The sequence below is a fragment of the Xiphophorus couchianus genome, chromosome 5 (genome assembly GCF_001444195.1).
Source record: "Xiphophorus couchianus chromosome 5, X_couchianus-1.0, whole genome shotgun sequence".
Taxonomy (NCBI): Eukaryota; Metazoa; Chordata; class Actinopteri; order Cyprinodontiformes; family Poeciliidae; genus Xiphophorus; species Xiphophorus couchianus.
The window spans coordinates 1,631,878-1,771,231 of NC_040232.1; the positions used below are offsets into that span (position 1 = coordinate 1,631,878).

Genomic DNA, 139,354 nt, shown 5'->3' on the forward strand with positions numbered 1-139,354 from the left:
TTAATTTACTGGAAGTTGTTACTTTATATTGTATGAATTAAGTTTTAACAGAACTTAATGAATGAAACAGCTCCAACCAAAACAGACTCGGCCTGAAATGATTAATCGGATCAATTGATTATTTAAATAACTGCTAACTAATTTAGTAATTGATTGTTAGCTGGAGCAAACAGACTCTTAAAAAATGCTATTTGCTGAATGAACAACACAGTCAGAGCAGAAACAAGACGGAGGGACACTGAACCGTTTCTCCATTTCTTCTACCTCAGAAATTGTTTTTCTCACATCTGGTAAAGTTTTCAGGTCTGAGAAAAGAACATGACATTTTGAAATTAGGAACCCAGAATTTATTTGGACCTTCATCTGGATCATGTCTGTTTAATATAAAGAAACCTGAAATAATGAACAATAAACCAGCCATGTTTCCATCGATTTTTTATGTACATTTTGAAGCATTGCATAAAGGCTGATGAAACTAAAATTCAAAATAATGTCCTCAATTTCACAAAAAAGTTTTTACGCTCCGCTAATGCGCTAAAGAAGAAACGGAAACAAATTTTCCAAGTAAGAGATCTGACAAACGTTCAGGTGGAGAGAAACGTCTCCGGTCCATGCTGGCTTCCAACCTGTATTAATTACAGCTATGCGTAGCGTTAGCAACTATTGAAATTATGCTTTGTGAGGCCAGTAGACAGAAACAGGCCTAATTGGGAACGTGGCTAATGAGCATGTATTCACAAAACCAAAGCAATAAGCTGTAATCAGAATAAACTAAAGTAATAACTGCTGTTAAAATGAAAATATTTAATGTGTTAAAAATGATCCAATGCAGGTGAAGTCCTGACTGGTGAGACGGTCACATATTCATATCACAGCAGAATAAATCTGGTTTATTACTTAAAGCCAAGAAAACAGAAAAACTGAAAAAGTCTGGAGTTTCAGATTTCAGGTTTGATGGAACCAGGTGATTTAAATGATGCCCAGGTTCTCAAAGATGACATCGTCCAGAGGTTCCTCTATGGACGTCGAAGAAGCTGTCGTGGCTGAGGAAGTCGTTGTCATGGTGACAGGCGCCGAGTTCCTACTTGACGTTGGTGCTTTGCAGACCTGAGCGTAGAGGTGTGCGAACGGGTCGGGTTTGGGTTCAGGCTTCTGGCAGTCTGACTCTTTTCTGGAGACGGGCTCAGAGTAAATGGGTTCATCGGACGTTTTTGTTGCGTTCTGTAGAACGGGTTGCTTGTTCTTGTCTGGGCTGATTTTGTCGTAAACCTCTGAGTAAACTGAGTCTGGAATGCTGGCCTTCGTGTCGGGTTTTGAGTCTGAGGCGGTGGGAAGAGCAGCGCCAGAGTCCAGTGAGAACGGTGGCTTCAGAGGAAGGACCTTCGCCGGGTCGATGTACTGAGCAATGGCTAGTTTGGGTACCACAATAGACGGGCCGCAGACATTTGGATCAGCATATATGGCGTCGGATTGGCTCTTGATTTTGTCTCTAGAGGTACCGTCCAGCGTAGGAATCGATGGAAGCGGCATCAAGGTGATCGGAGCAGGAGAACCGTCTGACGCACCAACCTCATCCAGACCCTTTGCCATATTGTCAAACACCGGGGATCTCCGGTCCTGCATCCTCAGCTTGTTTTCCAGGATGTCAGCCATGTTGGTCAGGTCAGGGATTTTGGGTAGAGGGGAATGAGGTTGAATGTTGGTGACAAGTACTTTCTCCGTGTCTTGGCTCTGGGATCCAGAAGCAGCAGCTAGAGCGTTTCGCTTGATGTTACTCTGGATCAGGTTGAAGATCTTGTCAGCCTGCTGAGTCTCAAAGCAGAAGGTTCCTGGACCGGATTCACAGCGCCGACCTGCTTCAACGGTGAAGGACACCTGGCATGAAAACAGAGCGATGAGCGCCAGTAAACCCCCTCTACCCAGGTCAAACCCCAAGCTCAGGTCAACCCTCCAACCCGGGTCAACCATCAGAACCGTCTCCCTACCTTATCATGGCCGTATCGCCTCAGTAGTTCGTAGGGCCACTCCACCACCTTCGTCTTCGTCTTCGTGTCTCTCAGCAGCAGCGACTGTTGTTCCAACTGCAGCCAGTACGACCCCTGCAGGCCACATCGCGTCGCTGCATCGTTCTTCTGAACCACCACCCAGAACAGAGGGGCTGGAAAAGAGAGGAGGAAGTTCATATTAATCAAACACAGGGAGTGGGCGGGGCCTATTTCCAGCGGTCAGTGGCCAAGAGGTGGAGCCTCTTTGATGAACAGAAAGAACAAAAGCTTTGGAATAAAGTTAATTTCTTTTACAAATTTATAGGTTCTGACAGTCAGTACTTTCATTAATCCACTAAGAAATAAAAGTGAAGCTAACTTTAGCATTTTTGCTAACTTTGAAAACGTTTAGCACACTTAAATACACTTTTTCAGATAAATTTTAAAGTGTAATTTACTCGGCTGGTTTGTAAACTTTCATTTGAATAAAGTTTGACGCCTGTGTTGAAGTTTTGGTTATTGAATGTAAAGAATTGTTCAATTAGTTGGAGGTTTAAATTCATGCTCTTATTTTGAAGTGCATGAAGACTGTTTATTTTCCATTTTCCCCCAATAACTTTAACAAGAAACAAAGGAACAAAATAAATACGATGCACATATAATGTCCAACGGCTTTGTAGAACATATGAATGATGATATCAAAATTAAATTGGTGCTCAATAGCTGCTATCTTTCTTTTTTTTAAGGTTTTGTTGGCTCTAGTGGCCTTTATTTAAAAGTAGTTTGACAGGAAACAGTGTAATGGGAGGGGAAGACATGCAGCAAATGTTGCCAGGCCGGGAGTCGAACCTGCGACCACCTGCACCAGGCCTGAGGCCTCAATATGCAGGTTGTGCTTTTCCACTGCGCCACCGCAGGACCCCCAGCTGCTATCTCTCAGTTGTGGACATAACCTGAATTAAGCATTTAAAGTTAATTTTGTATGTATAATTGAATATAATGCTGGTGGTTCACCTTCGTCTGCTGAGGCATAAATCTGGTTCTCCTCCATGTGGACCTGACTGGATCCAGAACTTTTCTCCCTCTGTAAAACAGAGGCAGAAAGATTTTGGACTTTCTCAAACTTTCCCAAAAATCAAATGAAAGGGAGACACAATCACCTGAGTGGAAATAAAACTGGGAAAACAAACCAGGAAGTGAAGGTTCGATAACAGACAGACGTTCCCTGTGGGGTTCCCCAAGGCTCCATCCTAGGACCCTCTGATTCAATATCTATAAGCTCTCACTGGCTCAGGTTACAACAGGAAATAAGATCAGTTTCCATGACGACACAGATGATACACAGCTCTACATTACGATGCCACCAGGTGACCTTTGACCCCATCCAATCACTGACCGGATGCTGAGAACAAATCAGTGTGTGGATGAGCCAAAACGTTCTCCAGCTGAACAGAAACAAACTGGAGTTATGTTTGCGCCTAAAGACGAACTATCTAGAGCTACAGATCTAGAGCTACAGATCTAGAGACAGCTTCAGTTCTTCCAGCTGGAAAATAGAGCTCAGGTTGACCTCTGCCCTGAACCTCCAGAGCCACATAAAGCCGGTTCTGTTGGTTCTCTGGGTTCTGTTGGTTCTGGTCTGCGGTTGTGGTACCTGGAAGCTGCTGTGACGCAGCTTGTCCACCCACTCCAGGCAGTCGTCTTTGGGAGCGGCGAACACCAGGGTCCTGTCTTCGGTCTCCACACAAAACGTGGACATGTTGTCCTGCAGACAGAGAGCAGCGGTTAGGGTCCGACCGGGCCGACCAGAACCAGGGAAACCGACGGACCGGGCCGGGGGACCGACCAGGTGGCAGGCCTCGGCGTTGGGAGGAAGCCTCAGGACTGAAATCAGCTCCGACAGGCGCACCACCTTCACCTTCTTCCGCAGGTCAGCGCCCCCTGCAGCACAGACGCAGAACTGGTCACTTTTACTAAACTTACTAAATTTCTATTTACTAAATCTACACTACAGCTGAGTAAATTAGCACTTTAGAATTCATTCAGAAAATGAATTCAGGGGAAGCTAAGTTTGCTAAATGTTAGCAAAACACTACATGTACCATTAGCTCCACTGTTAGCATGATTACCTCTTCTCTGCGTGAATGAACTGATGAACGTTAAGGTTAATTCGTCTCCTGGCCAGCAGCTCCACGTTATTCCCAACAAATTATTCCCATCATGACCAGAGCTTCATACGAGGTTCAGTGTTCAGTGAAAAACAGCAAAGCGACAGAATAAACATTTATAACCTGAAACGGATCGACTAAAACGTCTGAGATAAAATAAACATTAAATTGTGTAATGACATGCCGGACCACCAGAGGGCGACGCCATCCTGCTGCTGCTCTAATGAAACCTGATTATTACAAAGCTTTTTCAGAAAATCTCATTTTGACTTTTTTCCTTTGGATTTTAAATAATTTTGTTATTTTTCAGAATTTTTCTTCCTTCAGTTTCTCCAACTCAGACCTTCATCATGAGGCCATCGCTCAGAAACCTGCTCCTCTTCCTCTCTGTCCTACTTTCCGTTCCATGATGCTAAACGCTCTTCGCTCTCAGCGTTACGTAACCCGGCCACCATCTTCCCCCCGCAGCACCACGCTGCCTCCACCTCTCAGCTCTGACTCCGTGATCCTTTTTGACACGACATGATTCTTCAATCTCCCGGCGCTCGCGTCGTGTCAGACCTTCATCACGCTCCTCTTTCTCACTCTGTGGGGTTTCTTAGCAGACCTTCATCATGTCTGCTTTTCAGTTTCAAACGTTTCTCCTTAAATTAGTCATAGGTCCTGATTTAACCTGGAATCCAAAACGTTCCAGAGTTCCTTCCTGGAAAACAGGAAGTAGAGCAGGAAATGAAACTTCAGCCGTTCTTCGCTGAAGTCCTGAAGTAAATCTGACCTCAGATCAGCAGCACGTTGCAGCAGAATGTCACCCTGCTGGTCCGAACCCAGTAGAACCCAGCAGAACCTCGGTTTCAGTGTCCTGACCTTTGACCTTTAACCTGCCGGTCTGAGATGGCGCTCTGGCGTTGTGCTAGCACCCGCCTGTTTCCATCTTTTATAACTAACAGGTTTTCTCTGGTGTTTGTCCCTCCAGGCCACCGTAGCTCCAGAGGCTCAGGTTGGTGTTATTGAGCAGACGGTTTCTGGACGGGGAACTCTGCCTGACTTTATGAGAATCAGAACCGACCGGGTCAGAACCAATGGCTAACAGAACTTCAGCTCTGAAGGAATCTGATAATCACAGTTTGAGTCGTTTGTCTTCTGCTGTTCTGCTGAGGAGAAAAAACACTTCAGAGTCACGTTGAAGCGTTCTGCTCTGATTTCTGGCTATTTCGCTTCATGAGGGTCTGAAGCAGCGGACCAATCAGCTCTCTGCTGATTGGTCCAGGTAAGATAATGACTCCTTGATGGCTCTCGCTGAACCACAGGGAGTCAGAGGAGCGCGTCCCGACAGGAAGCTTACCTCCGCCGTCCCCGATCTCCAGGCGGCCCACGCTGCTGCTGCTGGGCGCGAACAGGGACAGCCTGACCAGTTTCCATTTCTGAAACAAACAGGAAGTGAAGAAAGTGTCAAAGGTCACGGCGATGGAGGTGGGAAAAGTTTCAGCTTGATGTTCAGCTGGAAGAGAAACGTGACAGGACGAAACGAAACGCTTCCCGACAGAACGATCTGTTTCAGAGACACGCAGGTAAACACAGGTCAGGTCATATCTGTGTCAGGAGCACACACACACACACACACACACACACACACACACACACACACACACACACACTCACACAGCGGCTGGGATTTGGACCTTTATTCCTCCGGTTCCTCAGCGTCGGAGCGCAGCAGGAATGTTCTGCCAGGATCTGTTTCAACTTGTTGCTTTGGATTCCTCAACTTTCCTCTAAACTTCTCAGAAAAGCCAAACAAGCTGCTGAGCTCCAGAAACTAAAAGCAGCAGGAATATCAGCCAAAATCACGATTTCAGATCCTGCCTCAGATTTTGATCTGGTCTGAACAAACCGAGCTGCTAACAGCTAAACAAGCTGGATTTCTGCAGAGAAGCAAAGATCGACTCACTTTGTGGGGTTTGTGCGGCTTCAGGTAAACTTTCCCCGTCTTGATGTGAGAGTCCATGGAGGAGGAACCAGGAACTGGACCGGACCGGACCAGACCGCTGCTGCTGGAGATTGCAGAAACACGTCTGAGGAGCTTCCTGCTCCGATCAGGATTAAGGTTGGGCCACGAGGCATTCCAGAAATATGATCCTCACCTGCTGAAACACACACACACACACACACACACACACACACACACGCGCACGCACACACACACACACACACACACACACACACACATTTAAAATGCCTGCCTGTTGTGCTGCTTCTAAAGTTGCACAGCAATAATTTGGTTGTTTAGTCTGGAAAACATTGGCCTCATTTTCCAAATCCGTATTTTCACTGTGTTATTAATTCACTTCTAAATGTAACAGTTTCCAGCTAAATTAAGTAGCAAGCTAAATATTTAGCTCAAATAAAACATTTAGCTCCAAATTAAATATACTTAGTTATCAAACTAAATATTTATCTACAAAACAAATATTTAGTTGGCAAGCTAACAATTTTTTCCAATCAAAATATTGAGCTAGTAAATATTTAGCAACAAAATGAAGTATTTAGCTCTTAGTTCACAAAATATGAATCCATCCATTTTCTAACACCCTGTCCCTACTGGGCTGCTGCCTGTCCAGCGAGAGGCGGGGTCACCTGGACAGGTCACCTGGACAGGTCACCTGGACAGGTCACCTGGTCGCCAGTCTGTCACAGGGCAACGCAGAGACAGACAGGACACTCACTCACTCACACACACCTAGGGAGAATTTAGAGAGACTTATCAACCTGGCAGTCATGTTTCTGGACTGTGGGAGGAAACCGGAGAACCAGGGAGAACCGGAGAGAACCAGAGAGAACCCACCAGGCACAGGAAGAACATGCAGACTCCATGCAGACAGAATCGAACCCAGGACCTTCTTGCTGCAAGGCAACAGCTCTACCCACTGCACCACTGTGCAGCCCACAAAATATAAATATTGAGCTAAATATAAATTAAATATTTAGCTAGCTCAAAGCTAAGTATTTAGCTTGTAAAATTAAACATTTAGTTTGAAAGTGTGATATTTATTAATGAATGAATAACATGGTGGAAATGTGAATTTGAAAAAGGAACCCCTAAATATTATGGTTCATTTTTTACAGTGTATCTTTACAAGCGACCTCCGTTAAACGACGAGGTCAAAGTCCAACATTCCTGCAGGAGGAAACTGGAGCGATTAATGGGAATCCAGATCCAGACTGGGAGGAGTGGCCAGGTGGGCTAATGAGGAACAGGTGGATGTAACTGAGGACATCTAGTGGCAGAAACGGGGTACAGCAAGGAAGCAACCTGGAAATTAAGATGTAGGCTTCAGCTGCTGCTATCAACATCTTCTCCTCCTACAGATGATGCAAAATTTGTCCTTTTGCATCGATATTTGTGGAGCTGAAACAATGACTGGGAAGCGTGTCGCCGTGCAGCTCCAGGATCTGATCTGAGGAGGAACCTTTAACTCCGAGTCTTCTCTGAAGCGAGCGTCTCCTCCGTTTCCCCCTCCGACCGGAGGCCTGATTCCAGGAAGGACGTCGTCTTGACTCGCATCCAGCCGTGCTTTCTGCTTCTTTCTAGCTCTTGAATTGTGCAGCCGGGTCTGCGGCTCTGCCTGCAGGTCAGACTGTTTTGTTGTTGTGTAAATGATCGCCTCTCAGAGGAACTCCTTGCTAGCGGCTCTGGAAGATGCGATCTGACAGGTTTAGACTGAAAAGGCCACGGAGGATCTGCGGCGATGCGAACTGCACCTACAAACACACCAACCGCCTCTGATGCCCCGAGGTCACCGAGGTCACCGGCTGAACCAGATCCGACCCGACAGCAGGACCGGCGGGTCAGGGGTCGCTCCGACCGGAGGAACACCTGGAATCACCGCTGAAACAGGTACACTGCAAAAACACTAAACACTCTCCTAAAACTAAATTATGGGGAAATGACTGTTTCCAATAATTTCTCAGTCTGGTAAGTTTAGATCCTGGTAGGAGAAGAGAATTAGCCGATTGGAGCACTGCTGCAAAAAGGAAGTATTTATGTCACTACAGCAGTTAAAAGGGAAGTTTAAATAGTCACATAAAGATTTCCTTGGCTACCTTCAACTTCGCGACTTCATAAGAACTAATCAGAAAGGAAGTTGGACGTTACCGTCCATGTCTCCCGTTGAGGAAATGTGTCATGCCAGTCAGCCATGTTGTAAAATCATCTCATTATATGTTTCCCCACAAAAGTTACATAAATATAACTCCAATATATCTCCTCTTTGTTTTAGATGCGCCACCTGGCATTGCTGTAACCTGCAGGGCTTTAGGAAGGGAGTTAGCAAATCGTTATCAGACGTCCATGGCGTCACGATTAAAATAGACCCGGAGATTTGTTTATTGGGGAACGTTACAAACTCCGATCTAAAAACAAATTATGATAAGAAACTTACAGAAGTTCTTCTGGCAGTTGCTAAGAAATGGAAATCAGACGCCCCCCCCTTCCAATTAAAATATGGCTTTGTGAGATCAATAGCTGTGTGACCCTAGAAAAAATAACCTACTGGATGCAGAATAGAAGTAAGACTTTTTATAAAATATGGCGGCCATTTTTAAGGTTTATGGAAAATCTACCAGCACATTGGATTGATTGATCTTCCTGTAATCAAATTGGACTCGACAGGATTTATGAGCGAATCTGATACCATCTGTCTCTCAACCTATTTCTGATTCATAAACATTTTTATTTCATCCTTATTGGTTACCCTCCCCCCCATCCAGTCCTTCTTGTCATTTGGCTGTTATATTATTGTAAATGTATTTTTCTTTAAATATGTCTCATTGCTTGAATTGTGCTTTATTGTGAACCAATTTTGTCCTGTCAGTTAATACTTGTGATGTTATTACTAAAAAATCCAAAATAAAGTATTCTAAAAATAAAAACACTAAATACTACCAAGTCATTTAACCAGTGCAAACAGCTCAGCACACCTGAAAGAAGAAAAACTAAACACAGCAACTTTCCAGCAAGACATTATTTTATGTAAATTATTCCTTAATGTTGATGAAAACGTTTCAGTTCCTTTGGCAGATAAATTTACTAGAACTAACATCATTTTGTACCAAAAGGATTTTTCTTGTTTTTTCTCTTTTGCTTAATCATCTTTTGGCAAAACGTAAAAAAAATAATATTTAGGCCATTATTTTAGGAAGGTGACTATATTTAAATTCTAATCTGTAAACTAAATATTTAGTTTTGAACTGAATATTTATAATTCAGCTTTTTAGCTAAATATTTAGCTTGCTAGTTAAATATTTAGTTTCAAATATGACATTTTTAATAAGTGAAATTATTTGCCGATGGAACTAAAACTTATTAATCAACATTAAGTTATTATTGACTTAAACTCCAGCTGAAAAGTTTCTTCCAAGTTATTTTTTTCTTAACATATTTGGACTGAAAATCAGACCAAAATTACTTGGTAAGGTTTTGTGTCAGTCAGGCCTGTTGCATTAATCAATAAATTAATAAATCAATTAATCACATAATAAATTAAAATGAGATCAATAATTTCTCATTTTCTACCAAAAACTGGATGATAAAAGTTTTCAGTTTGGTGTTTTGGGCTCAACTAGAACTTTATTTTGGAAGATAATTTTGTTTACAGAAACTTCATAATTTATTTTATTTGTTGTTTCTGTTGATTTATTTTAAATATCTTCTGCTGATAAATGTTGATTAGAATGTAAAGTTTATTGAATGTGTTTTTATTATTATTTATTATTAGCATCATATGATCTCAGAACAACAATATTTTAATCTATCATAATAACTTCTGGGACGATTTACCGTCCAGTAAGGTTTGTTGTCGTGACGGGCCTGAACGTCGGCCGTCCTGATTGGAGCTGGGTAACCATGGCGACGGGTACCTGCAGGCCGAGGAGGATCCGATCGGCGCCTGGGAGGGAAAACGTGTCGCTGTCAGCAGCAGGACGGCCTCAACCGGGTCAGCGCTCCCTCTGAGGGAGGTTACATGATCTGCCGGGGCCGATGGGGCCCAACGGGTCTGACCAGCACCTCCAGACTGGACCCAACTTCTGGAGAACAAACAGGATAAACCAGAGAGAGAGGAGAAATGAAAGGTCACCTTAGGTCACCGGCTGCAGCTGAACCAGAAACCATCAGAACCAGAACACGTTTCTCCTCAGATTATCCGGGTCAGAGACAGGAGAAGGTTCTGCTGGTTCAGGGAGAAAATATCCGCTTCGCTTTCGTTTCTGGGGCGACTTAGAGGAATAGAGATGTAGAAATAATAAACCGACCAGTAAAAACAGAGAATAAGATGAATAAAAACTGAAGAAAGTCAAATTTCACCTGGAAGAGGAAACAAAGAGATCAGTCTGAATAATTCAGGTTATGTAATCTGTCATAGAGGAAGAAAAAATCTGTTCATTTTTCAAAGTCATCAAAATTTTTATCCATTCATTTATCAATAATATCACAGTCATAAGCAAAAATCTAAGTTTAGCTGCAAACTAAATCTTTAGATGATAAATACTTAGCCTGAAGCTACACAATTAACTTCATATAGTTGACTTACTAAATATTTCTGCTTATTTAGCTTCGAAGTAAATATTTAGATTTAGTCAGGAGCTAAGTGTTGAACTATTAGCTGTATATTTAGTTAGTAAACTACTGACTAAATATTTAGTCCACTAAATCTTTATCTGGTGAGAAATGGGCCGAACCCTGCGTGCTGGAGCGAGGCAGTCCGGCCGAGCTGTGATTGGCTGAGCCGCCCGTCGGTTCAGCCAACCAGAGCAGGGGGCGGGGCCAGCAGAGTGACCATCTGGACGCTCCTCCTCCTCTTCCTCGGCTTCATCTCCGCGGCTCCGCTTCTCTCTGCTGACGGGAAGCAGCTCCGCCGCTTAACTTCCGGGAGTCTCGGCGGGATGTCCGCGAGCTGCGACCCGCGCGCCGCCTGAGCTCACCTGGAGCGCGCGCAGGACGAGGCTGCCATGAGGCGGCGGGAAGCGGCGGGGCGCGCGCTGCTGGGCTGGAAGCTGCTGCTGCTGGTCAGGTGAGAGGAGAGCCGCCGCTGGGTTCAGCCGGGAAAGGTCCGGGTGGGGTCAGGAGGGGTTCTGCTCCAGGTGTTCTCCACTGCTGGTCCAGACAGGTTCAGGTGGAGGTGAATTTGACCTGGAGGTTCTGGTTCCGGTTCCAGAGGGAAATCTTCTCATGTTCTGTCATCAGAAAGTTCCGTGTTGCTATTGGATCACCATGGTAACGTTCAGAACCAGTTCGTGTTTCCTTCAGATGTCTTTACTCTCAACCTGTGGAGGTTCGTTACTTCATTCATCATCCGCCACAGAACCGCGAAAATATCGGAACCAGCCGAGATTATTCATGGAGTCAGCTCGCATGGTGATGAAGATGATGATGATTTTTATGATGATGAATGTGATGAAGATGATTTTTATGATGATGATGGTGATGAAGGTGATGTTGATGATGGTGATGAAGATGATGATGAAGGTGATGATGATGATGATGAAGGTGATGTTGATGATGAAGGTGATGAAGATGATGATGAAGGTGATGTTGATGATGAAGGTGATGAAGATGATGATGAATGTGATGAAGATGATTTTTATGATGATGAAGGTGATGATGATGAAGATGATGATGAAGGTGATGTTGATGATGAAGGTGATGAAGATGATGATGAATGTGATGAAGATGATTTTTATGATGAAGATGATGATGAAGGTGATGTTGATGATGAAGGTGATGTTGATGATGAAGGTGATGTTGATGATGGTGATGATGATGTTGATGATGAAGGTGATGAAGGTGATGATGTTGATGATGAAGGTGATGATGAAGGTGATGAAGGTGATGATGGTGATGATGATGTTGATGATGAAGATGATGATGAAGGTGATGAAGATGATGATGAAGGTGATGTTGATGATGAAGGTGATGAAGATGATGGTGATGATGATGTTGATGATGAAGGTGATGATGAAGGTGATGATGAAGATGATGAAGGTGATGTTGATGATGAAGGTGATGAAGATGATGGTGATGATGAAGGTGATGATGATGAAGGTGATGATGATGAAGGTGATGATGATGAAGGTGTAGTGTGGGTTATCTGAAGTGATCCATCCGTTTCTTCCTGTTTCTGATCCTGAATCGTCTTTCAGGATCAAAGTTTCTAAATGTGGATTTAAAATCATTTCCAATTTGATTAAAACTAAAAACGTCTCAGAGAGAAAAGAATAAAATGCCGACAGCATCAAACCAACAGAAACTCCTGCGATAACTGATAATAAAGTTTTCAGAGCTTCTTTAAGGCATATTGATCATAAATATCTCTGGAAATCTAAAATGATTTTGTAGAAAACTCAGAACTCTGGAAACGTTAGATATTTTAAATATCCAAAATAATACAATAACCAGAAACAATAAATAAATAAATAAAATGTAAATAAACATTTTCTACTGAAGCCATAAAATGGATTATATTTCAAGATTTCCATCAGAAACATCAGAATGAAAATTATCAGCTCATTTTAATTATCTTGTCATTAAAAACTGAAATTCAGCATCAATAGCTTTTAATGTATTATTTTTCTTGCAGTATAAATTCCTGTTTATATTTATAGTTTGGTCAATTTTAAATTTGATCAGTTTTCAGGATAATAGCAATCAGCCTTTAGCAGAATTGATTAAAATAAAACCGTTAATAAATATTAAAGGTTAAAGTTTGGATATTAATTATTAGCTGGAGTTTACACAGCAGCTCTTAATGCTCAATCTGAATTTTTTTAATTAAAATGAATTTTTTTCTGCGTTGTTTATTCAGGCAGAATTCAGTCCGGTTCTGTTTGGACAAAACAACTGGACTGGGTTACAGATAAATTGGATTTGTGTTAAAGGCGTAGCCTTGGCGACAGGCTGCTGCATCCTGCATGCAGAAAGCAGCGTTACGGCAGATCCTTCCTCCCAGCTGCAGTTAGACTCCAAGTCCAGCGCTGCTCCCAACGTTCCCAGTAACGCTGCTGCTGGTTCCACTGAAGTTCTGCCTTCTGTAGCCACAGTTAGAAATGCTGATGGGGTTTAATCTGTGAATGTGTCAGGTGTAGAAGTGTAGCCGATGGTTGTGGTGATGTTGGTGTATTCCACTTCCTGTTACTGATGATGACATTTCCTCCTGAACCTGAACGCAGCTCCTTCTGTCTCCTCCTTACTGTTTTACCTTCTGAGTGAATCTCAGCTGGTTTCACCGTCATCCTGCATAATGACTTTATTTTTATCCTCCAGCAGGAAAAAAGTTTTCTGCTGGTTTTTGTTTGGCTCTGACAGGAAGTCGGCTCAGCGCTCGGGTTAATCTGCTTACGGGTCATGGATGGATTCAGAGATCAGATCTAACAGGATTACAGTCTGGATCCAAATCCACACCGTTTTCTGACAATCCAAATCTCTCATTTTGTTTTTCCCTTTTGTTTTATTCCACCAAAAGCTGCAAAGATACAAACTGTTGAAATCAGATTATAGTTCCCCAGCTCTGATAGCTCTTAGTGGCTTGAGCAGCTGTTCCAGGTTTCCATGACGACTTGTTTAACGTCCATCCTCCGTTACGAGTCTCAGGAAACCTCCAGCCGCTTCTTGACGCTGCTTTGGCTTCGTGTCGCCCGGAGTGGCGCCCGGATCAGGGACGAGCCAGAAACACTCGTAGCTCCGGGCGGGAGGCACGGCGCCGCCGGAGGGGAGAGGAAGAAGCGGATCTCAGGGCTCGGAGGATGAACTCATGAAGCTTCTGCTGACTGAAGGACAGAACAAATTCTGCAGCAGCAGATTTCAGAGACGCTCGGCGCCATCTTTACTCAGCCGCCGTCTTCCTCAGTGTCTGAGCCAAATGGAGGAGAGAAACCTGGAGGAAGACCAGAGCAGACGGCTCCAAATACTGGAGATAAACACTTAGTCCAACAACTAAATACTTAGCTTTAGCATTAGCATTGAATACAGTCTCATCAACAGGAGTTTTTATATTAGTTCTCAATGCCCAGCTTTGATTTTGATAGTCCACTTCTGCAAGTTAATTTGCAAATTATCAGCCAAATATCGGAGCTAACTAAATGTTTAGCTAGCTTAGAGCTAAATAAATTAGTGTGCTAATTAAATATTCAACTTCTCACTAAATATTTAGTTTGCAAACTAAATGTTAGATTCAAACTAAATACATAACTTGGTAGCAAAGTAGTTAGCTTCCAACTAAACAGTATGCTTATTAACTTTAGCTTCAAACTTGATACTTAGCTTGCCAATTAAATAGTTAGCTTTGAACTACGTACTTAACTTAATCGTCAACTAAATAGATAGTATTTTGATTGCTAAAGTATTTAACTTCAAAATAAATATGTACTGTAGTTTGAAACTGTGACAATTGTAAATGAATGAATACAACTTTTCTTATGTAAGGCTAAATAACATATTAATGCTGTTAGCTTAGCTAGCCGGCGAGTAGCTAACACTTCCTCCCGTCATGATGCAACATCCGGTTAGCAGGCCAGGCGTTAGCGACGGGAATCCGCCTGTTGGCGTCTCCAACTCCGTTTCCTCGCATCTCTGATGAAAGAAACCAGCCAGAGCCGAACAGCGTTGAGCTTTTATGATGTTTATGCAACGACTACAGATGTTCTGACGGCGGATCCGGAGTCCAGAACCCGGACCTTCCTTAGCTGCAGCTTCTCTCCAGCATCAGTTTATTAAAAACTTGTTCTGATAAATATTTAAAGCTTTTTTTCTGCCCATGTTCAGAGCTGTCGGAGCGGGTCTCATCAGCCCGGAGCGGATCCAAATGATCCGGTACCAACCGGTTCATTTATCAGCGTAGAGGAGTTAAACATCTGACCTGCGGTTCGCTGCAGGCAGCAGCCCGGTTCACTGAAACACAGAGAATCTGGATTAACCTGGATTACATGCAGGAATATTCCTGCTAATAAACCTGATGAAGCTCCAGGAAACATTTAACTGTTTATCTGGAAATCATGAGGAAAAAGCAGAAATTTACCTTCTGATCTCTCCACTCTATGGAAGACAGATCCTGACAAAATTAGCAATAATTTGGTCAGGAATAATAATACCAAATATTTCATCCAAAAAATACTGAATAAGAACAAATTCCAGTTTATCCTATTATACACTGTAGCATGAACTCATATTTGTTTATTACTGACTAACATTCATTTAACTTTATCACTATTATTTAACGTTACATTTTATTTGCAATCTTATTGTTTTATTAGTAAAAAAATAATAATTTTATTATTAAAAAGTTTTTAAATGTGACAGTAAATCAGAAATGTTATATATAAAAAATTAAATAGAAATGAAACTGAAAGAGAAGGGAACACTCAAAGGTTCATGGCTGAAAAAACCTGTGAATATAAGCATATTTATGGAAAGTTGAGTGGAAGGAAAAAGTTCAGTATAGCGACAACAGCAGCCTTAATATGAAGCAGAATCCATTCAAGCTTTCCAGGAGTGGACTGAGGCTGGATCCAGAGCCTGGGCTGCCATTTGGGCCGAGCAGAACCAGAACCGGTCCAGAGTTCTGTTTTCAGATGAAAGTAAAGTTTTCATTTCATCTGGAGATCAGAGACTGGAAGAACCAGAACCTGGATGGAGGTCCAGTCAGTGATGATCTGGGTTGTATCAGGTCATCTGCTGGTTCCGGTTCTGGTTCCGGTTCTATTGATGCAGGAATTCAGACCAGACCAGAGCTGAGAGCAGAGCGATGATCATTTCTGTCAAACTGATCATTTTTATTGATCCGATGTTCTGAATTCTGGGTTTTCATTCCAGAATCATCAGAACTTGTAGAAAAAAGGCTGAGCGGTTCCACTCTCTGTGTGATAGATCTATATCATAGATCCGTTTCACTTCCTGACATGAGGAACACAAAATACGGAACTTTTTCCAGACATCCGTTGTAACGCGGGTCAGCCGCCTGAAGAAGCTGCCGCTGCGCTAAGTGGTGCGGCGGCGGCGGGCCGAGGAAGAGGAGTGATGAAGGCTCGGCGGTCTCCTCTCACTAAGTGAACATTTGGCTGCAGGCGCCAGTCGACCCGGCTCTGGATGTTACGCCAGAAATCCTCCAGGCTTCTCTGGGAATCCAGGTTTATTTCAGGATGTTTGTTTTCCTCCTGCAGCTGATTAACAGGAACCAGAACCAGAACCGCAAACGGGCCGGACAGGCAACCCAAATATAAGAATAATAATAAAGAATGAAATACATCTATGGAGCTTTTTTCACTGGAAAACAGCAGGAATTTAGGCTGCAGTTTGATTTAATCCAACTCTAGTGTGTCTGTCTAGTCAAAGTCCGGTCCGGTCGGCGAGGCATGAATGCTAATTTCGTGCTGCCCTCATAATTTCTGGTGACGCCTCTGGGCCAGAATGAGTCTCAGTTCTTGTTCAGTGAAAAGTTCGACAGACTTTGTTCAGATCTGCTGAGACGAAGGGAAGCAGCTGCTTCCAGAAGCGTCTCTGCTTCCTGCTTCCTGCCTGACCCCCCTGCGCCGCGTTATGCAGTCATGCATTATGCATGTCTGGGTGCAGCAGGCGGATCGGCCGTGTTGGAGGTAGCGGCTCGGCCCGCAGGCGCCTGACCTCATCCTGGAGCAGCAGCAGCTGATGACTGCGCCGCGTAATGAGCAGATGCTTTGCTGGAGCAGAAGACGCCAGCATGCATATTTCAGGTTAAACACGACGGCGAGGTCGCTGCGTGTTTAATCTGAACGTTCGCTCCGCTGGCCTCCAAACATGGAAGGAAATCCAGGGAGCAGAACAGATGTTGCTCCGTGTTTCCAGGAGGAGAGGTTTAGCGACCGGACGGAGCCAAATGGGTTTTTGGTGTTTGGATGACGCTCCGCCGCCGCCGGCTGAAGAATCACGCAGAGTTCCTGGAGCATGAAGCTATGAAACATGACGGTTATTAAAGTGTTCACAGAAGAATCGCTCCGGTTCACAGAAACGATCTGAAATCAGCTGCAGAAACATCAGAGTGGATTTTCTTTCTGTTCGGTGAAAACTGGAGCAAAATGCAGAGCAGAACCCGGAACGACCCGGTGAAAGTTTTCAGAATGACAAAAACTAGCAGCAGATCCATGAGGGGAACGAGCAGCGAACAGTCAAAACCCGGGAACAGTCAAAGCCTGGGAAAAACGTGCTGATGGGGGCGTTATGTAACAGCAGCGGGTGGGGGAGGGGCGAGGGTCTCCAGATGCAGAAGCCTCTTCTCTTCGTTTTTCCTGTCGGCCTCATCAGATCATTTCGTCGCATAATCGCAGAGGCAGAAGGGAATACTTGTGACAGACGTCTGGGATCTGGTTCCGGTCCGGATGCCAGACCAGATTTTCCATGAATCGCCAGGAAGCATCATTAGTTACCGGGCGGAAAGTCATACTGGGTCCTGAGGTGATGACGGTTCTGGTTCTCAGGGTTTCCAGTTTTCAGAAACTGTCATCTCCCTCAACTGATTGGTCGGATGGATCAGTGTTGGCAGTACTGGTTCCCAGTCCAGCTGTCCAATCTGAGGACGTCCCACCAGTCTCCGCTCCTTCAGGCTCCAGTACGGCTGGCGGCCATGTTGTTTCCCACCCTGACTGCAGTCAGATTGCAGCAGGGTGGGAAACTTTTTGATGTTCTCGTTACTCAAGCGCAGTTTTGAAAACACTGCATCGTTCCCACCAGCCCAGTCCGCTTTAATCCGACTCCAGTCCGTCTGCCTAGTCAAAGTCCAGTCCGGTTGGTGAGGTGTGAATGCTAAGCTAACTCTGGTTCTCCAAACCTCGGTCTGGGTTCGGTTTGAATGTGAACGCCAAGCGGACCGGAGACCGCTAAAAAAGCAGGAAATGAACTGCTTTTTCATTTGGGTAAATACAACCAAAGCTAAAATGTTAGCCTAGCGCTAGCAGCAGAAATGGCTCCTGGTCTTCAGCCAAAGACTAAAGAGAAATCCTCCAACACTAAAATCTGACGCCTCCATCTTGTTTCCATCTGGTGAAGAAGGAAGTTGCTCTCAGTGTCTTCAGAGGTTTTTGTGTTGTTTCCTTCAGTGGTTGTTGGTGCAGCGCCCCCACAGGCCAGGAGGGGAACAGGTTGCTCAAACGGCATTAACAAAACTGCTTTCTTAACCAACTTCAAAATAAGAGCATCAGTATTTGGTCGATAACCAAAGCTTCAACTTTAAGATAAGATAAGATTTATTTATCATTGTCATCAACAGATTACAGATTGAGATTTGCTCGACTCGAGTTAAGATGCAGGTTATGTGTATATACATAATATACAAAGATAAAGAAATGAATAGTACAAAATGAGAAATAAATAGACATCAGAAGATGGTTGCAGCGCCTGGAGGTGTCGCAACAGAATTTACATTTTTAACAAAGTGGTGTCAAGAGCAGAAGTTCTTTTGCCTTTGAATTTAGTGCCATGGTTGCCATCAGGTAAAAACGGTTTTTTAGGCGATTTGTCCTGGTTTTTATTGCTCTTTTATTACTCAACTGAAAGTTTATAAAACAGCCAAGTAAATCAGAGTATTAGAGTTTATCTGGAAAAATTGACTTTGGGTTAGGGCTAGTTGTGCTAAATGTTAGCAAAGTTAGCATGTGTGCTAAGCTTAAAATTAGCTCTGATATTAGCACATTAACAGAAGGATGGATGGATGCTGGTGGTTTCTTTTCTCCAGAGAACCAGAACTTCAGTTAATCTGTAGAATCGGCTTCATGATTGTCCAGCGTTGACCTTTAAACCCTCAGCATGAATGAAACTTTATTTTTCAGAAAATCCACATCAAACATTTGTGTTTTAATGTATTGCTGCTGAATCAGTTCAGCTGGTTTCTTTGTGTCTGAGAAGCTCGTCCATTAAACATGAGGACTTCATGCAGCTTCTGCTGTTCAACCACCAAGGAGCCCCACTGAAAGGTCAGGAAGGGAGGAAGAGGAGGAGGGCGAGCTAAGCAGCTTAGCATGCAGCATGCAGTAATCTGACATCTCAGCTGGATGTTTTGTGAAGCGTTCAGAGACGGAGGATAAACGGCGCTGAAACGGGACAAATTAAATAATGAGATTAATCTGCTTGTTTAACGCGACGCTCTTCGTCAAACATCTGGAGGTGATGAAGAGGAGGAAGAGCGTCCTTCCTCCTCTGGAGGTTTATTTACTTTAACTTAACTCTTAATAAAAAAATCTTTTCCAGCTTCATGTAGAAAGTCCCCCGGCGTCGGTTCGATGTCCGGTTCTGGGCCTGGCTCTCGTCATGTGACCTCTGACCCTGATATGAACTCTGAGTAATCAGACTTCAGACCCATTCACTGAGGAGGCGGTGGTTCTGCAGAACCGGGCCGTCTGTTGTCGACCCATCATGTGAGACAGGATGTTAGTTACACGATGAAGAGAGACGGATTCCTGCAGACAGAACAACCAGAAGGAAATCCATGTTTCTACTCCTGGTTCTGGTTCTGGTTCTGTCTGGTCCAGTTTGTGATGAGAAAATCTTCATTGAGAAAAGCATGGCGTCCTGATGGGAAATCCAGCCTGGAAAACCGCTGAAGATCTGAAGATACTCCATTTCTGTTTGTCCTCTTGGGAATCATCTTCCTCTGATGGACTCCAGGTGACCTTTGACCCCTCCAGGTTGATGAGGAGCTACAGTCGCTGCTCTGAGGTCTTTCCATCGTGGCGTTGTGTCAGAGCGGGAAGCTCCAGAGCAGTGAAAGAATAAACCTTCATAGAACCGTATGATTCACTGAATTTAATAAACAAAATGGAGTCAAAACGCAGAATTTCACAGAAATATCTGCTTAGTTTCTGCTGTGCTTTCTGAAAAACAGACGTCTTCCCAATAAAAAAAGATAATAACTCGAAGCTTAGCACAGGGTTCAGAACCAAGGGGGACAAAACCTTTCTGTCAGCAAACCGTTAACTAGAAACACAAGAATGCAACAACATAGAGAAGAAACTAGCTAACCGCAGTTAGCTTGAAGCTAGCTAGCTTCAGCTAGTCACATCTGCTAACTCATAAACATTTAAATGAATCAATGGAAGCGAGAGGTGAAGGTTCTGCGTCCTGAATCATATATTCCTGTAGGAAAAATAAAACGAGCTGACCGTAATTTCCGGACTATAGAGCGCACCTTGCTGCGCCGCAGCCCTCGGTCTCCCACGCCGAACCGCGGGTCCGTTCACGCCAAACTTACTGCAGCGGCTCCATTTCCCTCCTGTCCTGCCAGGTCGATATTCCTCCACTTAAAAGCTGCATCATATCAACTTCTTCATGTTGTTTCCATGTTGAGCGGGAATGAGTTTGAATACATTTCTCCATCATGCCTGCTGCTAGCATGTGCTTGTTCTAAACCAGGGCTCTCAAACTCCAGTCCTGGAGGCCAGCAGTCCTGCAACCTTTAGATGAGCCTCTGCTGCACCTGAACAGAATAATCAGGTCATTAAGGTTCTGGAGAACCGATCCACACCAGGAGGAGGTGATGAAGCCGTTTCATTCCTGTGTTTTGTACCTGTGGCTCATCTAAAAACTGCAGGACTGCGGCCCTGGAGGCCTGGAGTTTGACACGTGTTCTAAATGAAAATCAGCACTTTCTTCTTTGATTTCCAATTTTGACTTCCAATGATTCACTTCCTGCTGAAGAGCCCCCTGGTGGTTGAAGAAAAATCCACAAAAAAGCTGCACCGGCTACAAACCGCCTGGTTCAAAGCGTGGAAAAAAGTAGCGGCTTATAGTCCGAAAAATATGGTAGATAATTTTTGGTGAAGGAAACAGGGAAACACTTTTTAACATCTTGTGAAACCATTAATGCTCCACAGCAGATTGTTGTAGTTATGAAACACAATAAATGTTTACCTCTAATTTATTCATTCTTTTTGTTCACCATAATCAGTAAGTTATTATTGTGATAAATATGGTTAAAATGGAAAAAGTGGAATTTAGGAAACAGTGAAACAGGTTCTTATTGGGTATAAAAGCTAAGAGGTTTTTTCTTGTGTTTGTCCCTCCAGGCTGCCGTAGTTCCAACAGCAGAGGCTCAGATTAAAGCGTTATTGAACAGATTATGAGGGGAAGAGTGAGGATGAAGAGCGAGGATGAAGCAGCGCCACTGTTCAGGTTCTGGTTCTGCTCGTCCCGGATGACAAAAGGAGCGATGTAGTTTCAGGATCATCAAGCTTTACGGTGGCATTTAGAGATCGACAGTCACCCAGGAGACACACACACACACATACTGTGTGTGTGTTGAATGTCAGCAGCAGTCGGTGGTCTGGGATGAACCCGAGGTGACCTGATCATGAACTCGACATCAATGGTTCTGATTGGTCGACACCCACTGTGATGTCACCGTGGTAACCTGTGGGGATCAAAATAATTTTTGTGATTTTTAAAATCTAAATCTCTGTTTTTGTGGCGCTGAAAACTGGAGGATCTGCTTCCTGTTGTCCTGATGGAGCCTCCAGAACCAGCTGGACCGGCAGCCTGGTACCTGAGGGTTCTGCTGGGACAGCTGGACCAATCAGAGCTCTGATTATTAAGGGCTGGATAAGAGAGAAGGAGGAGTTCAGATCCCAGGAGGTGATGATGATGATGATGATGATGATGATGAGTGAACTGGAAGTTTAGAGCTGACTCATAACTCCCTCCTGATTGGCTGCTGCTCATAGCCACTGGCTTCATTCGCAGCCATTAGCTCTGCTCCTAACCATTAGCTCTGCTCCTAGCCGTTAGCTCAGCTCCTAACCATTAGCTCTGCTCCTAGCCGTTAGCTCAGCTCCTAACCATTAGCTCTGCTCCTAGCCGTTAGCTCAGCTCCTAACCATTAGCTCTGCTCCTAAAGTTTAGCTCTGCTCCTAACCGTTAGCTCTGCTCTTAGCGGTTAGCTCAGCTCCTAACCATTAGCTCAGCTCCTAGCGGTTAGCTCTGCTCCTAACCGTTAGCTCTGCTCCTAACTTTTAGCTCTGCTCCTAACCGTTAGCTCTGCTCCTAGCGGTTAGCTCAGCTCCTAACCATTAGCTCTGCTCCTAGCGGTTAGCTCAGCTCCTAACCATTAGCTCTGCTCTTAGCGGTTAGCTCAGCTCCTAACCATTAGCTCAGCTCCTAACCATTAGCTCTGCTCCTAGCGGTTAGCTCAGCTCCTAACCATTAGCTCAGCTCCTAACCATTAGCTCTGCTCCTAGCGGTTAGCTCAGCTCCTAACCATTAGCTCTGCTCCTAACCATTAGCTTTGCTCCTAGCCGTTAGCTCAGCTCCTAACCATTAGCTCTGCTCCTAACCGTTAGCTCTGCTCTTAGCGGTTAGCTCAGCTCCTAACCATTAGCTCAGCTCCTAACCATTAGCTCTGCTCCTAGCGGTTAGCTCAGCTCCTAACCATTAGCTCTGCTCCTAACCATTAGCTTTGCTCCTAGCCGTTAGCTCAGCTCCTAACCATTAGCTCTGCTCCTAGCGGTTAGCTCAGCTCCTAACCATTAGCTCTGCTCCTAACCATTAGCTTTGCTCCTAGCCGTTAGCTCAGCTCCTAACCATTAGCTCTGCTCCTAGCGGTTAGCTCTGGATTCCTCTGATTTTCCAAACCGAAGTTGTTCTGAATGAACTTCACCTGCAAAAGCCGGTGTAAACCACACCGCTGCAGCCAGGGGGCGCTGTGCTGCTGTGAACGCGGTTCTTCCTCTGTGTCTGCAGCGTGAGCCGCTGTAAGGAGCTGGACGGTGCCGCCAGGACGCGCCAGGCTCCCATGTCTCCCTCCGACTTCCTGGACAAACTGATGGGCAGAACGTCGGGATACGACGCTCGGATCCGACCGAACTTTAAAGGTATTTAAACCGGTTCTGTTCTCATCGCTGCTTTAAACTGTTCCAGATTCAGCCAATCAGCAGCGTTCCTGCACTCTTGTTTCTATATTTATTTCTTTAAAAGACTTATGAAATCATGTCACCGACTTAAATAAAACAAAATAAAATTTAATAATTTCCAGGTTGGCCTAAGCGATCAATACATTAATACTATAATTTATTTATAAGTTTGCTGTTATTTACCAATATTATACGCCAAATAAAAATACAAACATGTTTTTTCATTGTCTGAAGTTAAATCAGACCAAACTTTTCTTCTTTTTGGTCATTTAGAATCAGAGTTTTTTTCTATTTGGGAAAGATTTCTGTTTACATTTTTTGACTTTGATCAAAACTTTTTAATTAACAAAAAGGTTAAACAGAAGAAAAGCCCAGCATCGGCTGATGTCCTCCATGTGAACATTAACTATAAAATCTTTTTCTTTAAGATTTCTGGAATCATTTCCTGAAGCTCCAAGTTTCCCTCCTGGAAACGGTTCAGTGTCACAGTTGGATGCATGTTGGATGAGCAAAGCTCCAGATCTGCTGCTGTAATGCCGGTTTCCTCCTCAGGTCCTCCGGTCAACGTCTCCTGCAACATCTTCATCAACAGCTTCGGCTCCATCGCTGAGACCACCATGGTGAGTGACAGGAAGCCGAGGCGCCGGGACGTTTTCCCATTCGGGCCCCGAAAAGCTTTTTGCACTTAGCAGCTTGTTGACAGAACGACATGAATAAATCTGAGTTTTTTAATGTGCGGCCTGTTTCCGCTCGGTTCCCAGACAGACGGCGGGTCGCGTCGCGTCGCAGCGTTCTGCTAATTAATGTGATTCGTTGTTTATTTATGACCGGCAGCTTTCAGAGCGCCGAGGCTCAGAGCTGTTAGACCTCACAGCTGGGAGCCAAAGTTTCTGACGTTTACGCTTCAGTTTCAGTAACTTCACTGCACGGAAACAGAAACCAGAATCCATTTCCTTCTCCTTACCTTCTGGATGCAGGTCTGATCGGCTAACCTGAAGGTTCTGGAGGAATCTCACATTCAAGGTTGATGATGATGATTTAATCACTGGGTTGATTGTGTACTTCGTCCCGCTGGTCCAAACTGCATCAACTCAGTCTGTTGGCTACATAAACATAAAGACAGATTATGTTTCATACCAGAGCAGCATAAAGTCACAATTCGCCTCCACTGGCAGCTTTACGTTTCTTACAGACGCTCTTTGACATAAAACACCATCGTTCTCGGTCTGTGGAGTTTAAAAGTTGGAAAGTAGAAAAACCCAGACAGACGCAAAGAAGGAAAAGAGGAAACATCTGGAAGCAAATTTTTTTAAGAAAAACGATCTGATGGTTGGTAACATCAGCGATGAAACGGTAAACCAGAGTTCAGTCAAACTGCTTAACTTTAGTACTTTTATGACGGAGCGTCTAACAACATCCTGCCTGCACCGAATCTGACGTATTAAAGTGAAATCTGTTTTCTAAAGCTATCAAAGTGGGCTGGGATGCGCTGGCAGTGCGCCAACAATCCAGAAGGTCAAAGGTCATTTCATCACAGGTTCATATGTTGCTATGCAGCCTGCCTATCTGTCGCCAGGGGCAACCAGGAAACCGACCCCAGGACGTGTTAGCATCCAGGCTCTTCATCCGGAACGCCGAGGCAAAACGTGAAATTTAAGATTTACGTGACTTGATTCCAAGTCACATGATCTGAACGAACGCCTCTGGTCTTTAATGAACAGATGGGACTGAGGCCCTGCGAGTAACAACGGTGGCTGAAGCTCTGCCGGTCAGAGCGACTTGGTGGCACCAGATGGACCGCAGACCCGGCGTGGTACCGCCGGCGGTCCAGGTCGCTGGGCTCGGTCAGCTTCTCTATATCCACTCAGTCTCCGTCAGGAACTTGACCCTAATCTGAGCCGCTAACCGAACCCGATCTGTTCAGCTCCAGCAGCCAAACAGAACCTCACTGAACCAGCCTGGTACCAGGAGTCTTTTATTTTGAAAACTGACCACAGCCTCTTCCTGTGTCTGACCTTTGATCCTCCAAAGAGAACAGTGATGCGTTCACTGCCGTCGGGAGGTTTTCGACAGATTCGTCTGAGTCCTGTGGTAAACCTGCAGCTCGGTGACCGTGTCGGCCGGTTCTGGTGTTTCAGTTTAATTAGAAACAGCAGAATGACGAGTGCGGAGCCAGACGAGGCAAAGATGGAGGCCGGCGGACGGAGACGGAGATGTGAGGAGACAGACGGGCGGACAGGAATAGCAGATGTGCTGCAGAGACACTGAGCGACTCTGACAGCAAATACGCTGAAGTGACATGAAGTCAAAGCTGCTGCTGCGTTCCTGTTACTCACATCCTCACCGTCCCAGAACCAAGATTAATAACTTTAAGAGACGCTCTCCTTTAGGAGCCGGACGGCCAGTTTGATGGTCCACCTCCTGCTGGACTCAGACGGTTAAACGAAACAAACGGCTGGATGTGAACCATGTGGCACAACGATGACTGAGGCTCATTAAGATGCTCTGAATTAGACCAGAGATTATGATTATCAATAATAAATTCACACCAACTAAAACCTGAAGCTGCACTATAAATCCCACTGGAAATATCAACACGTGCCTTAAAGGACGTCTGGTTATGAAGAGAAATGAGGGAACAACTTCACTGACAGTCATGTTTTCACCTTGTTAGTCATTTATTTATAATGTCAGTTTGAAGCTAAATATAACATTTAACTTCATAGCAATATTATTTACCTTTTTACTTATTAGCTTGTTAGCTAAATATTTAGTTAGCAAGTTAAATATTTAGCTTTAATCTCAATACACAGTGAGGTAGCTAAATAGTTAACTTGCTAATTAAATATTAAACTGGCTAATAGAATATCAGTTTTGAAGCTAAATAAAATATTTAGCTTTTTATTAAGCTTATTTATTTTTTGCTTATTAGCTTGTAAACGAAATGTTTGCTTATGCTAAATATCTAGCTTAACTAAATACGAGCTAAATATTTAGCTTATAAGATAAATAATTGTTATTTAGCTCAATAAAAATGTATAAATATTTAAAACAATAAACATTTATTGTTAGCAAAATATTTAGCTTGTTATCTAAATATTTTAACACACTAAATATTTAGTTAGCAATAGAAATGTTTTATCAAGCTAAATCTCTAGCTTTAATCTAAATATTTCACTAACAGGTTAAATATTTAGTTAGCTAGGTAAATGTTTAACTTGCTAACTAAATATATAGCTAGCTAAAAAAAACATTAAATTTGAAGCTAAATATAATATCTAGCTTCCAAACAACTAAATATTTAGCTGCATATATTTGACGAATGGAAGAAAGGATGATTGCATGTCAACTGCTAAGTGCTTTCTGCTCTGCTGGGAGTTCTGACCACAGACTGTGTGTGTGTGTGTGGGTGTGTGTGTGTGTGTGTGTGGGTGTGTGTGTGTGTGGGTGTGTGTGTGTGTGGGTGTGTGCGCGCGCGCTGCTGGCTAACAACCTGTCAGACATTTCAGAAGGAAAAGATTGCTTTCAGTTGACTTTTATTATTTATCGGAGGGCCTGAATTTTTCATGGCAGCTGGTGTCGCCGTGTCGGTCCGTCTCTCTGGCTTCCTGTGGGTTGACCTCGCCGCGCTGGCCTCGCCGCCTGGCTGCAGGCAGATAAATGTTAGCTAAAACAGCCTATGTTCCTCCTGGACTCTCCGGATTCATTTCTGTCATTTGAGCATCCAGAAATCCTGGATTTCACTTCATATTTCAGAGTTTTGTTGTTTTATAAAAACTTTTCTGTCAGATCAGCAGGTTAGTCTTATGTTAGGCCCGGTTCAACCTTCACGCTCCCTCAAACGACACCAGAAACATTCATGTGTGAGTCAGAACCAGCAGGTTTAACCCAAATGGACCAGAACCGAGCCGGAACCTGAAGGAACATTTTACACTCAGGAACGAGTAAACCACTGCGGTAAAGCTAGCCGCCTCTTACGTGCTGCTTTCACAATAAAAGCGCCCATCCGGCTCATGTTTGATCCACTGCATGCAGATCTCTTCATGTTTCCACTTTGTATTTCTGCAGCTGCAAAAACAAATAATGTACCGGAAATAATTGGGACCATTAAGCAAAGCTGAAAAACTCTGTTTCCAGCGACTTCTCTCACTTCTGGGTGGCAGAGTGTCACCTCTAGAACACAACCAGCAAATATCAACGCGATCTGATGTTTAATTTCAAAATAAAAGCATGGAAACTTGGGGGAGGGGATAAAACCGTCTTATTTTAATAGGCTTTTATTTTGAAATTAAACATCAGATCGGCTTGAGAAAACATCAAACAGAATAAAACCAGAATAGATCAGAATTAGTTTAACAAATGAAAAGTCAGTTTGGATCAGAATAGTTTCCGTTTCTTGTCATCAGAGTTCGAATTATGGAGAAAATCTGGGATCGACTCGCCGTGTCTGCTGCAAGGCTCTGACGTCAGAGCGAAGGTTCTGATGGTTCTGTTGGCTCTGTTCTGCCCTGTTGACCCACATTTGATGGTTCTGTTGGTTCTGGTTCTGTTGACCCGGTTGTCTCCCTCCAGGACTACCGGGTGAACATCTTCCTGCGGCAGCAGTGGAACGACCCGCGGCTGGCTTACGCCGAGTATCCTGACGACTCTCTGGACCTGGACCCGTCCATGCTGGACTCCATCTGGAAACCGGACCTGTTCTTTGCCAATGAGAAGGGAGCGCACTTCCACGAGGTCACCACCGACAACAAGCTGCTGCGCATCTTCAAGAACGGCAACGTGCTCTACTCCATACGGTGGGTCCAAATCACTCAGATTACAGTAGATTAGATTAGATTAGATTAGATTAGATTAGATTAGATTAGATTAGATTAGAGCAGGGCCGGCACAAGGCACTGCAGGTCAAACGCCTCCACACCACCAGGGGGCCCCCAAAGCACCAAGCTAGCAAGACAAATATATACATGTAGTTAAAATAACACTGAAAAAGGCAAAGTAAATACTATTACCATGGAAAAACACTTTCCAAAAAGTATATAAAATACTTTTTATATTGTTTACTGTGAATTTATTGTTTATCAGCTGATGTTACTTTCAAATAGTTAAAATAATACGACTTGTTTAAATATCAATCTGCATTTCAAAATCCAAATAATTTTCTTTAGTTTGTTTCTTGTATAAAGTTAAATGTAGCGGCTATAATAACACTGGGATGATGTAAGCTAATCATAAATGATGCTAATGCTAACAGCAGCGCAGGAATTATGAAGCGTCTGGTGCTAACAGGTTGGGGCCCCAAATGAAAATCTGCTTCGGACCCCAGAAAGGTTTGGGCCGCCCCTGGCGCAGCGTTCCTTACTCCTGCAGGAAGTGAGCGTTTCCATGGCGACCAGGTGGCTCTACATGGCTGTGTTCTGCTGTGACGATGAATCTGTGGGGAATAATCTTTAGCTGCAGCGCCGCATCAACATGCATGATTACCCAAACAGAGCACAGCGACCCGAACGGGCCGGGATAACATGTGACACGTTAGGCGCCCTGGGCAGCAGGGACACGGCACATACATGACATTAAACTTTAAATACTAACTGCTATAAAGGACTCCCAGTTTCTGTCTAGGAGTCAGAAGCTCTTTTGTTTTTCTACCTACAATAAAAACATATTTTATTGTACTTCTGACAATAAGATCTATTTAATTTTATTGAATTTTATTAAACATATGTAATAAAATAAATTATATTCCTTACAAATTTTACACATTGTGTTTTTTTCTTATCCTCTCAAGAGCAAAAAATTTTCTTCAAGGCAGAAAATAACTTTTTCTTTTTTTACTTTATGCTGCGCCACTGGTTCTGTTCAGCCCACTTTAATCCAACTCCAGTCCGTCTGTCTAGTCAAAGTTTGGTCCGGCTGGTGAAGTGTGAATGCTAATCGACCTTTGACCTCGGGCTGGGTTCGGTTTGAATGTAAACACCAAGCGGACCAGAGACCGCTCCAAAAGCAGGAAGTGGACTGCAGAGCAGGGCATTCTGGGTAAATACAACCAAAGCTAAAGTGTTAGCCTAGCGTTAGCAGCAGAAATGGCTCCTGATCTTTAGCCAATGACTAAACAGAAATCCTCCAGCTCTAAAATCTGACGCCTCCATCTTGTTTCCATCTGGTGAAGAAGGAAGTTGCTCTCAGTGTCTTCAGAGGTTCTTGGTGCAGCGCCCCCACAGGCCAGGAGGGGAACAGGTTGCTCAAAGGGTTTGGTTGGTTTGACTCAGAACGGAGAGAAAGATGTAATCAGATTTTCTCTTTCTGTTTTCTCCTTCTTGTCCTGCAGACTGACGCTGACGCTGTCGTGTCCCATGGACCTGAAGAACTTCCCCATGGACGTCCAGACCTGCATCATGCAGCTGGAGAGCTGTGAGTCCCTTTAAACCGCCTCTGTGGTCATTCGCTACATTACGTTCTGCTTCTCAACGTGGAAATGCTGCAGACGTCGCTGAGGCGAGTCTGAGTGGCGGCTGGAACTGGCCTGGAAAAACCTGGAAGAGTCTGGAAAAACCTGGAAGAGTCTGGAAAAAAATTATGAAACCTGGAAATTTCTGAAAAAAACTTGGAAGAGTTTGGAAAAAACATGAAAAAAGCTGGAAATGAATTGGTTTGCATGGGTTGGGAAATTCTTCACTTTTCCATCCATTTATGATGTGACAGAAATATAATTTTCTTATTTTCTTCCTGTAAAATTCTGATGTTATTTGGGTTTCTTTATGTTACACATGGAGCGAAAAGAACAAAACCACTGAAGAATTAACTTTATAGAGATTTTTCAAGCAGTCCAACAGGGTCAGAGGAACGTCTGGAACCGTTGTGGAAGCAGAACCGGGCCGTGTCGGATCCGCGTCTGATGCTGGATGCCTCATTAACTTGTGCTCTTATTTAGAAAGGTTTATTTTTATTAAAATAATCCGTTTTAATCCCAGTCAGGCTGAACTGTCTGCTGTAGTTCAGTCTGGAAACGCGTCACTATGCTGGGTCGAACCAGAATCAGAACCAGCAGGTCCTAACGCTTTTCATCAGGCGCTGATGATGATGATGATGATGATGATGATGACATCACACTTTATTCCAATTAGAATCAGGTTTATTTTTAAAGTGTTAACACGGTTGGTAGAACCTGCAGAACTTGTTCTGACCCGGTTTCCTCCGCAGGCGTTTGGGTTTTAAGATCATGTGAAGTGAAGGACGCCGCCGCTTTAAGGAGCTGCAGGCGCTTCCTGCTGTTCGCTTTTGGATCAACCTTCAGAACCAGAACCGAGTGCATCCTTAATGCGTAGCTCTGGAGCGGAACCAGCCGGCTGCTGGAAGCCCGCGCAGCAGGTCCAACAGAACTCTGGGTCCGGTCAGCAGAACCACAGCAGGTCCAACAGAACCAGAGCAACTGGAAGTTTCATTTCAGGTTGAGCTTTGTTCTCACTTCTTCATGAGAAAGAAAAAACTACAAACCTGGAGGACGGAATCATCCTGGAGGTTTTAAAGTGGGACTAAACCACCAACCAACTGGTTTCCTGCAGATAAAATGTCCAAGTTGGTCCTTAAAGGTTTTGTCTTTGTGTTTCTGTGCAAAAGTGTGACATTTGTTTCTCAGTGCTGCCCTCTGTGGGCTGAATGTGGGTACTGCCGTTCAATTTTCCTATTGTTCCAACATCTAGTTTGGTAGACGTCTACATCATGGCACATAGTACTTCCGTTTTATGTGTTGAGTCTGGAGGATCTTTTAGTTTGAAAATCCTTTAACCGGATTGTGTCGGTTGCTTCTTGTGCGCCAACATTGAGCCAACAAGCAGCAGAATGAGTTAGAAACAGCAGCAACAGGAGCAACAGCAGCAACAGGAGCAACAGCATCAACAGCAGCAACAGCATCGGTGTCGGTCGTCTCACGCAGGCACCCCCCCGGTCTGCAGCAAATATGCAAAGTCTGGACCGGTCCACTGCACTAAAAAGGTTGGGGGCCACTGGTCTACAGCACTCAGCACTATGTTCCAGTATAACACCATCTCACTCAGACACGCCCCCTGGTGGCGAGTCCGAAGCTGGACTAGCCAACATGGCTAGGATTGGTAACAGCGCTTTTTAAATAAGTTGCTAGATTTGTTGGTCTTTTGAACAAAGAGTTGCTAAATTAGCAACACCGTTGCTAAGTTGGCAATATGCCTTTCCCACAGCCCTTCTAAACCTCATCTCCACATTTAGCCACGCCCCTCGTCTCTTGACTCCGCCCACTTTTGTTGAGTTTTTTAAAATCCGTTGGCATAGTTTTTGCTTTCAGAAGGTCTCACTTTAGAGATTGCAGAACCCAACAGAAAAAAGCAGGAACAAAAGTCCATTTGGACACTTGAAGAGGTGGTTCTGACCCGCAGCTTTCTGGTCCGGATTTGACCCGCTTCTTTTACCTTTTCCAGTCGGCTACACCATGAACGACCTGATCTTCGAGTGGCAGGAAAACGGGCCGGTCCAGGTGGCAGAGGGCCTTACGCTGCCGCAGTTCATCCTGAAGGACGAGTCGGACCTGAGATACTGCACCAAGCACTACAACACCGGTACACACACACACACACACTCACACACACACACACACACACACTGGTTTACAGTAAGACTTTGGAGCATTGGTTTCATCATCACTTGTGGGGACCTCCATTTCAGTTGACTTCCATTTATTCCTACAACCTAAACTTAACCTAAATGTAATTTACACATTACTCATAACCCAGTGGTGTCCCAACTTTTTGCCAAGTTAAACGTTTTAATGAATTTTCTGTAGACAAAAGTTCTGTAAATCATTGTAGATTAAAAACATAAAAAGCATCTCACAGGTTTGCCAGATTAAAAACAATAATCAATAATTACAAACCATATCCTAATTTTTTCAGGCTGATCATTTTTATTGTGTATTTTTAGCAACATGAACAGCATATGCCTCACTCTTGCTTGACTTTACCAAGCGAATAAAATGGCTATAATTAGGTCTGAATTTGAGTAAAAGTCACTGGATGTTTTCTAATCTCTTTTACTATTAAAGTAAGTAAAATTCAAAGCAGAAACCCGGATGAATACTTTGTGTTGTTAAACATATTTTCCCTTGTAAGATGTTAAATTGTCATTGCAAAAGGTCTGGCATCAGTGAAAATGTCTCCTTCAGCATCGTTTTTAAAAGTTTATCTGCATTTAACCACCTGGCAATCCGAATTTAAGCAGTTTTTAAATTGTGATGTGGGCCATGCAAAATCGTTCCAAGGACTGCAAATGGCCCTCAGGCCACATTTTGGACAACCCAGAGACAGCATGGCATGTGTTAGTAAGATGGTCCTTACAGTGTATCAAATGCAAGGCCCCACACACACACCGCCGGGCCACCGGTGTCAGAACCAGCCAGCTGCCAGGTTCTATCCGTTCTGTTGGTGCCGCTGGCTGTGAGGAGAAGTGGCTTCCTGACGCCCAGGATGATGATTTTATCAGATCCGATCAGAACCCAGGGATTGGGCCGGTGTGGACGAGGTGTCTGTGACCTCCGGCCCCACACGGTGTCAGTGGTGGTTTGGTTCTGCGGTTAGCAAGTCGGCCATGGGAGGAGGTCCAGCGGAACCATCAGCTCAGTTCAGGCAGAAAGCAGCAGGCGGTTCTGGTTCCGTCACAAACGGTTTCATCCCGTTTGTTCCAGACCCGCAGCTACACGCTCACAAAGTTAACAGATTCTCAGAATCTCATCGGACCGGTGGGGAACTGTTTGTAAAGTTACACAGTAAAACATTAACAGCAATAATTTGATTTATTTAGCCTCTTATAAGAGAAAAATAAGTGTTAAAGTCATATTTCCACTATATTATTCATTCATTTATGAATGTCACCATTCCAAACTAAATATTTCATTCACAAACTAAATATTTAACTGAACAGAATGAATAAACAGGAAGCCAAACTTTGATAACCCCAACCTAACAGTGAATCAAACATGAACCGGAGCGGTTCTGGCTCGACCGCAGGGGCAGATGTTGCTGCAGTGGCTAACTCTTCAGCTAACATGTTGAAAATATCCAGACGAAAAGAAACGATAAAAATAAAACATTACCTGAGCGACAAGTTGACTGAAGACATTCAGCCAGTTTATATAGAGATCCACAAAATCCAGCTTTTATTGTTATAGTCCACGTCCGCTTATCAACAAACTAACTTGCATATTAGCTAAAAATTTAGCTGGGACTTAAATTTTTAGCTAGCAGTCTAAATATTTAGCTGGCAAGCTACCTAAAGTTGGCAACCTGAAATGTTAACTAGCAAATTATTTAATTAGCAAGGTAACTAAAGTTAGTTGGCATACCTGAATATTTAGTTAGCAAACTAACTATTTAGCTACCGACCTAAATATTTAATTAGCAAGCTAAATATTTAAATACCAGCTAAACATTTAATTTGGAAGTTAAATGTTTAGCTTGGAAAATAAATATTTAGCTTGAACCTGACATTTTAATGAGTAAACGTTGAAAATGTGACTTGGAAAAATGAGCCCCGTTTTCTTTCTTATAACAGGTTAAATAAACCAAAAACTGCAGTTAATGTTTTACTGTGTAACTTTAGAAACGGCGCCCCACAGTAATGGAAGCAGCTTCATCAGAACCATTTGCACCGGACCCATTATCTCATGTTCAGTTCTCCCTGATCGTATGGTTCTGTTTGCCTCCAGAACCTCTTACTGAAACATTTCTAACCCCATATTAATGCTTTAATCTGAAGTGTAACCATGGTAACCGCCTGCTACATTGCAGGTAAGTTCACCTGCATCGAGGTCCGGTTCCACCTGGAGCGGCAGATGGGTTACTACCTGATCCAGATGTACATCCCGTCCCTTCTCATTGTCATCCTGTCCTGGGTCTCCTTCTGGATCAACATGGACGCCGCGCCGGCCCGTGTGGCGCTCGGCATCACCACCGTGCTCACCATGACGACGCAGAGCTCCGGCTCCAGAACCTCGCTGCCCAAGGTCGGTACCGGTTCTGCTGAGGTTCTGATGTTCTACCTGAATGTCTGGATGTGTTGGATGTTTGGACCGACCCCCATCCATGGATCCAGAACCGAAACACTGACCCGAGCCAGCTCCAGGCATAAGCAGACTGAGCTGCTGTTTCGGGCCTCCAGGCCAGCAGGGGTCCTCGTTTAAACTCACAGAATATTAATTAATTCTAGAGCTAAACATGAAGTTTTTATTTAAACAAACTTAAAACTGTTTAACTGATTTAAAACTGAAGAAAAAATCCAGAGAAACATTTTAATGTCATGAATTTAATCATTTCTGCTGCTTGGGTCCAATATGGAGTCCTCCGTTTTGGACCCAAACACAATGGGTCCACATCAGAGGCTCCATTTTGGAGTCCAAAAATGGTTGAACGACTCCAAGCAAAATGGAAGATTTTTTAAATTTGTTAGATAAGTAGTAAGCTAAATAGTTAGTTAACAAATTAATTATTTACTTTGAAAACGAAACATTTAGCTCCGACTTAAATATTTAGCTTCTTAACTACATTTATTTTTAGCTTTCTAACTAAATATTTAGCTTATAAGCAAATTCGCTTGGCAATGAGCGAATATGGACTATCAAAATAAAAGCTGGGTTTTGCAGACCTCGATATAAACTGGTGCAGGCTGAATCAGGAATCGTTTTATTTTTATCATAATTTTTACTTAAGCCCAGGTGTATGTAAACATCCTGGCTCAATAAATCCTGAGCCAGGATTTATGAATCCAAGCTGCCGGTCCAAAAGGAACCAGAACCGTTAGCTTCCTATACAGCCGCCGCCTGGCCACTAGATGGCAGTTTGGAGTCATCAAGAGTCTGAACCCGAAGGAGCAGAATGTTCCGACTCCTCTGGTTCTGACGGTCCACCGGGCCGGACCTCCAGAACCGTTCAGGAAGTGAAAGTTTCTCCTCTCTGCTGTGTTTCTGCCGTTAGGAGGTTCCTCATGTTCTCAACCACTTTTCAGTCCAGGATGAACTGAATCCGTCGCTGCAGCAACGAAGCCGCAGCGTTTTCTCTTTTTTAAAACAAAAAATAATCAAACAAGAAAAAATTATAGAATTTTAGTAATTTAGAAAAAGAAGCTGCCTTTCTTTTTTGCAAAAATAATTATAGAAAAATGTAACTGATATAATTACAATAATTATTAAAAACAAGCTGCATCTTTGTTTTTTTATATATATAAATTATAATGACTTTAAAAACAAGCTTAGTCTTCTTAGTTTAAAGAAAACATAAACCTTAAACTAGAGTTTAAGGTTTATTAAACTCTAGTTTTAATAAACTAATTTATTAAAGAGTAAACAGGCCATCCATCTTTAAAATTTAATTAATTTAATACAAGAGGGAAGTGTGTGTTGGTGTGTTTAACTGCGGTGTGTGTTGGTGTGTGTTGGTGTGTTTAACTGTGGTGTGTGTTGGTGTGTGTTGGTGTGTGTTGGTGTGTTTAACTGCGGTGTGTGTTGGTGTGTGTTGGTGTGTTTAACTGCGGTGTGTGTTGGTGTGTGTTGGTGTGTTTAACTGTGGTGTGTGTTGGTGTGTGTTGGTGTGTGTTGGTGTGTTTAACTGCGGTGTGTGTTGGTGTGTGTTGGTGTGTTTAACTGCGGTGTGTGTTGGTGTGTGTTGGTGTGTTTAACTGTGGTGTGTGTTGGTGTGTGTTGGTGTGTGTTGGTGTGTTTAACTGCGGTGTGTGTTGGTGTGTGTTGGTGTGTTTAACTGCGGTGTGTGTTGGTGTGTGTTGGTGTGTTTAACTGCGGTGTGTGTTGGTGTGTGTTGGTGTGTTTAACTGCGGTGTGTGTTGGTGTGTGTTGGTGTGTTTAACTGCGGTGTGTGTTGGTGTGTGTTGGTGTGTTTAACTGCGGTGTGTGTTGGTGTGTGTTGGTGTGTTTAACTGTGGTGTGTGTTGGTGTGTGTTGGTGTGTGTTGGTGTGTTTAACTGCGGTGTGTGTTGGTGTGTGTTGGTGTGTTTAACTGCGGTGTGTGTTGGTGTGTGTTGGTGTGTGTTGGTGTGTTTAACTGCGGTGTGTGTTGGTGTGTGTTGGTGTGTTTAACTGCGGTGTGTGTTGGTGTGTGTTGGTGTGTTTAACTGTGGTGTGTGTTGGTGTGTGTTGGTGTGTTTAACTGCGGTGTGTGTTGGTGTGTGTTGGTGTGTTTCCAGGTGTCCTATGTAAAGGCCATTGACATCTGGATGGCCGTGTGTCTCCTCTTCGTCTTCTCTGCGCTGCTGGAATACGCCGCCGTAAACTTCGTGTCGAGGCAACACAAGGAGCTGCTGCGCTTCCGGCGCCAACACAAGAGCAAGACCAAGGTAGGAAACCAAGCGCTGCCCCTGCTGGCTAGACCCTGCCGCTGCGCCGTGGCTGTCGGCCGGTGTTGTTGCGATCACCCCCAGCTGTGACGTTCATCCTGGCAGGATGAGCGCCGCGGTAGAGCGTGTTTGGATCGGACCGACCCGCGTTCAGTCGACTCTCCTCTGCAGAACCAGAGGAGTAAAAACCAGACACGTCTCTGTTTATGATTCCTGATGGAGGGGCGTGCTGTGGTGGCGCAGCGGGTTAGCACCCCCCACGTTTGGAGGCCTTAGTCCTCGACGCGGACGTCAAAAACCTAATGATTCCTGATGGAAACAACTCGGAGAACTGGAACCAGAACCAGGGAGGAAACGGACCGGAGTCCGTTCATAACGGCACGCAGCATTTGGGCCAAAAATATTATTACTACAAAAATTAATCTGAATATTGGAAAAAACCTGTAAAATGTCAAGAAAAAGTAATTTTGAAGAGCTGCTGTGAGCAGCTCAGTGCGGCTGAATGAAATCCGGGTTTCAAAGTTCTGCTGATCAGATGAAACATGAAATATTTCCGTATTTATAAAACTGATCTCGAAGCAGAACGCCACAAGATGCTCATCATTCCTCATCATTTTGTGTAAATAAAATATTATTATTATTCTAATATTTTAACTTTATTCCTGTAATCTGAATCCGGGTCGGACCAGCGTTAATTGAGCCGGTCTCTTAGCTTTTACTGCAGAACATAAACGGGTCAGCACTCAGATGTTTGGTTCTGGTTCTGCCTTCCAGTCCATTTGGGTTCTCTTCCTGTCTGTGAAAGTCCAGGTCAAACTGTGTGGCCTAGTCAAAGGAACAGCTTGTGTCAGACCCTGAAAGACTCCGTCAGTGATTGGCTGACTGCCCAGAGCTGACTGAATGCTGGCTCGGTCCAGTCCGGTCCGTGTCTTCTCCCTCATGGTTCTGTCCGTTCGTCACGCTGTGGGTCGGTAGAACAGCGCCGTCGACCCGGAGGAGCCGGCCCAGTCCCTGCGCCGGCCGGCCAGAACCGCCGTACGGATCAAGAGCCGGATGAACAGCGGCCTCTGCATGTGTCGTCATCATGACCCAACCGGGCCGCCGTACGCGCCTCCCTTTGGACTTCCTGAGTTTCCTGAACCAACAGGCAGCCAAGGATCTGTTTGACCTCTGACCCCGTGGCTTTAAAACCCGAGAGTCTCTGGGAACCGATGTCATGAGAACAAATGAGGTCAAAGTTCAGACCAGCTTCCTCTACACTCTAAAATAATTTCTGAAATCATAAAGTGATAAAACTCTTAAATTTGTCAGAAAATCCCAGAAGTTTCCTGAGATGATAAAATCCGACATTTCATCTAAAACCTGGATCAGAACGAGTCTGGACCCAGGAGAAGTTCTGATCCAGGAAAAGAACCGGTTCTTCCACAGCTCAGATTTCGGACTTTAGAAAGTCAGAAAATATTCCACTTTTAACATCAAAATGTCTCTTTTTACAGGTCAGTCAGGATTCATGTAATTAGTTCACTGAGGAAAATGGAGACTAATCAGAAGTTTACATACAGATCAAACATTCTGGGTTAACAGTTCACAGTTCACTTTATTTCTGTTAACTGGTTTAAAACGTTTCTACCTGAGGAAACCCAGCAGGGTGTCGAGTCGTTGCCTTGCAGCATTTACTCCTGATGACCAGCAGGGGGCGACAGTGGAGAGGAAAACCTCCCCTTTAACAAGAAGAACCCAGAAAGAGAACAAAATGTTAATCAAAGTAGCAACTAGTCATGTAAACTGGAGAGCAGTAGAAGAAGAAAGTGAGGAAAATGCTTCAGTTTGGCCTCCATCAGTCTGCGGTCCAGATGCTAACCTGTTTTATAGCCATATTAGGCGACAAAATGTCTGTTTTTACTGGAGCTAATGCCACTTCCTGAAGAACGTTACGGACTGAGGGTCGATACGACTTTAAACAAAGTGTTTGTCTATTGACCAGTGTAACCTTTGACCTCGTCGTCTTGGTATTTCCCACAGGAAGTGGAGGTCCAGGAGAGCCGGCCGGCGTCCGCGGCTGCGGTGACCTCCACTCCCAGCAGCACCAAGGACACCAAAGTCAATGCCAACAACACCGTGGGAGCTGTCAGCATCTCCCAGAATGCACCTGGAGGAGGAAGGAGCACGGAGGAGATGAGGAAGCTGTTCATCGACCGGGCCAAGAAGATCGACACGGTGTCGAGAGCCGGATTCCCTCTGGCCTTCCTCTTCTTCAACATCTTCTACTGGGTCCTCTACAAGATCCTGAGACACGAAGACGTCCACAAGCCCTGAGGACGAGGAGGACGGCGTGTCCTCAGAGGACGGCGTGTCCTCAGGGGACGGCGTGTCTTCAGGGGACTGCGTGTCCTCAGGGGACGGCGTGTCCTCAGGGGACGGCGTGTCCTCAGGGGACGGCGTGTCTTCAGGGGATGGCGTGTCCTCAGGGGACGGCGTGTCTTCAGGGGACGGCGTGTCCTCAGGGGACGGCGTGTCTTCAGGGGACGGCGTGTCTTCAGGGGACGGCGTGTCTTCAGGGGATGGCGTGTCCTCAGGGGACGGCGTGTCTTCAGGGGACGGCGTGTCTTCAGGGGATGGCGTGTCCTCAGGGGATGGCGTGTCCTCAGGGGACGGCGTGTCTTCAGGGGATGGCGTGTCCTTCTCTTTATATATTTTAACTTTTTTTCATCGTCCGACTTTAACGTCCAAACTCAGGAAGTGACGCTGAAGATCCACAGGAAGTTTTGAAGACGAGCCAAGATGGAGTCTGCGACGGACGCAGCATCTCCCCGTTCCTGTCCTGATCTGTGACGGACCTCCAGAACCTCCAGAACCACTTCACGGGTTCTGGTACCATTTCTTTCTCCTCTGTCCTCACTGGTTCTGTTCTGTCCCAAACCTTTTGCACGTTTCTGTCTGCGGCTCCATCTTTGTTTCTCCTCCTTTGTGCCAAAGCTGAGCCTGAAGGAGGCGCTCACTCCAGAACCAGAACCAGAACCTGGTCCTCAACGGGTTTACACCGCCGTCTTAAACCTTCAATTATTTTATCATTTTGCAAATGATGGAAACATTTTGTTGTTAAAGTTTAAATTATTTATGACATTTTAACCTAAAAATACAAAAACATTTATTCACTTTTTATTCAGTTTATTTATTCAATTCTATTGAATTCAGTTGATTTATATGGTAACAAGTCACAACAAATGTTTCAACGCACTTTATTTATTTCATGTTTATTTTTGTCTGGGATAAAAGAGAAAAAAATTCAGGCAGTAAAATTGTAAAAAAAAAAAATTACTTAAAGGAAAATTTATCCAAACGTTTCTTTATTCTGACTTTGTAAAATGAAGTAAAATAAAATATTTCCCATTTGTGATTTTTCCCCTGAGTTAAAGTTGGACTCTTTTTTACAGTGATGAGATTTTCCTGCAGAAGAGGAAGAGGAGGAAGATCTTCGGTTCTGGTTGCAGAACTGTCAGCAGAACCAGGACAGCAAACAGAACCAGCAGGTTTTCATTCCGGGTTTCTGGTTCTGACGATCCAAACGCTCAGAACCAGAACATCTGGAGGAGCAGACAGCTGGTTCTGATCCGAATCTGTGTTGGTAAACAAACTGGTAAACAAACTTTTCACCCTTTAGACTTTTTCTGGTTTGTTCTTGTTTAAAACCACAAACTGTAGTGTTTTTACCGGGTCGGACCAGAACCGGGCCAGAACTGGACCGCTACACACAAACCTGTGTTTTTAGAAATAAAAATCTGAAAAGTGTGGCGTGTTTTTATATTTACTCTGAATGTAGCGAAACCCAAAGGCCACCAGCAAGTAGACTGAGCCGCTTTGGTTTCTGAAATATTCCAAATTATTCCGCCAGAGGGCGCTGTTTCAGTGCTTCCTTCGTGCTGGTCTCTTCTTCTTTAATGTTTGTCAGTTGGCAAACATTGGAATCGACACACTACCGCCACCAACTGGTGTGGAGTGGGACCACAACGTCACCCAAGAATTGTATTATATAAATGTTTTAACTAGAATATGATCATTTTTACTTTAATTTTTCTAAATAGAACAACAATATTTCTTGAAATTAGGAAAATTCCTTCTTTTTCCTCCTTTTTATGAAGTGCCAACAGAAGCGGACCTGCAGCGGATGCTGCGGTTCCGCTGCTGTGGATCATCTGAGCCTCTGTTAACCAGGAAGGTTTGATTGAGGTGTAAATATTATTGTCCCCGTAAATCCTGAGATAATTCCAGGATTCTTCGCAGGAAGCCTGACGGAGCGCCTCTGTTTCTCCAGGCTGATGCGACGTCATGAGCAAGCAGAGACCTGCAGCTGCTGCAGGTTGAGCAACAGGCTGGAGCGGAGAGGGAGGAATGTGAGGCCGACGGCGAGGAGGAGGAAGAGGAGCTGCTGGATTCAACCTGTAATTATTATCCTGCACAGTTTACTTAACCTTCCTCTGACTGGGACACACACACACACACACACACACACAGGTGGCGGGTGGTCTGCAGGGGGCGCCGCTCTCCCTGATGTGACGAGAGATCCGTCATAATCTATAAAAATGACCTACAAACATTTTTTAAATTGTATCAGCCTGTTTTCCTTAATAGTGTGTGTCTAAATGTATTCTGAATTATTTCATCCTGTTTCTCATATTACAGGATCATAGACATTTTCCACCACTTTTCTTTTCTTCTATTTGTTTTTTATCACTTTTTCTGGCTCTAGTCTCCCTTTTTCCCAGTAGCTGACAGGAAAGACAGTAAACGGGTCTGAATGTGAGTCGCTCCACGGCACGCGCCTCTTTCCCTCTTTTGATTAAATTTTAATATTTATCACATTAGATGTTATTTAATCCCGTTCTTATTTTAGTTTTGTAACAGTGCACTCCTTTTGTTTTTTTTCCTGATATAAGCTTTTCGCTGCACAGTGGTGCAGTGAGCAGCACTGCTGCCTTGCAGCAAGAAGGTCCTGGGTTCGATTCCCGGCCCGGTTCTCTCTGGGTTCATCCCAGTCCAGAAACATGACTGTCAGGCTGATCGGTTTCTCTAATCAACCTGATTAGTTGATTGGTGACCCTCCGCGAGAGGCGGGTGACCTCCTGACCCCACTAGGGACAAGGGTGTAACAAAATGGGTGGATGAGTTTTTGTTGTTGATATGTTGTTTGGGTCAGAAGGTCACTATGTTAAGTCCTCTGGATTCCTGGATTAAATGCTGCGAGCTGTGATTATTGTTCCCTGTACCAGTGTTGTAGTTATGCTTGGTGTCTTTAGTTTAAATATAATTTAGCTGTTGGTTTACCAACATCATCCATTCAAAACGATTCGCAAAAAAACATGAAGTCCAATAAAAAAGAACAAAAAGAAACAAAATGCTGCATTTTTTAACCTTCTTCATGATAAACTAGGTTACAATATTTTAATAAAGAGTAAAATAGTCCATTTCCTTTGGAAAGGGAAGTGCAAATTATGGTAGATCCTTGTGAAGAGAAGGCGCTCCACTTTGTGAATGTTTACATTTCGTCATTTTGTCTAAAAGTATGTATCCATGTTTAATAACAATATTAAAAGCAGATCTGAGTGCATCAAAGCCGGTAGATGGATAGATGTGGTTCTGACAAAACGGCACCAAAACCTGGGTTCTGATCTTTGATTAAGACTTTAATTGGTCTGTAAAAAATTTCTGTTTACAAACAAGAAGTCTAAAAATCTGGTGGAGGAAACTGGAGCTGTGGGCCGCACAAAATCAATCCAGGGTCCGCAAATTGCCCCCGGGCCGGACTTTGGACACCCCATGTTTGGTGTTTTCAGTTTTGAGTCTGATTCAGAGTTAACTGTTTAACTTTTAGAATGTGATATTATGGTGAAAATGTCATTTTTCTACCATTAATTTGACAAGGAGTCAGACAGAGGAAGAGGAAGAAGAGGAGGAAAAGGAGGAGGAAGAGGAGGAGGAGGAAGAGGAGGAAGAAGAAGAGGAGGAGGAGAAAAGCAGCGAGCGCAGCGGAGGGCGCTCAGACCCGCAGCGGGAGGACGGCAGCGCGACGCCGGTGTCGATCATGTCTCTGGCCGGGAAAGTGGCTCTGGTGACCGGAGGAGCTCAGGGCATCGGAAGGGCAGCGGTCCAGTCTCTGCTGAAGAGCTCGGCCAAGGTTCGGTTCTGTTCCAAGGTTCGGTTCCGACTCTGGAGCCTTCACCTTCTGCTCCCTCTGCAGCTGCTTTCTGATCACATCTAACTTTTTCCTGCTTTTAAAGCTTCTGGTCGAACTTTCCGCCGAACTGGTTCTGGTTCTGGTTCTGGTAAATGCGGGGTCATGACGCGCAGCTCTGCTTTTAGAGAAGTTTGCATGTTTCTGACAAGTTTCCTTCACACATGCAGAGGATCAGTATCAGAACCGCCTCAGCAGGAGAACTTGTGAAACCGCAGGTCTGATAAAACCGAACCGGCTTCCTGCTCTGCTGATGCTCCGATCCCTCCATCTCGGACCGGGTTCCGGGGCTCCACTGACCGGTTCCGTGGGTCCGCTGACCGGGTTCCGTGGGTCGGCTGCTCCGTGTCATTACCTGCGTTTCCATTAACCATAAAATTGCACAAATTGAAAGTAGGAAAAGAAAATTTCGCTGAAAGGAAACGCATCAATTTCTTAAAAACTAACCTTTTTTAAAATTATTTTTAAAAATTTGTGTTTTGAGTCGAAATCAAAACTATATATTTGGCAAAACACTTTTTCTCGCATCATTTAAATCGCTGATCAACAACCGGATGCTACTACTGGTGAAAACCACGAAGACAGGAAGTAGGATGACGTTTTTTTGTTGATTTTTCAGAACTCTGACAGCAGGCAATTCATAAACTGTTGTTATTCCAACATGTTGAATCCAAAACTCTTCTGTAAAATGGTCCACTACAATGTCCCGAAAAAAGTAGGCGGGGCTTGTCGCTAAAACGTTTTATATAATTATATAACTGCCATGATTTTTGTTTCATTTCATATTTAATGGAAACACCATAATTACAAAATAGTTTTTGTTTTGTTGTTTTCTTGACATGAGCAGCAATTTGCTCAAATTTGTAATGGAAACACAGCAACTGATTTATGAAATAAAATACTTTAATTTCATGTTTTTCTGTAAGTAGTGGTGGGTAAAGTTCACCAAAATGTTCTCAGCTAGCGTAGCTTTACGTCAGCATATTTTCACTCAAGTAAAAATAAACATTCAAAAAATGAATCAAGTAAAACTGAAAATGATTTGGTGAAAATAACAGCACTGATATTCTTTCAGCCAACTCACTTCCTCTCAGGTCAAACCGAGACGTTCAGGTGCTTTATGTAGCTAAAAATATATTATTATTATTATTATTGTTATTTTAAAGCATTTTAAAATGGCTGTGTTGATGAGAGAGAGAATATTCCCTGTTATGGGAAAATCCTAAATCAGTTATTCTGATATTACATTTGAGACAAAAATAAACATTTACAAATAAATTCTGACATTCTAAAGATTAACATGAAAACATTTTTACAGAAACATAATTTCAAAATAAATTTTAAAGGAAGAAACATTTCTGAATCACATTTTCCTATTCACACACACACACACACACACACATATATGTATATATATACATATATATATACATATATATATATATATATATGTATATACATATATATATATATGTATATGTATGTGAAGCTGAGCAGAAGCTGAAGCTGCTGTAGGATCAGCTGATCTCCTTTAATCTGCTGTGAAACCTGAATCTGTCTGGACTCCATGCAGATTTAACAAAACGTTAAATCTCTCCGTTTTGCCTCTCTGGTCCGGTTCCTGTTCCAGTTAGCAGGTTCCTGTTCGGTAACTGCTAACTGGGTCAAGGCTGCGTTCTTCTCTGCCAAGTCATCTGGTTTAAAAAAGTCTAATTTAATAACTTTAAGCTAATTATAGATGCACTTTTGCAACACTTGTGTTTTAAAATGAAGCAGCAGGATTCAGTCTGTTCCTAAACTTCCTGTCGCTTCTGACTTTTTCTTTGAGTTAAATTATTTTGAGAAATGCAGCCATCAAAACACTTTTTAAAAAAGATTTCCTGTTTAAATAACATCTGATCAGAAACATCACAGCAGCTCTGCAGTGTTAAGACACTTTAACACGTTTCTTTATTTTTATTGCTGTAATTTATTATATTACAAATGCAGTGATCCGTCATTTCACCTGAATATCGACAGACCTCCTCTCCATAACTCGCCTGTTTGAAAAACCTTTTCCATCCCTACATCTTCATCCTCCTCCTCCGTTTTCTGGTTGCCATGGTGAGCTGAGCTCTCCACCTGCCTCCATCAGATGAAGTCAGGAATCAGGTAAAACAAACTGAATCCCGCCGCGTGTTCAAAGAACAATAAACACCAACCCTTTAAAAACAGAAAAGCTGACTAGAATGGTGCCGGCGCAGCTGGCTGCCTGCAGACGCAGCTGGCTGCCTGCAGACGCAGCTGGCTGCCTGCAGATGCAGCTCCCGTCGTGTGTGTTTGTCTGTGTATATTTGCTGTAACCGATTAAGGATCCGTGCTTGAAGAACCCATGAATCATCAGTTGGGCTTTCCACAATGGCTGGATGTGGTTCTGTCGATGTTCTCCGCGTTCTTCTGCTACTTTTTCCAGTCTTGGTTGCGGAGAACCTCACCGAGCGGAGTTTGCTCGCGTGAACGGCTGATTGCGTTGTGTGGGCCTCTGCTGCTGCCCGGAGACAGGCCTGTGGTCCGGAGGAGTTACGGAGGAGACGACGGGGCTGCAGGTCTGGAGTTAAACGGAGGGAGAAGAGGAGACGGCGCAGGCCAGCGGTACCGGCGATTATTGTGGGGAACGTGAGGTCTTTGGGGAATAGGACAGACGATCTCACGGCGCTGGTTAGGACCCAGAAGGAGTACTGGGAGTGCAGTATCTCTGCTTCACGGAAACCTGGCTGCACTCGCTTATTCCGGACTACAGCGTGGAGGTCCCTGGATTTTCCTTGGTGCGGGTGGGACAGGGACTTTTCCAAGAGTCGGAGAAGAGGGGCGGTGAGATTGCACTTTATGTGAGTGAGAGGTGGTGTAATCCCGGCCATGTTAACGTGAAGGAACAGATTTGTAGCCCGGACATTGAACTTCTGGCTGTGGGAATGCGGCCCTATTATTTACCGAGGGAGTTTACGTCCGCCATTTTGATCGCTGTTTACATTCCTCCATCAGCTGATGCAGCGGTGGCCTGTGACGTCATCAGCTCTGACACAGCCAAACTCCAGACTCAACACCCGGACGTTGTTATTGTGTCTTGTCTCTATGCTGTAACTGCGAAGTAATTTCCCTGCTGGGATGAATAAAGTACTTCTATTCTATTCTATTCTATTTTATTCTATTCTATTTTATTCTATTCTATTCTAGAAATACCGTTTGCTCCATCTGTCTGGCGCCCCCTGCTGGGCAGCACCCCGATGCATGTGATGCGAACCCAGTTTTTGTGTCCCGGTCCTGCAGGTGGCCGTGGTGGACCTGAACAAGACGGTGGGGGAGCAGTGCCAGGCCCAGCTGGACGCCGAGTTTGGGGAAGGAAGGAGCGTGTTCATCCAGTGTGACGTCACCCACGGCGACGCTCTGAGAGGTGAGGAAGAGCAGCAAGCCTGATGATGAAGCTGCACTTCCTCTTCATGAAACAGGAAGTGATGCGGCAACTTCACTGAGTCATTTCTGGATTTCAAGACTAAATTTGGCTGAATTGAAATGTTTCAGTGGTGCAGAAGTGTTGGCGTCGCTATGGCAACGCTACTCAGCCAAACATTAACAGAGAAAAAATGGAGGTTAATCTTTAAAAGTCATATTTTCACCATATTATTCATACATTTAAAAATAATAATTTAGTTAACCAGCTGAATATTGAGCTCTTAGCTAAATGTTGGACAGTGTGATCTGTGTTAGCTTAGCGCTTAGCTTAGAAATGAAAATATGACTGAAAACTGAACCTTCATGTTGATGACAGGAAAGATAACCGTCATCAGTTATTCATCCTGTCGTACGGTCAGCCCTGAGGGTCAGTCCCAGTGACCCGGTTCCTGCAGATCGGACCCGTCCCGGTCCCGTGTGGGAACCGGCTGCTGCCTCCCTGCTGTCTTACGGTGGAATGCTGCAGATGTTGCTACTTGCCGGTTTTCCCACCTCAGGTTTTCCCCCCGGGTTGTTTACACAGAGCTGGCAGCAGCAGATGATCAACATCCTGTCGTTATCCGTTCCCTCTGCGGCGCCGTGTGAACCGGCTCCTCAGGCTGGATCCACAGCGTGTACTGTGGAGGCCCGGTCGGTCCAGGAGCAGAACCGCTTTCCAGACGACCACAAGTTGATCTGTAAACAGTTTATCAGGCATTAATAACTGTTTATTATGCATTAATTAAGGCTGAGAAGGAGACAACATCCACTGGTTTCTGGACAAATAGTGAGATAAATCTGCTTTCATCCTGGAAGTTTCAGGTCTGACCTTTGACCTTAGAAAATCGGATTTTACAACTAAAAACATAAATCCTAATCAGGTCTTCAGATAAGATTTTTAGCATCATTTAATTCACCAGTTTAGATCCAGCTGCTGCTGCTGGAGCCTAAAAAACAAAAGTAAAACATACAAAAACAAAAAGTTACTCCAGTCAGTGAAACCAGAACATGATCACATTAGTAGCCTGTTCTTTTTTTTTTAACCCCTCCAGGGTCTGTTGTGGCTCTAGGGTCCCTTATATGACAGCAGGCTGACAGGAAACAGGGAAGACACGGTAAATATCACCGGGTCCGGGAGTCGAACCCGCGACGGCCGCGTCGAGGACTCAAGGCCTCCCAACAGGGGTCGCGCTAACCGCTATGCCACGACGGCACGCCCTAGCTAGCCTGTTCTTCTTAACAAGCTAAATGCTAAATAGCATTAGCATCAGTTAGCTAACATTACCTGCATCCAGCAGCTTTAGTCAAACCAGTTTGGATTGTTGTTGGTTTGCTGCCAAGATTGTAACTCACAGCTAAAAACAAACAAACAAACAAATAAAACAAACAAACAAATAAAACAGCTTCCAGACCAGAGTGAGCACGGCTAACTCTGTGGGCAAGCAATGCTGCCCCCTGCCCCCCCAATGCCCTCCTGCCCCTCCAGCCACCAGGCTGTCCAGAGTGACGTCCGTTTCTCCGTCTCTGTCTCCCTGGACAGACGCCTTCCAGAGGACGGTGGACCAGTTCGGACGCCTGGACATCGTCATCAACAACGCCGGCATCAACAACGAGAAGAACTGGGAGAAAACCATCCAGGTCAACCTGGTAAGAACCGGCAGGTGACCCGGGTCACAAACTACCAACACCAGAACTTTACTGCAGGAACCGAACAGAACCTGAACTCGTGGCTAAATGTGAGACAAGAGCAGAAATAAAATCAGTTTAAACGTTTAAAGGAAAACCAGAACAAACATCTAGAAATATCACATCATCTTTTGTCAACATGTTTGGTAAATAACTGATCCAGGTTCTGGTTCTGGTTCTGAAGGTTCTAATGTGATGTCAGGCTGAATGTTTTGGGGACATTTAGAACCCAACAGCCAGCAGGAAGTAGGCAGAACCATCAGCCATGAGGCGTCACTCATAGAAAACCAGAAATATGAAAAGAGACGTAAAATGCAGCCGGTTGGGCCGAACCGGACCTGAACAGAACCAGAAAAACAGAACCGAATCTGGTCCAGGTGAAAAGAACGAAAATAAAACTGTCAGAATGAAGAGTCCAAACTGGATGTTCAGGCTGGTTCTGATCCGTGGTTCTGAACTTTTTCGGCTCATTTCTATAAAATGACATTTAATCATCACTAGAACCGGGTCGGACCGGGTCGGACCTCTTACTGCAGGGGAGTCAAACTCCAGTCGATGTGCCTCTGGTCCAAAACTGGAATGAAACGGGTTAATTACCAGAACCAGAACCGGGACCAGGACGAGAACCTGGACCAGGACCAGAACCAGGACCAGGAGGAACATCTAAACGTTGCAGGACACCGGACCTGCAGTACTGGTCCGTTGTCCTGGTTCTGTACCTTAGTGCTTTCAGAACATTTCGGTTCTGAACCATTTCTGGGAGATTCTGACAGCGTCTCGCTCAGACGGGTTGGCCGAGAACTTCCTGGTCCAAAACGACCCAAAGATGTTCTGTTGGACCTTCTGTGTGTGGAGTTCACAGAGAATCATTCGGACCTTCAGACTCATAAACCCAGAACCTGGACCCGGTCCGCTCTACGGTTCTCTGTAGAGGACCAGAACCTGGTTTTGGGCTTCAGTGAAGAAACGATAAACAAACCAGATTTAGAAACGATCCGTTTCATCACTTCCTGTTGCAATGAAGCGTTTCCTCTTCCTGCACCGAGCCGAACAGAACCTCATCTGTCAGAATCTCACTAGAAACCTCAGAGCTCAATCTGAAGGCTTCTGGTTCCACTGGTTCTGGTCCTGGTTCTGGTACTGGTTCCAGTTCCGGTACTGGTATTGGTACTGGTGCTGGTTCCAGTTCTGGTATTGGTTCTGGTCTTGGTTCCGGTTCTGGTCCTGGTATTGGTCCTGGTTCTGGAAGTCGGTCTTTGTTCCCCAGTCATCATGCTGCCATTACTGTGCTTCCCTGCTGGTTCCGGTACTTAACGGGTCGCTCCGTTTCCACATTGTCCAGCTTTTCTCAGAACGTTTCTGGAGGATCATCAGAATGTTCTGGAAAAACTGGGAAGAGTGGTAACGGAGGCCTGACCTCTGACCTGTGTTGTGGTTTTATTTCTGCCGGCTCCATGTCGGCCGACTCTGTTCCTCTTCAGATCAACGTCTGCTCAGGTTTTTCTCTGACCTTTGGTGGTTTTGGATCCTGATTCCAGAATGTTGACCCAGAGGTCAGAGGTCATCTGAGCAGGCAGAATGCCTGACTTGTTTCAGTTTCAGCGTTGTCTATAAATTTCCAGCTGGTTTTCTGGTTGCCGATCGTATCAGCAGCTCGATGTTGTTTTTGTCGTTGCTTCCTGAGGAAACCGCAGCCTCTCATCAGAAGATGTCGCCTTTCATGACTTCCTGTCCCAGCGGCGCGTGGAGCTGCGCCGACTTTAACCGCTTCTTCTTCTTCTTCTTTATCTGCAGACCTCAGTGATAAAGGGAACCTACTTGGCCCTGGAGCACATGAGCAAAGAGTACGGCAAGCAAGGAGGCACCATCATCAACGTGTCCTCCATGGCAGGTAACCGCTGGGGCCTCTGGAGGGGCCCGACAGCTGACCCCAGTGCATTGTGGGAAGGAAAACGGGCCTGAAACTAACTGCAAGGATCTTTAAATAAAAGGTTCTGGGATCCACCTGATCAGTCTGTAAAAAAGGGGTCAAAGGTCAGCAGGCTGGAGATAAACTCCTGCTGCTGCTCATGCAGACATGATGAAGCTGAAATCTTCCTCTTCATCGCTGCTGGGCCTCAGGACAGGAAATGTCCTGAACTGTGTTGTCTGATAACGTCCTTTGTGGTCGACGTTCTGCTGCGGTTCAGATCGCTGTGACCTCTGACCCCGCTGGTGTTCGCTCCTCTGCAGCGCAGCAGGAGGGATCGGGTTCGACCCACCAGAGGTTCTGGTTCTGATGGGTCGCTGCTCTTTAAAACTCACCCATCTAGAGAAAAACATGCAGTTCAGGACAAAATCTGGAGTTTTTACTTTCATCCTTGGAAACAGAAACATGAGCAGATTTGATAAAAATTCTTCCGTATTTGAATCCAGTTGGTTTGACTGACGAAGAAACGTCTTCATGTCTGAACACGAACCAAACTGAGAGGAGTTGGTGCAGAACCGGGTCGGGTTCAGGGTTCCCACCGGCTGCAGTTTCCCACCAAGGAGAGTTTTGGATCCTGAGGTGATGAAACCAGAGACGGTTCCTGCAGCAGCTCCATCTAAACTCAAACTGTCTGGAAACGTCAGAGTTTCCTCCAGTGTGTCGTCAGCCTGGCGGGCTGCCGGGCTCCAAGGCCCTCCCGCCAGGCTCAGCGCCATTTATCAGAAACGCTTCGCAGTTGAACTGCCTCGGCGCCACCTCTCACTCAAACCGGTTCCTCTGGAAGGTTCCAGCAGAGCCGGTTTACTGGCAGTAATGGTTCGCCTCCTCAGGCTGCAGAATCCTGAACTTCAGGTACAGAAGAGTCACTCAGAGCAGGGAGGCGGATCTGAGCGCATCTATCTATCTGACTGAAGAATAATCTTTGTGTGAGGTTTACGCTCCCTCAGCGCGTGGCTCCGGGTCTGAAGGAGCTGCATGTAGGAGGCGCTGTGACCCCCACAGCATCAAAACCATAAACCTCCTCCAATTATCTTACTACACACACACACACACACATTCACACACACCAAAACAACCATTTAAAACCAGCAAAGCAAAACAAAATTTGACAACTTAGGAAAACACAAAAAATGTATAAATAAATAGTTTAATTTTGTATTGTAAGAATATTTTGTAACCAAACAAATGCCATCATTCATTTTAGTTAATATTTATTTAAATAGATCTTAAATGTAACCAGTATGGTAAAGGTTGTTCCAGGGTTTCCCCCAGTGTATTATAGGCCTGGCAGCTGCCATGCTTTGCTAGCCCCACCGCCAGGCTGAGCCTTTCTTGTTTATTATGTTACAAAAAGAAATGTACAAATAAATAAAAAATGCTCTTTTTTTTCTAAGCCGGATTGCAAGCGTCTCTGTTGCTCTGAGTGTTTCACTGGCGGAGCAGATTTATTCCTAAAAGATGACTTTATAGAAAATAGGTTTAAAGTTGATGCATTTAAAGCCGGACCAATCACACCGCTGCATGTTGCCGCGCGCTGCAGCAGCTGGATGTCTTAAGTTTACCTCTTGGCGGATCGCGCTCGCCTCCTTTCACTCTAACTGGACTCAAACTGACCTGAATGGATATTTTCATCAACCCTCTGTGAGGAATTATGATTCTTTCCAGAGTTTTGGATCAAGGTAGTTTAAACCCACCGTGTTAGCTCTGGTTGCGCAGCTCTACGTGAACCGCAGGAATAACTTGTAGTGGCTTTCAGAGGAGCGTTGAGCGAGCGGTGAGAATGATTTATAATTGTGGACAAAGAAATTTGTGCGGCTTTTCCATCTCGCTGCCCAGCGTGTGGCGCTGTCTGCGCTGATATGTCTGTGTTCCGGTTGGTCGGAGTGTTAGCGGTTAACAAACCAGCGCTAACCTCATCATGCAGGTTCAGCCGGTGAGGAGTTTTCACGCTCGCCTCGTAGTCACGATACACCCTGGTTTTATATTATTTTTTTAGTATTTTAGTGTTATTTTTCCAGTTACACAATGCATCAAATCATATTAAATGCTTTGTCCACTTAGAGTTAATGTGCGCAGAGATCTGAGAAAGTCGTCCCATAAAGTCTTAGCAACAACTTCTGTGGCTTTTAATAAAAACTCAACAGACAGAAATGTTAGAGCTACTAAAGTCACATTAGCAGCATTAAATTAAATCTCCGTTTGTTGCTCATCATCAGTGCAGCAGATTGAACTCATCCTGCAGGGCCGGTCCAAGGCTGCATGAGGCCTGGGGCCCTCTGCCCCTAGGGGCCCCTCTTGCTGCTAAAACCATCAGCACCTCTAACAGCTTCTGTGTTGGATTTAATCTGGGAGAGAGAGAGATTAACTGGCCAACATAAAAACAATCAGTTATAACTACAGTTTATTAATTTGTATTTGTTAACAAACAGCTCAAAGTCAAAGATTAAACTCACAGCATCAGATTGTTGCTATGGTAACAAAACAATAACTATAAAAATTGTTCTTTTAACTTTTACAAAGTAAACTTACCAGCTCCTTAAAATCTTACATGTAAATGTTAAACAATTTAAAATCTTTTAATTTATTTATGCTGAAACCATTAAATCAAATTTAGCAGCATTAATAATCTCAATAAATAAATGTTACATTTATGTATCTGTGGTCTGTGTTAAAATATTAGCATTTATGGGGCCCCTGAAACCCTGAGGGCCTGATGGAGCCGCTGACTTAATTTGGATTAAACAGAAATGCAAATAATTGAAATTCATTTTAATTGTATTTTTTTGATTTGTTGCTTTTAAGACTAGTTGTGGGTTTAGATAGCATTTCACTGGAAATGTTTTCCAGTAACTTTTAATTACACAATAATATTTTTTACATTTCCTGTCTACTTAACATCTTTTAATACAAAAACACGGTGGACCGACCGCCAGGCTCAGCAGGTTTTCTGGGGGAAACCCTGATTGTTCTACGATCCACTGGCTGATTGCTTCATTAGGCTTTAAGTGCAAATTTTTTTTATTAATTTTTATTTAATTTTTTGTGTTGTTGAAAATGTATTTCAACAACAGAACTATCAGGTCATAATTCCTGTCAACTTTGGACATTTTAACACAAAAACCCGGTTTTAGTCGACCGCCAGGCTTCTGGGTGAAACTCTGAAATCGACCAGAACCGGTTTTTACTTTAGAGTAAAGTTTGTCTATGCAGATGATATTCAGACATACTGACACCTTTAACCATTCTATGCGAGGAAACTAAAATGGAGGGTGCTTGGGTTCCCCAGTTTATGACAAATATGACCCAGAGAAACATTACAATTTTAGGCAAAATGATTCAGCCTAACTTTATTAAACTAAAGTGACAGGAAATCCAACTATTTAGTCACCACGATAAACTTTAAAGTTGAAGGACGCTTAAGATTTAAAGAACATAAACCTCTTTACATAAGGCAGACCAAATAAAATATTAATGGCCACCTTTTCCCCCGAACCAGGACACAACAAGAAATGTCCACTTATATCAATATACAGTCCGAAACAAATGTCACCCAGTCAGTTTGTTACTCACGACCTTCAGGAGAGGGAAAAACGTTGCAGGCCTGTTAGGAAAAAGCGAGGAGTTGAAATCCCAGAGGAAAAAACATTGAGAGCGTTGAAATTCACTCGTCCTATTGTCCGGACTTCCCTTGAACGCAGCAGACACGTGGGGCTGAAGTAGCTAGCTAGCTCACTTAGCTCAGCTCAAAGCTTGTCTCCTCTCGTCTCGTCCCTCTCGCGTCGACCAAACTCCTCCAACTTCTCCCGAATTCCGTCCTCTCCCGTCCGGCTTTGTCCGGTTTTCTCTGTATTTCTTCACTTCTTGTCCGCTCGTCTTCCCTCCGGTCGCCATCATCACGGTTCTCCTCTCCTTCTTCCTCCCGCCTTCTCTCCTCTCAACCAATCACGACGGACGGACTGTCTCAGTGACCAATCAAAGGGCAAAGCCAAATAAAACACACAGTGCATCTTACGTCACACTAATACTTCTTTCAATTGCAATATTTACATAAAATAATGCTCTTAGTTGATTTACAAATAATACCGTTTTAATTACTAAGTAAGCTAATTACTTAATAATTACCTTTAGCCTTTATATTATTTAGATATTAAAGTAAAGGAAAATACTAGTATATTTCGTTCAGAAACAAAAATATGAAATCCATAGCTGTCATCAATTTATGCATTAGTAAATAAACGTTTACTTTTAAAATATTTGTGTCCTGTATTGAACTATGTAAGATTTCTATTAACCTTCACATACAGGAGCAAATTACCGTAACCTCAGTTTACCACAGGGCTACACGTTTCTCCAGATCTTCCTGATCTGAAAACCTTCAGCTGAAGGAAGAGAAAGCAGAACCAGAGTCACCAGCTCCTCCATCTGTAGGAACCTCTGTGACCTTTGACCCAGCTCTCATGTGAGCATGTCTGTGGACCACAGCTGATGCTGTGGTTTCAGCAGGACAGGATGAAAACCGGCAGCAGAATGTTTCCAGGTTTTCTGGAGCATCAGGGGATTTTCCAGGTAGTTCCAGGTCTGAGTTAACCATCAGGTGAAAAACATCCAGGATGAACCTGAACTCATTACTTTTCATGGTTTCAGGATTTTTCCAGCCTGGTTCAGATCCATATCTTGACCCTCAGCAGGCTGGAAACCTTCAGGAACATTCCTGTGACTAACGTGGACGAGTCCAAACCTGGACAAATACCTGGAAGCTTAGAGTTTCAGGGAAGGAATGCATGTTTACAGAGATGTCCATCATTGGACCCTGGTGGATGAGGCTCCTGGGCTTTTTCCAGTTCACCTGAACTCTGATCTGCCAGTTTTCACAGTCGGAGGTTGGACATTGTAAACTAGAGGAAAACGGTGCTGGTTCTGAGGTTTTAGTTTCCGTCTGGTCCGAAAGGTGAGCAGCGACATTTTCCTGAAGGTCAGAGAGCGATTCAACACATTCCTGAAAGCTTAAAGGTCAGATCTGCTGCCGTCTTGCTCCGGCGGCGGCGGCTTGCTGCAACCTGCCTGCTGACATTCAGGAGCTTTTGATTCCCGCCATGATAATCAGGAACAGCAGAGGATCTTATCTAGGAACACAAACAGCTGCTGGAGGCTGGCTGGATGGAAAAAGTCACAGAGATGTTTAACTGAAAACAAATTTCTATGCTGAGCTGCAGCCGTCAGCTGGAGATGATCCCATGGAAGCCGAGGCAGTTCTGAGCCGTGTTAACGCTAACGCACCGGTCATAAAATGTGTTTAGCTGATGCTAAAGCGCTATCCCCATGTGACATGTAGCGTAGCATAATGCTAAAGCACTATCCCCATGTGACATGTAGCGTAGCATAATGCTAAAGCGCTATCCCCATGTGACATGTAGCGTAGCATAATGCTAAAGCGCTATCCCAATGTGACGTGTGTGACGTGTAGCGTAGCATAATGCCGTAGGAAGCACCGATCTGCTTTTTCACTTCTGATACGATACTAGTATCGGCCGATTCTGCACAGATAAACATTGACTTAGAATTTTTTAAAACAGGCAGATGTACTGAATTACAGATTTATTTGATAACTGTGCAGCAGCAGGCGGTTAAAGACAGTGACCGCTTGGTCAGACATGTACAAACAATTTATGTTCAGTTAGGAGAAAAACAGCAGAAAGAAAGAAACTAAACTGAATAAAACCATCGGCTGACTGTCTTGGCCAAACATGTAAAAATAAACAGAAACAAACTTTTCAAATGGTTCAGAAAATGTAGTCAATATTTCTAAATATAACATAAAATAAAGCATGTCATCACTCAGAGCATGAAGCATAGAGCTACACTGAAAAGATCCGCCTTTATGGCTCATTGTCTTTGTTACCTGATGTAGAAGTTTTTTCAACATCGGTACTGATATAAATATTGATACAGATATCAATACAGATATTGATATCTGCTCTAGTTGATGCCCAGCTTGTCTCAGTGAAGCTAAGAGCGCTAAATGTTTCCAAAGTTAGAAACAACAAGCCGCTAACAGCGCTTTGCAGCTAGCGGCTTGGTGTGTCGCCTCTGCAGGAGGAAGTGATGCGGTCTGGAGGCTCCAGCTTCCTGCTGCAGCAGCTGCTGACTCTCTGGTTTCTCTCCTCCTTCAGCCTTCCTCCACTCCCCCCACCAGCCCGTCTACACGGCCACCAAACACGGAGTGATCGGCTTCACCCGAGCGATGGCGGTGAGCGGAGCGCAGCGCAGCGTGAGTCGGCCGCCCGCCGGCAGCAGGTTTCAGGTCAGCAGCTGTGTGTCTGTCTGTCCCTCTGCAGGACGCCGCCGCCCAGGACGACTACGGCGTCCGCATCAACGTCCTGTGTCCCGCCTTCGTCGACACGCCGCTGCTGCACACCGTGGAGGAGGAGGACAACATGGGGAAGTTCGTCAAGTTCAAGGACGACTTCAAGCAGAGCATGAACAAGTTTGGGGTTCTACAGTAAGTCCAGCAGAACCGGGTTCTGGGCTCAGATAAATGTCAGTGAATCCAGGTTTTACAGCTCATCGTCATTCACTAGAGTCTCGGCTCCAGTTCCGCCCCATCCTGACCCACCGGGTCTAGCGGAGAGTTTATGGGGATTTCTGGCCATTCTTCCAGAAGCACATTTGTGAGGTCACACACTGATGTGGGACAAGACGGTCTGGCTCTCAGTCTCTGCTCTGATTCATCCCAAAGGCGTTCTGTCGGGTTGAGGTCAGGACTCTGAGCCGGGCTCTCCATCGTGTCTTTATGGGCTTTGCCTTGTGCTCTGGTCCAGATCCAAACGGTTCCCACACAGATGGGAGCCTGGAGCCAAGGGCCAAGCCCAGCTCCTGAAAAACAGCCCACACCATAATCCCTCCTCCACCAAACTTTACACGCGGCCCAATGCAGTCAGACGAGTGCTGTTGCCCTGGCAACCTGGCAGCGTTCACTGATGTTTGTAAAAACGGGCTGCAAGCCCAGGGCTTCATTTACGCACCGGATTCCCCACCTGGATGGGTGTTGTTCACCCACGATGCCCCTAAATAAAGTCCAGGGACGGTTCATGTCGGCCTGGAGATTCTGAGGGGTTCTGGTGACCCGGCTCGGTTCCCTGAGTGAACCCGGTTCCTGTTGGAACCCAGAGGACGTCATGACGCCGACCAGAACTTCAGCTTTTAGCTTCACATCCAGGATAAAAATCTGCAGCTTCAGTTCCTGCTCAGACGGTTCTGGGTCGGACCATCAGAACCATCAGAACCATCCTGTCCTTGGTGTGTTCAACTCAAACTGGCTGCAGTCGGGCCTGCCGGTGCCACCGAAGCAGAGCCGGCTCAGTGGCAGCGGGTCGGAGTGAGGTTCTGGTTCCGATGAACCCAGAGAACCTCCCACCGTATGAAGCGTGTGGCTGGAGGCGCCGGACCCGTTTCCGACTGGATCCGGGCCCGGCGGTTCTGCTGACGCTGTGTCTCTGTTTCCAGGCCGTCGCTCATCGCTGAAGGGATGATGAGGCTCATTTCGGACCCGAGCCTGAACGGCGCCGTGATGAAGATCACCTGCGCCAAGGGAATCCACTTCCACACGTACGAACCCATGTCTGCCTGACCTCCGACCCGCAGGAACCGCGACCCGTTCAGAGGTTCTGGAAGCTAAACTGGAACCGGTTCCTCGTAGAACCTCGACTCTTTTGGTTGTTTTAGAGAAATGCTGAAGATGATTCTGTTCTGCTTCCTGTTTGGACTCAGCAAAGCAGAACCGCTTCCTGTGGGAACCAAAAGTCCGGAATCAGCTGATTTGACCAGAACCAGAACCGCCTGCTGATGAGAAGGAGACGGTTCTGACCTGGTTCAGTCATGGACAACCAAACAGCTCCTAACTCTGATTGGTACCAGGTTCTGTTGGTACCAGGTTCTGAGGTAAGAACTGGTACCAACAGAACCTGGTACCAACCCCAGGGTTTCTCCCAGTTTGTGTTCACCAGTTGTGTTCTGGTCCAAATCTTTGCTTCGGTTCATCGCGGTTCTGCTCAGCTCTCTGAAGGTCCCACAACGTTTTCATCAGGTGAAGGCCTGGACTTTGACTAGGCCACTGCAGCACTTTGATTCTCTTCTTCTTCTGCTGTAGATCTGCTGCTGTTCTGTTCGGTTCTGTTCTGACCCAGTTCAGACGGAGCTTCACTTTTTACTCCAGAATAGGTTTGGTTCTGTTGTACTTCACTCATTTCTGTCTCTGTGCTCCACCAGGTCCGGTAACCGGGTCCAGAACCCGACCAGAACCCCTCAGTGTAAATGACCTTGAGAAATAATGAGATTTGGTTCAATATAAAAACGGCTTTAATGCTGAAAATGATCAAATGTTAGAAGCCATACATGTCATAGAAACGGATCAGAACCAGAATTACATTCACCGTCCAGCGCCGGCCCACTGGGCTCCTTCTGGACGGAACCAGATGGGGCCAAGATTAGAGCTTTTATTCTCCTCTGCAGCCCTCCCTGAAGGCCAGTTAACCAGGTTCAGTCTGTTTACTGCTGGCAGACACACATAAACATGGTTATGTAAGCTGCAGCGTGTAAGCAGATTAAAACAGACAGAACCGACAACGGTTCATAAAGAACATCTCAACTGGCCTGAGAGGAGAAACAAAACCAAAGTAACTGAAGGTCAACAGAAAATTCAAATTCAAAATACTTTAATGATCCCGAAGGGAAATTAAGTGAAAGCAAACGGATCATTGACCTCCCTGCCTCCAGGGGGCGCCGAGTGTCCACTGATGGAAAGGAGCAGCTGTGTTAGCAACATTTTTTCTAGGCCAATAACTCCAAGACTATTCAGTGAAGGCTGGACTCACCTGGACTCACCTGAACTCACCTGGATTCACCTGTCGGGCTTCGTTCACACAGCAGCGCTCTGCTTACGCCAGTAAAGATGGCCGCCGCTGTGGGAATGAAGCCAAAGAAAGAAGAAAAACATTTTTCCTTCTGGTTGTAGGTTACAGTCAGGTGGGAAATAATCGTCTCTTATTTAAAAAATTAAACTGGATCTATTCCGGTTCCGGTTCCGGTTCTGTTCTGGTTCCGGTTCTGGGTCAGACTGGCTGCTCTGGAACCTCCCAAATCTCTAACTCAGAGGTTTTTAAAAGATGAACCAAAGAATTTCTGCTTTTTGCATCAACTTGTTTTCAGTATAGAAATAGTTTTCTGTTGCTTTAAAGGCTGAGTGGCTCCAGGGCGCCTCCTTGTGGCTGGTAATTATCGGGTTAATTTGTGTTTTCAGGTAAAATCATCTGATTTATGTTAGAAAAACTTTTTATGAAAAATTGTGTTCATAATGTCAAATTTCTGTAACTTGATTTTAACTTAAATTTATCCTCCTGGTATCATCTGAGGACGGAGCCAGGAAAAATGATATTAATGTTAATATAAATAAATGCTGCTTCGCTTTTGCTTCATGTGTTGAATGATTCTGTGGTCCAGGCGGTGAAATGTTCAGCAGACGGAGCCTTTTCACCGTATTCAGCTCCGTATTCAGCAGAAAGCCTCGGCTCTCCGCGGCGCTACGAAGAGCTTCTCCAGAGAAATGAAGTTCTCCCGTTAAAATCAGCATGGAGGAATATTCCGCTCGCAAGATGTGAAGGAACCTGTAAACGGTGTCAGAGTTCATGTTCAGTGTGACAGCGAAGCCAAACGTCAGCAATGCTGTGGCTCGATTTCCACAGGTTGGATGATCCTCCAGCCACTGAAATCTGAACCCCAACATGAATTTACCAACTTCCTGATTGAGAATATTTAAAAACATTAATCTGCACAGCATCACATCCAGAATCAATTCTACGCCAAACACAAATTCAGAGAAAATGACTCAATTTCAACAACTCAGCCATGAAACCAGTCAGTTCCTTCAGGACGTTCAGCCTGTCGCTGATCTGATATCAAACCTGATTCAACGGGTTGCTGTGGTGGCGCAGAGGTTAAGCTATGGAGGCCTCGGTCCTCGGGGCGGCCGTCGCAGGTTCGATTCCCGGCCTGCTGACCTTTGCCCCATGTCTTCCCCCTTCGTCAGTTCAGTATCATAGAATGGCCACTAGAGCCAATAATAAAAACCTTTAACAACAACCTGGACGGGTCTCTTGTCGGCCTGCAGTCGCAGATCGAACCTCACCTTCTACAAGCTTCCAGTCATCAGCAACGTTATTTAAAAAGGTTTCAGCAGCTGAACGTCTCTAGAGAATCAGAACCAAATAAAAACTGAAAGCTGCTTCTTTAATCTGGAACAGACGGATGGATGAGCTGTAGCTTGTTCTCCATCCAGAGAGTCGTGTTGCTTTCATGGTCCTCTGGTTCGCTGCACTTTCACCCAGTCGGAGGGTTTTAAACGCCACGCTTCCTGTCTGCTCTCTAACGCCACAGTGCCTGAAGTCGGGACAAATATTTCCCTTCCAGCATTTCCTCCTGGCTGAAGGTTGCAGGAGATCATCAGACCCGGTTCCTGCAGCGAGAGCAAAGCAGCAGAAATCCCAGTCCAACCAGTTCAGACGGTCCAGTGGAAACCAGAGGAGTCTGTTGTATCGATCCGACCGCCTCACTCGGTTCTACCGGGTCTAAAGCCGGAACATCTGCTGCAGTTCAAACGATCCAAACTAAACAGTGCAGTTCCCCTCCTGGCCTGAGGGGGCGCTGCACCAACAACCACTGAAGGAAACCAGGGAAACTTGGTCCGGCATGTATCAATATGAACATTTGGGTTGATGTCAAGATCCGATACTAATACTGTTATTATTCTGAATTTACCAATATTTTACTTTATCAATATTTTTATTTGATTAATCATCAGAATCGATTAATCGATTACTAAAATAATTGATTACAACTGATGGACAGATCTAAAATCTGACTTTAAGACTTAGAAAAGTTTCTGTTTGATAAAACCTAGATTATCTCAGATTATACTAGTTTATCCTGGATTATCCTGGATTATCCTGGATTACCCTGGATTATCTCAGGATGCTCTAGCTGCTGGTCAGGAATAATCCAGAATAATCCGAGCCTTAAAACCTGAAGCTGTTAATCTCTGCTGAACGGCTCGGCTGCTGGGTCAGTCGCTGAACCTCGTTGGTCGCCGACGTTCCTCGTTAACCTCGGTGACGTCCCATTGCTGTTCCAACTCGATGGCCGTCTTCCAAACCTGAGGTCAGCCCGAGGTCACCGGCTCTCGCTCAGAGGAGGAAGAGGAGGAGAAAGAGGAAGAGGCTGCTTACATCTCCACGGCTTTCAGACGGACTGACGGCTCCGCCGCAGAACAATGAGCTCTAATGAAGTGTTTCCACCTCGTTTCACCCTCTGAGAGGATGTTTGACTTCACACCCTCAGTCGAAACTGGAATGTGTTGAAGTGCATGCTCAGGTCAAAGGTCATGCTGTTGGCCTGGCTGACAGCAGCTCCAGGATGAACGGGTCAAGGTTCTTGTTTGGACTTCTGTTAATAGTAAAACCAGAGAAGGGCTGCGTTGTTTCTCCTCTTGCTGAGTTTTAATGAGGCTTCAGGCTGCAGAGGTCAAAGGTCAGAAACTCAGAGGCTTCAGCTTCATCCTGAAGATGCAGATCATGATCGATCAGTTTCTGGTTTTGGTCCACATGGAGCTGAAACCAGAAAATATTCTCAGCATTTCTTCCACATTTTACGTTTCAGTTCTTTACTAAATTGGATCAAAGTTTTAGTTTTGAGTTTCAGAAAATAAAAAATATGTTTGTTAAAATCATCAAGTCCTGACATGATAAAATCTCCACTTCCTGTGTTTCAGTCGCTCCTTCAGTTTTCTTCATCTTGGTTCCTCTTTTTTATTGCTGATGTTTTTCAAAGCTGCCAAATGAAACTTTTAACCAAACAGGAATTAGTTTTGTGTTGGTTTGTATCAGGCTTTAAAAATGCAGTTTTTCTTTATTTGCTGAGGTGGATCAGCTGGCGCCCCCTGCAGGAAGGAAGGGGCCACAACAAGAACAAAGTCTGATCCTCCTGAACTAAACTGGACCGGACCAAGTTTTAAATAATAAGCAGAAAACAAATCGATATTTAACACGCCTGATTTCCATCCCTGTTTTCTGCTGTAAAACTACAAATATTAGAGACTCTTGTGCTAATTGAAGGTAAACTACACTGGAGTTTGAATGTATCTTTTCAATTATTAGAGTACATATCTTAAATAGTTTATTTGACATAAAACATAACTCAAATATTTATCTGAAGGTCTCAAAACTTAAAGTCACAACAGGCATTTTGCATTAACCTTTTAAACGGTCAAACATTTTGGTTCATAACCAGGTAACCTGTTCAGAAAACTTTAAAATCAGAAACATCATCATGTAACAACGAGGGGAAAAACACAACCATAAGTGGAGTTAATGAAAAAATGCTTAATGTTCACCAAGCGCCGTCTGTTCTGGACTGATTTTATTTCATCCGTTTTTAAACCTTTATGACGATTATTATGTTTCACCAAACCCCTGTTTTCATCTTGTGATGTCATCTCACTATATTTATTATCTCACTATATTTATTATTTCTCCAACAAATTCAAATCAAATGTTATTTTAATAAGGAACTTGTGGTGGAAAGTTACTATAAGTTAACATCTGATGATCATGTTATATGAAATGCTTGTAAACTCTCAACAAAAGAAGCTGTTTGGGCCACACACACACACACACACACACACACACAAGGTTGGGAGTTGTTTTCTGCAGCTGCAGCTGCACCAGAACCAGAACCAGAACCAGAACCAGGCCGTCTCTCCTTGTTTTGGACAGAATATATGAACAGTTCCTGGTAATAATCTTTTTTCCACAACAATTCTCAGACTAATTCAGCATCCAAGTCACTGAAACTTATTTAAATCCCAGATCTCTTTGTGCCAAAACTATTAATTAATGATTTGATCACTGAGCATAATTTCCATGTTATGTTTCTGACAGAAACATGGCTGGATGACAATAATGAACCAACCGTACTAATTGAATCTGCGCCTCATAACTACTATTTTTTAAGTGAGAATAGAAAACATAAAAAATGAGGAGGCGTGGCTTCAATATTTAAGAATACCATAAATTGTAGTAAAATCTGGGAATTGAGGTTAAAGGCCACAAACGAACTTTGATACTAACTTTATACAAAACTTCAACATACATGGAAAATTTCTTTACTGACTTTAATGAGCTTCTATCTCTTATATGTATTGATTATGATTGTTTAATAATTGTCGGTGATTTCAACATTCATGTTGACAAAACCCAGACAGAGGAGAAAAACTTTTTAATATATTAGAGAGTTTTGTTCAAACACAACAAGCAACACACACTGGAGGACACACACTGGAGGACACACACTGGAGGACACACACTGGAGGACACACACACTGGAGGACACACACTGGAGGACACACACACTGGAGGACACACACTGGAGGACACACACACTGGAGGACACACACTGGAGGACACACACTGGAGGACACACACTGGAGGACACACACACTGGAGGACACACACACTGGAGGACACACACACTGGAGGACACACACTGGAGGACACACACTGGAGGACACACACTGGAGGACACACACTGGAGGACACACACACTGGAGGACACACACACTGGAGGACACACACACTGGAGGACACACACACTGGAGGACACACACTGGAGGACACACACACTGGAGGACACACACACTGGAGGACACACACACTGGAGGACACACACTGGAGGACACACACACTGGAGGACACACACTGGAGGACACACACTGGAGGACACACACACTGGAGGACACACACTGGAGGACACACACACTGGAGGACACACACACTGGAGGACACACACTGGAGGACACACACACTGGAGGACACACACTGGAGGACACACACTGGAGGACACACACACTGGAGGACACACACTGGAGGACACACACTGGAGGACACACACTGGACCTGCTTATCAGGCTGTGAATATTTCCAATGTCTCTGTAACTGATGTCGCATCACTTCCTGTTATCTTTGAAAGTTTTATCTGTTAACCCACCTGGACAAACAGCTGCTGTCACAAAGCGTTCTTTCACAGAAAACTGCAGAAACATTTCACCAGATCTACTCTTCCTCCTCTTCCTCTTCGCCCAAAAGCTGTAATGATGTAGATAAGTTGGTAAATGATTTTCAGTCTAAAGTTTCAGATTTCACTGATTCCATTAAAGTGAAGGTTGTGTGGTAGGAAGAAATCTCCATGGAGGAATGCACAAACAGTTCAATCTGCAACACAACTCTGCTGTAGAGCAGAACGAAAATGGAGTAAAACTCAACTTCACATTTATTATGACATCTATAAAGAAAGTCTAGGTAACTGTCACTCAGCACTAAAACATGAAAGGGAGGCTTTCTTGGCAGATGTCATGAAATCATGAACAAAACTCCAGCTTTATCTGCAACGGTCCACAGAATCACAAACCCTCCAGTGACTGAACCTCCTGAACTTCAATCTGACGCCTGCAACAAGTTTTCCAGATTCTTTTCAGAGAAAATTCAGAAAATCTGAGGATTAATGTGCAGATCCACTCCAAAGCCAGAACCAAAGCTGAACCCAAACACAACTAATGCAGGAAAAATGACCCAATTTCAGCCACTAAATTATAAAACCCTGGAAGAAATAATAAGTCAGTGAAGCTCCAGTTGCTCCTGTCTGGATGTTCTAGATCTATAACTCTAGAACGTTTCTTTAACAAAGTCCTGCCTGTCGCTGCTGATCTGATCCAAATAGTAACTCTTGGCTCTCATCAGGCTTTGAAACCAGCAGTTATCAAACCTCTGATAAAATCACTACAGGCCGACCTCTGACCTCTGACCTCTGACTCATCAGTAAAGTTACTGAAAAAGCTTCAACAGTTAAACAGCTTCCTAACTAAACTTTGACTCCTTCCAGTCTGGTTTCCATGGTTACCACAGCACAGAGACCGGCCTAGTCAAAGTGTTCAATGACGTCCATATAAATACAGACTGTGGGAGAACCACAGAGCTGGTTCTGGTTCTGGTTCTGTTGGACCTCAGTGTCGATCATTTTACTGAACCGCCTGGAGAATCGGGTCGGACTCTCCGGTCCAGAACTCAACTGGTTTGAATCTTACGGGAAACTGGGATTTCTCTGTTTCAACTGGAAACTTCTCATCAGAGGTCAAAGGTCACATGTGGGGTTCCCCAAGGTTCAACCCTAGGATCCTCTGATTCAATATCTATAAGCTCCCACAGGTTCAGGTTATAACAGGAAATAATATCAGTTACCATAACTACACTGATGACACAGCTCTACATTATGATGTCACCAGGTGACCTTTGACCCCATCCAGTCACTGAATAAATGCTGAGAACAGATCAATCTGTGGATGAGACAAAACTTTCTCCAGCTGAACAGAAACAAAACTGAAGTTATTATTTTTGGACCTAAAGAGGAACGATCTAGAGTTATAGATCTAGAGTTATAGATCAAGAGTTATAGATCAAGAGTTACATATCTAGAATTATAGATCTAGAGTCAATGCACAGCTTCAGTTATTACAACTAAAACCTGCGATCAGGCTGAAACCTGGGAGTAGTGATGGACTCTGACCTGAACCTCCAGAGCCACATAAAGACAGTTACAAAGTCGGCCTTCTATCACCTGAAGAACATCTAGAGGACTAATGTCTCAGTGAGATCTAGAGAAACTCATCTTTAGTCACATTGATTCGCATCTTCACAGGTCCGTCCAACAAACAAACAGCTGCAGCTGATCCAGAATGCTGCTGCCGGAGTTCTGACTAAAACCAGGAAGATGGAGCAAATAACAGCAGGTTTAAAGTCCCTCCACTGGCCCCAATGGAAAACGAGGCAAAAACCTTCCTGCATTTTTACATTTCTTATCACTGAGCTTCATTTTAGCAGCTGAGATAAATCACTCTAACCTCCACGTCCAGTTTTGTTCTCAGTCTCGTTTTCTACGTATAATTCTCCATATGAGTTGATAAAATACATTTTCCAGATTAGCTGTGACTTCCTGACTGTTCTGCAGAGGAAGCCAGCTGCTGTTTTAGCAAGGACAGCAGTGCCATCTAGTGTTTGTACATTCAAATTGCAGGCTGCCAACAAATACGGGACGGTGCAGTTTGGTTTAAAATACAGCAACATGATCACAGCTTCAACATGGAACCTACGTTTGTAGCCATAAACAGATCTATAATTGTAAAAGCAAATATAACAGCCGATCATCTATAACAGGGGAGCTGGAGGCCCGGAATCCTGGACGCCTTAGCTCTGCCTGGTTTAACGAACCTGGATCCAATGATGGGTGATTTTCCATGTAACAGCCTGAGGGGGTGCACCGGTCCTGGAGGTACTGCAATACCAGGTCGATGCGTGGAGTGGACGGAGCAAGCCCCTATTCCATCTCCCTGCTCCAAAAATCAATTTAATATATGGTCCCCGGGTAGGGGACGTATCAGATATTAAACTGATAAGAACAGATACTACACTTGATCTTAGCCAAAAGGCCGAGAAGCGATAACCCATTTAACTGGGGAGGGAACCATTTCAACCTCGACCGTCCCGTTTTGACTCCCGGTTCGGAATATTTTATATTTTGTGGCTCAAAAAGCAAGCAATGTAAATAAAAACTATTGCTCTAAAGTAACAGGTGTCATTTTTACGGCTGAAAACAATTATAAATGAGCCGAATTAAACTAAAAGGCCGTGTGGAAAAAGACCGACTTGTTCATTTCTGGTCACGTGACAGGCTTGTCTCCAATAATTGGCCTGGAGGTTAAAACACGTTTTAAAAGGTTTTCTCCTTACTTGAACACTTAAATATAAACTTAATTGTAAAAGTCTTCTAGTTTACATTTGATTACGTTGAATAAAGCTGTACGGTTGAATTTAGTGAAGCCGTTCACGGTTTTTGTTTCTACACGCTTTGCCTACAGCGACCTCTACTGTTTGTTCAGCACAAACTAAGCATTGAGTTTGGGTAAAGTTACACGTAAAGTAATCCAAGGAAGTATTCCTGCCATTTTTATTTTATTGTTGAGGGGCACAGGCAGGTCTCCAGATGCACACATACAAATAAAACTTTTCTATAAGAGGAAGTTACAAAACTGACATACCGCTTTTGGCCACCAGAGGGCGCCCCACTCCGCCAGACCGTGTCTCTAACCCTTCCCTACTGGTTATAGGTCCGATTTTACCTTTTCTCTCCTCCGTAATGTGACGATCGTGATGACGGTTAGAATATCAGCAGAAAATGTTCAAATGAAATACCAGAAATAACACGAAAATAAAACTCTTAAAATATAAGAAACTACAGTTTAGTAGAATATATACTTTTTTAAAAATGTGATCTTCAATTTATTTTGTTTTGTCATCCAAAACTGCCTCTTCCTCCTTTCATTAAATGCTTCACTATTTTAAAATAGAGACATCAAATTATCTCAAACATCTCATGAAATAGATTTTGGTTATTTTGAGATGAGAGTCTTGGATCATTCTAGTATAATATAAATATTAAAGGTTTTTTAAAATATTAACTAAGTATTCTGAGCTGATGAAAGGCTAAAAATATTATATATAATATTTTTTTTTATCTGGAGTTAGAAGCTGTTTCTAACTCCAGCATTTCTCTCATATTTTATATTATTAGAACACAACCAGACCCGTTACATATTTCTGTGTCCTTTTAAATCGACACCTGATTAATGATGGAGATGGGAGTTAAAGCTCCGTCTCACAGGGGATTCCGCCAGACGTTCCCAGCAGACCCTCACAACATGTTTGGGCCTGCCAGGTCTGACCGGCTTCCTCCCCCACCACCGGAGCCAACTCACCACCAGGTAGTGGTCAGTGGACAGCTCCGCACCTCTCTTCACCCGAGTGTCCAAGACATACGGCCGCAGATCCGATGAAACGACGACAAAGTCTATCATCGAACTGCGGCCTAGGGTGTCCTGGTGCCAAGTGCACATATGGACACCCTTATGCTTGAACATGGTGTTCGTTATGGACAATCCATGATGAGCACAGAAGTCCAGCAACAGAACACCGCTCGAGTTCAGGTCGGGTGGGCCGTTCCTCCCAACCACGCCCCTCCAGGTCTCACTGTCATTGCCCACGTGAGCGTTGAAGTCCCCCAGCAGAACAAGGGAGTCCCCAGGAGGAGCACTCTCCAGTACCCCCTCTAAGGACTCCAAGAAGGGTGGGTAATCTGAACTGTCGTTCGGCCCGTAAGCACAAACGACAGTCAGAACTCGACCCCTCACCTGTAGGCGGAGGGATGCTACCCTCTCGTTCACCGGGGTAAACCCCAACGTACAGACACCAAGATGGGGGGCAACAAGAATGCCCACCCATGGTGAGTTGCCGCTCATCATGGGCAACTAAAGAGTGGAAATAAGTCCACCTCCAGGCCCGGCTCCAGAGAGGGGCCCCAGTGACCCGAGTCTGGGCGAGGGAACACAGTTTGCAAAGGTCTTCTGGCTGCACTTTGTCTGGTTCCTCATCCCAGGGGCATGAAGCCCCAGGCAGCGTAGCTCCTGTAATCACTGGGGCAGCCCTCCGCCATCATAAGGGCAGTCCATGGAGAGCTGTAAGGACATTACTTTTTATTTTAAATATACAAGTTTTGTAACAATAACAAATATTTTGATGCACATTTCCAACCAATGCTTCATAAAAACTGGGCAAATGTGGGGAAAAAACAAATTTGAACAAAATATAACAAATCTGTATTTCCAGCCCAACGTAGTCATTCTTTTTATTCAGATTGTTTAGAAAATAGATTCAGTTTTATTTGATCGATGTTTCTTCTTTTCTACAGTCTGGATTCAGCTGTTTTCATTTTCCTCTGATTCGTCGTTTTAACATTCAAACCCAGGACCTTCCTGCTGCTGAACATCAGAACATCTGATTAAGTTACTTTAACTGATATTTTTTACATAAACGTGTAAAAAATCTGAATCTAAAAAACAGAGTCTGCCATCGGTCTGCGTTCTTCCCTTTATTCCAGTTTTCTTGTTTTTCCAGTCTAATAACCAGGTTTGTACCCTCTATGTACACGCTCAGCTGGAAAAGAAAAACTGAGAGGTCAGAGGTCAACTTCTCATGTCACAGCTACACCAGGTCTAAAAAAGCAACAACCTGCAGTTGACCTCTTAAAGTCACAGTACAGAGGAAGTAAACTCCCAGTTTCAACATAAAACATCATCAGGAGTTTAAGGAAATCTTCACTATGAGTCAATAATTTCATATGAACCGAACCAGGAGCAGCAGAAGACAGCTGGAAAATTAAAATGGCCGTCCTTCCCGTTTTAATGAGCCTCAGATCCATATTTATAATTAAACGGTTAATGATTGGTTTAAAACAGAGGCGCCTCCGAATTCTGACCTAGTCCAAACACAGCCGGCTAGCTGGGAAAATAAAACACTTCGATGCGTTTCATCCACTAGAAAACTCGGTTTAATTTCACAAAAACTTAAAACTCGGACCAATTGGTTTTTATAAACACCCGGTTGAGTGTGAACTAATAAATAAAGAACTATTTGTCAGAATCTGTTCCTTGTCTGTGTTTATTCTGAGTCTCCATGTTGTCCTGTCGCCCTGATTGTTCCCAGGTGTTTCTTGTCTCCTTGATCTCCCTCTGTGTATTTAACCCACCTGTGTTCCTGGTTCCTCGTCGTTCCTGTCCAGTCTGCCTGTGTCACCAGATGTGAACATTTGTCCTGCCCTCCTTTGTGCTGCCTGGACTTTGATTAAACCATCTCATTCATCTCTACCTGGGTCTGCTGCCTCACCACCACATCATGACACTATTTTGTATTTACTGGTGTACTGGGTTTTATATTAATGTCTGTATGAACTCAACATGATTCTTGAGGGCGACCAGCTGCCCCCCGGGGGCCGCGGCCGCCCGCTCTGCCCCGATAGAGACGCCCCTGGCCCAATCGAAACAGGAAACAGGAAACCGGAAACAGGAAACGCTCTGCTGCTCCCTGGTTTGTTCCCACACGACGCCAAACTGACTTCTGACCCTTCAACCTGGGACGGGTCAGAGGTCATCTGAAGTTCAAAGACACAATCAGAAACCCGGAGCTTCACCTCTGACCCTACAGGCCGCAGCTAGCAGGTCAAAGGTCAAGACCCTGGAAGCCTCTTCTCTCCAGAAACAAGATGGCAGTCGGACTGAGGTCAGCATAGCTGGATGGAGGATGACACTTCTGGGACAGAACCAGGATGGGCAGAACCGGATCCCGCAGAACCAGCAGAACTAGAACAGAAGCAGTAGGAGGTTCTGGTTCTGTAATGTTTGCAGCAGATGTAACTTTCTTTGTACTGTGAGGTGATCAGTAAGAGTTCTGATCAGCCCGGTATTGGTTCTGCCCCCTCTGCGTCCGGTCCGGTTGAGGTCAGAACGGGTTGATCCGCAGCCCGGTTCCGAGCGGGGAGAACGGGTTGACCTTGGCCCACATCAGAGCGTCGTTCAGAGAAATGGCCGACTTGTTGTCCTCCAGAAGGAACACCGGACCCTGAAGCAAACAGAACCAGAACCGGAGCGTCACGCCGGCCCGGAACCTCGGAGAACAGAACCGCACAGGCGCTCACCTGGATCCTGTGTCCAGTGAAGCAGGACGGGTGGAGGTCCGAATGGCTCGGCAGGTTGGAGCCCGTCACGTAGTCGGGTCCGACCAGAACCAGCGCGCCTGGAGGAGAACGGAACCAGAACCAGGACGGTCAGAACTGGACCTGATCAGAACCAGTCGGCGCTGGACCAGATCAGAACCAGAACCAGAATGGTCAGAACTGGATCCGATCAGAACCAGTCGGCGCTGGACCGGATCAGAACCGTTGTATGTAATAATCTGGATCATCCAGTTAAATGTCTTCACAGTTAAAAACAAATGCAGGATGAAATAATTTTACATATTTTTAGATGAATTATTATTTTTAAAATGAAGCCTAGGCGCAAATTCAAACTGGAAGACTCTTTTATCCCCACCGGGACCCGTTAATCGAAGCGACCTGCCCACAACCGTCGACCTATCAACGCCGGACCAAGCCACGTCACGTCCAATCATCGACCAAGTCCCAGCTGATAAGGACCTTCATTCATGGCGTCCTTCGCTCTCCAGCCGAGCTCCACCCACCTCCACCCCTTCTCCTCCATTCGCCCGGTCCTGAGGCCCGCACCCTAACCCAACCTTCACCACCAGAACCGGGCCCTGGGGGACGACGTTCCTAACAGCATCGGGATGCTCATCTGAAGCCTGTCGCTAACGCTGCGATAACCGTTATCCCCACCGGGGCCCGAGCGCCAAAGACTTTAAATCCTGTTTGTCAATAAACTCTTCTAATTGTCTTCTTATCTCCGTCTGAGTCTCTCCAGATTGAAATACCAGTTATTTAATTTCATCATTTAAAATATGTTACATTATTTAATGAGAAGTTTATTTACTTAATTTTATTTATTTGGTCTCTTCCATGGAACATAAACCATCAAATCATTTATTAATTTATCATGTGACTGAAATATTTCCAAACCAACTGGTTAATTATTTAAATATTTAATTTATTTAGTGAAATAATAAAACATTTAAGTAATTTATGAAAAATTAATTTATATATATAAATGAAATACTCTCAATTTTATGCAACTACTGAGATTTAAATCATTATTTCTTGAGTTATTTATTGTAATTTGGGACTGTTTGCCCTCCGTACTGACGGCGGCTCTGGCCCGGCTCCATACAGGGTTCTGGTCCGGTTACCTGGTTCTGTGAGTTGGATCTTCCTCTGCAAGCGGCTGAACTCTTCCCTCTGACTCTCTGATGGAGGACTGGGGACGACAGAGACAAGTTGAACTGATTGGACTGGTTGAACTGGTTGAACTGGTTGAACTGGTTGGACTGGAGGAAGACGAGAGTGATGAAGAGGAGGAAATGTTTTAAAATGAAAATCTGAAAAGTGTGGAGAGCAGACCCTCAATGACCTTCAGAAGCCAATCAGCTGGTTAGTCAGAGAAGTAACCATGGTAACCATGGAAATTTTAGTCCATACATACATAGTCTTGTACATCTGTAAATAAATATCTATATCTCGTAGAGCACTTCTGGATAGATGCACACTACATCTCGTTGCTTGTACTTGTGACAGTTGTCAAGAAAATCCGAGCTCATCCCACTTCCCCATGCTGGAGATTTTAGTTTAACAGTAATAATAAATAAAGTTATCTTTATAATGAATCACTCAAGTGACATCAAGGCCCAACAGTAGACTTAAGTGTCAATAAAATAAATCTAGTTGTGTGTGTTGTTTTTGTCTCATGCAAACTTTGCTTTAATTCTACTTTTTTCTATCTAATCATAAGAAATCATAGTCAGTCAGAGAGATTCATTAAACAGGAAAAGCAGGTTTCCTGGAAAAAGAGGAAGTTTCCAGCCTGCAGATTTATAAAAATAGTTGAGACTATTTTAAAGCATGAAAGTTTTAAAAAATTAAATCTAAACATTATTAGTAATTGGATAAGAATCAAAGTAAAATACTTATATGAATATTGGTTTACTTGTAATAATACACTTATATTTGTGGGAACTACAAGAAAAACAAGTAACTGTAACTTTAGTATTAAATAATTAGAATCATGTATTATTCTTGGTTTCTTTTCAGAAAAACATCTGTAATAACTCACATTAAGATTATAATAAGAATAATTAATAAGTTATGGTTATAAAATCATAAATGAATGATAGATCAGAGAAGCTGAAGAAAATAAATGTGATATAAGTTATGGTTATAAAATTATAAATGAATGCTAAATCAGAGAAGCTAAAGAAAATAAATGTAATATAAATGTGATTTTGACATTGAACTTGAAATGGTGTAAAAAGGTGTAACTGCAATTAAACATCACTGATATGTTGGAGGTAGATGGTAGGTGAAAGGTTGTGCAGGCAAGGGACACAGGAGGTTGAGCAACCCTGAGACATTGGCACAGACATCAGGAAATGTCTGTAAGACAGTGATGGATATGAGATCATCTGTCTAAGCAGACAGCCAATGAAACAAGCACAGCAACAGTGCTAGCCAATGCTAACACACCAAAAGGTGGATAAACCCTATATAAGGTGGGTGCAAAAGAGGAACCGTTCGTTGGATCCTCCGGGCAGCTTCGAGCCAAGATCCAGATGGACAAAGAACTCTGCAGCTGAAGAAGAGCCGGGGCCACGGAGCCGGAGACTGTCCTGCACATGGAGACCAACCCGTCTGGCCCACAATCTGTGGCTTCGAATCGCACTTCTCTCATCGGCTGGGTTCTGACCCCAAAGACAAAGATGAAGACAAAGACAAGGAAGAAGAACTGGTGCCTTTTTTCCTGCCAGCACCAAGTCCTGTGTGACCTCAGCATCCATGCGGAGAGGAGGCTCATCAGACCTACAGAGATCCTGGCCTTCGCCGATCAACATCTTCCTCCTGCTGCCACACCTTCTTCATCATCGTGCCAGGTCTGGGGTTCGAAACGCCAAACTCCGTCCGTCTCTCTCAAAGGTTCCTTTTTTAGTTCTCAGTGTCAGCAGTAGGGAAAGATAGACTAGATGATTGATTTTACTTATTTGATTATTTCTGCTACTGAATTAAGCTGTACTGACCCTTGCAAAAATGCCTTACTAATAAAATATTTAGCATAAAGAAAATCTAAAGATGTTGTGGACATTCAGTTAATGAGTCACCTTAAAGTTCTTTGATGGTTGTAAAATAGCTGTGATGTTTGATTCTGGAGAGGAAGAGGTGGAAAATGTTTTTAGGTTGCTGGTAGCCCATATTTAAAACCTCATCCTTGGGACTCGCCCGAGTCACTAAAACCTACCTGGTTCAATAACAAATGCAAGTTGTAAAATAGAGAACGAGCGACCGTTAACAGGTGTGCTCTGTGAAACTAGTTGGCTGTAGGCTGCTCAGTCTGGCTAATTCACAGGGGGAAGAAGGGTGGGACACCTGGATGTAGGCCGTCAGATAACCAGGCGAATCGTTTCTCGAAACCAGCTTAAACAGAGTTTACTTCAGTTCTGGACAGGGTAAATCCCAGCAGATTTAGGAAACTCAACGGACCCGTTAGACGGAGAGCTGGTAGCACATCTCCCCTCTCAGAAGAGGAAGTACGAGAGTGAGAGAGTAGAGACAGAAAGGAGGGGGGGGGTGTTGCGCAACAACACAGTGCAATGACAATAAAGTTGAATTCTATTCTATTTACGGCTAGGTAGAAATGCACGCCACACTTTTCAGATTTTCATGGTTTCAAACACAATAAAACCAGGAATCATTTTCCCGCGGGTCTCAAATCTGCTCCTCTTCCTCGTCGCTCTCCCCTGCTCTGCTGCGTTGCCACGGTGACCCGAGCAGCAGAGCAGGAAGTGAGCGCGGCGGCGTTGTCCGACCTGTCGGGCTGCGTCGCCGCGCGCCACGCCTCCAGCTCCGCCGACAGCTGCTGGATCTGCAGAGGAACGCCGACCTCCCGCCGCTTCAGCAGCTGGCTGAGACACACAGAGAGGGGGGTCAGGGGCTGCTGCTGTCGCCATGGAGACGCTGCTGCACCTGCAGGGGGCGCCACAGCTCAGGAGGTTTTAGTAATGAGTTCGCTGTAATTTGGTTGTTTTTCCGGCTTTATAATTTTATGTTCAGAGACTTCAGCAGTTTATTATTTCCTGATAAAAATCCAAACTTTTTAAAAACAGTTAAAACAGGAAGTTTGTCCTGGAATATTATTCTCCATTTATGGGATTTTACTGGCATCACCTGTAAATATAAAACGTCTCTGAATTTCAGAAAGTTGGAGAGAAGATGAGAAAAAATGGGAAAATTTATCTAAGCTGCAGGTTTTCACCTTCAGGGTTTCCTTTGAGTTATTAAAAAATGTTTTATTATAATCATTTGACTTTTTAATCTACTTTATTATTAACAAAATTGTGGGTAAAAAATTAACATTTTTATTTAATGTCAAAACGTCCAGAACGTCCTTGATAAACATAATGTGACTGGTTCGTTTCCGTGTGTGTGTGTCTAATTATTTCACACACACATTATAAAATTCCATTACAATTTTATAATTTTCTGCATTATTTCAGACTCCGGTGGAGCAGAGCTCTCTGCAGAGTGCATCACTCATGAAAGACTACAAACATGGAGGACACAGAGAGCCTGGTTACCATGGTTACGGGTGTGTTGGTTCATTCGTACCTGGTGAACTCGTAGAGAGCAGGAACGATGCTGCAGTAGCTCCGTCTGATGGCCAGTAGGCCTCCAATGTAACCGCACAGGATCAGCAGCTCACTGCGCTCCCTGCACACACACACACACACACACACACGCACGCACAAACACACACGCACGAACGCACGCACAAACACACACACACACACAGTTACGACAGCCAGGGCGACAGCCTGTCGTCCTGCGGAGCCGAGTTCCTCACTGGGTGAGCCTGGGCAGGACGAGGCGGTCGGTCCGGATGTAGCTCAGCAGATCCAGGATTGGCTGAACGCTGTCCACCGTCCAATCAGATCCGGCCAGCTGCTCTGATCAGCAGCGACACGCAGCGTGAGATTCACAGCGGGCATCCGCTCACAGCCGACACGCAGCGGAGCAAACAGTTACCTTTCAGGAAGCCAAGGCCCATCTGCAGGGCGAGTTCAGGCTCAGAGCTCAGCAGGTGGAACTTCACGGCAGAGAACAGATCGCCGTCGGCCGCCGCGGCTACCGCCAGATCCGCGCACTCATCCTGGGAGGGAAGGCCGCACTGCAACGACAAAAACAACAACGATTTAAATCCCAGAGAATACGGTCAAACAGTAATCTGGGCCGAGGTCGCCTCACGCGCTGGTGCAGCTGGTTGATCTCTGCAGCACTTCCTGGGTGGAAGGCGCACAGCTTGGCCAGTAAGACGTGATTATCAGGGATCATCTGCAGCAGGTCAGCGGAGAGCTCCCTGAGAACAACAGACGTCCTAACAGACCAGCAGCAAACACGGAAACGCCTCACGTAGAAGCGGACTGCATGTCTACCATGTTGGGGCCGTCATGTACTTCCTGGCCAACAGCTCCAGGCAGTAAGCCGTGCTCTGATTGGCTGCTTCTCCCAGGACCAGTCCCACGCACGCAGCCAGCTCCAACTCGTTTCCCCGGATCAGGCTGGCCATGGCCGACTGCAGGACAGAAACATGGCTTCAGAACTGAGGAGGAAACCTGGTAAAACCTGGAGGAACCTGGAAAAACCTTGAAAAACATGGAGAAACATTGAAACCTGGAAAAATCTGGAGGAACCTGGAAAAACCTGAAGGGTACCTGGAGGAAATCTGGAGGAACATAGAAGCCTGGAAAAATCTGGAGGAACCTGGAGAAACATGGAAACCTGGAAAAATCTGGAGGAAGCTGGAGAAACCTGGAGGGAACCTTGTGGAAACTGGAGGAAACCTGGAGGAACCTGGAGGAACCTGGAGAAACATGGAAACCTGGAAAAATCTGGAGGAAGCTGGAGAAACCTGGAGGGAACCTTGTGGAAACTGGAGGAAACCTGGAGGAACCTGGAGAAACATGGAAACCTGGAAAAATCTGGAGGAAGCTGGAGAAACCTGGAGGGAACCTTGTGGAAACTGGAGGAAACCTGGAGGAACCTGGAGGAACCTACCTGGATGTTGTCGACCGCCAGGTGGCAGCATGCGGCCAGGACGGAGCAGCCATCTTGGAAGTACCACTCGGCCAGTTCCTGACAGACGTGATGAAGGAGGCTGAAGACGAAACGGTTCTTATTATTTCTGCTCACTGAGTTTATGATAAAGATTTACTGTTGACAGATTAAACAACACAGAGAAACAGGTTAGTGTAAAAAATTAAAACTATATTACAAAGTATTTCACTTAGAGGTTGCTTTTGTCCTAAAATCATTTAAGCTAAATATGCTAATTAGGCTAATCTGAACTAAATTAAAATATGCTGACAAGGGATTAAATTATTTGCAATTTTAAATCTTATTTTATAAAGGAAGCTAAACAGTGCTAAGCTAAAATAAGCTAAATTAGCATTAGCTAAGCTAATTTAACTCCTAAACTATGACAACATAAGCCAAAATAAGCTAACTTATGACAGGCTAAATTTAGTTAAGCTATGCTTTGACTAACTTGGGATAAAGCAAGCTATGCCAAGCTATAGCTAAAGCTAATATAATCCAAGTTAAACAAATGCGGGTTAAAATAAGAAATGTTAAGATAAACCAAATCTAGCAAAGATGGGCAAGGCTAGGCCAAATTAGCTAATCTAGTGTATGCTAAAAGAAGCTAACTTAAGCTAAGCTAGTGTTGTGGATCTTTATCAGTTTACTGGGTTTCTGCCGCCTCCGTACCTCTGGTACTGCTGCCTGTTGTCCACGTCGTTGGTCGTGTGGTTGATGGACGAACTCTGCGGGGAACGGATGTTCCCTTCACACGCTCCCTGCAAACAGCGGCTGCTCAGACCCGGCCTGCTAGACGCGCCTGGTGCCCCACCCCCTCGGTTACCTGTACGATCAGCAGGGCCTCCAGCAGCTGCCCCCTGCTGGTGAAGAACGATACGAGCTTCTTAATGTCGCCGGTGGCGATGCAGTACGGGATGGCGTCGTCGTTATCGTCGGCCATCAGCTGATCGGCTCGTCTGCAGAAACACGACCCAGTTACTGACAGAACAGAGCCAGAACCGGATCAGGACGAAAACCAGAATAGAACCAGAACCAGATCAGAACCAGAACCTGCTCTGGCTCTGGTTCTGAGTGCGTTACCTCTGCATGAGTTTCTTCCAGTACTTCATGGAGACTCCGGGCGCCACCGCCAAGGCTTTCTCCCACTGAAAGAGACGGCGAGTTCAGGGAACAGACAGGAGCTGAACAGAACCTGTGTTTGGGCCGGTGACCCGGTTCTCACCTGTCCCAGCTCCACCATGAGCTCGCAGTACCTCTGGATCTGACCCAGCCTCAGGTGGATCTCTGCTGCTTCCTTCAGACGCCCCTCTTTGCTCGGCGCGCCGATTCCTCCGCCGAACTTCGACATCTTAACGATGGTCAGCTCCTGAGCTTCAGACTGAAACAATTAAAAAATAAAACATTAAAAGATTAAAAAATAAAACAACTAGACAATAAAATAATAAAACATTAAAACATAAATGATTCTGGTTTTCTTTCTTTCTTTTTCTTTTTTATCAGATTAGCAAAGTAAAAAGTCTAATTTTGTTTATTGATCTTTGATCTATTTTCCTATGTACATTATTTAACTGATCATTTAGTTTAATCTACTTTAAAAATTCTACAAAGTGTGTTAATATTGTAAATTTGTTATTAACTAATTAAATCTTTTTGTGTTGCCTCGTATCACATCTGGTAACTTCTGTTTACATGTATTTTAATGATTTTATTTTAAAAGCTACTTCTTAGTGTGATAAATGAACAAATTAACTAATTCAAATATTACATAAAAATACAAAATAGAAATAAAAGAAATACAAGGGGAAAAAACAATACTCAATTTGAAAATATATGGCAAATTATTTTTCAAACTATAAAAAATAAATTAAAAACAAAACACATCACTAAATAATTTACTTTTCAAACTTGATTTTTTCTTTTTATTGCTGTTTTTTTTGTTTAGTTAACTTTTTCATTTTTGTCTGAAGAATAATTAAAAATATTTTTGGGCTGTTTTTACAGTCTTACTATTTTTCACACTTCAGATTAAACTAACAAAAAAATTTTATTTTTCTGTTCAGAGAAATCACTGAACCATTTCAAAATAAAAGCATTTCTTTAATATGTTGACATCTTTTAGTTTCTGTGGTTATGAACAGTTTAGTAAAGTTTAAAGCACTACTGATTCTCATTTCCTACTGTTAAATTTAGACGCTGTTTTTTAGATGCCTCTCTTTGTGATTGGCTGTCTGCCTGCTTGGGGGCGGAGCCTGCAGGGTTACCTGAGCGGCTCACCGTTTTAAACTTCACCAGGTGTTTCATGTGCATCACGCCTTTGCTGTAGCTGGCAGGAAGCAGCGAGTCGTCTTGGTCGTTGATGACGAACACCAGGTCCCACAGGTTGCTGCTGCCCCCTGGAGGCTGAGGGCGACACTGCACATGCTCAACACATCCAACAGAACCTCATCCGGAACCAAACGGTCCGATCCACCAGCCGACGGAGGCTCCGGCCATCAGCAGATTAAAGATTTACCCGGAATGCAGAGATTATGTTATGCAGCTGCTTGTTTTAACTGAAGCGTCAGAAAAAGACTGGATGAGGTTTGGTTTTTAACTAACAGCGCCCTCTACAGGTTAGCTTCACTATTTTCCCTGAGATTCATCACCAGAATGTTTATTAAAGATGGCAGAAGGGCTGGAGTTACAGCAGGACAGCAGCAGGGGGCGCTAGAGGCAAGGAGGCAACGTGAGCTGATTATGTCATTATCCGCTGCTGCTTGTTTATCCGGTCACTCAGGCTCAGCAGGAAGCTGCTCCAGGCCCAGAGGGACCGGTTCTACGGCAGACCGGACCTGGACAGCTACCCTGCCTATATTTCACACGAGAAGAAGAGCTCAGAAAAAAGGTTGTTATTCTGCAGACATTATCAGTTCTGACATCAGCTTTCATCAAATCAGGGAAAAACTGCAAGATTTTAGAAAAAGCATCAAGTTACTAAAAACAGAACAATGTGGATATTTAGGCTTCTAAGTATATTTCCTGCCAGAGCTAGAAAATTCATTTTAATGAGATTTTTAAAAATTAATTAAAAACCATAAAACTATAAAAACTATAAAACCAGAATATCAGAAAAACATCTTTACACTTTGTCTAGATCAGGGGTCTCAGACTCCAGTGCTGGAGGGCCGCAGTCCTGCAACTTTTAGATGTGTCTCTGCTGCAGCACCTGAACAGAATAATTAGGTCATTAAGGTTCTGGAGAACCGAGCTACACAAGGAGGAGGTCATTAAGCCGTTTCATTCCTGTGTTTTGTACCTGTGGCTCATCTAAAACCTGAAGGACTGTGGCCCTTGAGGACTGGAGTTTGAGACCCCTGGTCTAGATGAAACATGAGAATCACAGTGAGCCTCTTAAAGGGCCAGTATCGTGTTTTCCAGCACCACAGTGCTACAAATAGCTCTATCATGTAACTATGTTACCTTCAGTTGTTACAAAAATTAAATATGACTTGACAGAAATTCACTTCCTGATTTAACGCCTTGAAATTGGGTCTCTGTCTCTTTAAGAAACTGCTGTCCTGTCTGAAGCTCCGCCTCCAGGAAGTCATCCCAATATGGCTCCTCTATTAACCCTTTAATGTTTTTACCAGCGTTGCTCCGGGCTCAGCAGTTCCAGCAGCTGCTGGCTAGTCTGAAGGAGCTGAGTGGGGGAGGAGCTGCGGCTCGAAGGCGGGGCTAGGTCCACCAGGCTTTTAGCAGCTGAATGGTTGCCATGGAGACTAAAGGATTTCTCAAACATGAATCAGAGCAACACTGCAGGTTTGTTTCTGATCCAAGATCAAAGCTGAGTGTAGATACTGGAAGTTTAACCAAGGAAGTTTGCCTGATGAAGAGGAGCCTGATGACATCAGACCCCCTGCTGAGCCTGAACTCACACAGAAACTCTCGGAGAACCAGCGCAGCTTCCTGGACCGGCCGTCTCCGCTCAGCTTGTCCAGCTCCTGCTTGATGTCTCTGGACACTTTCCCACAGAGCAGCGGCGGCGAGCCGGGGACCATGGCCGCGTCTGCAGGGAGAGACGGGTCAGAACCAGAACCGGGCCAGAACCAGGCCTCCTGCGGGGCTCACCCGTGTTCCCGATGATCCGGTCCCAGGGCGTCTCCGTCAGGATGTTGAGCAGCAGAGGACAGACGAGCGGCGTGAGGGACCAGAGACGGACGGTGCTGTCCCTGCTGCAGCTCGCCATGGTGAAGGGACGACTGTGGTGACACGTCAGACCTGGGGGGACGCAGAGGGACCGGGACGAGGACAGGGGGACAGGAAGGAGGCCGGGGGGGACACAGGGTTACCAACAGGAGGACAGGGGGACAGGGAGAAGGACGGGGGGGACACAGGGTTACCAAGAGGAGGACAGGGGGACAGGGAGGACTTCAGAGAGCTGGACAGCCTCAGCAGGGGCTCCTGGTGTCTCTCGGTGTCTCACCGTAGACGTCGGCTCCGTGGTCGAAGACGGTGTCCAGACACGTCCCGTCCCTGGTGTCCCACACTCTGATCGTATAATCCCAGGACCCTGCAGAACCGACCGGGACCAGAGACCAATGAGGACGGACCGTTCCCGTCTTAAAGCTGCAGTAGCTTATTAAAATGCTTTTCCATATCAGCTGAATCTGCCTCCATGTTGTGGCAGTTTGTTATGAGACGGATAATCTGGGGAAACAAGGAGCTGCTGCTGACGTCTGGATAAACGCAGCGTCCTCACCACAACCAACCAATCAGAGCCCAGAGATCCACTTCGTCACAGATATCAAATCAAATCGTCACGACTTTAAGACACATTCCACAGAAATATCAACTATTTTATCAAAGTTACAAACTGCAGCTGGAAGCCAAACTTATGGACAAATAGTTCTGCAAGTCCCAGCGGGTCACAGTACTGGTCCAGTACTGGTCCCAGCAGTTCTGTACCTGAGATGAGCAGGTAGGGAACCTCGGTGTTCCACAACAGGCCTCGGACCGGCGCCGTGTGTCCGCTCAGAACGTTGATGCAGGCGTCCTGGGTGTAGTCCCAGATCCGGACCGTTCTGCTCACACACAGAACCAGAACCATAGAACCAGAACAGCTTTCTGAGCCAGAGGCCCAGTTGGTGCAGAACCTCACCCGTCGTCAGAGCCGGAGCAGAGGATTCCCTCCCTGAGCGGCGACCAGCGGACATGGAACACCTTGGCCAGGTGTCCAGTGAAAACCTTGAGCGGCTGATCAGAGCTGGTGGCCAGGTAGTAAACGCGAACGTTCCTGTCCTCACAGCCGGTCGCTATCATGTCCCTGCAGGGAACGGAGGGAACGGAGGGGACAGAGGGAACGGAGGGGGCAGAGGGGACGTAGGGAACGAAGGGGACAGAGGGAACGGAGGGGGCAGAGGGAACGAAGGGGACAAAGGGGACAGAGGGGGCAGAGGGAATGGAGGGGGCAGAGGGAACGGAGGGAGCAGAGGGGGCAGAGGGGACGGAGGGGGCAGAGGGGACAGAGGGAACAAAGGGGACAGGGGGAATGGAGGGGGCAGAGGGAACGGAGGGAGCAGAGGGGACAGAGGGGACGGAGGGGGCAGAGGGGACAGAGGGAACAAAGGGGACAGGGGGAATGGAGGGGGCAGAGGGAATGGAGGGGGCAGAGGGAACGAAGGGGACAGAGGGGGCAGAGGACACATGGCTTTAAAGCTAAATATTTACCTTCAAACTAAATAGTTAGCTATGAAGCTAAATATTTAGCTTGCTAACTAAACATTTAGCTAGTAACTTAAATATTTTGCTTTAACCAGAACCAGGAATATTTAGGTTCAAAGTGAATATTTAAGTTAAATATTTAGCTGCATTATGGGGAAAAGATGTATGAAAATGATCAATTTAAAGGTTTTATGAATAGATATTGAGCCATTCAGAGGAAAATGGATTAAATCAATTAACTGAGTTTTTAGACCAAACCTTATTAGATAGTTACAAACAACCTGCTTACAGCTACAGACCGATGGACAGACGGACGGATGGATGGACAGATATTCAGGTCTTACTTGTTGTTCTGGCTCCAGTCGCAGCCGAACACGGCAGCAGGATGTTTGTACTTGTGCAGGATTTTCCCGTCGATGGTTCTGATGATGCTGCAGAGAGAGGAACATGAAACACGCTCCGCCTCATCGCTGTGCGATTAAACCCGGTTGGACCAGCGCTCACCAGAACCCGTCTCCGCTGCAGGTGGCGATTCTCTTGGAGTCTTTGTGGCTCCACGATATGCAGAAAATCCCGTTCTTACCGTGCTGAAGGGAAACAGCAGCAGTTAGAACCTCTCCAGCTTCACAAAGTCTGCAGACCTGAACTGACCTCGTTAAAGCGGGTGATGATTTTCCCCTTCCTGACGTCCCAGATGAACGCTCCATTACGAGACGTCGCTCCCGCGATGCAGTTCAGGTCTCCTTAGAAACAAGCAGAGAAAAACTGCTTTCCCATGAAGAACCACAGCAACCTTCTGGTTCCTGACATCCAGACTAACACGTTCCAGATCCAAGAAACACAGAAGGACCGCACAAACAAACTCGCCCGACCCACAATGCTCTCTGCTGCCAGTCCTGCCTCACACCTCACCACCGTCTCACTGCCCTGCTCCTCATGCTGAGCATGACACCTCCAGCTGTTTCCCATTAATATCCAATCACTCATGTTTACCTTTACACAATAAAAGTAAGGTAGCGTTAACTTATTAGCTCACCTTAGCAGTTTAGCTAATGCTACCATTAGCTAACTTTAACACAGTAGGACCCATTAACACAGGTAGTAGCAGCTACAGTTTATAAACTAACATAAACTGATACCTCAATAATTGTCAACATCCTAACATTAGCTAGTATATGCAATGTACGGTATGACATTAGCATATATGCTAACATAACCTCAAATGCTAACATAAGCTTATATGTTAGTATTAGCTAGTATACTATCATTGACTGAAAAGTCAATACTAACTGGTATGCTAACATTAGCTGATAAATTAACAGTTACATGGTAACACTAGCTCATATGCTAACACTAGCTCATATACTAACATTAGCTCATATGCTAACATTAACTGGTATGCTAACATTAGCTGACATTAGCGGTGTGTTAGCAGCTGATCCACCTGGAGCCCAGGACAGTGAGTAAACCACGCCTTCGTTGCCGGGCGACGTGGAAACGGCCGTCAGCGTGTTGGTGTCCCAGATTTTTATGGTTCCATCAAAACTGGCCGTCGCCAGCAGGTTGGGGTCATCGGGTTTAAACTTGCAGTCAAAGATGGTTTCTACGTGGCCCTGGAATTTGAAAACAGACGTCAGAGCGAACCGAGACGCTTCCTGTCCTGCCAGCCGCTCAGCCGGCGGCGTACCAAGTCTCTCAGGAAGTCCCATTTCTTGGCCCCCATGTCGTAGAGTCCGACGCCGCCGTCCATGAAGCAGCAGACGGCGTGACCGGGCGGCAGAGAGAAGACCTGGTTCTGGGACAGGCTCGGCGGAGGGACGGCCTCGCTGGTGGAACTGGTGTGCTGGCTCTTACTGGAAGAACTGGAGCTCTGAGCTGCAAAGAGGAGCAGAGGCGGTTAGCTTGAGCATTGGTCCAGAAAGTCCAGCAAGAAAACTGACGATCCGAGTGGGAAGAACGGATTTACCGGAAAAATAGGCTGAGGCTGTTTATAGAAAAATGTTTTTTTGGACAGTTTTGACCTAATTGCGGCTCTGAAATGGACTTTTCTAAAAAATTTTTACTCCAGTCTAAGATGAATGAATGATTAATTTAGCTGAGATTTCAATAATTGACTAACTATAAATGAAGTTTCAGTCTACATGTTAGGTTATCGGAGGTGTAGTTACCTCTTTTGGCCAGCGGGGCGCTGAGCACGTGCAGAGCGTGAAATCCTGTCTTCTTCAGCTTGAAGCTGTCCAATTGCGTGGAGCGAGACACGTTCCAGACCCTCAGCACGCCGACCTGCGAGTCTGCAGAAACAGCACGTTTCACCACAAATCAGGTTTCATTCAGAGCCAGGGTCCGGCAGCGCCTCTCACCCCCAGTGATGAACATCCCCGGAGCCGAGGGAACCCAAGCCAGGCACTGGACGGAGGCGGCGGCGGACGGGAAGCAGAAGGACGTGATGCAGGACAGTCCCTCGCTGTCCACCAGCCGCACGCCGTTATGGATGTTGGACACTGCAGAAGAAGAAGACGGCGGATCAGAACCCAATCAGAACCCGAGGCTGCGTCTGCACCGAGGCTTCGGGTCGGAACCGGACCTAGTAGGTAGTCGGTGGACAGAGGGTCCCACTCCAGGGCGCTGACCGGGTCCTCCTCGTCCGTCCCCTCCAGGGACTCTGGACGCAGGACGTGCTTCTGGCTTTTACTGCCTGGACACACATCAGAGGTCAGAGGTCAGACAGAAAACTGCAGTAGAACTGCTTAGAAGGGGTCAAAGGTCATACAAAGTGTATCATCCCCCAGAGAAGAAAACACCTGAGAGAAGGTTCATCCCAAGGTCAGAGGTCAGAGAAACGACCAGTTTAGGGCAAAGTACTCAGCTCCAGTACTTGAGTAAAAGTATCGATACTCAACTACAATCGAAAGTTACTCAGTGAAAAGTTTTAACATGAGAAAGTACTGAAGTACTTATAAAAATACTCAAGTATTCAAAAGTATAAATTATAATCTCTGGTATCAGAACGTCGCTGTTTTCTGAGAGTTTTTACAGAACCATGTGACTGTAGAGGTTAAAGGTCAAAGGAACAACCATGTATGGCAGGCTGAGTTACCATAAAATCATAATTACCTTCCAGATATCTGAAAATCTAAACTGTAAGCTGCAGACTACGAAGCTACGCTGAGCCAAAACGACGAGCTTTCTGTCCAAACCCAACGCTTCATTCCAGACTCTACAGGCCTCAGTGAGCAGGTTAGAGGTCAAAGGTCAATCTCCCTAGATCAGTGTTTCTCAAGCGTTTTCAGGCTGAAAACCACGGAACCCATTAAACAAACTCTCAGACCATAACTGGAAATGAATGCAGACTGTTTAAATAAAGCTCAACATAAAAGAGCGCGGGTCTGGACTTACCGGGCTGGAAGACGGACAGGCTGCCGTCTGTGTGTCCGAACACCAGCTTGCCCTTCTTGCTCGGGTGCCAGCGGAACAGGCAGATGTCCGACAGGAAGGAGTGCGCCTCCTTGTGGACGGTGACCGCCGCATCAGACCCTCGGTAGTCCCAGACGTAAAGAGGGCTGCGCTGCGACACGAACGCCACGCCGTCCGCCGAGTTCCAGCACCAGCTGACGGAGACGGGGACGCCTGGAGAGGACGGAGGTCAAAGGTCAGAGGTGGTCAAAGGTCAGAGGTGAGAGTCCCGGTCGGTCGCCTACCTTTGGTGTTGTCCAGCCGGGCGGCGGCCTTCTTCTCCACCACGTTCCAGATGATGAGCAAGTTGTCGGCAGAGGCGGAGGCGAACAGGTCGGCGTTGTCGGGACACCAGCTGATGGCCGTGATCGTCTTCTTGTGCTCTGACATGATGGAGCGCAGCTTGAACTCGTTGTACTGCTGGTCCAGCTGCACGCAAACAAGCATCTGCTTTACCCGCACAAGGTCAAAGGTGAGCCAGGGAGTCCCTCAGGGATCAGTCCTGGGAAGCAGCTCCCTCCTCAGACGGGTCAGCAGCCGTCAGAGGAGAACTTTCTGGATCATGTTTGATTCTTCCTGCTCACATTTTCAAACCATTTTTAGTTATATTTCACTTATAACAAAAAAATAATTTTATCCGATGATGTTCACTTGAAAACATCATGTGCTGCGACTTTTGGGACAGAAATTTAGAAATCTAATCAAAAACAGGAAATTGCATTTTCAACAGAAAAACAACAACCATTGGAGACGGCGGCTGGTATTTCAAATTTGATCAATATGACTTTTAAAGGTTGTGTGCAATAATTTCTGCTAATTAGTCACAAAATAAAAAAATGACGGTTCATTTTTCAAAGTCACAGTTTTCAAAATGTGTTCAAAGTTTTTTCATAACTGTTGAAGTATATCTGAATAAAACAAGTATACATAGAAACATTTATAAAAATGTTCTGCATGTTTTATATTTTACACATTAGTAACATTTGTCTTACTTGTTTGTTGCCTGTAAAAAGTTACCAGTCTGTGATTGGAAAAGTATGGTAATGATTAACATGTTTCATCTGCCAACAAGTTATTTAAGACTAACTGAACCGCTGAGCAACTTCTCTTTCCCTGAAGCAATCATGTGTGGCAGCTGCTTCAAGAGCCATTAAATATTTGTGAACAAACGAGGTTCCAACCTTTATTCTTTTGTTTGATATATGCCAAATTTAAAACGGTGTGTATTATAATCCTCCATATTGAAGAAGGTATATTTTATGCCAGATTTCTCTCAGATGACAAGTTAATATACAACAAAAGAAGCTTGTATGTCAGAATAATCTGAATATTTGATGATGTATTGATGCTGATTATACAATTTACAGCTTCCATGATCTCTATAAGTCAAAATAATTTATTGTAGATTTTGCTCACACAGGTTCAAAAATGTACTTACAGGTTTGACTATATGGTTAGATTTTCCTAAGCACACTACATATCGACCACATTTTTTAAAAAGTTGTTTTAAACATCTTGTGCAAATAGCCCTACTAAATTGATTAAGTTGTTTGTTTTTTCCGTTTATTTAATCAGGTAAACCCCGTTGAGATCTAGATCTCATTTTCAAGAGGGACCTGAAACAAACTTCACTCCCCGTCGGGGAATCGAACCCCGGCAGGCGGGGACACTCACCACTGCACTATATATAGTGTATATACTAACAGGAGATTAAGTTGTTCTTGAACAACCCACAACAAAATCTAAACCAACAAACATGGTTTAGTTGGCATTTAGACATTTAGCTTCAAACTAAACATTTAGTTAGCTAACTAAATATTAGAGCTAACTCAGCTAGCTCCGAGCTAACTGTGTAGGTCACTGCCATACAGTTAGCTCTTCCACTAAACATTCATGGAGCTAAATATTTACCTTGGAAGCTAATTATCTGGATTTATTTACTGAATAAATATTTTGTTTGAATATGTGATAGTTATGAATGAATGAATGAATGAATTCATGGAGAGGTACTCATGACCTCACCTGGTAGACGTAGATGGCTAACGTGGCGCAGTAGGCGAAGCGGTCTCCGCTGGCGGCGCAAACGTCTTTGTTCCAGGGCTGGCAGCCGGCGGCCAGGAGGCCCACCTGCTTCACCTTGGCCATCCTCACCTGCAGAGACCTGGAACGACCCGCCTCCATCAGCAACGACAATATGAACACATTGATATCAACGCATGAAGATGAACACATGAATCTGAAGGAGGGAGAACCAGTTTGTTGGCTTTAGTTAGCGGAAGCTAGCAATCCTGAAACTATTAATTGGATGAATTGATTATTCAAATTATCGCCAACTAGTTTAGAAGTCGATGAATCGACTCAAAAAAGATCAACAGCTGAAAAAACAACATAATCAGAGCATCATGAAGGCAAAGCTGTACACAAATAGAAACATTTAGCATTCAAGATTAAAAAACCTCCTATGAATAAGCACCGGGTTTAAAATAAACGTTAAATAAAAATAAAACCACCTTTTAGGAACATTTTGTAATCCAGTTATTAATCATTTAATCAACTAATAGTCAACAAACTTTCTTCTAATATTGTATGAAAAAGGCGGCAGAAAGTAGATATTTTTTTAATCTGATTAAAAGTCAAAATTAATCAATTGCTGGGCGTGACGTGGTGGCGGAGGGGTTGGCGGGACCCACATTCAGGCAAACGTGGCCTGACGCGGCTGTCGCGGGTTCGACTCCCGGACCTGACGACGTTTACCGCACGTCTTCTTCTACTTTGAAAAAAGGGACACTAGAGCCCACAAGAAGACCCCCTGCGGGGCAAAAAAAAATTAATCAATTGATTAATCAAAAACAAAAGTAGTAGCTTGTTGCATCCTTAAGTTAGCTGAGGTTTTTTGTGTTGACTGATTTTGATATTTGTTGTTTTATGGTAGCCGTTATTCGTAAGGTGGACAGGTTCGGTTCACATGCTCATTATTTTCTGTTCCTTTCAGATTCATAATAAAACCAGAAGAGCTCAGGAACGTTTCTGCGGGTTGTAACGTGAAAACACGCGGACGGCTCCAGGCTCGGTTCGCTTTTCCTCCTGCAGGCTGCAGGCTAAGATGATTACAGAGCAGATTGAATTAATCTCTGCTGCTGATCGGCTGCTAACGCTCAGCAGACGCATGGCACCTGCTGCACATGTGCCTCTGTAATGCAGGAAGTCCTGTCTTCATTTTACCAGCTGATTACTGCTGCTGTGGATGAAAACAAATATCAATCAAAGGCGATCTTCAAACACCTGCAGGCCAGTTTTCCCCTGACCTCGTCTTGTCAGGTGCAAATCGACTGATTTCCATGCAGATTCTCTTCATTAGCAGAATCAGGGCGGCTCGGCTGGCTAACAAGCGCTGACGGAGAAACACACGATCCACCTGAACACTTTTATTATTCTGGACTGTTTTCTGCTCTTTCTTCGCACCGTGGTGTTCCAGACAAAGAAATGATGGAACCTCCAGGATTAAGATTGTTAGACACTTTTGGTCTGATTATGCTCCTATATGTTGGAGGCTGTTTGGTTGTATAATCTGAAGGTAAACGAAATATAACAATTCGCCATTGGTGGCGCTCTTGCTGTGCACAAGAGAGGTGAGCGGAACCTGTGAAGAAGAAGAGATGTTCCGGTTCGAAAATAAACGTTGCCATGTGCTACTTCCAGTTATCTGCTTGAACAGTATTTAATTTGACCTAGTGTATCATACACAACACCACTTCTGATGTCAGCTGGTTGGTCACTGGATCTTTCTTCAGCTGCATCCTCGGTGCACAAAGCAGCGTAAACTCAGACCCTTCCTCTAAAACATCACAGTTCCCAACAAACTCAGTAAATGTTCACATTCCTGCTGGCATTGGCACAGAATTATTCATGTTAGGTCATATTTCTGTTGTTTCACAGATTTTATCGGCACTTATTGTAATCAGTTGTTTTTTATTGTTCAAGCAAACAAAATTATCTAACTAATTTCCAAAGTGTTTGCAGTCGAAAGAGTCGTGTCAATGTTTTTCAAATTTTATGCTAAAACAACCAGACAAAATCTACTTCCACATAGGAAAGCACAAATCATATTTTGTTGTTGGGTGAACACATCGTTCAGGCTGCCGTCTGTTCTGCATAATTTATCTTTTTATTCTTCCTGCCAAAACCAAAATACGGATGATAAAAGTTTTCGGTCTGGTGTTTTGGTCTCAGCCAGTCCTTCTATTTGAAGAACCATTTTGTTTTCATAATTCATTTCATTTGTTGTTTCTGTTATTTTGTTTATTTTGGATATTTAAAATGTCTTTCAGTTCCAATATTAAATGTTTGTTAGAATTTAAAGTTTATTGATCTTTGATAATGTGCATTATTATGCTATTATCATTATATTACTGGAAAATGGTCTCAAAACAACAATATTATCGTTTATCACTATAACTTCTGGGACAATTTATCGTCTAGAAAAATGTCTTACCGTTTAATTCTGCTGCTGTGTGAACGCAGCCGCTCTTCAGATTTATCAACTTTTCAGACAAACAACCGGAATCAGCAGCTCAGGATTTCTGAGGATCGGCCAGAAAACGGCAATCGGTTCACCGTTTGGGTGACGGTGGGAACGTAGATGGACCAGGTTCTAAGTAACAGGCCCGGTTCAGTCCAGAACCCTCATGTTGTTCAGGTTCTGGTCATCTTTAGGTCCGGTTCTGGATTATCCCAGCCTTCAGCTTGGATCTAAACCGTGTTCTGCTCTGAAGCTGGAGTTTTATGGACCTCAGCTGGAACCGGTAGGGTGGTTCTGGTCCGCCCCGCCGGTTCCGTGATGATTCATTCTAACTGCGCAGCTCCAGTAAACCCAGTTCTGCCTCCAGGTGAGACCAGAACTCCCAGCAGGATCCAGAGCCATGAAACCGGTCCGGTTCTGGTAGGACTGGTTCGGGTGTCTGGGTTTTCATCCAGACATCCTCCCTGTGTCACACTGCACGAGCCCACTCGTGACAAAGACGGTTCTCCTCGCGAGCCGCGACCGGACGGGTTCGCGTTAAACCGAATCACCGATAGAGATGAAGCCGAGCTGCCGCTTCACCCGGTCCGAGGTCTGGGGGCTGAGGGCGGGTATCAGGAGGAGGCAGAACCGGCAACAGGTCTCAGCGACACCAACTAATCCCTGGAAGACGCGCTGCGCGACGCATAGGCGGCAGCGCGGTGACGGACGCGCGGCTAGCATCTGCTGCCTCCGCTGTCGCGCTGTGTTCAGGATTGTTTTCCAGCGGCCTGGTTCTGGTTTTGGAGTGGTTCTGGTTCTGCTGTGTCTGGTTCCGGTCTTACCGTCAGGTGCCAGCAGGCCGGTCCGCGGTGGACAGGTCACAGGTGCTGAATGGAGTCCCGCTGCCGCCGCGGCTCAGCGTCGTCCAAGGGAGGCGGGACCAACGCAGCGGCGCCTCCGATTGGCCCACCAGATCGCCGCTACTAAACAGCCATTGGCTGCTGGGAGCGTCAGTTACAGCGCTCTTCCTGTTTGGATGTTCAAGCTTAGCAGAAACAAATCCTTTAAATTCATTCACAACTTTGAAATAAAAATAAATCAGTGGTTAAACTTTATGTTAACTGCGGTTTCTGAGATTTAGCTCCAGAAGCAGGGCTGGCTCCAGGGGGCATGGGGCCTCGGGCAGAAGGAGATTTGGTCCCCAGGTTTACTTGGCTGGGCATGAAATTATCCTTTGATAATTGGGCATTTACTTTTTAACCTGAACTCAAAAAAATAAAATATTAAACTTAGCACTGGATTGTAACTATAGTCAGGATTATTCTTTAGTCATATGAAAGTCATTTCCTTAGTTTTACACCATAAGATAAAACATGTAGATTTACTGACAGAACCAAATTAGACTTGCAAAGGATAGAAATAATTGTGTAGAGATAATCAAAAATCCTGGTATTAGATTATTCTTTCAGTTTCAGCCAGAGATTAAAAGTTTAAGAGCTGCTGCCTGGTTTCAGGAGAATCAGTCAAAGCAGCCGCTCTGCTTCTGCCCAGCTGCTGGCGCATCCAAATGTAAAGGTTTTCCCTCCAGCTAACTTTCCACTAGTTTGAAACCCCTCAGCCTTCTCTGCAACAGTTGCTCCTCTGAATCATTGCTGGATTTTTTCCAACCAGGCATGGAGTCGCATCCATTTGCTGCACAGCCAAACTAAAACATGCAGCAGAAACAGTTTAGATATTAAATTCCTGTTTATTATTCAGCAGATCTGACAGAAAGTTGAACATGTGGAATAATCACAAACTGCAGTTATAATCAATATACAAAATTTTATTATAAAAAGAAAAATTCGTTCTACAGGTTTTAAAGTTCCACTTTAAAAATGGCTGCCAACATCTTAATGACGCTACAGAAACATCCTGGTGGTAAAACGACAGTGGGAAAGAAAACGGCACCACTAGAACAGAACGCGAGCAGTGCTTCCAGAACCAAGCTTTAAAAAACAAAATGTCTTCCTGCCGTCCGCTGGCGCTTCAGTCCAGTTCAGCGCCGTTCACAAGGTGGAACAACCCAAGTTCAGTAGAAACAGACACGGACTAAAGGGAGGCTAGAAACTAAATCCCTGAATGACAGGAGACGACCCGGTCCGGCAGAACCGGACCAGAACCAGGGACAGCAGGCTAAATGTTGCAATCATCCACACACACAAAAAAAACAGGTTTAAGCTGAACAATGCATCGCAAACTTCACATCCTTTCACATGACACTTATTCATCATCGTCATCATCGTCGTCATCCTCCTCCTCGTCCTCATCTTCGTCGTCATCATCATCGTCGTCATCAGCAGGCTGGACCTTCTTGGCTGGGGGCCGGCCGGGGCCACTCTTCTTCCCGGCGTCGCTCTTCCCTGAACCGCCTTTGGCTCTGTAGGCGGCAACATCCTGAGGAGCAAGAGGAGGAAGAGCTGTTAGCTTCCTGTTAGCATCACGCTACCTTCCTGTTAGCTGGTTCCTCTCATCTGGGCGCCTACCTTCTCGTATTTCTCCTTCAGCTTGGCAGCCTTGGCCTCATACGGTGCCTTGTCCTTGGTGCCCTGCGTCGCCCAGAGCTCGCCCAGCTTCTTGGCGATGTCGCCGATGGAGATGCCGGGATGCTCCTCCTTGATCCGGGGACGGTGGTCGGAGCAGAAGACGAAGAAAGCAGAGCTGCAGACGTAAAGATGAACGTATAAATATCATAAGACTCTTTAACAGACCAGATAAGAGCGCTGACTTACGGAGGTCTTTTGGGTGCATTGGGGTCCTTCTTCTTCTTGCTCTTCTTGGCTCCTTTCGGGGGAACGTAGGACTTCATCTCTCGGTCGTAGCGGACCTTGTCATTCTTGGCCATCTCGTCAAACTTCACCTTCTCCTTGGCTGACATAGTCTTACAAAACAACGCATTTTAGTCCTCCAGAGTTCCCAGGTTACTGGGAAACATTCAGGTTAGCGCCGCTTACCTTCCATCTCTCTGAGCACTTCTTGGAGAACTCTGCGAAGTTGACGCTGGTTCCTGGGTGCTTCTTTTTGTGCTCCTCGCGGCAGGTAGCAACGAAGAAAGCGTAGGCAGAGGTCTTCCCTCTGGGCTTATTGGGGTCCTTTGTCATGTCGGCGCTTACTCTTTAAAAAGAATAAATATGAGCGATTGGGAAAAGACGCAATTATTTCAAACTTAATGATGGAGTATTAGCATTAGCTTAGCCTCTGAGGAGCAGAGCATTTAAACATTTGATGAGTTTTAAAATGCTTTAATATGAGTTTACCCAATAAACTCAGATCTTCACATTTTGCAACTTCAAATGTTTTTTATAACTTATTTCAATACTTAAAACGGCACCATCAACTTTAAGTCTATTTTCTCATTACATGTTCAATTCAAGTCAAAGTTAAACTTTTCAGATTTCACTGAGATGTATTTTAAATAAGTCTTGCATTAATTGAAACAGTTAAGAAAATAATGTAAACATCCCTGATAAGAATCAGTGTTTACCTTCTAAACCCGCTAAAAGTTATCATAAACCTTATAACGGTGTTAAAGTTGTGCAAAGTGACCTTTGACCTGTATTTAATGAGTGTTACATGTTAATGAGGCCTAGCGCAGCCAGCCAGACGCCGGGAGGAGCCGTCTTCAGACGCTAATCGGATTTCTGGCTCTTCGGGACAAAAAGACGCGACTCCATTTTGTATCTTCCCGCCTAAACCGCCCAACTGCGCCAAAAGTTCCCCTGCAGAACCGCCCAGTCCAGTTCCTAAACACAAGAACTCCATACGGGCTCGGACTGATACCACAACAAACGGAACCCAGTCAGAAAAGACCTGCGGCCCGTTTCAGGCGCAAACTGCGGAGTTTCCGTCGTGTTAGCACTGCGCAGCCAAATGGCGTTTCAACTGCCTGTTACGCACCAACTCCGCCACTTACATCACACCGCAAAACATCGTAAACTATAGTTACCCATTTCCGTTCTTAGAAACCGACGCCGATTACTTTGTTATAAAGTTCGTTTTAATTACGCTGAGATTTACACTTTCGGCCAAAAAAGGCCGTAAAAAGTTCGCTTCTGGAGGTTAAGCTTGACAACTCGATCGACAAGAACGGATTAATGACAACAAACAACCTAAACACTTATTTAACATGAATGGCGACAAAAATCCGCTGATTTAGCCAGAAACAGCGTCTCTTACCTGTTTTCTCCAACACAAGCTGTAAACGACTGAATGAGGAAGAAAGCGCAACTGTTTGTCACTGCCTAAAACTGGTTCTGTAGCTCCTCCCCTTCCCCTCTGATTGGTCAGAATCAATCATTTAAACATAAACGCTGGGGGCACAGAACTCGTTCTGAGCTGTGATTGGCTGAATTCCTTTAAGGAGCGCCTTCATGTTTGTGTGTTCTATCCCATCGCTGATTGGCTGTGCTGGACTTTTAAACATACGGCGCGAAAAGGAATCGCCCTTTGTTTGCAGCTGCTGAGGGAGATTAAAAAAATGTCCTTCTCCGCTGCCTCGACCGTTTGTTGTTTTTTGAAACAGGAGTCGAAACGAAGCCGCAGCAGTTATACTGAGCCCCGGTTTCAGTTCTGTTTTACAGTGGGCCGACCCGATATGAGCTGCGCTTCCATCTGAATCTGTAGCTGAGTGACTGTTAAAGTCATCTTTAAATTCATCTGTGACTTTTAAAAGCTGATCTATGCTCAGACTGACTCTTAGGTTTTCTTCCTCATATGCCCAAAATTAATGACTTTGTCTTTATTTTTAAACTGAGTTTCATCCTCTGTGAAGATGATATCTATAGTAGGCTATAGGAGTTTGTCAATGAAACTTATGTCATATGATAATATGACATTGTTCAAGTTTCAATTAATGCATACAAGTAAACCAAGGGCTGAAGTTTGTCTCAGTATCAGAATTTGCTTTGCTGCATGATTAAAGGCCTCTGAAGAGTTGGACCGGGTCTGGAGTGGTGGTTCATTGTTCCTGGTGAGAAGCTACATGGAAACAAGAACCTCAACAGCTTCTCTTTTGTTCATGCAAATGGCTGCTTAAAATCTAGTCATCATTAATTAAGAATGCTGCTGAATGCAACCTGTCCCCCAGCTTTGTTTGCAAAAGACAAAAACAGAATCTGGATATTTTCTATTTGTATGGTAAAGTCTGATGATGTTCTGCAGCCTCAAAGAAACTGAAACCAGGTTATCCACTAAAATCCACATTAGAAAACCAGTGTGGAGCTTCTGTGGTGATCATCAGACCACATGCATAAAAATGTGGAGAAATTTAAAAGCTGCTGCATGAAAAAATACATTCAGTGTCTTTAAATCACAGCTGGAAGTTGCTTAAATAATGTTTTCTCAAAAAATTGGATCAGTTATGAACAAGAAAAAGAGCACACCAGAGTAATGGTGAGGGAGTAGCCATCTTGAATGTGGACAAAACAAAGGAAAAAGCTAATGGCTACACATTTCAGGACTGTTAGAAACAAGGTCAAAGGTCAAGTGAGACTTTGGGACCTCTGGAGATGACAGTGGAAAAAACAATTTCTCATAAAATCAAGAAAATTAAGGACATTTATACACGAGACTGCCAGTGTCTACAGGAGAACTTTCTGCATTAGAAGCCTGGATAATTTGAGCTCCAACAACATTAAATTTCTCCTCACAATCAATAAAGTGATTTTATTGGATTTTATTGACATTTTTCCCAGTTTACAAACAGCAGCAACACAAACTATGAAGTTCAGGCAATCTGGGAGAATTAATATCAGATTCTATCATTGTAGCTTGATTTGTTTGCTTATTTTTACTGAAATATGAACAATGATTTATTGCACATATGACATTAATTTATATTCTGGCTTTGCATCACTTAATAATCTGTTAAATGATATTAAATTGTCATTATGCTGTCCAGGGACTGCAGGTGGAAAGTAGCTTTTTTGTCACATGTTTCCATTTAAATGATAAAATGTTGTAAAATAAAATAATTGGTCAAATAAAATAATGTTTTTATGGAGTTAACCAAATATATGTCCCCTGAATATAAATGACCTTTATATTTATATTTATATTCATTTATATAAATATAAATGAATATATTTAATGTTTAACTTTAACTTGTAACTTTAATGTTTTTATTCAAATTTCATTTATTTACTATTTAATTACTTGTTTGAGACTGATTTTAATTTGGTGTAGTGTAAAATCTAATTCCATGTTTTTTTTATCCTGAGAATGTTTTTTTATTTTTCTAACTAATATTAAGCACATTATTTTAGACATTTGTACAGATATTTTGGACTCTGAGGCAGCTTCATCCTTCAGCATCGGGTCAGTTTATCTGCAGCTGAGTGGAAGTGGTTAGATAAGCTCCGTCCTCAGATCTCTCCCCAACCCAGAGGTGGTGGGAACCAGAATCATTTAACCTTTAACCTTTACCTAACCAGGGAAGCTGAATGACAATAAATTCTCATTTCCTAAATCATCACTGATAGACAGCGTCTCCCCTCTGTGTATGGAGCTGTTCCTGCAGAGCTGCTACATCCTAAATGCACAAAGCAGGGTCATCACAGATCCTTCCTCCCAGCTGCTGATAATTCAGTTCGCTTGAACTTTTCTACAACCTGCGGCTCCTCAGACTGTCCAGAATGGCTTTTAATTTTTAACTTTTGGCAAAAATTTATAAATAACCAACCAATGTTTACAAATGTAGTTACTAAATAATAAATACAAGTGTAGCCCTTTTTCATGGGATAATTACACTAAATGAGGCTTTTTTGTACAAAATTTTCATGTTTTTATTCACCTGTTAAACCTAACAGTACAAACAAAGCAGGTATCTTGTAAAAATAATATCAAATTTCATTTTTGTAGCTAGATTGAAAATAGTAATGGCTGCAGTGAGGGGTTCAGACCACTAGAGGCAGCACTGCACCCAGAAACTCAATAAGTATTCACACCCCTGCTGCTTTAACTGATGTTTTTTCAGTTCTAGTAAATTGTCTGTTGCTGTTGTTTTTTATGCATAAATATTATGCACATAAAAAAAAGCTTTTTAATAATCTGAATTTGTCACAAACTTCTTTGATTCGGACTATATTTTCAAAACCTATACACTTATTAAAAACAAAAAGGAATTAAAAATACTGTTTACCCTTACTGTGGTCTTTTAATCCGATTTTTATTTATTCTTTTGCTGCTTGACTTGCAGGCGCTGCGTGTAATAAGTAATGTTTGTTACCATGATTTATTGTGACCGTGTCAGAGTCTGTCTGCAGCGTCAGACAGACAAACAGCTGCATTCAGTTCACTTCAGGGAGATCCGGACTGAAACCGACCACCATAAAACCAGTGGAAATCTCAAAATGGGAAAATTCATATAAACATTGTTCATTAAAGTAAAATAAGGTGAAAATGTGAGTCCGTCCAGAACAAGAACAAGAACCAAAACCAGAACCAGAACCAGAGCCAGAGCCAGAACCAGAACAAGAACCAGAGCCTGAACCAGAACCAGAACCTGAACCTGAACCTGAACGTGAACCAGGACCAGGACCAGGACCAGAACCAGGGAGTTGCTGTAATTCCCGGTTTCCCCTCAGGTGGCGCCAGTGTGTCTATAAACCTGTTTGTTTGTGACTGAGGAGGACAGATGGCGCTTCCTCAGGTTACAGGTCCAGCTGCTGCGCTCCTGGGAAATGGATCAGAACCGAAAGAAGCAAAATCCGGATTCAACAGCCTCCAATCAGAACAGCGCCCCCCGCTGGTGGCAGCAGGTTTTGCTCTCTTCTGGATGCTGCAGCTGGAAGGATTTTAGCTCTTAAAGTTTTATTTTAGACAGGCGCTATGGTTGGTAACCATGACAACAAGATCGGCTATGGGAGCAGCTGAATAGCTTTGCCAGAAGCTCAAATTAATACCTGAACTTTGACCCCAAATCCCAGAGGATCTGAACAGGAAGCAGAGAGAGAAGGAGGAAGTTGAAACTAACCCTTTCATCCATCATGGTGGACAAAAGCAAAAGCAAAGGATCTGGATCAACAGGTGGAGTAATCCATGTCATCTCTGCTGCCCAGATACTGTTAGCAGGTTAGCATGTCACACACCAACAGCGCTTTAGTCAGAGGCATCTTCAGATCTGCTGAAGATGCCTCTGACTGCTACTGGAAATCCTTCCTTCCCACAGCATCTTTTATTTGTTCTTTTTGGATAAATATAGATTTGTTTTAATTGAACAGAACTGTTATTTCAGCTTCCAGACACAAATTCATTCCAGCTCTGGTTTAGGAGGAGAAAGAGTTCCTGCAGGACATGGGTGTCCAAAGTGTGGCCCGGGGGCCATTTGTGGCCCTCTGAAGGATTGTTGCCCCCTGGTGCCAATTCTAGAATTGAGTAAATCTGGCCTGGAAAACATTTTTCATCTTTTAAAGCAACATTTTTTTTACACACAACATCTTTAAACAAAATATCCAGTTCAAAAATAGATTGCCATTTGTTACAAATTTTTGCACTCATCTTAATTTTGGAGGAATTATCAATCTGCTTCTACTACCATGCAGCCCAAATGAGAAAAAACTATCTGCCCCTCAATTTTGTTTCACATTGTTTTGTACTAATGTAATCATGAAGAAAACGTTTTTGTCTGATATATACGCTATAATTTATTGGTCCGTTTTCTACAAGAATCAGACTATTTTATTGATTTCAATAAAATTTTAATATTTTTTGTTTACTACCGAGGAGATAAAATAAAAAGGAACAAAAAGTTTGCTTTAAAAATGCTACATAAATATGATCTTTCTCAACCAATGTTCGGTTTGGTTAAATGCGACTTAATTCGGAACATGACGACGTTGGATTTGGAAAGAAGTGACTGTAATAGTATGGAGTGACGAGGAAGGAAGGAGTGGTCGGAATGAAGATAAAGAGTGGGAATTGGTGGGAAAGGGTGGAAAGAAGCAGCGCTGCTGAAAGAAAGAGAAAAAAAGGAAATGAGGAAAGCACTGAAGACACTGATAATGAAGGAATTGAGGAAGGAAAAGAAGCACAAAAAAGACAAAATCTGAACATTATAATAAGATTTGATGAAGGAGAAGGAGTCAAGAAGATTGATCCACTTAAACTAACAAAAGCACTTAAGACACATGTTGGGGAAATTAAACATGCTAAAGTACTGAGAGACGGAAATCTTTTGATTGGCTGTAATTCTGAAGGTCAGGTTGAAAAGGCAAAAAAGCTTGGATGGGTGTGTAAAGTCAAAATTAGAGCAGTTGTTAAAGTGGGTGAAAAAAGAAATAATGAAAGCAAAGGAATCATAACAGGAGTGCCGTTAAGTGTTGATATGAAGGAATTAATTGAGAATCTGAAAGAAAGAAACAAGGAAGTAAAAGGAGCAGGAAGAATGACAAGGGGTACAGAGAAGATTGAAACAGAAACTGTGTTGCTGGAGTTTGAAACAAAAGAAATGCCAAGGGAGGTTTTCTTTGGCTTGATAAGATTTAGTGTCAGGGAATATGTGCCCAAACCAGTGAGGTGCTTCAACTGTCAGGAATTTGGCCATATTGGGAAAATGTGTAAAGGAAAAAGGAGATGTGCCCGTTGTTCTGGAGACCATGAATATGGTAAATGTGGAGTTGGAGTTAAACCAAAGTGCTGTAGTTGTGGAGGAGAGCACAGTGTCGCTTTTTGGGGATGCGAGGTAATGAAACGACAATCAATGATACAGAAAACAAAAGTTACGCAGAAAGTAACGTATGCAGAGGCGTGTAAAGTAGTTGAGAAAGAGAAACAAACTGAGAAATCTCTATCAGGAGAAAAGCAAGTAATTTCAAAAATTATGGAAATGGTTGAAAAGAAAATTGAAGAGGAAAAAAAGAAAATGGTGACTTTTATTGCAGGAGTTATAAATGCAACATCGGATGTGAAATCAAAAACGGAAAGGATTCAGATTATTGTAAAGGCAGCATGCCATAGTTTAGACTTAAAGAATATTCGGTGGGAGGACATAAGGGGAGAACTGTGTAGTCAGGCAAGTCAAGAAGGATAGTCTCAATATTGCAATGGAATGTGAGGAGTCTTCTGTCAAATGGGCAAGATTTTAAACAGTTTATTTACGAATTAAAAGAAAAACCTGATGTAATTTGTATACAGGAAACTTGGCTGAGGCCTTTTTTGGATTTCAAATTGGATGGATATATTGCAGTTAGATATGATAGAGGAGAAGGAAATGGGGGAGGGTGTCTTTCTCTGATTAAAGAAGGTATTCCGTATAAAGTTATTGGAAGAAAAGGAGATTTGGAGTATGTTGCAACTGAAATATGGGTGGAAGAGAAGGTACTGTTGGTTTTAAATTTTTACAATCCTTGTAAAAAGCTTGAGGTAAGTAAACTTGAAGAGATGGATATGAAAGGAAATGTTATTTGGTGTGGAGATTTTAATGCACATCATTCATTATGGGGTAGTGAAAAAGTAGATTATAATGGGAACATTTTAGAAGAATTTCTAGATAGTAATAATTTGGTTTGCTTGAATAATGGAAAGAAGACAAGAATTGATATAAATTCAGGTAAGGAATCTGTACTAGATCTGACATTTGTTTCTAGCTGTTTAGCTCCACTATGTGATTGGCAAGTTAAAAATAAGTCATTTGGTAGTGATCACTACATTATAATCAGCAAAATAAGGATGGGCCAGGTGCATAGGCCTGAAATGATAGGAGGGAAGTGGATATTTGAGAAAGCAAATTGGGAGGTATTTTATAACCTATGTGATAGGAACATTTTAAATGTTCAAAATGATCACAGTATTGAAAGTATGAACCGAGTGATTAGTCAGGGTATTTTAGTTGCTGCAGAGGAGGCTATTCCAAAAACATCAGGGAAAAATAGGAGAAAGTTGGTTCCATGGTGGAATGAAGAGTGTAGGAAAGCAGTTAGAGAAAGAAATAAAGCATTTAAATTGGTTAAAAGGTCTCATAATTTTCAACATTTAATTGAATATAAAAAGTCACAAGCCAAAGTCAGGAGAACAATAAGGAGCACAAAAAGAGAATACTGGAGAGGTTTCTGTGACACAATTGGCAGTAGTACAAAACTAGGGGATGTTTGGGGGATGATCAAAAAAATGGGAGGAGATAGAAGGGAATGGAGTTATCCTATACTAAATAAAAATGATATAGTAGCTGTAACTGACAAGGAAAAGGCTGATATGTTAGTGAGAACATTTGTGGAGATACATAGTGGTAAAAATTTATTAGGTAATGAAATGGAGGGAAGGGAGAGAACTAAAAAGGAATACGATGGAATCTTAAGAAGAAAGAAGAATAATAATGATCTGATGAATTATCCTTTCTCTATTGGAGAGCTAAAAAGAGCTTTGGATAGAACTAGGAATAGTGCTCCAGGTAAGGATGAGGTGTGTTATATTATGTTAAAACATGTAAGTGAGGAAGTTTTAAATAAATTATTAATTTTATTCAATAAGATTTGGAAGGAGGGGAGACTGCCTTGTAAGTGGAAAGAAGCTATTATTATTCCGTTGAAGAAACCTGGGAAAGATCAGAGTAACCCTGTAAATTACAGACCAATAGCTTTAACATCTAATCTGTGTAAACTGATGGAAAGGATGGTGAATGAGAGATTGACACAATATTTGGAGTCAAAACATTTAATTGCTCCGTATCAGAGTGGTTTTCGTAGAGGGAGAGGAACAATGGATCCTATTTTATGTTTAGAGGATGTTATTAGAAAAGCTCAGATTAATAAAGAAACTGTTGTTGCTGTGTTTTTTGATGTGGAGAAAGCATATGATATGTTATGGAGGGAAGGGTTACTGATTAAATTACATCAGATAGGTATAGGAGGTAATATGTTTAATTGGTTATGGGATTTTTTAAGGGATAGAAATATTCAAGTTAAAATAGGATGTCAGTTTTCGGAAATATGTAAAATAGAAAATGGAACCCCTCAAGGTAGTGTGGTAAGTCCGACATTATTTTCAGTTATGATCAACGATATTTTTAAAGAAATATCCATTGGTTTTGGTAAGTCACTTTTTGCTGATGATGGAGCATTATGGAAAAAGGGAAGAAATGTGGACCATCTTATTGTTAAAATACAGGAAGGTATAGATAAAGTGGGTAAGTGGGGAGTAGAGTGGGGCTTTACATTTTCAATTGAAAAGACAAAAGTAATGTTTTTCACAAATAAAAAAATAGGGGTTGATAAAAAGTTGTGTTTATATGGGAAAGAGTTAGAAAGGGTTGATTGGTTTCGTTTTTTGGGAGTAGTTTTTGATAAGAAACTAACTTGGGGAAATCACATAGAACATATTATGGAGAAGACTAAAAAGGTTCTAAACATTATGAGGTGTTTAGCTGGGTTGACATGGGGTGCGAATTTCGATTCCCTTAAAAATATATATGTGTCTCTAATTAGATCAAGAATAGATTATGGGAGTGTGGTGTATGGATCAGCAGCTAAAACTAGGTTAAAAAAGTTAGATGTTATTCAAGCCCGAGCAATGAGAATATGTTTAGGGGCAGTTAAATCAACACCAATATGTGCATTACAAGTAGAGTCAGGAGAAATGCCATTATGCATTAGAAGACAGCAGCTAATGGTAAATTATTGGATAAGTTTAAAAGGACATAATGCAGATCACCCGGTTAAGAAATTATTAGGAGAGTGTTGGGAAAGAGGAAAGAAACAAATGGATAGTTTTGGGTGGGTTGGGGATAATAGAGCGAAAATTTTTAATGTATATTATAAGGAATTTAGTCCAACTGTATTGTGGCCTTTGAGACCGACATGGACTTGGAAATATATTAATGTAGACAGAACACTAACAAATATTAGGAAAAGGAACACATTAGATACTTGCCAAGAATTTTATAATCACATGCAGAATAAATATATTGAATATTTGCAAATTTATACGGATGGGTCGAAAGACCCTAAAAGTGAAGCAACCAGTATAGCCATAGTGATTCCTGAATTAAAGATTAGTATTTCAAAAAGAACATCTGATTATTTGAGTGTGTTTGCGGTAGAACTAGGTGCTATTTTAGTAGCTTTAGAAGGGGTGGAGGAAACTAATAGGAATAAAATAATAGTTTGTAGTGACTCTCTATCTGCGTTGACGAGTATCGGAAAGGGACGTACAAAAAATCATCAAAATATTTTATATGAGATTATGGCGGTTCATCATAGGATCTGTGAACAAAATAAAAATGTTGTATTATTCTGGACTCCTGCTCATGTAGGTATTATGGGGAATGAAAGAGCAGACAAGCTGGCGAAGGAGACAATTAAACAAGATGATATTGTTATGCAAATAAAGTTATCTAAATCTGAAGGCAAAAGTATAATTTGGAAAGAATGCAAGAAGATATGGGAAGATAGGTGGGTAAATGAAATTAAAGGAAGACATTTATTTAGAATACAAAATACAGTCGATGTAGAAAGGATCAGAGGATTAAACAGGAGGGAAGAGATAATTATAAATAGAATACGAACTGGGCATAGTTTCCTAAACGGAACTCTTTTTAAGATGAGGAAACACCTTACTGGTTTATGTAGATGGTGTGATGAAGTAGAAACAGTGGAACATGTTTTGATTAAATGTAGGAAATACGAAAGTCACAGAAGATTATTAAAAACAGAACTAGGTGTTAGTAGGGAATTGAAATTTGACAAGGTGATCGATCAGCTGAATAATATTGAGGGGAAAAAGAAGATTTTTCGTTTTTTAAAAGACACTGGGATTTTTAAGAGTCTTTGAGGAGTAGGTAGTAGGAGTCAATAGAGGGCAGTAGTGCAACATAATTGGATGCAAGCTGCCGTTAAAATCTAAAGAAGAAGAAGAAGAAGACAATGTTCGGTTTTGCTCGACCCAAATGACGCTGACTCAACGCCCCAGTGTCGTCACGTGACGCCGCTTCGAGGAGCACTTCCATTGGCTGGAAGCTCCCACACAGGAGGAGCTGATCCGCACATTTTCCTGCAGTTTGTCACCGAGTCTGAGTCCTGGCATGTAGCTCTGGGCCGAGCCGAATCGAGCCGGCGGGGAAATCACAGCATCACTGAGAGCCGCACGCAGCCGCGCGCCCCGGGCAGCAGGGAGCAGATTGACCGGAGGGACAGAATGAGCCAGAACACCGCGGACACGAGCACGCTATGCCTCTTTGATGTAGATGGCACGTTGACGGCCGCGAGACAGGTAAACAAACAAACAAACAAACACCTACGTTCATAGAAACACGTCGCAGATGCTAGAGTGACTTCCGGCTCCACGTCCCGACTCTGTCCGCCTGTTGATGAGCTTCCGGGAAACATAATACACACTTGGTTCCGTTAAAAAGCTAAACTCACGCTGTTTACATAAACTTATTTAAACAAAATTTTAAATAAGTATGTTTCATGTTTTCTATTATTTATCTTTATAATGGCTTCTTCAAACAGGGAACGGTTTACTAGCGTCTACATGTAACAGGAAGTATCTGGCGGAACACAAAAACTGAACTCCCTTGTAGTTTTTTTAAAACCCCATCATATCGTTTAGCTAAAAACATTTAGTTTTGCCCTTAAATATGTGGCTGTTTAGTCATTTTAAACTGCTGTCATATGATCAATCAATAAAAAGCATGTGTTTATTAATTATGAGTTCGACCCAAAAGCCCCAGTTTCCATTTATTTCCGCTAGCATCCTGCTAACTGCTGAAACCTGGTCTAGTAAAGAAGTACTAGACCAGTGTCTCTTTGTTAGTTTATTAAAGACTGCTTGTTTTAACACCAAGATTAATAAAATAACTTCTGACAAGACTGTTATACTTGTAAAGTAGCATTAATGAGTCCCAGCCCTTTGTGTTCTGCCTACAGATTATCAGAAACATCCGAGCAGCTTGATGGTTTTTAGAGGAAATGTTGTAAATAAATACAGCTGGTAAGAATTAGGACACCTTTCACCTCTTTTCATCCAGAAAAGTACATTAACAAAACAAAATCTCTCTGCGCTAAACCTGCAGCAGCTTTCATTCTTTGACATGAAACCTATTAGAAATTACTGGAGTGAGACAGTTTCTCACTCACAACAACAAATATTAACTTTTTATTATTATTCAACTTTTCTGTTTGTGAGGGTTTTATTGTCCTAAAGAGCAACTATTGTATAAATTTTACTTTTTAGAGCGTTGCATCATGTTATGTAATTCCCTCATCAAAACCCAACTTGGAGTTTTGCTTTGATTTTTTCATGCATGTTTGAGAAATCCTTTAATCTCCATGGCAACCATGTGCAAAACGCCTGGGTGGACCTAGCTCCGCCTTCAGGGCGCTGCTCCTCCTCTGAGCTGCAGTTTCCAGGCTAACAAGCTTCAACTTCACAGAGCAGCGCTTCTCTGCGACTCCCTCACTCGGCTCCAGAAATTACAAAGTCATATTTGATGTATATAGAATTTTTATAACAACTGAAGTTAATATGGCCACATGAATGTGCTCTAAAATGGCAATACGTGCCTGGAAAACATGGAAACCTGCCCCTTTAATCACTGACCCCGCCTCCACCTCCAAGCCCCACCCACTGCATTTTACATTAAACATGGCCTGTTCTACTAGCTGTCAGCTTATGAGAGCGCCCCCTGGTGTTTGTCTGTGTTTCCAGAGAGTGACTCCAGACATGAAGGCGTTCCTGGAGAAACTGAGGACTCGGGTTCGGGTCGGTGTGGTTGGTGGCTCAGACCTCAGTAAGATCAAGGAGCAGCTGGGAGACGACGGTGAGGAGGAGGAGGAGCTCAGTGGGGTCAGAGGTGAAGGTTTAGCCGTTCTGGGTTTGACTTCCTGTTTTTCCGTCTCAGTCATCCAGAAATCAGACTATGTGTTCGCCGAGAATGGCCTGGTGGCGTACAGACACGGACAGCTGCACTCCATCCAGGTGAGTCACCTGGTGCACAAAATGTCCTCCAGGGGGCGCTAACTGGGGAAGCTAACTGTGTCGTTTGTCTCTCAGTCTATCCAGGCCCACATGGGAGAAGAGCTGCTGCAGGATTTCATCAACTTCTGTCTGAACTACATGGCCAAGATCCAGCTGCCCAGGAAAAGGTACCGACCCAAACCAACCCGGTTCTGATGAGACATTTATGTAAATATTTATATAGATATTTTAATGCTTGATGACAGTTTCTGTTTTGTTTTTTTCCCTGATTTTTCAAGTTACCATTCCAGGAAACTGTTTTATCCTCTGTCTTCAGTGGCTATGCTAACTAGCCTTAGCATTCATGGCAAACTATTAGTGAACTAGCTGTAGTGTAGCTCAGGAGTTCATTCCATGCTATGGTCCTGCAGAGAGAATTAACTTCTCGCTGGGAAAATGCTGCAAAATAGCAGAGACCAAAGGTGAGCATACACAAGCCTGATTGACAACGCCAAGCCCCTCCCCTGGTTCTGATTGGTTGTTTCTGATGGAGCGGCGCAGAAATGGAAGCTGACAGTTAGCCAGTGGAAGCTAATGGTTAGCCTTTCTCCTCAGAGGTACGTTCATCGAATTCCGGAATGGGATGCTGAACGTCTCTCCGATCGGACGCAGCTGCAGCCAGGAGGAGCGCCAGGAGTTCTACGAGCTGGACCAGGTCAGAACCGCATGCGTTTCCCAGAATTCAGCTGCTTCATGCCGCTGTTCTCGCTGGTGCGGCAGCGTAAAGCAGCTTGTGCTTTACCTGCAGAGAGAGAAGATCCGGGAGAAGTTTGTTTCTGTGCTGAAGGAGGAGTTCAGAGGGAAGGGGCTTTCGTTTTCCATCGGTGAGTCCACTGCCCACCGATCCGGGCCGGTTTCTGGTGACCCGATCCGGATTGGCTGACGATCCGGTTGTTCCTCTGCAGGAGGGCAGATCAGCTTCGATGTTTTCCCTGACGGCTGGGACAAGCGCTACTGCCTGGACATCGTGGACAAGGACAACTACTCAACTGTCCACTTCTTTGGAGACAAAACCAAACCGGTGAGAACCCTGAGCTGATCCGGTCCGATCCGGTTCAGGTCTGACCCAGTTCGATCTGAAGGCGTTGCAGGAACAGCTTCAACATTTGGAGCATAACTACTAATTAAGAAGCGTGTTGTCATTTCTTCAAACCGACTCTGACGGATCTTATTGAGCTTCGAAGTTTAAGACCAACAGAACGAAAAATGATTGAACATTTTTAAAAACAAAAATCTGAAAAGTGTGGCGTGCCTTTATGGTCAAAGCTCTGCAGACCAAACTGCTGCTGTTTCTCTTCAGCAGCTCAGAAAGTCCACACACTGAATCTAATTCTGAACTTTGACTAGGCCATCCTAACCCTGTGCTGATCTAAACCATCAGAACACCACCCATCTTCCCACAGCATAATGCTGCCACCGCCATGTGCAGGTTTTGTATGTAGTACAACTGCTTTAAGCCTCTCCAGAATGTTCTGCTGCTGGGTTCTGTGGAATCAGAACCAGAACCTCTGCAGATTCTGAATGTCTTTTTGGTTTTTTTTTGGGGGGGGGGGGGGGGGGGTTCAGAGTGAAGGAGCTGAAACATTTAGATTCTAATCTATGAAAAATGTAAATTTGAATGATATTTTCTAGTTTATAATTCTGTTCTGGTCGTCCGGTTTGGACCGGTCCAGTTCCGCAGCAAAACCCCTAACCTCCTGCTGCTCCTTGCTCCCCTGCAGGGAGGAAACGACTTTGAGATCTACAGCGACCCGCGGACCATCGGCCACGAGGTGTCGAGTCCCGAGGAGACGCAGCGCCTCTGCCAGGAACTCTTCTTCTCCTGAAGGGGGCGATGCAGCCTGAACTGGACCGTCTGGTCCTGGACGCTGGCTGAGAACATGCAGAAGATTTTAGCTTTTTTTATTTCTCTGGTCCGGTCCGGTGGTCGGAACCAGCTGGGAAACCTGGTCTGATGTTCCTGAACTGTAACAGCTGGAAACTCAATAAAACAGGAAATAATGCTTCTGTTTTCGGTTCTGGGTTCTTCTCCAGAACCTCCCGGTTCCTCCAGAAGGTTTTGGTCGCATTAACAATTATTTCCAAAACATTCTCAATAAAGAAAAAACTGAATTTAAAATGACTAAAAAGCAAAGAGATGATAAAAGTCATCTAAATGTCTCTGGTTTTCAGGCAGAAGAAACTTTTCAATCTAAAATATAAATTTATACTTAAGGTTTCCTTCAGATGGTTTTACTGTTTAATTTATAATAAAAGTGGGACAACAATGGAACCTTGAGGAACACCATGGATGATTAACAGCGACTCCTCGGATCAGTTCATGTCAGGTTACATTTGGACTGTCTGGTTCTGGTTCTGTATCTGAGCCCGGATCTGTGCAGGGTAGTCGGTATCTGTAGGGCTTGCGGTGCAGCAGGAACCGGTTCTGTCAAAGAACCTGAACTTTTAAATGGGTTCTGTGGTTCTGGAACCAGAGAGATTTTTGCTCATCGATCAGTTTGTTTTCTGACCGACGCAGAACGGTCCGACCCGGCGGCGGTCCGACCCAGGTCACCGTGTCTGCTGGCCGCTCCTCCTGACGTGATGCAACTTTCACCTCTGACCTGGTTCTGCTGTTGTAGTGAGGAGGATCTGGGGTGGTTCTGATGGTTCTGGTTCTGTCCAGTCACTCTGGATCATTCATTCTGGAGAAGATCTCCGTTTGAACATCAGAGCTTCATTAGAACTTTATTGATCGTTTAATGTCGGTGATACAAAACCAACCACCGGTCCGGGTTCTGAAGAAGAGGCGGGTCCAGGTCTTCATGTCCTCAGAGTTGTTGGTGCAGGCAGAAACTACAGCAGTGAGTTGCCATGGAGACGTGAATTGAGTCCAGCTCCAGGTTTTCCAAGGAGCTGAGAATCTGAGCTTTTATTCTGAAACCACAACATAGAGCAACATATATAAATCTACAGACATAGAGCTACTGGCATATATCTGCAAACATAGATCTGTAGATGTAGATCTGGTCCACTGGGCTGTGAAAACTTTTACAGTTTTAAATAAAACCACCAATCAAAGCCGTGAGGAACCAGCAGTTTCCGTCTCCATGGTGATCTCTGGTGGTTCCGTCTCCATGGTGATCTCGGGTTCATATTATGGGCTGTTTCTCTGTGAGCCGGGTTTAGCCGTCCTGTAGGATCCGTAGAGGAACATATCTGGCTCTGTTGCCATGGAGACTGATTCAGATCTGAAGCGTTGCTGTGAGTTAACTCCGCCCACAATGGAGCGAATACATTTATCTAAACCAGTAAAGCAGCACCAGTTGACCAATTTATGTGAGGGGTGGATTCTGACCCGGATCCAGTGGTCCGGTTCTGGTTTTCCCATATTTCCAGTCGGGCAGCAGCGTGGACAGCCTCAGTCCAGCTCCGGGTCCTTGCTGTCTTCACCACCACAGGACGAGCGGCTGCTGAGGTCGGCCACGCCCGACTCCAGGTCGTCCTCCACGTCCGGACTCCTCGGTGACCCAGAGGGGGCGGAGTCTACTTTCTGAGCCCTCTGATTGGCTGGCTGAGAGCTGCCAATTGGTCCAGAGTAGCGGGTGGGCGGGTCCGGCCCGCTGTGTGTGACGGAGAGGCAGCTACTGCTCCTCCGCGCCACCGCTGTCTTCTCCCACCTGATTGGTTCCCCTGTGAGCGCCGCCAGCCTCTGCAGACAGGAACACACACAGAGGTTCTACTATCAGAACTACACTAGAGGAACAGAATCAGTCAGAACCATACATGTTCTTTAAAAACCCAACAGAACCTGGCTGATCAGATGGTACCAGCATGAGAACCTGCTAGAATCATGAACACCAGAACTAGACCCTATTTGAGAAACAGTTGCTGTCCTGGTACCGTTTAGGCGGCCATCTTTACTGCCATAAACAGAATGCTGTGGCGGCCATCTTTACTGCCGTAAGGAGATTGCTGTGGCGGCCATCTTTACTGCCGTAAGCAGATTGCTGTGGCGGCCATCTTTACTGCCAGGAGACGGCTATGTTCTTCTGCGTGTTTGATTGGTAGCATAAATGATCACTTGTAAAAAATTGGATGTCAGTAAAAAATCAGACTCATCAGTTTAGCGTTTTGCAACGTTCTGGTTTTCCTAAATAAATAGAGTGAAATAATTATGCGTGTTTTTAAATGAATTTCTTCTAAAAATGATTCAGAGTACTTCAGTGTGTATTAATGAGAACTTGGATGCTAGATTTCATTGTTTTATCCATTCAGATATTTTTTCACTGCTAAAACAAATTGAACTTTATTTTGAAAACCTGGTCCGGGTCCAGCTGCCGGCTTCTGACTGTTGCCCATGCTGAAGCTCAGTGTCCTAGTTAAAGGTGCGTTTGTGTGCTGTATGCCTTGTTCGGAGTGGTGGGCGGTCCCTCCGGCCGGTACCTCCTGCTGATTGGTCAGCTCCTCCTCCAGCTGCTGGGACTCCTCCCTGACGGCAGACAGGAAGTCAGCAGGTGACTGTCGAGGGGGCGTGGCCTTCTCCAGGTGGCTGTAGAGGCCTTTCCACATCCTGGAGAGAAGCAGCAGCGTTAACCCGCCGCTCCATCCATTCAGACAGTAACGCTTCAGGCCGAGCCGCAGTTCCTCACTTGAAGCAGTAGGGGGAGGTGTTGGGCCTCAGCACGCCCTGACTCTGGCTCAGCTCGTCCTTGTAGAGCGGGTTGGAGAACCGGGACCGCTCCGACCACAGCTGGGGCCACACCGAGTGGCTGCGCTCACGGAGCCTGGAGACCAGAGCAGAACCGCTGTGAACCGAACCGGTTCCAGAACCACCAGGAACCACAGCGTGGGTGGACCTGGGCGAGCCCGGAGGTACCTCATGTCCCGGCGCTCCTTCTCACTGTTGCCCAGGAAGGTGCCGTACTGGCAGGAGTAGACGTGGGAGTGGACGGCCACCAGGAAGCGCTCGTTGAACTGGAAGGCGCAGGGGAACTGCTCCGACAGCTGCCACACACACTCCAGGAACTGGTCCAGGACCGGGGACACCTCCTTCGGGTCGCCGTCCAGGTGGGCGTACCTGCGGAGGGCCACACACTGAGAGCTACCCGCAGGGTACTGACAGAACCAGGCAGGAAGAATCCGGTCCTGGTTTTAGAACTTCCTGGTTCTGATCCTGACCCGGTTCGGCTCACAGACCTGTGAGAGAACTTGTGTCCAAAGGAGACCCAGTCCTTCTCGATCAGCACCTGGAGGAGAAAAAGGGGATGAGGAGGAGGAGTTCCAGGATATTACTGGAGCCAATGGGATTCGGACCGGTACCATGAATCCTCTGATGGTTCTGTAGAACGGGTCGAGCAGGATGCTGGCCACAGAGCAGGCCTGGGCCGTCCGGTCCCACCCGTCTGAGCAGTGGACCAGAACGCTGACGCCTTCATCCGCCACGGCCTGGACAGAGAGACGCGGACCGGGTCAGAACCAGGACTGGGTCAGAACCAGAGGATATAGAGTAAAACTGAGTGAGATGATGGAGGTATCCACACCCTCTCCTTATTGGTTAATTCAGACCTTGGCGATGAAGACGCCGGCGTCCAGAACCGCCTTGATGTGTTTCAGCCAGCCGGAGCTCTCCAGCCCCCACAGGAAGTCGGTCATGGACAGCGCGCGCATCTCCCCCACTGCAGCAGGAGAAGAAGAAGAGCAGCGCTATGTGAGGGCCGGCAGAGCGCTGCGACGACACCGGCAGAGCGCTGCGACGACGCCGGCAGAGCGCCACGCACCGTCCAGGATCTTCTGCTGGCTGCTCCTCATCACGTGGATGTTCTCGATGCCGATGAAGAGGAGCCGGATGTTGGAGTAGTGGTCCTCGCTCTCGTAGCCCTTCCCCGCCGCGCGGTTCGCCATGGCGTTCAGCTGGACACACACAGGCTGTAGCGGCCCTCACAGTGTGTGTGAGTGTGAGTGTGTGTGTTACCTTGGGCCGGGTGTCCACCACATAGATGAACTCACTTCCTGGGTTGGCCTTCATCACGGCCTGCAGCATCAGCTCGTCCTCCTGGCAGCGGCCACTAAACCCCGACAGCGGCTGGCTGCACCGACACACCGCCGCCTGCAGGGGGCAACACGCAGCTGCTGATGCTGAACGTGTGTATGTGTGTGTGTGTGTGTGTGTGTGTGTGTGTGTGTGTGTGTGTGTGTGTGTGTGTGTGCGCGCCACTGACCAGCGTGTCCTGGTGAAAGTAGGACAGAGCCGGGAAGCGACCTCGGCTCCTGAACCTGGAGCTGCCCACGATGACGGCAGGCGTGGCCGACTTTGGGACAAACAGCTCAGCGGGGTACGTGTCACACACCTGCAGCACACACACACACACACACACACACACACACCTGGAATCAGAGACATGCTGGCAATCACGAGTTCTAATCTTGGTGTGTTTGCTGGTGTTTATTAGTTAAATATTGTTCAGTTTTAGTTTAGTTTTTATTAGTGACAGGCCCAGTTTCAGTTTTATCATACTGAGTTCAGGTTTCATCAGCTGTTTACAGGAAATCTGACTCCATGTGGATAATAAACCAGCGACGTGTTGACATGTTAAACATCCTCTCTGCAGATCAGATTCATGGTTCTGGACTAAAACCCATTTAGTTCCACTTCTGACCAAGCAGCTGATATTTATTGTTTTATCAAAATTCATCAAAATCTATTTTTCATTTTGGAAAGAACGTGTTTGTGTAAAATTACAATTTGACCCGGTTTGTTCTTATTGGTTCTGGAATCAGAACCTCTGATCTATGAGCTTCTCTGTGCTGATGCGAGAGCAGCTGCGGGGTTCTGGTTCTGCTGACCCGGTACTCGCTGTTGGCTGCCGTGGCGACCCACAGGTTGTTGGGAACGCCCATCCTCCTGTAGTCGGCGTTCAGGTCGATGAAGCTCCAGGATTCCTCGCGCTCCTCCTTGTTGGCGTTCGGGTTGAAGGACAGGCAGTAGAGCTCGCTGTACCGCACTGAGAGGAAAGGTCAAAGGTCAGCCGGGTCGAGTCAGCTGTACTCCGTCCTGCCAGCCAGATGTCACCAGGACTTCTTCATCAACCGTTCTGATCCAGACTTTCAGAAACCCAGAAGAACCAGGGAAAGTTCTGGCTGCTGGGACGGAGAACAGGAAGCCGGATCGGGCCGAACCCGGACGGACACTCACCGGGTCGGGACAAACGGGTCAGGGAGGCATGGACCTCCAGACAGTCACGCTCCAGCGGGAAGAGGAGCTGGAAGACCCGAAAGTCCTTGCAGCGCAGGACGAGAGGACTTCCTGTGGGCGTGGTCGGCGGTCGCTCCACGCAGCAGACCATGCTGTGCAGAACCTGAAACACACACACACACACACACACAACACACACACGCACACAGCGTTTGCAGAAACGGGAAGTCAGCGGCGCCGACTCATCGGTTCTGGGATGTTAGACAATCACTTCCTGCTGCAGCGAAAACAACAAACATGGTCGGTTCTCTGGTTCCGATCCAGCTTGACGCAGTCTGCGTTCAACATGGCGCACCCGTTGCCATGGAGACGGATCACCTGGTTTCATGCTTAGAAAGGTCCAGTTAGAACACCAAAGTGTCAGCTAAACCAGGGGTTCCCAAACTGGGGGTCGGGACTGCCAGGGGTCACAACATGATTTTCAGTGATGTCATCCATAAGGTGTATGGAAAGGCAAAAGGGACAAAATTAAAGGGGCAGTATTATGTGAACTTGACTCTTTAGAGCGTTGCATCATGTTATAATGTAATTCCCTCATCAAAACCCAACCTGGAGTTTTGCTTCAATTCTTTCATGCATGTCTGAGAAATCTTTTAATCTCCATGGCAACTATGTGCAAAACGCCTGGGTGGATCAAGCTCCGCCTTCAGGGCGCAGCTCCTCCTCTGAGCTGCAGTTTCCAGGCTAACAAGCTTCATCTCCACAGAGCAGCGCTTCTCTGTGACTCCCTCACTCGGCTCCAGAAATTACAAAGTTAGATTTCTTAAGTCATAGTTGATGTATATAGAATTTCTAGAACAACTGAAGGTAACATACTCGATTATGCTATAAAATGGCCCTTTGTGCCTGGAAAACACAGAATATTGTCCCTTTAAATAAATATATGATCAAATATATAAATGTCTCATTAAATAATGTTCAGTAAATTTCTTTTAAACTTTTAAAAATTCAATTAAAACAAATTCATAAAAATAAAATAAATAAAATTAAAATATGCAATTATTTGCATCTATTTATTTTTAAATCAATAGGGGAATCTAATAGTATGTATCTTTATTGGGAATGTTATTTTGCCCTAAACATCCTCCTGATTTCCTTCCAGCTGTGCTGGGAAACCCAAACAGAAAAAGTAGGTCAGGCAGAACAGAAGAGAACTGCTCCAGGAGGAGTACCGGATCAGAACCGGAACAGGTCTTACCCATGTCTCCCTACGGGTCTCTGGGTTGTTCTCCACAAAGATGGTGTGAGTGGCAGACAGGTAGAGTGTTCCCACGGCGGCTGTCCTCTGGCCCGAAGAACGCTCCAGCAGACGGACGTTCTCCACCTGATAGGGCACACAGGAAGTTCACTGGTCACACAGGAAGTTCACTGGTCATACAGGAAGTTCACTGGTCATACAGGAAGTTCACTGGTCATACAGGAAGTTCACTGGTCATACAGGAAGTTCACTGACGGACAGGTAGATGGATGAAAAGATGGATGAATGTATGGATGAATATGGACGGATGGACGATAAGAATTGGTCCTGAAGAAGGGAAACAGAGTCTTCCAGAACAAAGCAGCATCATGATGGAGGATCACTGGCAGACATCCCATAATGTCTCCCTGACATTATGGGATGTCTACCTGACACCACATAATGTCAGGCAGACATCATGCCTGGCATTATGAGGAGTATTATGGGATGTCTGCCTGACAGAAAAGCATCTTACCTGAGAAAAACATTTTTATTTTTAACGGAAGGTTTCACCACATGAATCCATTATCGGACATTGCGTTAAATTCTCCTGCTATTCCTAATATGTATTCCTAAAATGAGGAATGTCAGGGTCCAGACTGGACGATGATTTAAAGGAACCGTCCTCCTGGTCAGGACCCGGCAGGTAAACAGATCAAATGTCACCGAGAGAGAAGAAGCAGCGAGTCCGTGGACCTACCTTGGGGGTTCGGATGTGCTCCATCATCACTAACATCCAAGATGGAGGAGATGGAGAGGAACAGCAGCCTGATGCCTTGTCTTCGTCAGCGGTTAAATTCCCACATTCACACCGAGAACAGAGCCGTATTTCCCGCCGCTGCTGCTCCAACCCTGCCCGGGAATCCTGTCCATCATTCCCGCCCCTCCGTGTCTCGTCTTTGTTCGGATGAGCCGACTGACAGCGGGCCCGCTGGTACCGATTCCTCTGTCGGTACTCGGGTCAGCCCCTGCCTCTGACCGGACACTCTGATGTCACGTTCAGGACCGTTACAGCGCTAACATCCGTCACAGATTTTCAAAATAAATGTCAGCTGTAAATATAAGATGTATATAATCGCTTCCAGGCGTCATCAGCTGAGGAAGTGCACCTGAAAAGGTGTTTTCTACACATGGACGTTTTTTTATACACAAAATATTTATAATATAACGAATTATTATAGAAAAAGGTTGCAGTTCTGCGTATTACAGTCTTTATTTTGAAAGTCTTCCCTGTATCCCTTTAGCTTATGCTGGTAGTTTACACTCGTTCACCTGCGCTCTGATGCATTATTAAACGCTGAAGCTTGTGCTACGACATAACAATGCAACAAACATTAAATAATAATGACAAATAAATTCATTAAATGTTACAATAAAGAATCGGTTCATTTAAAATACAGATCAGAATTGACCAATTTTGATTTGTATTTTGGTTCTAATGCTTCCCGGTTCTGTTTTAACTTTTCTTCCTTTGAAACGTATAAAAACATACTGATTATATTAATATAAGTGATTTTTATTATATCACATATTATATATAAGCTGGCATATGATACATAATTATCATATTATTAAACTACACATTGTCAGTGTTATATATTATAATATCAGTATTATAATTTCTAAATTGTGTTTAAGTCTGAATAGTGGGAGGGGATGGATATTATCAAATACAATTAAAACCATATCAAAAGCAGGAATTTCTCTTATCTTCATGCCTTCTGACAAAAAAAAAAAACGGAATAAAAATGAATAATCATGCTAAACAATTAAAAAATGCGGCAAAACTTTAAAGTGACTTAACATGTCAGTGTGAAGCTGTGATAGGACCTGAACAATGTGAGGAAATGTAACGGGACGCTTTCAGGACATCCAGCTGTTAGTCTTTCTTCGGCCTCTAGGTGGCAGTAGTCACTATTATAACTACTGGTAAAGCTGGTCAGACGCAGTAAAGTTGATTTTATTTGTGTATTTCTGATTACTGAATCTAATCCGTTATAAAATTAACCCAACACACGAGGAGCACGATTAATAAAACACATTAAAGCAAAATAAATAAATAAATAAAATAAAATCATATTAAAATGACAGTTTAACTGTCCGTTTTATATCATACAGACGAAGTTAAAAAGATAAGTATTTTTTCATCAGGTATTCCTCCGCCAATATATATAGTGCGTGAGCCATGTGAGTGGGTGACCGGTCCACTTCACTGATTGGCTGCCAGCCGATGAGACCCGAGGACTCCTCCGGTGATCGCCGTCATCCACCGGAACCAGCTGGGCCGACCTGGGAGCGCGGTTCGGCTGGGTCGGAGGATTACTGGTGGAAACGTGAAGAGTCTGGTTCCTGTGGAGTCCAGGTGGAGGCTGCAGGTTGCGTGGCTCCTGCTGCAGCAGACGGTAGGTGTACTGACTGCGGGATTTTACTGTTTATTAGAAACAAGATGGAGAAATGATTTATTTTTACTGAGGTTAAACATCGCGAAGCTGCTAAGAAACAGCAGATTTTCCACCGAGGAAGCAGCTGCTGCAGTTTTATAGCAGGGTAAATATTTTTAATGTATTTTTGTGAACCTGAGAAGTTTTTGATTAGCATCTTTTTAATATTTCTGTAAACAGAACAACTTTGATGCGGTTTCTTTAATGGATGAGATGCACTGCGCTGTGCCCGGTTACCTGCAGCTACAGGCCAGGTGTCCTCTCTCTGTCCACTGTGTCTGCAGCACCCTGTCCCTGTGTGTGATGGACATTTGTGCTGCTGCTGCATTCTGGGTGTTACATAACAGGTTGTCCTCTGCATCATCCCGCAGGCCTGGCCAGGATTAAGTAAGACTCTGTGGCTCTCAGGAAACACTTTCAGAACCTCTAGCTGCCCCTGAGTGGCTCCTCAGTCATTTCAGCCTGAAGAGAAAAAGAGAAACTGTAATGGATTTGTCCGCTGCTGGAGGCTGTGTTGTTATGAATGAGTTTTTAGTGTTGCAGATTTTTCTGAGACTCAGCTGTAAACATAGACCAGGCTCCTTATGCTTCTCTCAGCTCTTTGCTGGCAGAGGGTTTAATCTGGGAAGTTTCTTTCAACATTTACTTTTTATTCTTTGAAATATTGACATATTTTTGCTTCTATATTCAGTTTTTTTAAGTCGCCATCTTCATTCTTCCTTAAATAAGTCTTGTATAATAATACATATCTTTATCCTCATTAATATTTTTAAGTCCTGACTTTGTTTTACAGTTTATTTCTTACTAATAAAATGCAATGCATTGATCCATATTTTAGCTTGATAACATATAATTTAACCCTGACTTATGCTATCATCTGATCCCACAGAAAAATATGGACAAATATGTGTCAAGTTGTTTTAGATGTTCGATTTGAAAATGTTTTCTCCTTAAAAAGAGAACATAATTATTTTAATATGAAAGAAACTAGTTTTGGATTAAACAATCCCACCCAGTTTTGTCCATAAAGTCTGCTGCTGGGTTTAGCTTTAATAAATCTCCTCTGGATTTGGCTGATCTTATTTCATTTTAGTTTTCACCACAGATTAAAGCCTGCGGACGTTTCCTGTTCTTGCAGATTGTCCCGTTAAAGCAGAACAGCCTCGTCTGATGCAGCCACTCCTTGGTGAAGTTGTGATTGTGCTCTCCGGCTCGTCATAATTGGCATTTTTGTGTCTGGATGTCAGCGTGGAGCTGAAAGCTGCGCTCTGCTCAGACTTGTTGCTGGGATTTAATCAGTAACTGCTTTTCATTTCTTCTATCATCCATAAACACTCACTAAAACAACACTAGCTGCTCTGATGGGATTTTTTCCTGCGGCTTTAAGCCTCAGTGACAGTTTAACCTCTTTAACCACAACCACAGTTTGACCGCAGGTTCAGTCACGTAAACCTGTTTCTACTCTGAACTTATTTCTCAAAAAAGTTGAGCCATGGATTTGTTTGAAGTTTAACTGAACACCAGCTTAATCCATGAGAAAAAACTACCAAAGCTAAAACGGAGCCTTTAGCTCTGCTAGCTGTTAGCTTTTGGTAGCTCAGTTCTTTTTGTGACCCTTTTCACTCCCACTTTAATCATTGGTATGTTTCACTGTACAAATCTTATATTATTAAGAGTTATAACATGGAGCCTTTGTGCTACAAACCGGAAAAATGCAAATGACTTAGCTAGCACCTAGCTGTTAGCCACACGTAGCATTTAGCAGCTAAAAGGCAGTTGGTCGAGAAGAAAATAGTTTTAATAAAGTGGATGATGTTAAATAATCTGCAACATTACTTTTATTTAATGTAACTGTTGTTACCAGAGAGAAGTTATGATAAAAGGTCCAATAAAGTTTTGCTAACAGGCTAATGGACATAATCTCTATAATGTGAAAATTGCAGTTAGCTCTTAGCCACATGCAGCATTTAGCAGCTAAATGGCAGTTGGAGACAATATAGTTTTAAAATGGTGGTGTGTTTAAATTATCTGCAACAATACTTTTATTTATTGTAACCGTTTTTACCAGGTAGCCATTATTATGGTAAAATGTCTAATATGTAGCCATGGTGCTAGCATGTCCGGTGACCTGCCAGAGCTAGGAAATAAATAAGATATAAAACTCGCTATAACGAGATTTGCATAACAAAATTAATTTCAGTAACCCATCCAAAGAAGACAGTAAAACAATATAAATTGTGCTTCTTTTTGATAGTTAAAAGTTGTATAGTTGATCATTTATAGATTAGAGTTGAGAGGTATAACAGAAAACATTTATCTGAAAATGATCAGGTGTTGTAAAAACTTAATTAATAATTAATAAAAAATTAATAAAAATTAGTGAAAATCAAAGAAAATTCAAAGAAAAACTCCCAGCGAGCTCATGATCCGGACCGCTTTAAAATATCTTAAGATGTCTGGCTGGAAGGGAATAATTGAGAGATTTAACTCAGTTTAGTTATTTTGGTTGAAGTAGCAGATGGATGCTGGCATGGACTCTCACCCACACACCTTCCTCTCCTCCAACTGGTTGCCGGTTGTTTTCAGCTGCTCTGTTGTTTCCAGGACTCAGTGAAGGCATCAGGGGAGCAGAAAACTGGGGCACCATTTCCTTAGTTTTATTGGAGAGTTTGTGCAGCGGACATGTGACCTTTGACCCTCAGGGTAAAGCATGGACTCTTAAGGTAGACTCGTTATCATGACAGAAAACATTCCCACACATACAGCTGGAGCTGATTAGAGAATCTCATTTAGTCAGAGTTTCCAGACTTTCTCTCACTCAGGGAAACGTTTGTTGCTCCAAATGTTTCAGACACAAACTTCTTGGATAAATGTTTCAGGAGTTTTCCTGCAGTTAGTCAACCGGCAGCTTTTGCATGTAGAAACACGTCCTCTGCCCCCCGATGTGCTGCTCTGGTTCCTCAAGTCTAACATTTAATTTACCAGGATGATGAATCAAATCAAATTAAAAGGAGATTTTAATCAGATTATTTTGTTCAGACGTTGCACCATCAACCCGTCTCCCACTGCAGAAAACAAAGAGAGCATGAAACTCGTATATTAAGACTCTAACTTGCTGTCTGCTTTCGTGCACAGAAGAGTTGATGCTGTTTATGTCAACTTGTTTTGACATTTTGTCACATCAGAACCAAACTTTGTTGTAGTTTTTCAGACTTTTAAATCTGACAGGTTAGAGGTCTTCAGCTTCCTCCAACTTCTTAGAGGTTAAAAGTCTAAGAAGGTTTTAAAATTCAAAGCTATGTCTTTAAAGGGGCACTACGGTGTGAAATCAGCTGTTTTAATCTTTTCGTTATAAAATTATTCTCTCATCAAGAACAAACCTGGAGTGTTTCTTTGATTCTTTCATGCATGTTTGAGAAATCCTTTAATCTCCATGGCAACCATTCAGCTGTGCAAAACACCTGGTTGGACCTTTGCCCCTGCACCTCCACAGCGCCCCCTTTAACACAAATTTGATGAGTAACTAATTGATAATATGATCTATTTCAGCCATACATGAACACGTTCAGTTTCTGATATTAAACTTCTGTGTTTTATGGGAGCTGGCGGTTTGTTGACGGCGGTGACCCGTTTCTGCTCTGGCGGCCCGGAGTTGGCCCAGCGTCTGAAACGTGAACTCATCAGTTTTTATCCGACTTTCCCATGTTTGGATGTTTTCCTGTGAAGCGATTCCAGGCGGATGACGTGAGGGTCGTGTCGTTCAGGAGGTCGCACGTGAGCAGTCATTATGTTACCGGGGAGGCCAGCCGCAGCTTTAAAGTTCCTCAGTAATCTGAGCCGGCCTCTGATTGGCTGCCTGACAGTAATCTGAGCCGGCCTCTGATTGGCTGCCTGGCTCGGCCCGCGCTGCATCAGATTACATGTTTAGGTTTCTGCTTCTGATGCTGAACAGAACGGAGCAGCTCCGCTCTGGAGGAGGATCTGGGCCAGAACCCCCTCTGCCCCCCCAGCCCTGCGGTTGCTGTAGAGGAATGTCCCTCCCCTCTTGCCGTAGTCCTGTGCCAGAAGCAGCAGATTTGTGTTTACTGCAGGATCCCTCCTCCTCCCTCCGCCTGGATGGGAAAACGCAGCAGCGATGGGTCACGCATAACGCCTGATCGCGCAGCGCGGAGTGTGAGGACCAGCGTCCCAGTTCCTCCCAGTTCCTCCCAGTCTGTCCCAGTCTGACCAGCTGGAGGAATTGTTTGCTACTGGATCTGTTTTTTCTGCTTTCAGAAGGAGCCAGAGGAGTAAGTTACGACTGCGGCAACAGTTACAGAGTGTGTGTGTGTGTGTGTGTGTGTTTCTGGAGACCCAGCTGTTCTGCGGTTGAAGTTCTGGATGTTCAGGAAGTTCTGGTTGGACTGATGATGGTTCTGACTAAGCAATAAATCGGATGGTAAACTAAAATGAAATCAATAATGTAGATGATTCTCCTCTTTAATGTCGGAAACGTTCAGGATAAAATAGTTTGCGCCTTTAGAAAGTCCTGCCTGTCGAAACTGAATCATAATCCATGTTAATGTTTTGGTTGTTTATTTATTGTGGATATTTAAAAACTCTTCCAGTCAAAAATGTTCCTTAGAAATGAAATTATTATTATCATTAAAAATCATCTATAAATGACAGCATTATCGTTTATCGCCATAATTTATGGTTCTGGTTCTGGTTCACATGGAGCTGAAGCGTAAAGCATCATGCAGCGTCCCCACTGCATGATGCTGCCACTACCATGTTCCAGCAGCAGAACCTGAGGCCCGGTCCGTTCAGAACACAGAGATTTAACGGGTCACAGAGAGGGTCAGAACCAGGAGGTTCTGGTGGGTTCATCGCTCATGTCACAGATTCTCGATGGAAATGTAAAAATAGATTGGGACCTGTGACCCAGAGGAACAGAACCGCTGCAGGTTGGACTGACCCGTCCTCCAGACGAGTCCTCGGTCTTCAGGGACCGGTTCTGATTGGTTCTAGAGGTTCAGATGGCTCTTTCTGGTTCTGGTGGTTCTGACAGTTTTTCTTGTTTTCAGATGTTTGGTTTCAGCCTGACCTCTGACCTCTGACCTCATTCAGAGTTTTGCTGCGTCGGCAGTCGCCCCTGCTTGAGGCGCTGGTTGCTATGAGCGACACACATCCTTCCTCTCTCTTTGGATGACGGATCAGCCCCGTTGCCACGGTAGCTGCTCCAGCTGTGTCAGCAGCGTTGCTACGTCGTTTCCTGGAGACGGAACGTGATGCAGCAGATCCTGAAACACGAAGCAGTGAGCCGAGCGGCTACATGAATTAATCAGTCGGATCGGGTCTGGGTCGGTGTGTGTGTAGGTGGGTGTGTGTGTGTTTTAATGCTTCTGATTGGTGTTTTCATCCATGTTGCTCGACTCATCTGGTCTGGAAAGCAGCCATGTTCCTCTAGCTCAGTGCTTCTCAATTCCGGTCCTCAGGCCCCCGGCCCTGCATGTTTTAGGTGTTTCCCTGCTGCCACACACCTGGATTGAATCTATGAGTGATTAACAGGCTTCTGCAGTACTTGATGGCTGCAGAACAGGTAATGCAATCATTTGGATCAGCTGTTCTGAGATAGGGGTACAGCTAAAACATGCAGCAGAGCAGGGGGGCCTGAGGACTGGAATTGAGTGGCACTACTAGCTAAAGAGGAATCAAACTCTAGAAATGAACCTTGTGTTGCTGATAAATGTCTAAATTTGTTCCTAAAAGTTTTCTCTTTATGTTTCTGTGAAAATTGTGACATTTTCTTGTAATTTTGTAAAATTCTGCAATATTTTGCCTAAAACCGTCTCAGTGCTGCCCTCTTTGGGTTGAATGGTGGTACTGCAGTTAAATTTCCCTGTTTGTTCCAACCGTCCAGTTTGGTTTGTGTCTACATCAGTGGTGGAGAAAGTACTCATACAATGTACTTAAGTAAAAGTACAAATACACAGACAAAAATTTACTCAAGTAAAAGTCAAAGTACCACATTATTATTTTACTTAAGTAAAAGTAAGAAAGTACAAGCTTTTAAAACTACTTAAGTATTAAAAGTAAAAGTACTTGCCGACCATAATACCTAACGGCTTATATAATGTCATTAAGTGTACCTATCGTATTTAGTTTTAATAAATCAGTAATGTACCATTTTAATGAGCAATGCTGTTACTTGCAAGTTCATGCTAGCTTATAACAATATACAGTAATCGTATTTATTTACTGCAGTCGAGTTCAACAAAAAGCTTGCTAAGATTACATAAAACTTCACTAACACAAATTAATTTAACATCGATAGCGTTTAGCAACTTAACTTACGTCAATAAGTTTTTTCAAATTTGATGGTGAATTTTTGAAAGATAAAATTTCATGCTTTCGGGGAAGGCAAAGGCGGCATTGGAATCTCCAGGAAGCGTTTTTTGACCCAGTTATTTAAAAGAAATGTTTTAAATAAGGCCATGGGTGGGGCAGGTCTTCTGGAGGATGACTATCCTTGGACTCCATTCTGGGAGTTAATGATTCTGCAGGTCCTGCGTACTGTGCTGCTCTTCTTGAGGGAGGGCCTAATGGTTATTTCCCGCTTTGGATTGGTTCAGCGGACTGATTCTGCTCTCGCCATTGGATACTTTCAAACTAACGAACAAATCAAAAAACTGAAATGCGTCTTGGATGTAACGAGTAACAGAACGCTATATAGAAACGTAGTGAAGTAGAAAGTACAGATACTTACTGTTAAATGTAGTGGAGTAAAAGTAGAAAGTATCCATTATTAAATCTACTTAAGTAAAGTACAGATACACGAAAATTGTACTTAAGTACAGTAACGAAGTAACAAAGTACTCGTACTTCGTTACTTCCCACCTCTGGTCTACATCAGAGCAGAGCTGCAGAGTGATGGGTACTTTCACACTCTGTTGTCATAAAAGTTTACAATAGCACACAAAATGAGTTGTTGGCTTATTTTTCCACAGAAAAAGCAAACCTTCTGCTTCAAACGTCAGTAGAGGGTCTGAAAAGTCACAACATATAGCGACAAAGACGCTAAGCTAGCAGCTTAAATCTTGACCACACCCTCTCCACACTTGGTCACGCCCCTAAGTGATTCCTGACTCCGCCCACTTTCTACATTTGTCTGGAGGTGTGGCTAAATTTTCACAGGGAGCTTAGTCACACGTTAACTATATGCGATTTGGGTTAATGAGAGGTCAGAGGTCGTAAAGGTCGCGTTTCCATCACCTTGGTGCAAATGTCGGAATTCGAAAAAACTTTGCAAAAACATTTTTATTCTCACTCAAGTTGGTTTTTGTGTTTTCTGAAGAGTTTGCACGCTACCGAAGAGATGGAAACCCGTTTACAGAATAAGTCCAGACGTAGGAACCTGTGGGTCTGTGCCTTACCAGAGGCACCAAACTTTGAATAAATGTAAAATTCCAACTTTCCGCTGGGAGGGGAGGACGCTCCCCGCTTTTTAGAGATGACCTCTACTTCCTGTTTCTACTTCCTGTTAATTCCAACCAATCGTAGTGTCAACATGTGATTGGACTGCAGTCTGAGACCTGGCTAAAACTCGTTTCTCTCCATCAGCCGGCAGATTTCCTCTCAGCAACCATTTCATGGTGCTGCTTCACTCGGTCCGTCGGATCAGAACCGATGCGACAGGCGAGTAAAAGCGGCGCAGGGTTTCTTCTCTCTGAGCGGGTCGGAGCCGCTGCCAGCGGCTGATTCTAACAGGACGGGATGAGCTGCCAGGTCGGCCCAGTTAGGCTGCCTGCGTGAATGTAGGACCCATCTCTGCCTGACCCGGTTTGACGGACCAACCGGACCGAGTCCAGAGTTCAGCTCTGACCTGGAAGGCTGAGGAGGAAAGGGATTTTAAGTCGTTTCAATGTTCTGAAATCTGGATAAAGAACTTATGAAATATTCTGTAGCCCAACAATGCATTGGTCCAACTGGAGATCCCATTGGTTCTGATGATCTGGGTGGAGGAATTTCTGCCCGGAGACTCAAAAAATACCTCATTGGTCAGATTTATTTCCTTCAACACAAAGATCCTCCAACATGAACAGATCAGAACCCACTAGCTTAGAGAAACTTAGTCTAATATACACTGCTCAAAAACATAAAGGGAACATTCAAATAACACATCCTAGATCTGAATGAAAGAAATATTCTCATTGAATACTTTGTTCTGTACAAAGTTGAATGTGCTGACAACAAAATCACACAAAAATCATCAATGGAAATCAAATTTATTAACCAATGGAGGCCTGGATTTGGAGCCACACACAAAATTAAAGTGAAATAACACTACATGCTGATCCAACTTTAATGTAATGTCCTTAAAACAAGTCAAAATGAGGCTCAGTATTGTGTGTGGCCTCCACGTGCCTGTATGACCTCCCTACAACGCCTGGGCATGCTCCTGATGAGGTGGCGGATGGTCTCCTGAGGGATCTCCTCCCAGACCTGGACTAAAGCATCCGCCAACTCCTGGACAGTCTGTGGTGCAACGTGACGTTGGTGGATGGAGCGAGACATGATGTCCCAGATGTGCTCAATCGGATTCAGGTCTGGGGAACGGGCTGGCCAGTCCATAGCTTCAATGCCTTCATCTTGCAGGAACTGCTGACACACTCCAGCCACATGAGGTCTAGCATTGTCCTGCATTAGGAGGAACCCAGGGCCAACCGCACCAGCATATGGTCTCACAAGGGGCCTGAGGATCTCATCTTGGTACCTAATGGCAGTCAGGCTACCTCTGGTGAGCACATGGAGGGCTGTGCGGCCCTCCAAAGAAATGCCACCCCACACCATTACTGACCCACTGCCAAACCGGTCATGCTGAAGGATGTTGCAGGCAGCAGACCGCTCTCCACGGCGTCTCCAGACTCTGTCACGTCTGTCACATGTGCTCAGTGTGAACCTGCTTTCATCTGTGAAGAGCACAGTGGCGAATTTGCCAATCCTGGTGTTCTCTGGCAAATGCCAAGCGTCCTGCACGGTGTTGGGTTGTGAGCACAACCCCCATCTGTGGACGTCGGGCCCTCATACCAACCTCATGGAGTCGGTTTCTAACCGTTTGTGCAGACACATGCACATTTGTGGCCTGCTGGAGGTCATTTTGCAGGGCTCTGGCAGTGCTCCTCCTGTTCCTTCTTGCACAAAGGCGGAGGTAGCGGTCCTGCTGCTGGGTTGTTGCCCTCCTACGGCCTCCTCCACGTCTCCTGGTGTACTGGCCTGTCTCCTGGTAGCGCCTCCAGCCTCTGGACACTACGCTGACAGACACAGCAAACCTTCTTGCCACAGCTCGCATTGATGTGCCATCCTGGATGAGCTGCACTACCTGAGCCACTTGTGTGGGTTGTGGAGTCCGTCTCATGCTACCACGAGTGTGAAAGCACCACCAACATTCAAAACTGACCAAAACATCAGCCAGACAGCATAGGTACTGAGAAGTGGTCTGTGGTCCCAACTGCAGAATCACTCCTTTATTGAGTGTGTCTTGCTAATAGCCAATAATTTCCACCTGTTGTCTATTCCATTTGCACAACAGCAGGTGAAATTGATTGTCAATCAGTGTTGCTTCCTAAGTGGACAGTTTGATTTCACAGAAGTTTGATTTACTTGGAGTTAGTTTGTGTTGTTTAAGTGTTCTCTTTATTTTTTTGAGCAGTGTATTTTCCAAACCATTTAAATAAAATGAACCGCCCCTTTAAGGTTTCTGGTGGTTTTTAGTCTAAGGAGTCCAGAAAGAGCTGATTGTTAGCAGAAATATTCACTAACATTAAAATGTTTCAGGAAATCTTAAATCTTGGAATTTATCCAGAAAAATGTATGTAGGGAAGCTAAGTGCGCGAGACGGTTTCAAGGTTAGCAAAAGCGCTAAACTAAAAATTAGCTAAGCTATTAGTGGAATAGCAGAAGCTGCCCAGCACTGAGGGCTGAGATGTTGATTCAAACCCAGAAATGATGATTAAACGCAGCTCAATAGCTTCTGGTTCTGGTCCAAACCAGCCCACGGAAACACAGAGGCGGTCCGGGCCGGTCCGTTTTGATCATGTGACCCAGTTTCAGTTCAAACCTTTTGTTCAGAAGCTGTTTTCCCAGCTCCTTTTCCTCTGGAGTTAGATTTGTTCAGAACCGGATCGGACCTCTGAACCCACTGAAGGTTCTGAGAACGGTCCGGTGAGGTTCTGTGGGTCTGCTGCTGAAGCTTCATCTCTCTCCTCCTCATCTTCCTCTACCTGGAAGTGAGTGACGCGGTCGCCGAGGGGCCGGTGGTCGTTACCGGGGACAGAAAAGAGGTCTGACCCGGTTCTGAAGGTCCTTATTTAGCTGCTCTGGTTCTTTTAGTCTCTGACCCACAAACACGACCAGAACCGACCCAGATGCTGCTCGACCCGCTGGAAACACCAGAGAAGTCTGTATCAGATGGAAATGATTCTGAATCGATGAGTTTGATAGTTTAAATATCCTGCAGTGACACATTCGGCCTGCAGGGGGCGACATTTCCCAGTCAGATTGCTGCAGCAGCACTGCCGTGAACTATGCATGAAAATATAAAAAATATGATGATTAGACATTTCAACTTTAAAGGAGTGAAATTTTTAGACTTTTTATAATTTATTTTACCCAATCAGGAGATTTATTTTGCATTTACTGATTCATGTTGATGATTTTTAGTTTTCTGTAGGTTTGATAGTTTTCTTGAGGACGTTTTGGTTCTCCAGGTTCACCTGGAGCTGCAGGTTCTCCACAGGAACCTAACCATGCTGTGTTTTGTTCCTGCAGACTCCTGAACATGTGGGACCTTCCTGCAGGAATCCAGGATTCGTGACCTTTAAAGTTTTCCAAATGCGAAAAGCCGGAAGTTTCTGGAAAACCTGCAGGAAGTTTGAGGCAAACATGTGAACTGAACGGAGAATTTGAAAGATCTGGGCTGGAGAAACTTCTGACTCGATCTGGAGATGAGCAGCATGAAGCTCCCTCTTTGTCGCCAAGGCGACCACAACGGCAACGCCTTCCCGGTCTCCTCTTCCTCCTCCTCCTCCTCCTCCTCCTCATCTCCGGAGTCGCTGAGGAGTCTGAGCGGCGGCCGGACCGAGAGCCCGCTGGAGTACGACCTGCTGGCGGTTACCATGACGACCGCCGTGATGCCCGCCCACCTGGAGGAGGTGGTGCTGTCCAGGTGGGCTCCAGAGGAGGAGGAGGATGAGGAAGGGCGGTTCCAGACCGACGCCTCCGCCTCGCTCTACCTGGACGCCAGCAGCGCCGGCTTCCACCAGGACACCTGGAGCCCCCGCCTGGATGGTTACCGGGGCAACGGCAGCTGCTCCGCCGACTCGGACACGACGGAGACCCCAGCTGATGATGATGAGGAGGATGAGGAAGACGAGGCCCTGTTTGTGTCTGTGAGCTCAGACATGTGTGTGACACTGAGCCAGGTGAGTCCAGCTGGAGCCGGCGCCAGACCGGACCTGCAGGACGGGGGATCGGACCCGGTGAGGGCAGCGGAACCGCCGCGGGGCGACCCGGACAGCCCGGACCGTCCCGCTGCCTCACAGAACCGCAGCAGAACCTCTAGCACCTCCAGCGATCCGGTCGGCGGCGCCGTTCCACCTCAGGAGGTCCATGTGACCCGAACCGGGCCGAGCGGCTCTACCAGAACCTCCAGCCTGGAGACAAAGGGAACCCAGAACCCGTCTCCATCCAGAACACCCGCTCAGGTACTTCAGATGACCTTTGAACCCAGCTTAGGTTCTAACCCGTTTACCAGAACTTCCCAGATGTTTTCCATCTTCTAAGCAGAACCGTCCAGAACCCCGCAGGAGAGCCGAGGTGGTCGGCAGTAGAAGACCGACTCCAGGTCCTCCAGGTCCTCCAGGTCCGGTTAAAGTGGCCCGGCTCCTCAGGCCCAGCAGGGGGAAAGGTGAGGCCACCCGGGCCGACCCCCAGGGGGCGGCGGCCTCGCTGTCTGCACCACCAGAGAAGAAGAAAGCAGCGGAGAGTCGAGCCGCGTCCAGCAGCTCTGTGGGTTCTGATCCGGTCAGAGAAGCTGCGACACAGACTGCTCAGGAGAAGCTGAGGACTCCCAGCAAGGTGAGTGAAGTTCTGGTCCAAACTAAGTACAACCCGACCCAACAGCAGCAGAACTCCCTGCAGTCCCAGATTCAGAACCGTTCATAGAAAGCGGGTCCAGTAATAGTAAAACGTCTCTGGTGATAATTTGGGTCAAAGTTTTGAGGTCACAGATGGGTTGAACCAGAACCGCCTTCTGCTGGACTCTGAACCTGTTCTGGTTCTGGATCAGCTCTGGTTCAGGCGGTCCAGATCAGATGTTCAGTCTGGACTCAGAACCAGCAGCCGCTCCGGTAGCAGAACCGATCTGCTGCACGCGCTCGGAGCGAGCTGCAGCTGCAGGGAGCGTGTCGACACAGGACGGCTGGTATGCTGCAGTAATCTGCAGGATTCAGGCCCGGTTCTGACCCGATGGGGGCGGGTCGGGGGCTGCTCCTCCAGCAGACGGAGGCCAGGCCTCCAGACTCTCCATGTGTTTATAGAGGGGGGCAGAAACTTTCCTCCCTCTGCTTGTAGTTTCTGCGCCGTCCCAGTTTTCCTCCTCCCCCTCGTCTTCCTCGTCTTCGGCTCCGCTCCGGCTGGGAATGGCCGACGCCTTGGTGTCGGTGCGGCGCTCCGGGCCGCTGGGCTGGACCGCTGTGGCTAAACATCCGCTCTTCCTGCAGAGGGCCGCCTCCAGGCCGCCGGGATGCAGCGGCCGGCCCGACCGGGGGCCGGCGCCGCCTGCCAGACCGGACAGCGCCGGGGCAGAAGCAGACGGACCCGCAACCAGGAACCAGAACCAGGGTGAGTCTCCTCCTGACAGCCGCGCTCGTGTGTGTGTGTTTCTGCGTGTGTGTGTGTGAGGTGTAAATCCAGCTGCACACGCAGAGAGTTTTCCGCTCTAACAGCTGTATCTGGAACCGGGTCCGAAACCGCTCCAGCTGCTTTCTGTTTCCTGCAGCTCTTCGTCTCAGAGGACATCCATCTGTCCATCTGTCCGTGTTTCATTCCGTCTGTCCTGCAGCTCTTTGGCTCTGTAGTAAAAGCCCGGTTCTGGTTCTGACTCGCTGAACGAACCTCGGGTCCGGCTGGGAAACGCTGCCGTGCCTTCGGGCCGTCTCCGTCTGAAAGCAGGTCTTTGTCCTGAACGTCCCCCTCTGGAGGACAATGAGCCGTCTGTCCTGGTTCCGGTGGGACAAGCGGACGCCTCCGGACCTTGGACCGGGATTTTCACCAGTCTGGTTCTTTTCTGTGAGTTTGGTCCCTTTGGTTGCCTGTCCTGCGGTCCAGCGGAACCGGTCCCGTCTTCCTCAGCCCGGTGAAGACGGAAACCGAGACGATCTGGTTCTGAACGCACCACATGTTGATCTGCGTCCAGATGACCCGAGCCCTCAGCATGATGCTGCCACCACAGCAGAGCCGGGCCGCAGGGATCCGATGCTGATCCGGGAAACCGGTCCGTCTGTTTTTATTCAGCGTCCAGATGGATTTACGTTGCTGAACTGAGAGCCAGTTTTAGGACTGCTGTTACCATGAAGTGACGTGCAAAACAAAGTTTATATTTATACTATTCTCATCTTCCTGGAAGAACATGAACACTTGCATGCAAAGATTTTATGGTGGCCCAGAAGGGCCAACAAAATGCAAAATCAACAACACAACAGAAGGCAACCAGAGATGTTATGCTAGCAAGTTTAGCCTAATTTCCATTTTAACGTAACCTAGCATCACTTCAGTTTAACACAACTTGGTATAACTTCCTTTTTAGCTTAGCTTAGCATATCTTTAACGTTCCTTCAGTTTTAGCTGGTCTGTCTCTGGAGGTTGTTTTGTCTCCTCCTCTTATTTTCTGTTAATTGAGTGAAATTAATTTTTCTTCTTGTTTCGCTGCCTGATGTCGGACTGGGGGATTCTGGGTCTGTTCTGCTGGACCTTTACCTGGACTTGTAAACAGTAAAAACTCGGAGGCGAGTCTCGAGTCTTTGTGATTTCATCAGGTGGAGTTGATTTGGAGACTATGTGGGTAGCGGTTCTGGTTCTGGTTCTGGCGGGACGGCAATGAAGCTGCAGTGTTTTGTGCTGGATGTGTTGTGATTCAGCTCTTACCCAACTGTGATTCCTGAGGTAACCCAACCCAGCTGCTCCGAACCCAAACGGAGCCAGATGTTTCCTGCTCTGGGTGGTTCTGATCCGGCTGAAAGGAGCGAGCAGCAGTTAACCTCGGTGTCCAGGTGAAGGTTCTTCTGTTGTGTTTTACAGCAAGAACTGGCAGCAATATTTGACTAATAATCATTAATTTATTGTTTTCAGTGAAGTTAGAATTAATTTAGTTAAACTAACTGATTATCAAGAATCTTTGTACAGAGAATAATCAGAAACAGCTTCACTCCGAAGTATGAAAATATATTCACACAATAGCTTCACTTTATAGCGGAAACATGAAGCCATTAAAACCATCAACATGGACATAAACTGCTCAGCTAAAACATGAAATATTAATAATAAGCAAATGGATCAAATCAGATTTTAGCCGGATCGGGCCGGATCGTAGTCGGTCGGGCCGCAGTCGGGCCGCAGTCGGGCCGCAGTCGGGCCGCAGTCGGGCCGGAGATGGGTTGAACTGGTGCGGACGATGCAGCCTAGAGATGAGTGCAGGAACTCAGCATCCGGTTCAGAGCTGCAGCTGTTTGAATGTTTTTCAGCTCCATCTTGGGAGGATCCAGGAAAAACTTTGGTCTCTCCAATAGAAAACTCATTGAGAAACTGGTTAATGATTCCTGAACCTGCTATTTCTTGGACCTGAAGGGGAGGGATGGATGGATGGATGGATGGATGGATGGATGTTTTTTCTTGGATTTGTATCTCATTCATCCTCTTGTTAGGTTTGTAGTTCTTTGTTTTGTTCCTGTGAATTTTCTCTGAGGTTTTCTCTGTGCTGTGACAGGAAGTTGCAGGACAAAGTGTTCCTGGTTTTACCGTTCTGAAACCCGGAAGGTTTTTGCTCCAAGCGTTTTTCCTCCAGAGTCCGTGGCGGTCTGAGGTCCGCAGCTTCTGGTCTGGGTGTGAGGAGCCGGAGGCCTTTGTTTCTCTCAGGGATTCTCTCCGCCTCGGTCTTTGGAAAGAATGTGTGAATCAGTCTGCAGAAATGACGAGTGACGCAGTGCTGCACAGTTCTTTCACTGTAAACCATCCGGCTGCAGAAAGACCAGTCCTGTCTGCTGGTTTCTCAGCTGTAATTTAAACTTTTATTTAACTCTGTGAAAAGTTTAAACGCCTCCTTTCTGAGTCCGTAAGCGGCCCAACAAATGTTTTTTCCTGCGGAACAATACAGTTCAGCATCAAACCACAGTTTGGACCCACAAACTAGTCAGAGCCACAAAACAAAAGCTCAGAGGGGACAAAGGAACTCCAAGAAGACAAAACTTCCAGGTTTTTATTCACTGTCCTGGTCTTCCGGGAATCTCTGCTTTGACAACAAACGTGTGAGAAAATAATGGAACTGAATAAAAATGAAATTCCTCAGAGAAACGTTGGAAGAATTTAGCATATTTCCGTTTCTACACAATCAAATGTTCGAGGAATTTGGGGGAATCAGATCTCAGATCTTCCACTGCAATAAAAACCAAAAATTTCGCTATAAATTAAATATTTAGTTAGCAAGCTAAACATTTAGCTTGCTATGCTAAATGTTTAGCTTGCTAGATACAGTTGATGTTAATTGTTGACAGTGATTTACAGTAAACCATGCAGCAGATGAAACATTTTCAAAATGTCTGCAGCTTCATTCTCGGAGAAAGTCGGATTTGTTTCTGTTTGTCTCGTTCTTTTCTTTAAGACGGGTCGTTTTATTTGCTTCCCAGGTATTCCCAAACCTCGAGCATCAGGAGTCGCTCACAGTCCCACCGCCTCCATTCCCAAACCATCATCCAATCAGCAGTCGGCTCCCGGGTCGGCATGGCGACCACCTGCTCCCGCCGCCTCCAAGCTCCCTGTGAAAGGCGTGCCGGCTGGGATGAGCTACTCGTCTCTGGGGAGCAGCGAGAACAACGCCGCCAGCAGCAAAGGTGAGAGGGGGCGGGGCTTCCACACACACTTCCTGTCTTCCTCTGGACTTCCTGCGTCTCTGACGCCATTTAATCAGGACAGACGTGAAACAGTCGGGTTGCTGGAGTGAAATAAAACTGTCATCTGCCCCAACCCTGCAGAGACCGGGAATGTGAGCAAGTTGGGGTCAGAGGTCACATGTGGTAGACATCCAGAGCTCTGCTGGTGTCTGAGCGCTGCTGCACTCTAAAAACTACTTCCTGTTCCTCTTTAGTTCAGCAAAGTTACAGAGAAAGTATAACTTTGGGTCCAGAAAGGAAGACACATTTAGTTTCCATATCTGTGAAAAATCCCGATGCAGAGGCGGTTTTAGCTCCAGCTTCCCAAAGATTACCTGAAAACTCAGGTAAGTATCAGGCGCTCAGGTGAAGGATGACGCTTCGCTCACTCTGACAGTAATCTCAGAACAGAGTAAATTTCCTAATTTACTCTGTTCAGGACTAGATTAGATGTACAAGCACAAGTTAAGGTATTTAAATGTTTTAGCACACCTTAGCTTAGCCGTTTTTGCTTCAGGTTAGCTTAGCCTTAGTCTTGCTTAACTTTAGCTTCAACTTTAACTTTATTTAACTACGTTTACTTTTTTCAAATGGTCAGGTAAAGGTCAGGTAAAGGTCAGGTAGAGGTCAGGTGAAGGTCAGATAAAGGTCCAGGTCAGTGAAGGTTTTTATTCATATATTTTGCCTTTTCTTCCTCCAGGAATGGAGTTGATCTTATAAGCATCTTTTTGACTTTCTTTTTTCACACCCCGACACATTCCTGATGGTGTGATTGGGTTGTCATGGAAACCAGACTGCGTTCGAGCCAGCTGGTTGCCATGGTGATTCTGACCCTGAGAGCAGCGTAGGTGTTGAAGCACTTCTACACAGATGGAGCGGCGTGATTCATGCTCTCCGATCAGACCAGCCGTGTCGTCGGGTTCTGGTTCTGGTTCTGGTTCTGGTTCTGTGGTTGGAAACAGGAATGTAACATCTACCTTCTCCCGGGTCGAGATTCAAGAAGTAAAACAAAAAAATGTAGAAATTCAATTAAAGAAAAATAAATTGTAATTTTAAATTCGGACAACGGAATGGAAAAAAATAAACAAATGTTTTTATTAAAGAAAAGCCATAATATCTGCCTTTTATTAATAAAAAAATTGAACTTTTGTTACTCTTCGGTCCGTTTTAGGCTGGACTTGTGGTTCTGAACTGGTTGATGCTTTGTGTTTTCCAAGCAGACTGAAGGTTCTGATTCTGACGGGTTCTGTTGTAACGAACATTTTAATGGAGCTGATTTTAGTGAAAAGATCAAATAAACTTCATGAAATGTCCCTTTAAAGTATCATTTAAAATCTACTTTCTTTCCGTCATGGTTTCACATTTTTCCTTCATCAGAAACAAACCTGCAGCAAACCATTCAGCTGCAGAACGCCTGGGTGGACCTAGCCCCGCCTCCGGAGCGTAGCTCCTCCCCCACTCAGCTCCTTCAGACTAGCCAGCAGCAATTAGCAAACAGCAGAGTTCATGACAGGAGCTGCTGCTCAGAGCAACGCTGGTAAAAACATTAAAGGGTTAATAGAGGAGCCATGTTGGATGACTTCCTGGAGGCGGAGCTTCAGAAAAAGCTGGAGTTTCTTAAAGAGACAGAGGCCCAATTTCAAGGCATTAAAGCAGGACGACCTAAATTTCTTTTAGGTCATATTTGATGTAACTATGTGAAGGTAACATAGTTACTTGATTATGGTGTAAAATGGCCGCCAGGTGTCTGGAGAACAGAGACTACTGGCCCTTTAAGACCAGTGAAGGTTTTTCCAGAATGAAATAAGAACTGAGGGAAAATGAAGGAATGTGATGCTGGTTGAACCTGAAGCATTTTTTTCTCCTTCAGCTGCCGGGTCGAAACCCGATGAGCCGCCCAGCAGAGGCAGCAGCAGCACCAGTGCTCCCAGTGCTCCCAGTGATGGCTCGTCCTGCTTTGCCCCCAAGCCTCCAGCGGCCGCCATGAGGGGCAGAGCGCTGTCTCTGCAGGCCAGGGCGACGACAGGTGAGGAGGCTTTAAACCGGGACAGGTAGGCAGAACCACCAGAACCTCCAGGTCCGGTACCACCAGCAGAACGATGCCACCAGGATCGCTCTGGTTCTGGTTCTGGTTTCAGAGTTGAAATCAGGACGGATGCTGTGAAGGCTGCAGCGGTGATGATCCTCCCTCCAGATGTGACCTTTGACCCCTGGGGGATTATCTTCTGGGTTGGTTGCCGGGCAGATGTTTGTGTCAGAACCATGTGATCCAGAACAGGTGGGGCTGTTGGAGCAGAACCGGCTGGTTCTGCAGAAACGAGTGCAGCTTACGGGTCCGGTTCTGACTGACCTGGTTCTGACGGATCCGGTTATGGCTGACCCGGTTCTGACTCCAGTCAGATTCGATGGTGTTTCACGTCTCCTCTGTTGGACCTGCAGGTTTGAAGAGCCCGACTGGCACCAACCAGAACTCCATCAGAACTCCTGGCAGCCAGCCGGCGGCGAAGGCGGCGCAGTCCGGGTCGGCGAAGCCCCCGCTGCAGAGGAACGGCTCGACCCGGCTCAGTCGCCTGAACAGCACAGGTAAGCCACCTGGGGGGCGGGGCTTCCTGCCCGACAGAAACGGGTCGTTGTCATGGAAACGGCCCGTAATGCAGCAACAGGAGAACCTTCATCAGGACTGGTGGTGTTGTTAATATTTAGCTTTCTAAATAGAGATTTAGTTTGGTGCTAAATATTAGGTTAGCAAACTAAAAATTAACTTCAAACTAAATGTCTAGTTAGCAAGCTAAATATTTAGTTTGCTAGCTTTCTATTTAGTTCAAAGCTAAATAGTAAGCTAGCAAATTTAATATTTACCTGGATTTAGCTTCCTGACTTAATATTTACCTCAGGCTGAATATTAAGCTAACAAGTTAAATATTTAGCATTAAGCTAAATACTTTGCTACAAACTAAATATCTAGTTAGAAAGCTAAATATTAAGTTAGGAAGCTTAAAATTGAGCTAAATATTAAGTATTTAGTATGGAGGTAATTATTTAGCTTTTCAAATTAAAGCTAAACTTAATGTTTAAGTTTATTATCTGAGAGGAAATGGAAAACATTGTCATAATTTCTAAAAGTCTCTAGATTAGGGCTGTTTTAATAATCTGGATTATGATGACTGAAAGTTTCTCTGTAATTATTTGTGAGCAGCAAATCGCCGCCGTTCCTTTGAATTTGAGCTGAACCACATAAACGGGTCGGAACCAGTAAACTAATTAAACTGGGCTGACAGTGGAGCTATAAGGACATTTAATATTTATATCAGACGATCCTGAATATGAGAAATCCTCCTTTTAATCTGCTGGTTTTAAGCTCTGATCTGAAAATGTCTCGTTTCGTCGTTTTTCTTCCTGCATTTTGAATTTATTGGTGTTTAAACTTGTTTATTGGGTATTTTTGGGCCGTTTGCAGTCAGTCTGCAGTGAACCGCCGGCCTCCTCATGGACTCGCCGTCACCGCCGTCGCAGCTCCTCCGCCTCGCCTTAAACATGCAGCAGCATGCGTGGCTCTGATTGGCTGAGGACTTTAAAGGCTCTCTGTGGTTTTCTGTTTTTGTCTGGATTGAAGTCAAACTTTATGGATTCTTTGAGGCGAACGCAGCTCAGTTTACCATCCACCCATCTGCAGTTTAAAGTGTCATCAGGTTTTTTCTTCTACTGAACTTTAATGTGAAGGAATCTAAAAACATGCAGCAATTAAAAGTTTATGAACCTCGTAGGTGAAGCTGCGCCGTGCTGCCAGCTGGTGGCGCTGGTTTGCATCTGAGACCTGCTGGATCAGATTCCTGAGTCAGGTTGGATGGAGAATATCTGTTAACATCAGGTGGATTCAGGTCTGGACTTTGACTAGGCCATTGTAACCCATGAATCTGCTCTGATCTAATTCATCCCATAATATCTCTGGCTGCTTGTTGAAGCCGGTTTTCCTGCTGGAAGGTGTGTGTGATCACAGCTTGTTCAATATGTTCGCTGCGTCTCGCTAACGGCGTCTCGCTAACGGCTTCTCGCTAACGGCGTCTCGCTAACGGCTAGCTCCTGAATTTTAGTCACAGCTCTCTGCTGCCACCACCTGGTGGGTCTAGTTCTGTCATGTTGACTGAGCCGTGTTGCGACTCCAACAGTTTTATTCAAATATTGCTGCAGTATTTTGGAAGCTGTTTGGTTTTATAGGTTGGACGACTCTTATTATTATCCATCTGGTGCCAAGCAGCTCCTGATACGCAGCTGTTACGAGCTGATTTCATTCTGTACGAGTCAACAGTAAAAATGTTTAAAATTTTAATATTTTAATTTTAAACCTGAAAACAATGTAAATACAATAAGACATTTTTTGACAGTAATTTTTTTCATGCTGTATTAATGTTTGTGTATTTTATTCAAGGGACTGGGATCTATGCATCAGTAATCGGCTAGTAAGCCTGTTCTGGGATCGATTGCTAGTGGCTCCTCGTATCATTGGGGCCTGCCATGCAAAGCAATGGCAGGAACCTATTGCTATTCTCCCAATTCTTTATTTTTCATCCGTAACCGTCAATGCGGCTCATACCGCTGGGTGCACACCTACAAATGAGGTATCAAAACGTGCAGAAAATTCACGCCATTGGAGCTATTACTTTTGGTGGGATTTGGGCTTAACGTGGCGACATAATTAGCAAAAAACTACGAAAAAACCCCATTATAAGTCAATGGGAAAAATCCTAGAAATACCCTATTTTTGAGGATTCTCTGTGTCGTCACGAATTCACGTAGAAATGCCATTCAAATTTCATTTTGTAGATACGTCTGTGATCTCTTCGAAAGTGAAGACGGCTCGTCGATACCAGTTACGGTTTGTCCACAATTTGCCTCTTAGCGACCCAAAGTTTCTAATTTTTCCTAAAATTAGAGTGAGAGCCGATCTCGGCTAGAGTGAGAAATGAAGAGATTTTTTGAGCCCAAGATAATTTTGAAATCGCCGTCACGCCCACAAATATCGCACGATTGGTATCAAAATCGGTCCTCACATTGATACGCATGTCTGCTCCGGTAAAATGTTTTCGAAATTTATCTAGACCGTACGGTTTTCTGTCACGGTGCTTCAGAGCAAAGTCATGCGACAGGATTTTCTAGGCTGTCTCAGCCTCTCTCACTAACACTTCACACCTTGGTGAGAAAATGATTTACCATAGCAACGGAACTCAGGAGGCTATTGGCTGCTGATTAGGACTACAAATACGCATCACTGTAGTTCTATCTATAGTGGAACCCTCAGTTGAAACAGATCAGGACTGAACTGGCCTTTAGAACTACTTGCTGCTATGGGCTGTATATAACTGATTTAACTCAGTAACTGTTACACATGGGATTAGTTTGGAACTTTAAAATGGAGCATACTGAAAATTTCAAAATAAAAGCCTTGAATATTTTTAAATCAGGTAATTGCTCTGTTGAGCATTATAATTGATTTAACCCAATGACTGTTATACATGGGATTAGTTTGGACCTTTGAAATGAAGCATAATAATAATTTCAAAATAAAAGCCTTGACAATTTTTACATGAGATTATTGCTCTTTTCAGCATTATATAACTGATTTTATCCAATGACTGTTATACATGGATTTAGTTTGGCCCTTTGAAATGACGTTTTACAAAAATTTCAAAATAAAAGCCTTGACAATTTTTACATGACATTATTGCTCTTTTCAGCATTATATAACTGATTTTATCCAATGACTGTTATACATGGATTTAGTTTGGCACTTTGAAATGAAGTTTTACAAAAATTTCAAAATAAAAGCCTTGACAAAAATTTTTAATCATACTGAATGGTGCACGGCCACCTTACTGAACGTTCTTGTGATTCTCCACATGCTACTGATTACATTGCAGCGTTCTTTAGCATTGATGCTAATTTCTAGCATGACAACGCCGGGCCCAAACCGACGGGCACGCTTTGGCAGGCCCCGGCTAAATTTCTTCAGAAATTTTCTAGTTTATCATTTGCCGTGATAAATTTCTT

At 44.6% G+C, this 139,354-nt stretch overlaps 8 protein-coding genes, 2 long non-coding RNA genes and 1 other non-coding gene across 23 annotated transcripts in view; 5 read left to right on the plus strand and 6 right to left on the minus strand.

Annotated features, from left to right (window-relative positions):
• Positions 1-418: 418 nt before the first annotated feature.
• dok1a (docking protein 1a) lies at positions 419-6,289 on the minus strand. The gene is made up of 7 exons (XM_028016980.1): positions 6,102-6,289; positions 5,496-5,574; positions 3,832-3,926; positions 3,640-3,750; positions 3,000-3,069; positions 1,986-2,158; positions 419-1,875 (listed from the first exon to the last, which is right to left on the minus strand). The coding sequence occupies exons 1-7, from the start codon at positions 6,156-6,158 to the stop codon at positions 970-972; spliced, it is 1,491 nt and encodes a 496-aa protein (XP_027872781.1). The 5' UTR covers positions 6,159-6,289; the 3' UTR covers positions 419-969.
• Positions 6,136-38,877, plus strand: glra3 (glycine receptor, alpha 3). Of its 5 annotated transcripts, XM_028016968.1 has the most exons (12): positions 6,136-6,257; positions 7,277-7,445; positions 7,520-8,048; positions 21,230-21,794; positions 22,899-23,029; positions 23,621-23,688; positions 27,641-27,864; positions 29,394-29,476; positions 31,516-31,653; positions 33,877-34,091; positions 36,281-36,430; positions 38,453-38,877. In XM_028016968.1, the coding sequence occupies exons 5-12, from the start codon at positions 22,951-22,953 to the stop codon at positions 38,744-38,746; spliced, it is 1,251 nt and encodes a 416-aa protein (XP_027872769.1). In that variant the 5' UTR covers positions 6,136-6,257; positions 7,277-7,445; positions 7,520-8,048; positions 21,230-21,794; positions 22,899-22,950; the 3' UTR covers positions 38,747-38,877. The 5 variants fall into 5 exon arrangements, with proteins under 5 accessions (XP_027872769.1, XP_027872768.1, XP_027872767.1 ...); XM_028016967.1 differs by lacking the exon at positions 21,230-21,794 and having other exon boundaries at positions 7,277-8,048; XM_028016969.1 differs by lacking the exons at positions 6,136-6,257; positions 7,277-7,445; positions 7,520-8,048 and adding an exon at positions 10,887-11,220.
• LOC114144314 (uncharacterized) lies at positions 15,506-32,181 on the minus strand. The gene is made up of 3 exons (XR_003595465.1): positions 32,171-32,181; positions 29,012-29,265; positions 15,506-18,000 (listed from the first exon to the last, which is right to left on the minus strand). It is a non-coding gene; the product is annotated as an uncharacterized LOC114144314 (long non-coding RNA).
• Positions 38,878-42,419: 3,542 nt separating the features above from the next.
• hpgd (15-hydroxyprostaglandin dehydrogenase) lies at positions 42,420-59,247 on the plus strand. Of its 2 annotated transcripts, none has more exons than XM_028016985.1 (7): positions 42,420-42,620; positions 45,966-46,089; positions 47,668-47,774; positions 49,608-49,704; positions 55,953-56,029; positions 56,118-56,281; positions 57,286-59,247. In XM_028016985.1, the coding sequence occupies exons 1-7, from the start codon at positions 42,510-42,512 to the stop codon at positions 57,407-57,409; spliced, it is 804 nt and encodes a 267-aa protein (XP_027872786.1). In that variant the 5' UTR covers positions 42,420-42,509; the 3' UTR covers positions 57,410-59,247. The 2 variants fall into 2 exon arrangements, with proteins under 2 accessions (XP_027872786.1, XP_027872787.1); XM_028016986.1 differs by having other exon boundaries at positions 42,425-42,602.
• Positions 59,248-60,274: 1,027 nt separating this feature from the next.
• LOC114144313 (uncharacterized) lies at positions 60,275-80,605 on the plus strand. Its single transcript, XR_003595464.1, has 3 exons — positions 60,275-60,285; positions 63,886-63,890; positions 80,449-80,605. It is a non-coding gene; the product is annotated as an uncharacterized LOC114144313 (long non-coding RNA).
• Positions 66,186-66,376, minus strand: LOC114145670 (U2 spliceosomal RNA). The gene has a single exon (XR_003595756.1). It is a non-coding gene; the product is annotated as a U2 spliceosomal RNA (small nuclear RNA).
• On the minus strand, positions 68,598-91,161 carry wdr17 (WD repeat domain 17). Of its 2 annotated transcripts, XM_028016944.1 has the most exons (32): positions 91,072-91,161; positions 87,751-87,889; positions 85,974-86,157; positions 85,672-85,902; positions 84,860-84,970; positions 84,636-84,776; positions 84,444-84,566; positions 83,963-84,150; positions 83,720-83,888; positions 82,927-83,015; positions 82,780-82,862; positions 82,620-82,706; positions 81,713-81,877; positions 81,520-81,635; positions 81,038-81,124; positions 80,683-80,832; positions 80,490-80,620; positions 78,850-78,975; positions 77,798-77,953; positions 77,656-77,720; positions 77,399-77,531; positions 77,245-77,333; positions 76,534-76,633; positions 75,912-76,051; positions 75,724-75,835; positions 75,505-75,646; positions 75,323-75,425; positions 75,088-75,189; positions 74,289-74,384; positions 71,625-71,692; positions 70,462-70,559; positions 68,598-70,385 (listed from the first exon to the last, which is right to left on the minus strand). In XM_028016944.1, exons 2-32 carry the CDS (start codon positions 87,871-87,873, stop codon positions 70,266-70,268), a joined length of 3,828 nt encoding a protein of 1,275 aa, XP_027872745.1. In that variant the 5' UTR covers positions 87,874-87,889; positions 91,072-91,161; the 3' UTR covers positions 68,598-70,265. The 2 variants fall into 2 exon arrangements, with proteins under 2 accessions (XP_027872745.1, XP_027872744.1); XM_028016943.1 differs by lacking the exon at positions 91,072-91,161 and having other exon boundaries at positions 82,927-83,018; positions 87,751-87,903.
• An 872-nt stretch (positions 91,162-92,033) lies between these two features.
• hmgb2a (high mobility group box 2a) lies at positions 92,034-94,582 on the minus strand. The gene is made up of 5 exons (XM_028016991.1): positions 94,445-94,582; positions 93,223-93,382; positions 93,001-93,149; positions 92,755-92,929; positions 92,034-92,665 (listed from the first exon to the last, which is right to left on the minus strand). Exons 2-5 carry the CDS (start codon positions 93,367-93,369, stop codon positions 92,492-92,494), a joined length of 645 nt encoding a protein of 214 aa, XP_027872792.1. The 5' UTR covers positions 93,370-93,382; positions 94,445-94,582; the 3' UTR covers positions 92,034-92,491.
• Positions 94,583-104,201: 9,619 nt separating this feature from the next.
• pmm2 (phosphomannomutase 2) lies at positions 104,202-108,219 on the plus strand. The gene is made up of 8 exons (XM_028016990.1): positions 104,202-104,467; positions 105,908-106,019; positions 106,101-106,177; positions 106,253-106,344; positions 106,772-106,871; positions 106,965-107,040; positions 107,122-107,237; positions 107,938-108,219. The coding sequence occupies exons 1-8, from the start codon at positions 104,393-104,395 to the stop codon at positions 108,040-108,042; spliced, it is 753 nt and encodes a 250-aa protein (XP_027872791.1). The 5' UTR covers positions 104,202-104,392; the 3' UTR covers positions 108,043-108,219.
• An 863-nt stretch (positions 108,220-109,082) lies between these two features.
• Positions 109,083-115,688, minus strand: mtmr7b (myotubularin related protein 7b). Of its 3 annotated transcripts, none has more exons than XM_028016957.1 (14): positions 115,388-115,688; positions 114,649-114,774; positions 113,391-113,553; positions 113,042-113,199; positions 112,417-112,545; positions 112,170-112,304; positions 111,976-112,108; positions 111,764-111,873; positions 111,518-111,643; positions 111,395-111,444; positions 111,075-111,275; positions 110,848-110,982; positions 110,642-110,768; positions 109,083-109,907 (listed from the first exon to the last, which is right to left on the minus strand). In XM_028016957.1, the coding sequence occupies exons 1-14, from the start codon at positions 115,421-115,423 to the stop codon at positions 109,617-109,619; spliced, it is 1,920 nt and encodes a 639-aa protein (XP_027872758.1). In that variant the 5' UTR covers positions 115,424-115,688; the 3' UTR covers positions 109,083-109,616. The 3 variants fall into 3 exon arrangements, with proteins under 3 accessions (XP_027872758.1, XP_027872760.1, XP_027872759.1); XM_028016959.1 differs by having other exon boundaries at positions 109,746-109,907; positions 110,605-110,768; XM_028016958.1 differs by having other exon boundaries at positions 109,746-109,907; positions 110,518-110,768.
• Positions 115,689-116,955: 1,267 nt separating this feature from the next.
• The window catches only part of LOC114144289 (microtubule-associated tumor suppressor 1 homolog), a 43,396-nt gene continuing 20,997 nt past the window's right edge, over positions 116,956-139,354 (plus strand). The window contains exons 1-8 of one of the 5 annotated variants that reach the window (XM_028016946.1): positions 116,956-117,089; positions 127,938-128,872; positions 128,952-129,245; positions 129,890-130,010; positions 132,411-132,415; positions 133,066-133,270; positions 135,180-135,335; positions 135,749-135,892. In XM_028016946.1, the coding sequence (XP_027872747.1) occupies positions 128,114-128,872; positions 128,952-129,245; positions 129,890-130,010; positions 132,411-132,415; positions 133,066-133,270; positions 135,180-135,335; positions 135,749-135,892 (1,684 nt within the window). In that variant the 5' untranslated portion in view covers positions 116,956-117,089; positions 127,938-128,113. Of the gene's footprint in view, positions 117,090-121,125; positions 121,418-127,937; positions 128,873-128,951; positions 129,246-129,889; positions 130,011-132,410; positions 132,416-133,065; positions 133,271-135,179; positions 135,336-135,748; positions 135,893-139,354 lie in introns of those variants that run through there. The other 4 variants (XM_028016949.1, XM_028016945.1, XM_028016948.1 and 1 more) reach the window with 4 other exon arrangements.

Bases quoted from the DNA above. Each gene is read 5' to 3' on its own strand.
- dok1a (XM_028016980.1), bottom strand. From the start codon at position 6,158: ATGGACTCTCACATCAAGACGGGGAAAGTTTACCTGAAGCCGCACAAA. The intron at 3,070-3,639 runs GTACCACAACCG...TCTGTTTTACAG, and splicing joins TGCGTCACAGCAGCTTCCAG to AGGGAGAAAAGTTCTGGATC. The intron at 2,159-2,999 runs GTGAACCACCAG...TCTCTTTTCCAG, and splicing joins TTATGCCTCAGCAGACGAAG to CCCCTCTGTTCTGGGTGGTG.
- glra3 (XM_028016966.1), top strand. From the start codon at position 11,159: ATGAGGCGGCGGGAAGCGGCGGGGCGCGCGCTGCTGGGCTGGAAGCTG. The intron at 11,221-22,898 runs GTGAGAGGAGAG...CTGTGTCTGCAG, and splicing joins AAGCTGCTGCTGCTGGTCAG to CGTGAGCCGCTGTAAGGAGC. The intron at 29,477-31,515 runs GTGAGTCCCTTT...TACCTTTTCCAG, and splicing joins CATCATGCAGCTGGAGAGCT to TCGGCTACACCATGAACGAC.
- hpgd (XM_028016985.1), top strand. From the start codon at position 42,510: ATGTCTCTGGCCGGGAAAGTGGCTCTGGTGACCGGAGGAGCTCAGGGC. The intron at 46,090-47,667 runs GTGAGGAAGAGC...CTCCCTGGACAG, and splicing joins CCACGGCGACGCTCTGAGAG to ACGCCTTCCAGAGGACGGTG. The intron at 49,705-55,952 runs GTAACCGCTGGG...CTCCTCCTTCAG, and splicing joins CAACGTGTCCTCCATGGCAG to CCTTCCTCCACTCCCCCCAC.
- wdr17 (XM_028016943.1), bottom strand. From the start codon at position 87,873: ATGGCCAAGGTGAAGCAGGTGGGCCTCCTGGCCGCCGGCTGCCAGCCC. The intron at 86,158-87,750 runs GTGAGGTCATGA...GTTTGCGTGCAG, and splicing joins TAGCCATCTACGTCTACCAG to CTGGACCAGCAGTACAACGA. The intron at 84,971-85,671 runs GTAAGTCCAGAC...ATGTGTGTCCAG, and splicing joins CCTGTCCGTCTTCCAGCCCG to GCAGTAAAAGCCAGAAGCAC.
- hmgb2a (XM_028016991.1), bottom strand. From the start codon at position 93,369: ATGACAAAGGACCCCAATAAGCCCAGAGGGAAGACCTCTGCCTACGCT. The intron at 93,150-93,222 runs GTAAGCGGCGCT...TTGTTTTGTAAG, and splicing joins AGTGCTCAGAGAGATGGAAG to ACTATGTCAGCCAAGGAGAA. The intron at 92,930-93,000 runs GTAAGTCAGCGC...TTACGTCTGCAG, and splicing joins AATGCACCCAAAAGACCTCC to CTCTGCTTTCTTCGTCTTCT.
- pmm2 (XM_028016990.1), top strand. From the start codon at position 104,393: ATGAGCCAGAACACCGCGGACACGAGCACGCTATGCCTCTTTGATGTA. The intron at 106,345-106,771 runs GTACCGACCCAA...CTTTCTCCTCAG, and splicing joins ATCCAGCTGCCCAGGAAAAG to AGGTACGTTCATCGAATTCC. The intron at 107,238-107,937 runs GTGAGAACCCTG...GCTCCCCTGCAG, and splicing joins TTGGAGACAAAACCAAACCG to GGAGGAAACGACTTTGAGAT.
- mtmr7b (XM_028016957.1), bottom strand. From the start codon at position 115,423: ATGTTAGTGATGATGGAGCACATCCGAACCCCCAAG. The intron at 114,775-115,387 runs GTAGGTCCACGG...GTGCCCTATCAG, and splicing joins AGCACATCCGAACCCCCAAG to GTGGAGAACGTCCGTCTGCT. The intron at 112,305-112,416 runs GTCAGTGGCGCG...TGCCCCCTGCAG, and splicing joins ACTTTCACCAGGACACGCTG to GCGGCGGTGTGTCGGTGCAG.